At 36.8% G+C, this 144,179-nt stretch overlaps 3 protein-coding genes across 8 annotated transcripts in view; 1 reads left to right on the top strand and 2 right to left on the bottom strand.

Annotated features, from left to right (window-relative positions):
• Positions 1-13,706, bottom strand: part of LOC105034775 (DNA (cytosine-5)-methyltransferase CMT2) — a 35,718-nt gene extending 22,012 nt beyond the window's left edge. The window contains exons 1-10 of one of the 4 annotated variants that reach the window (XM_073258106.1): positions 12,721-13,706; positions 11,175-11,209; positions 10,970-11,072; positions 10,137-10,244; positions 9,861-9,980; positions 9,607-9,700; positions 3,636-3,850; positions 3,451-3,516; positions 3,118-3,363; positions 1-58 (exon numbers count right to left, since the gene is read on the bottom strand). The exon at positions 1-58 is cut by the window's left edge and continues 1 nt beyond it. In XM_073258106.1, the coding sequence (XP_073114207.1) occupies positions 1-58; positions 3,118-3,363; positions 3,451-3,516; positions 3,636-3,850; positions 9,607-9,700; positions 9,861-9,980; positions 10,137-10,244; positions 10,970-11,072; positions 11,175-11,209; positions 12,721-13,443 (1,768 nt within the window). In that variant the 5' untranslated portion in view covers positions 13,444-13,706. The remainder of the gene's footprint in view (positions 59-3,117; positions 3,364-3,450; positions 3,517-3,635; positions 3,851-9,606; positions 9,701-9,860; positions 9,981-10,136; positions 10,245-10,969; positions 11,073-11,174; positions 11,210-12,720) is intronic. The other 3 variants (XM_010910051.4, XM_073258105.1, XM_019847091.3) reach the window with 3 other exon arrangements.
• Positions 13,707-88,006: 74,300 nt separating this feature from the next.
• Positions 88,007-94,601, top strand: LOC105034774 (ABC transporter G family member 15). 2 transcript variants are annotated; one of them, XM_019847092.3, is made up of 9 exons: positions 88,023-88,126; positions 88,226-88,489; positions 88,572-88,651; positions 91,263-91,727; positions 91,843-91,968; positions 92,105-92,236; positions 92,475-93,032; positions 93,115-93,222; positions 93,993-94,601. In XM_019847092.3, exons 2-9 carry the CDS (start codon positions 88,270-88,272, stop codon positions 94,347-94,349), a joined length of 2,046 nt encoding a protein of 681 aa, XP_019702651.1. In that variant the 5' UTR covers positions 88,023-88,126; positions 88,226-88,269; the 3' UTR covers positions 94,350-94,601. The 2 variants fall into 2 exon arrangements, with proteins under 2 accessions (XP_073114204.1, XP_019702651.1); XM_073258103.1 differs by having other exon boundaries at positions 88,007-88,489.
• Positions 94,602-96,061: 1,460 nt separating this feature from the next.
• Positions 96,062-117,993, bottom strand: LOC105034773 (mitochondrial Rho GTPase 1). Of its 2 annotated transcripts, XM_010910047.4 has the most exons (15): positions 117,624-117,993; positions 117,414-117,546; positions 117,166-117,312; positions 116,790-116,966; positions 116,401-116,652; positions 115,493-115,561; positions 112,882-112,937; positions 112,314-112,395; positions 109,763-109,974; positions 109,551-109,620; positions 104,209-104,321; positions 100,327-100,477; positions 99,662-99,848; positions 98,681-98,777; positions 96,062-96,637 (listed from the first exon to the last, which is right to left on the bottom strand). In XM_010910047.4, exons 1-15 carry the CDS (start codon positions 117,830-117,832, stop codon positions 96,583-96,585), a joined length of 2,010 nt encoding a protein of 669 aa, XP_010908349.1. In that variant the 5' UTR covers positions 117,833-117,993; the 3' UTR covers positions 96,062-96,582. The 2 variants fall into 2 exon arrangements, with proteins under 2 accessions (XP_010908349.1, XP_010908350.1); XM_010910048.4 differs by lacking the exon at positions 98,681-98,777 and having other exon boundaries at positions 117,624-117,992.
• Positions 117,994-144,179: the final 26,186 nt, after the last annotated feature.

The raw sequence follows: 144,179 nt of genomic DNA, 5'->3' as shown, positions 1-144,179 counted from the left end.
TTAATCCTTCAATTGGCTCCCAAGTATCATCACTAGGTCTATAACCCTTCCAACGAACCTAGACACATCAAATGACAGTAGAGGTTAACAATAAATTTTAAAACCTTCCTTTTACACTCATACACAAGATAACCAAAAAACAAAATTTCATGAAATAAAAAAGTGTAATTATGTAAATTATGTGATCATCCTTTTTGATTTATACATGCTTTTGTTGTGACCTGAAAATCATGTATGAGATCAGGTGTTCTCTACCAAACAATGCCTCAAGTAAATCATATGTAGTAAAAAGCTTAGCATTACAATGAAATCTACATATTTGTCCATGAGTATAGACAAGATCTTGAACAAAAAAAAAAAAAAAACCATGAGACTAGGATGCCAATTAGGAGCCTTTAAACTTAAAATAAGCTCCAAAATAAATGCAAGATTCTAAATATATTGAATGAATACATTTTAAGGCAAAAGTTCTTGCACTCAACTTATGGTATGGTAGATAGGAGAGTGCATGGCAAAATATACGGATACTTAACAAGTTCCCAAAAAATGATGAATTGCACGAAGTTGTACATGGATAGAGATATAATTGGTTGAGTGACTTGGTCCCTATTAGGTGGTGGAAATTTTTTGATGAGTACTTATGGAGTTCTGCTCCTTTACTATTTCAAAATGATCTAAAAAAAACCTAGTAGAAAATATCAGGGCATATCATAGACATGCCTTAGTTAATGTCTATTAACAAACAGCCTACCAACTTCTCTCCCATTAGGGTTTTATACTGGAGTCCTTGCACTAACACCTAAGAGTCTAAGACTACTACAAGAGAATAGAAAATAAGCTTGCCTACCTAATTTGAAAAAACCTGCCATCAGAAGTGAAAACATGCTATCGCTAATTCCTATGTTGAGCGTTGTTTTTTATATACCGACTTTTTGATGCTTCTACGTTCCTTAACATATCTATTTCTCACTATTCTTCCTAAATTTACCACATATCCATCTTAACTTGTTCTCAACATACCTATTTCTCAATATTCTTCCTTAACTTGCTCTCCGAGACCATCTTTATTGTCAAACATCTTGTGCCATACAACATTGTAAACTTTATTATAGTTCTATAAAGATTTTCTTTTGATTTGCCAAGGTATGCATCATCTTATAATACCTTGAAAGCACCTTGCACTTTGTCAAACAAGTTCTAAATCTATTAGCTTATTATTATTTTTTATAGTAGATTTTAGAAAGAAAAACTAATCACTTTGTGGTAGCTTTTGTCCACCGATCTCAATTGGAGCCACACTTTCATTTTCATTTTCACCAAAATAACATTCCATATACTTTGTGTTTATTCTGTTAGTTTCTTGAAGGCATTATCATTTAAAGTCTCCATCCAGAAATCCAATTTAGCATAATCTAGCTCTATCCTCATCAATCAACACAAGCTTTGAAGTACCATGCTATAGGTGCACATTGGTCATGCACCACCATGGTATGCAACACAGTATGCTCTTGTGTGTACTCATGGTCTGCTAATACATGGTGGTATTGCACATAGTACATATTGGTATGCAATATAGTACAGGGTGGCTTGTATTGTAGTATGATTGATTTTTCAAACCTTACCTGTTAAACACTATATCATCTGCAAATAACATAATCTTTCTAATGTTGAAGCAAATTAATAAGTATGATTGGTTTTTCAAATACACCATGGCACAACTTTCTAAATATCAAAGTAAATTAACTAGTGCAAACATATATGGGCTTAATGTTGATTCTTGGTAGGAGCCTGATAATATATTGTTGGCCCATCACCTATCAACTTCAGCTTTTGGAGTCTAATGGTTAGATAACATGATATCAAGGTTTTATAGATTCTACAAACTGAAAATCTAACATCTAGATTCTCTCTCACATTTTTCCCTTCGTCTTTCTCTTCTTTTTTCTCTAAACAACGAGCATATTTATGAAATCCACTCTTAACAATCTTAACTAGTGGGATCATGGCCATTTCAAATGTGACCTTCTCTTGAATTAAATAGATAAAGTTATGTATTTTTTTTTTGATATCTCATATCAATGTCAAGATATGAGAGCAACTGCAAATACTCATTCATAGGTTTGTGTTGCATTAACTAATTACCAAATTTGTACCCTTGCACTCAACTAAATTTGATAATCATTGAAAAAAGCCTATCGTATGTCCTTATGTCAGCTTCATAAGTCCATCATTGACCTAAATTTTTCCAAGGTCACATGCTTCATCAATGTAAGTTTTTCACGTAATTTGTTTCTTAAAAACCCCCACATTCTCTTTTAGGCTTTCACCACTATTTATGTGACGTACCATCTCATAAAGTTCCCCATTACCTTATCCCCCATTAGTGCACATTATATCCTAGTTCTGCACACAGATCAGTTTAATGTTGTCAATTTAGAACAGTCGAGGATTAAAAAGAATAAGGCAATTGGACTGAGGAGATTATTTGCAGCTATTGTTATTTATTTAGATCCATGTGCCTTTTTTTTGTGTAATGTAGGATGCAAAACTCACAAAAATGTCACGATGCAAAAAAGCCGTCGCTATAATGATAAGCCCTGTCCTAACATCAAATTTGTAAATTTTCTTTTGTCATTCATTCCGACTAAAAGCAACATCTGGAATGCATGCCAGCTTCCAATAGCCTTCCTAGAACTTGCAAATAGATTTCCTGAGATCTTCCATTTCGCTTTTGGGAACTTAAGGAAAAATAATAAACAAACACTTGCCTTAATATGAAATGACCATCAACAAGAATAAAATTTTAAGTCATGTCAGACAATAATGAAAACACCAATAGTTTTATAGTTCTGTTTGTCAACAATAGGTCCATATAATGGAGAAAATCAAAATAACCTTATCTTGAAGACTTTTATCAGCATGTTCTAATTAAAAATAAAAAGGGAGATGTGATATGGCAAATACATAAGCATCCCAGCTTTATATATTCAATGAAAAAAATAACTGAGGGAACCAATCAAGATACTTTGACCATCTCAAGAGTCCAGACTCCAGAGTAGAATAAAAGGCATTAAATGACTGGAATACAGATAATACAAAATGGAAGAGATTGCACACCTTAAATTTTAATCCACGCTTTCCAACATTAGTGGGATCACCATAACAGATATCAACTATTCTCAACACCTCATATTCTGCAGCTGGGATTGCAGAATAAGTTTGAGCCTCTTTTCTAGAATCTTTTACATTTGATTTCCAGGAAGTACTGTCTTTCTTTTTACCAATATTAACCACATAACGTTTGCAAAGCTTCTCCCATTCCTTTAGCAAGTCAAAAAAATCATTTACAGTCTCGTTCCTGACCTATTTAGTGAGCACATCAGTACATGCTATTGAAAGAAATTACAAAGCAAGCTAACAACCATATTATACTATAAACATGCAGCATACTTGAGTTTCTGGATGGTTTAGTTTTAAACCTTCACATGATGCTTCACTAACATCAACAGCCCATCTCTACAAAGAAAGCAGTAACAAGTCAGTCAAAAGAAGAACAACAACAAAGCTTGAGGAAAAATCGAATGAAAAATAAAGATGGTACATGTAAGCATTGAGTTTGGTTGAAAGATACTTGCCGTCACAAGGTTCACGCCAGCAACATGAGCTCCCATGCAAAGCCCAGTTGACATTCCACCACAACCAGAATATAAATCCAATAAAGCTAGCTCCGTCTTTTCAGATGCACAACTACTATTCTTGGGCATCATAATAGGCTCTGTCTTAGCATCATTAGTATGGTTAGTTCTTGAGCAATTAGATAGGGACAAATCACTCTTTTCCCCCAAATAATCTGAAAATTATATGGAGTACATAAAGCCTTGGGACAATATTGGCCAAATTGGTTCGACCAAAAATACATCAAGATGCTCAAGGAAGTTAAGATGATCAAGAAGAAACGAAACAGTAGCCTAAATATATTGGGGAGGCATATGCATGAATGGTAACATTAGTAACATAGCTAATACAATCTATTCCGTATAGGCCTCATGGATTTAATTTCCAACAATGGCTTGGTACCAACCAAGTTCTTTGGAACAAGAAGTGTCAAGCCAACAATTATGATTGTTTCTAATGACTAGATCATAGTCAAAATCATCACAAGTGTATATTGCCATAGCTTCGATTACCAGCATTGGACCATGATTTATCTCATGCTTTGAGCATACTTCCATGATTGTCTCAATGTGGCATAAACCCTCCACTAGATGGATTGTTACTTAAAAAAAAAAAAGAATTGTCTCCAATCTTGCCCTATAGATTTGTCGTTGGATGTGAAAGTGTGCAACTTTTTATAACATACATGCAGTGATGGTTATATAATTGCAAATCTACCCTAGGATGGTGTCGATCAGGTCAGATCATGTTAAATTAGGACAGATTTATGTGAAATAAAAAACCCTCAACCCAAACCCTAACCATTAATGTAAAAGGACCTATAAAAAAAATCTAAACACCGTTCTTGAAACCCATACTATTTTTCCCTTGGAATGGTATAGTATCTATAGGATACTAGCACTAGCATTAACTACTGAAATCGATAACATCCAAAAAATGACAAACCATCAATACCTACTAGCAAGGTTTTAAATCTCATAGGACAAAGATGTCCCAGTTTCTCCATGGAATGGGACGCCACACTGTCCCATTCCATTCCGATTATGCATCTCAGTGGATATCCTCCATCTTTCTTCCCTTCTTTCTTTCTTTTTTTCTTTCTACCTTCTTTTCTTTCTTTTCTCTACTTTTCTCTTTCCTTTCCTTTTTCTTTTTTCTTCTCCTTTCCTTTCTTTTTTTCATTTTTCTTCTTCTTTCCCTTCACTTTTCCTTTTTCTTCATCTTTTCTTCATTTTCTTCTTTCCTCTTTCTTCTTCTCTCACTGCAAACATGGGTTTTGGAGTCCCGAGTCCGTTCCAGTCCCGTTTCTCATGGGAACAAGATGGGACGGCCGGGATGCCCCCCATCCCATCGGGATGTAAAATCTTGCCTATTGGTATGGTTGGTAGGATACCTTTGGTACGCACCAATGTGGCCGATATGTACTGGTATGGATGGTTTCTGTGCCATGGCACTCATACCACTGTTGGTTTTGTGCCAGAAAGATAAAATACTAATGGTACCATCCCATTTTGATGGTTGTTGTATCCATGCCTAAAATAGATCAATTTAATCTATATAGACCAAAAGTAGAGCTGATCATGGGCAGGGCCTAGGCTCAAAAAATATCAATTTTAAATAAGCTCGGCATTAAGCCCGACTAATAATGAATATACTTTAGGCCCGAGGCCTGGCCCATGATCAGCTCTTACCAAAACATTACCTATTATTCTGATTAAATAAGAGAATGAAAGAAGGAAATAATGTTGTGAATGGACTTTTCATAGATGGATTCACTTAATTCATTTGGAAGCCAGAAGGATTAGACTTTTCCAGATGGGGTTAAGGTTTAGGTTTAGTTGTAGTGAGAATGTGGAAGTGGATGTGAAGGGGTTAAGGGTCACCAAGAGCAAAGGCATAAGAATGTAAGGGAAAGAAAGGAAGGGGAAAGGGGGAAGGAGTGGAAACACAAGTTGAAGAGGAAGAGGGAAATGGAAGAGAAGAGAGCTTGTTGTACTACAAGAAGATGGTGAGATCACAATCACCATAATGCACTACCTATCAGTGCCTAGAAGATTGCCAAAATGAAGTCAAAGAGCTTTGCCCTCCCGCATTTTTCCTCTTCTAGAGATGTAAGGAAAGATTTTATAAAAGCTAGAATCCCTTATTTTACAATAATGGCAGAACCATCACCAAATCAATTCTTCTTAGAATTACACAGAGAGATACCAAATGGTTTGATTGTAGATCTTCTGGAAATGGGATTATCATACAAAATGGACATGGTTGTATAGGGCTTTTGGGGTTATTGGTACAAGATTGTAGGGGGTCAAGGGAGAGTTGGTGGCTTGTAGCTGATTCTCCTTCTCAAATCCAATGTTTAAACTTTAAACCAATTGACCCTCTTAAAGAGGAGGTTGCCATTAGCATATTGGAAGACCTACCCATGATGACTAAATGGGTCAAAGGATCTACCTCAAACCCAAGCCCTACTGTAATCAAGTTGTTTTCAAGTAACCAAAACAAACCAATTAAGGATCCCCCTCTACATGGACTTCATTATTTCATGCAAGTCAACAACGTAACAATTCTAGCAACTATTAAAAGCAAACAATATTTTATGTTTTTTATGTTGTTGGACAACATGAGAAGTTGCTTAATGCCTACCACTACCTTGGATATACATCTAAGTCTTGTTCGTAATCAGGTCCTTGAATATGATACAAACCTAGACATTGAGTACATCCTTGTTGCTCAAAAGGTTAGCAGTATTAGGCTCCTTCCGGTCGCCAACCAACATGATATAGTATGGATCGATATGTTGCCATTCCGGGATGTACCTTTTTTTTTTTTGCTGATTATGTATTGAAATCGGCAAAAGAAGAATTAGGGTTCCCCTATTTTGAAATGAAATAGGGGCAATCCCCTGTTAACAAGTTGAGAGGGCTTTTGACCCCTCCCTCCCTCTCTCCCTCTCTTCCTCTCTCTCCTTCTCCGTCTCCCTCCAAATGCCTTACCATGCTTATGTTTCAACCCGATGCCTCAAACTATGCTGGTAACTAACAGATCTAGATTGGTATGCCTCGAACTATCTTGTTTGGTATGAATCAGCAGACCTTGGCTCATATTGTGTTTGGTACTATCTAGGATAACCCTCCTGATAGTATGTGGGTTAAAAGACAGACCATCCTTGCTCAGAATAATGAGACACATCACTATATTGCACTCCATAATGTGTCAATATAAAGGTGGATATTGTATAGAATTGTACCCCTCAATATATGATGACTGGGGGGATATATCTGAATATTATGTAGAAGAAGGGCCATAACATATACTCTGACTATTTAACGTACCAATAAATCTTGCTCTAGTTGATGATGATAACGACCTGACTTTGCTTAGACTCCAATTTGCCCCTTTGAGCTTCTTGCTCCATCCATGCCATAAACTCCCAATATTCTTAATGTCAACGTTCCTTAGTTATCTTTAGCTCCCGAAAATGACCTAGAATATCTACTACGTTCTATATGCCGCATCTTTCAACAACATGGCCCCCTTCCTCCTATAAGCTAGCAGCTCCTTATCTTGATATCTAGAGTTGGATTTGGCTCCAAGGTCCTGATCCTTTATAGCATGAATAAGCTTTGCCTTCTCAATAAATTGCCACCTCCACCCTAACCACCATGATCATCAATTTCTTTCATCTATTTGGATATCATTTTCATCATCACTATTATCACAAAATGACCTAGGCAAATCAAGATTTGAGGACTCGAGTGTCTCACTTTCATCATCCTGGACTTGAACATCGTCAAGCATCTCTACCAGACCAACTATCACCTTCCCCTTCAATTTGGACATCTTGCGGCTCTACTTGACCGCACCTATCTGACTCCCTCATGAAGCCTGGCTAGCCTTCACCAATTGACTTGCCCTACATCCGCTACTGATCTTAACACTCTAGCTGATTCTAAAGGCCCATTTGTCATGTCTTGAACTAAGCATCATGCAGTTAAATGTTGACCAAAATCCTCAAACTACCTACTTCCTGATCCACCATTGCTCCCTCTAGTCCCTTGTATGCTGCTCTAAATAGGAGATAAGTGAGAGGTTGCCCACTAGTCCATATATCGTGCTCCCACCTCTTGCATGATCGGGAAAGATCTCATAGCTCATCCAACGCCATCTTCAGCTCTAAAATATTTAAAAGTAGAAGCTCACTGTATCTTCTACTTAATTTTCCTTAGCCACACATTAGCATTCAATATATACCCTAAACAAGTTGCTTGACTTCTGACAATGGTAACAATAGATATAATATATATTACAAATTTAAAATAGTGTTATAATTAACTATAAAGCAATATGACCAAATCATATGGCTTGTAGTCATGGAATACTGTACCGCCCCATACCATCTCATACTGCCTGTACCATACTGATCTCGTATCGGTATGCTGTACCAAAACGTACCGATATTATCGTATAGTACCGAACCGCGTACCGACATTAAATAGAATTTCACCGGTACAAGGCCCGATATCGGTACGGTGAAACTTGCTTGTAGTCTTATAAAATTTCTACCATATAAACTAATTACTCACTCTAGGATTCACTAAACCGACCTAAACCGAGTAGTTCAGGCATGCCAAACCATACTGGCAGCTTATTGGTATGGCGTCGGCATGAATCCAAAACACTGAAGGAAAGAGAAAGAAAAGAGAGAGAGGGGGAGCGAGAATGAGAGGGAAAGTTTGGGGAGGCCACCTCTGGTGGTCAGAGGGCCGTCATGGCCATTGGAGGGCCACAGATGACCGTGGTGCATGAGAGAAGGTGAACTAAAGCGAAGAAGAGAGAGAGAGACAGAAGGAGAGGGAGAGCTGGCCATGGCTCGTGGTGGCCATTGGAGGGTTGAGGAGGCCCTCGAACAACACTTCCCCTCCATGTGGTTGTTACCCCTATTTCTATCATGAAATTATGATACCCTTTTTTTGTGAAATCGTGATACTTTTTTTTCGCCGCTCCATAGTGAAGCTAACAACAGATCTCTCGGCTCCACTATTAGATGCAAAGAAAAATTAAAATCACAAATTTGGGCATGGCCTTCTAGTGGAGGGTGGAGGGCAGGAAGGAGGATTTGGGCCTCATGGCCCTCTGACAGCCACTGATGGCCAGCATTGGCCTCCACCAATGTCCCCGCCCTCTCCTTCTCCTTCCCTCACCCTCCCTTCCTTCGCCCCTCTCTCTCTCCCTTTTTCTCTTTCGATTCAGCCTATTTGGATTCTCCGCTCCTCCAATCATCCAAGGGCCTTCGCGGCCCTTCGACGGCCACCATCAGCATCTCCATCGACTCTCTCTCTCCTTCAACCCCTCTACCTCCCTCCCTTTTCCCCCTCTCTCTCTTTCTCTCTCTCTCTCCCTCCGATTCTGCTTCCATGCTTTCTTTGTCGTGTTGGTTCACATCTGATACAAAGTGGTACGGGGGCATATTGAACCGTACCATTGACCGACTGACATGGGGTCCAATTTTAGCATGACAAACCTGCTCTACTATAAATCTTCATTTCATAATAATTAAAAATAAGTTCATAAATAACATATTTATTTGTAACACAAAAGGTACCATGACATATGGTTCAGTGAACTACAGGCATAGATATATGGATAGAGCTTATTGTCAATATCATAAATAAGAAACAAGGTATTCACTTGTGATGAAATAATATGATGCCTAACTTCTAAGAGAAGCACACAGAAAGCTTGTTTTGACACAGGATCTACTCCTTAGTAGTAGTTGATGGCAAAGAAAAGTTGGCAAAGAGAAGCATAAAAAATTAATGCTCACTTGTTTTATTTATAGTAGGATGGGTGGTTAACCACACACATCTAAATCATTTCAACAGCTATTATAAATTTCAGGCATTAATTTGATCAAGCAAAATGACTTACCATTTTCCATAGTATAGAATGTAGAATAATCCACGGAGTATTTCATATCATAATAAAAGTAGCATGACGGAATAGGTCTAGACTTGAAGTCTACCTGCATTAATTGTACAGACCAAATAAGTCCAACTTTATCAACTAAAATTTATGAATCATGAAACACAAAACAATAGTAAAAAAATAGAATTAAAGTAAGCAAGATAGCAAAAAGATTTATCTGAGTTGACAACATAAGAAAAAGTAGAATTGATGCATACACAGGGTGGAACTTGCGAAACTCCGACTTTGGACACAATGCAGTCTAGCGGATTGTCATTCTTTAAATCAGAATAGAACAGCCTCTTCTTGTCATGGGATGCCCCTTGCGCTTTCATAATCTAAGATGAGCAAAAGTAAAAATCATGGTGGATCACTAAAAATATCAATTTCTGAACTTCTTGTTGAGGGTATGTTTGTGTTATGTACAAGCACCACAATCAAGTAGAAGATACTTGAATTTGAAAATTAAACATCAAAAGTAATAAGAAACTCACAGTGTCTTCAGCTCTGAAAAACCACTGTACTGTGAAGTAGTATTCCCCTCTTATTGTTTCAAAGAACTCCAAGATCCTGCCAACATAATTTGGCTTTCGCTTTTCACCCTGTATGACATTAACAGCATGCAGCTTTATTATTCCTTAAAAAACATATCAGTTTTATTATATCAGAAGCACTGTATTTAGATGTAATGACACATGATGATCAAAACTATTTTCACCATAATTCAAGTGATCACACCATAAAACAAAATTCCTATGCTTCATTATTTCCAGTTTTTTTTTTTTTTTTAAAGATGTGGCTTAAAGATATGAATGATGAATGATTGATAAAAAACCTCAGATTCTTTGGATAAAAAAGACAACGTCCTGTTTGGAAACAGTTTAAACTTCTTATAGACCCAGCAACTGGTCAAATTAAATATATTCCTTGGTCCATATATTGGCTTCTATGATAGCACTCTCGTCATAATATAGAACACCCTAACTTACCGTAGTCAGTATCTTATTGCACTGGTGCAATAACCAACAAACAATTGCATGTACAATGTTGGCCAGACAGCACTGGTTTAGTAAAATCAAGGAAGATCAAACTTTTATCGTGCCATAATGTTCTAGGTTGCCAAATATACTAATTGAGTCCATTTTTTCTGATTTTCAATCTATAAAACATGATGGAGAACACCTTTAAGATAAAGGAAGCAATTCACATCAGGAAGGTGCACTGCTGTATTTGTAAAAAAAATATATCATATTGTACCATTAGTAAAATAATAAATGATAAATGAGGCAATCAATTAATTCTTGTGATGTCTTACAAAATGGCTCACCTTCACATATGTGCAATCCCCGATATCAAGAATACACCCACATATACTAGCTTGCAAGTAATGGCATTTAACATCTAGGATGATTTCATCTTCATCCTCAGTGCTAAACCATAAGATAAAAAACCATACATTAAAAGAATAAAAGATACACAGAAGCTGTCAAAAAAGAAAAAAGAAAAAAAAAAGTTTATTCATGGTTGCTTACTTTCCATTTCTGCTCTGACACTTGCTTCTTTTACCCTTCAAGATCAAGACATGATGTCATGAGTCAAACAAAAGATTATCCAAGTAATGATAGTAAAACTTGAAATCATTTTCTTAAGAGAAGTTCTAGCAATTAGTTTACATTAAGAAGTGTAAAAATTAAGAAAAATTAGTTTTGTATTTCTGAAAGCTTTAAAAGCATAACTTTAGGGGAAAGAAAGAAGCAAAATTGTGACTTCCTGTTTTATAGAAGTGGATGGTCATCATGCAACATGATGAAGTCACAGGGATTCATCATGGTGCTCATACAACTCTCGATGGGGAAACTCCTCGAGACACGACAACACCAGAGGGAGCCAGAAGCATTCCATTATGTATCAATAGGAAGCTCCATGCCAGTACCTTACCGGCATGTTATGGCAGGGTAATGTAATATCATCATACCAATACATCGTAAAGGTGCTAACACCATACTGTGTATTTGTTTTGTTTCGTATCGAGCCCCTACTGGTACAATATGGTATGTGCACTTAGAACGGACTGGTATGGTCCAGAATGTAAAGCCTTGGCTAGAAGTTTCATGACCCTTGGTGTAGAGAGAAGGAATTCAAGCCCCAAGAAAACCGACAAGTTTCCCAAATATAACAAACACAGGCCTAGAATTTGAAGAAAAAGTTAACTCATAACTCGAAGGTTAGGTTTTATGTCAGTGTAAAGAGGTGAGTCTAGACCTGGATGACCCACATTATATATTTGCAATTAATCCAGTCCAAAAGAAAGTGGCAGAAATGAGTCGACAAAAATCTAGATTGAACCTTTTGGAGAGAAAGAGAGGAACAAAGACTGAAGCCCAAACCATTAGACTACCAAAAAGTGCCACTAGAATCCATTTATCGCAAACATTATAAGATCATCACTGCTTTATTCAACAGAGCAGAGAATAGTCCTATTAAGGTTGCTAGCATCACATAAGATGATGGTAGCTGACCAGTACAACACCTTTATAAGGTTAATCAAGGGAAAGCAGTAGGCTGTCACAGCAAGGTAAAACCTTGTTGGTGTGAATGACCCATCAAATTCTGCTTCTATGGACATAAAGGAGAAGGAATGCCAACTTCCATTAGGATTATGACAACACATGAATTTGCCCATGTTGCTTCCACACAATGCCTTTCAGCTCTGAACCAAACGCACCTTGGAAATGGAATTATCCATGGTTGGGGCAGTCAGGAGCCCCAAACTGAAATATCTGGGGATTTCTGAAAATTAAATTTTGCTCCTGTGATGGAAATTATTTGGATCAAAAAAATATTCTGCCTAATAAAAGAGTAAGCTTTTACACTCACCATAAGTAAGTTAGTTTGAGTGATCAAAGACAGATAAAAAAGTAATACAAACCGCATTCTAGGTCAAGAAATTGCGAAAAAGGTACCAAGATCTAATCTTAGACAAGTTCTAGAGACAATACAGTCTGCTCTCGAAAAATCATAAAAAAGACGTCAAGACATGATCTTTGACAAGCTCTCGTTGCAATGTAGCATACTTACTTTCTCTACATAGTGGTGAGGCCACCTCCGCCTTGCCTCCTCCTCCGGCACAGGGGCCCCGACAAAGAAGCAGATCTCGTTAACATTCTTCGAGGCAGAAGACGCTCTTGTCATTTTAGGAGGCACCAAGACATTGTCTGACCAGACTTTCAGCTTTTTAGTTGGTGGCGAACCATTTTGCTCTGGGGATTTCCCATTCTCAAGCCTTTTAGACTTCAGAGCATCTTTTGTTTTGGACGATTTCCCATCTTCACCCACCGATAGAGGGGAGTGCCTCGAAACGCCAATCCCGACCATCACTCCATTAGCAGCAGGAGCCTTGCAAGCACCATTGCCTGCTACACCATTCGATCTTGTACCCTCAGTTTCGGAGGTCCTCGGAGACCGCCTCATACCGCCATTATCGACCACCCACCGAGCTAAAAATGGGCCCTTTGGACTCCCATTGCTCGCAGTGGAACCGGAGGAGCGACCCGGGGAACTAAACAACCTCGGCGACCGCCTCAAACCATCGCTGGCGGCTTCCACCGGATCCAAGGAACCCACATTGCTCCGGAAAGAATCCACGCCGGATTTCGAGGACCCAAGGATCCTCGGCGAGGGATTGGCGGCCCGAACGGTGGAGGCTGCGTTGCGATCAGAGCCTCTGCGGCCGGAATGTAAGCAGGGTCTGAGGGGTTTGAAGGCCCGCGGAGACCTCCGCAAGGGGGTCTCGTCAACCATTGGAGATCGGAACTCCAAAACCCTAGGCAGAATGGGGACGGAAAATGAGGAAGGGGGGATTAGGGTTTCTTTCGACGGGTTCCCAAGGAGGGGATTTTGGGACCATGGCGGGAGTATTTTTTACTGCGAGGTAATAGAAAAGGCAAGCATTAAGACGAGAAAATAAATAGTAAAAATAGAAGGCAATTAAACGGAAGTCCCCGTAGACGTGAAAATGATCTGGGGAAGCTTCGGACGGACGGTAGTGATTCCTTCAATGCGGGAGCTCTCTCTATAAATTTGGAAGCGTCTGGGATGGATATTGTTGTCGCTTCGGATCGAGGCTTTTCTTTTTAAATTTTAAACACCTGATCTGACGTGGAAAGTCAACATATAGGAAGAATCCATCAGGTGGGTCCCACTAAGATGATCTGCACAGCGCGCGTCGAACGAGGTTGCCTCTGAGTGACACGAGAGCAGCAGAAAATGTTAAATTGTTTGATAATATAATTCCTACGGTCAAAGAATTATATACTACATTGGCAAGATACACCATGTGCAACAAAAATTTTGAAAATTTATCACGTTACTCTTGAGTAACATTTGGTAGCTGACAATTTATTCAAATTATTAATAATTTAATATAAATTTATTAAATTATTATATTTAATATATTTTTTAGATGATAATTTAAATTATCTTGACAATCCAAATTATCTCTCATGAAATAATCCGAATTGCCTTAAAAAGAGGTGGCTATCCAGATTACCACTTATTTTGCAATGTTGTAAAAAAATTTTAGGCAAAATTATCTTTCAAAAAAAAAATCATACAAAATCCATCTCTCCACCCCCTTCTTCGACGGCTCTCACCCTCCCCTTATTATATATAATAATATGACATAATATATTATAATATAATATACTATTTATTATATTATTATTATATTTTAATAGTAATTATATTATGTTATAATAATATCGTATATGATAATATATTATAATATATATTATATGATTCCTATTATATATAACAATAAATTATATTGTATTATATTATATTATATTATATTACATCATTATTATATTATTACAATATTATATTACTATATATTATTTGATTATTATTATAATATATTGTAATAATATATATTATATTATATTAATATCTTATATTAAAATAATATAATATATAATATAATATTATTATATATAATAATATAGTATATTTTATTATATTATAATAATTTATTATTATATAATCATATATTATTATATATTATATTAATATATTATAATATATATTATATAAATATTATTCTATATAACAATATATTAATTATATTGTTCCATTATTATATTATAATATATTGTAATATATTAATATATGAATATTATAATATATCATAATAATATCTTTTATTAATATAACATAATATATAATATAATTTTATTATATATAATAATATAGTATAATATATTATATTAATATATTATATTAAAATAATATATTATATTATATTATAATAATTTATTATAATATTATAATATAATATTATAATATTTTATATTAAAATATATTATCTTATATTAATTATATAAATATCATTAATATTATGTTACTATATATTATTATATTATTATTATATATTATAATAATATATATTATATTATATTAATATCTTATATTAATTTAATATAGCATATGATATAATAATATTATATATAATAATATAGTATATTATATTATATTAATGTATTATTATATTATCATATAATATTATATATTGATATATATTGTAATGTATATTATATAAATATTATTCTATATAACAATATATTAACTATATTGTTATACTATTATATTATAATATATTGTAATATGTTAATATATTAATATTATAATACATTATAAGAATATCTTTTATTAATATAACATAATATATAATATCATATTATTATATATTTTATTATTATATTATTAAAATAAAATAAAATATTATATTATATTATAATAGTTTATTATAATATCATAATGTAATATTATAATATACTATATTAAAATATATTATATTATAATAATTATATAAATATTATTATATATAATAATATATTATATTATATTATTATTATTATTATAAGATTAAAGGGGTGTTTTAAGAATTTGATTTCATATTACCGATAATCTGATTGTGATACCAAATATATCAATCAAGATTTTCAATAATTTTACTGCAATATTATCTATATGTATCAAACACAGTAATCAATATTACTGATAATTTAATTATGACAATCTATTTTGAAGGCAATGTAGATTACCTTTCAAAATTGTCTAACGATGCACCAAACGCAATCTTGAAGAAAACTATTTGATTTACTATCCTCAGATGTCTGCACTTATCCTCTATAATAAGATTGTTAGAAAATGGAAGTAACTCCATGACCTTACAAAGTAATATATATTTATAGAAAAACTAACGATGCTGCAAATCGGATGGCAACATATATAGTTGATCATATTAGATATATTTTGTAGATGATTATGATAGATATTTCTTTTAAAATATCCGATGTTTTATTTTTTTACTTTTTATGGATGTATTTATCCAAAATTAATTTAATAAATTTAATTTTTATAAAAAATAATGATGGAAAAAAATCTGAATTTCGATGTGATCTTATATTCCCTTGAGAAAAGCATATGGTCTGCTCACGTGCACGGTCAGTGGTCTTCGTTAGTTTTCAATGCAAGTTGGATTACTAGGAGAAGATATAGTATTTGAGCTCTAAGTGACATTTTGATGGGCCTATGACAGTCGTTTGATCAAATCACTATGCTTTCATTTGACACCTTTTCAAGCCTACCTGTTGGTGCAAAAATCTGCTTGCATCGGAGAAGCTGGAGTCGGGGAAGCCGCGGTCGCCGCCGGGACCTGCAAAGGAAGTCTAAACCGGAGGTGGGGTTGCTCCGGCAAGATCCTCCGACGCTCAAGTCAGTTCTCTGTCTCAACAAGAATGGAGTGCTCGAACGGAGAATTTAGCAGAATTTTGAGATAAAAAATGAGCTTAGAGAATAACGTATCTGAGTCCCCCTTTTATAGACGGAGGGGGCAACGGATTGATGGTGACACCTGTAACCGTCTGGTAGTGGGCCGCCCTTGGTCAGGGGAATTTATTGCGAGAGGTAGTGGAGCGAAATCGTGGCCATCACCGCAGCTCGCCACGTGGAATCAGTTGCAGGGAGTGGAGCAGCGCCCGTTGTCGTGACTTGCCAGCGGATGGGAGAATCGCCCGGTATCCATCGCAGGAGGTGGAGCAGGTTCGTGGCCGTTATCGTGGCCTGCCAGGGGGTAGTGAAGCTGTGCGGGATCCGCCACAGGAAGTGGGGCAGGGCGGCGATGGTTACTGCGGCTTGTCAGGGAATGATGGAGCCGCGCGGAATCCGTCACAGGAAGTGGAGCAGGGTCGTGGCCGTTTCGGTGGCCTGCCAGGGGGCGCGGATCTGTTGATTGAAGCTCGGCGACGGTCGGAGCCCGACCTCTGTAGAGGTCCGGGAGAGGTCCCCCTGGCGGCTGGGGTCGTGGGCGGAGTCTGACCTCCGTGGGAGCCCGGGCGGAGCCGTGCTGCAGGGGATGTCGGAGGCGGAGCCCGGCTCCCGTAGGGGTCCGGGCGGAGCTATGCTGCAGGGGATGTCGGAGGCGGAGCCCGGCTCCCGTAGGAGTCCGGACGGAGCTGTGCTGCAGCTGATGTCGGAGGCGGAGCCCGGCTCCCGTAGGAGTCCGGGCGGAGCCGTTCTGCAGTTGATGTCGGAGGCGGAGCCCGGCTCCCGTAGGAGTCCGGGCGGAGCTGCTCTGTAGTCGATGTCGGGGGCGGAGCCCGGCTCCCGTAGGAGTCCGGGCGGAGCCCGGCTCCCGTAGGAGTCCGGGCGGAGTCCTCTGCAATCAAAGTTAGAGGTGAAGTCCGGCTCCCGTAGGAGTCCGGACGGAGCTTACCAGCAGTTGATACTGAGAGCGGAGACTGGCTCCCGTAGGAGTCCGGGCGGAGCTGTGCTGCAGTCGATGTCGGAGGCGAAGCCCGGCTCCCGTAGGAGTCCGGGCGGAGCCGTTCTGCAGTTGATGTCGGAGGCGGAGCCCGGCTCCCGTAGGAGTCCGGGCGGAGCTGCTCTGTAGTCGATGTCGGGGGCGGAGCCCGGCTCCCGTAGGAGTCCGGGCGGAGTCCTCTGCAATCAAAGTTAGAGGTGAAGTCCGACTCCCGTAGGAGTCCGGACGGAGCTTACCAGCAGTTGATACTGAGAGCGGAGCCTGGCTCCCGTAGGAGTTCGGGCGGAGCTACGCTGCAGTCGATGTCGGAGGCGGAGCCCGGCTCCCGTAGGAGTCCGGGCGGAGCCGCTCTGCAGTAGATGTCGGAGACGGAGCCCGACTCCCGTAGGAGTCCGGGCGGAGCTGCTCTGTAGTCGATGTCGGGGGCGGAGCCCGGCTCCCGTAGGAGTCCGGGCGGAGTCCTCTGCAATCAAAGTTAGAGGTGAAGTCCGGCTTCCGTAGGAGTCCGAACGGAGCTTACCAGCAGTTGATACTGAGAGCGGAGCCTAGCTCCCGTAGGAGTCCGGGCGGAGCTGTGCCGCAGTCGATGTCGGAGGCGGAGCCCGGCTCCCGTAGGAGTTCGGGCGGAGCCGCTCTGCAGTTGATGTCGGAGGCGGAGCCCGGCTCCCGTAGGAGTCCGGGCGGAGCCGTTCTGCAGTTGATGTTGGAGGCGAAGCCCGGCTCCCATAGGAGTCCGGGCGGAGCTGCTCTGTAGTCGATGTCGGGGGCGGAGCCCGGCTCCCGTAGGAGTCCGGGCGGAGTCCTCTGCAATCAAAGTTAGAGGTGAAGTCCGGCTCCCGTAGGAGTCCGGACGGAGCTTACCAGCAGTTGATACTGAGAGCGGAGCCTGGCTCCCGTAGGAGTCCGGGCGGAGCTGTGCTGCAGTCGATGTCGGAGGCGGGGCCCGACTCCCGTAGGAGTCCGGGTGGAGCCGCTCTGCAGTTGATGTCGGAGGCGGAGCCCGGCTCCCGTAGGAGTCCGGGCGGAGCTGCTCTGTAGTCGATGTCGGGGGCGGAGCCCGGCTCCCGTAGGAGTCCGGGCGGAGTCCTCTGCAATCAAAGTTAGAGGTGAAGTCCGACTCCCGTAGGAGTCCGGACGGAGCTTACCAGCAGTTGATACTGAGAGCGGAGCCTGGCTCCCGTAGGAGTCCGGGCGGAGCTGTGCTGCAGTTGATGTCGGAGGCGGAGCCCGGCTCCCGTAGGAGTCCGGGCGGAGCTGCTCCGTTGCCGATTCCGTCGAGGATTTCGGCTGTGGGTATTTTATACCCAACACCAGTCCCCCTACTTCCGAGTTTGAATTTCAAGCGAAGGAAGTACACAGAGAGAGAGATGGGTACAGCCGGAACCGTCCCTTCGAATCCTGCACACTGCCGTCTCCAGATATTTTGGCATTAAATGAGCGCGTGCCGGAGTCTTTTCGAATTGGAGCGGTACGAGGGGACGCTTCAAAAATTCCGCAGGTACACTGGTCTAGGTACGGCGCAATTATGATCCTGCCAACCGTCAGCCGTTTTTAGCCGTCTGCCAGGGGGAGTGGGACACGTGTCGGATGCGGACTGGCCAGGGGGATTCGCGATCATTATGGCGCCGGATCCCAGGGTCTATTTAAACCCGTCCTCCCCCCTTCAGGCGTCCTACTCCATTCCTGAGTTTTTGCTGGTGTCTGTCTTCTCTTCGAGAGCCTGCTCTAGTGAACGTCTTCTCGAGCCGTAGGCGCCTCCCGTTTCTTGTTCCCCAGGTCCCTCAGAGCAATATAGGTTAATGCCAACCTTCTTCTCACCGCCTAGGGGCTTCTCCTCTCTTCATTACTTTTGTGCCTCCCTCCGAGTTAGCCTTCGGCGTCTCGTTCCCCTTTCGGTCTGTCTTTTTAGGGTCCTTTAGGCTCTCCCTCCGAAACTGCTCAAAATATCCTCTGACTCTTCTGCTCCCGGCAGTTCCGAGAGTTCTTCTGCTTCAAACCCCCAGGTCCCTGTCTCTGCGGACGAACCCGCGTCCGGGGCTGGGCCTCGCCCGATTTTCGCACCGAGCGCAATTCCATGCTCGTCGACTTCGGATGAACTCCTTCTGATAAGGATTCGGTATGGGGTTCCTCCGGAGTACGACCTGGAGCTACCTGGCCCCTCTGACCGGGCCAGCGCTCCTCCTCCCGGTCGCTTCTGTTTGTATCAGGAAGCGTTCCGTGCCGGACTCCGGCTTCCGCTTCCTGTCTTTGTTGCTGCCTTCTTCCGCTTCTTGGACATTTCTCTCGCCTCCGTGGCCCCGAATTCCTTTAGGTTTTTGATAGGGTTTCTCTCTCTCTGCCACATAGCCGAGGTCCAGCCGTCCCTCTCCTTGTTCAGGCATTTTTATACCTTCAAGCGCCATCCTTCGACGAAGGACTGGTGGTACTTCTCCCCCCAGTTTGGCAAGAAGGGGTTGCTGAAGGGCGCCCCTTCTTCGATTCACAATTGGAAGGGAAAATTTCTCTTTGTCTACTGCCCGACCCTGGAACTGGGCCTGCCCCCTTGGGGGTCTCTGAGGGATTCCATCCGTCGGGCTCCCAGCCTGGGGGAGGATGACCTTCAGGCCGCCCAGAAGCTCCTAACTTATCCCGCTCCTTCCCTTCCTAATTTGCTGAGGGAGCAGCTTCTTTTCAACATCGGCCTGAGCCCTCAGGATCCAGCGAGTATTTATCCTTTCTTTTCTTGCCTTCCTCTTCTTCTTCTCTTTACTTTTTCCTTCCCGCTCTTTTCTTTCTCTTTCTTTCTCTCTTCTTTTTTTTTTCTTTTTTTTTTTTTATTTTTTTTTTAGCAATGGACGCCGAAGCAACGCGGATGCTCGTCAAGGGAATGAGAGCTCAGAAGAGGAAGGGCGCGACGGCCTCCGGATCGACGAAGAGGGCCAGGGCGGAGGAGACGAGCTTGGCTGCGCCCGTCCAGGCGGCCCCGGCCATCGACATTCCTTCAGATGCCGAGCCAGCGGCCCCCCGGGCTTCCTCGAGGAGCCCGCCGACTGGGGCTCCCGCTCCGGGGGTTCGCCCCACGGAGGCGCCCGTCGTGGGGAGGAGGAGGAAATCGGTGGCTCGCAGGGCGAGCAGCCACCGAGCTGCTGCAGACGAGTCCGTCTGCTCCGAGGGGGGATCGGAGAACCCCTTCAACGACAAGGACCTGATCAGGCGGCTGCTCGATGGCTGCATCCTGTCCGATGTCGTGGAGAGGATCGACCGCGCCGATCCTGAGCAGCGGGCTTGGGACTCTTTGGGGTCCTTCCTCGAGGTAAGCGGATGTTTATCTGCACGATCACTCGGCCTTTGTTGTAATTCTCTATCCGCCCTTGCAGATTGGGCACCAGCTCTTCGCCTATGTCGAGGCGACGAGCCGCATGAGAAGGGACCTCCTTCAGGCGGAGGAACGCCGCCAGACCGAGGTTGCTCGCCTCCAAGCGAAGATGGCCGAAGTAGCCGCCCTCCAGGAGGCCCTGGAGAGAGAGAGGCAAGCCCGGGAAGAGGAGAGACAAGCCCGGGAAGAGGAGAGACGAATCTTGGAGGAGTCGGCGAGGAAGGCGGAGGCCGAGGTCGCCCATTTGGTCGAGCAAACTCCGATTCTGGTCTCGAAGGCCAGGGCCCTTGCGGTGGAGGAGTTCAAGGCTTCCGCAGAGATGAGGGAACTGAACGTCCAGTTCAGCCAGGAGGCATTCACTAAGGGGTTCGAGCTCTGCCAAGAGAAGGTGGCCAGCAGATACCCCGACCTCGATCTCGGCTTTCTTGAGGAGTCTGAAGACGAGGCCGGCCCCTCGTCCGCCGCCACCGCAGTCGCACCCCCCGCACCGAGTTCTCCACCCCCTGCCCCTGAGGTCTGAGACCTCCGATCCTGTGCCCTTATTTTATCGCCATATTTCCTTTCTGTTTGTCTTCAAAATTATTCAATCAATAAAGCTGAATTTTTTGTTGTGGATGGCCTCTCCTTCCCCCTCTTCCTCCTTTCTGCCTTTCTTCTTGTAATGAGTCGATCTTTGACGCTTGCACCTTCCGATGGCAGTGCCCTGCTGAAGCACTCCCCTTGCCCCTGGGGATCCCGCTGAAATCAACTATCCAGCGGCTGAAAAAGGAGGTCCTCCACCTGACGAAGAAGTTGAAGAAGTCGGAAGGCGAGCTCCGCAAGTCGAGAGAATGCCATTCCGAAGCCGCCGCTGAGGCCGCCCACTTTAGGAGTCTCCAAGTGAAGGCAATCATGGATTACAGCCGGAGGAAGGCGAACTTCACAAAGGAGCTCGAGGAATGTAAGAAGAGTGCCAGCGACCGAACTTGGGCTCAAGAGGCCAGGATCAGCGCCCTTAAGGCGGAGCTATCAGCTGCGAAGAGGAAGATCGGCCAGCTGGAAGGAAACTCATCCCGGCTCCTGGCACGGGTTGATGATGAACAGAAGTGGTCGCAGAAGGTCTCCGACCTCCAGAAGCAGCTTCAAGACGCCGAGATGAGCCACGATGTGCAGCGGGCCAGCTGGCGCCGGCAAGTGAAAGAGTACAAAGGGAGATTCCGGAAGGCGGCGGACGAGGTCGTTCGTCTCCAAAGGTAGCTGGTTACTAGGGTGCAGCTTACTTCCGCCCAAGATACCGAAGAGCTCCAAGCCCTGAGAGGCACTGTCGAAGGGATTTCTGTCTCCCTTGGGGAGAAGACAGCCGAGCTGCAACAAGTGAAAATCTAACTGGCGCTTGAGCGGAAGGCCGTCGCGGACGTGGAGGCGGAGTCTGAAGTTTTGCGGAAGTGGCGTCGAGAAGCGAAGGCTGAGAGCCGGCAACTTCGTCAGGCGCTCCAGGATACGCTGCGGAAGAGGGAAGAACTAGAAGAAGCGATGGGGAACCTGAGGCAGTCCTGGTTGAGGGATGGAGGTGATAACCCTAGGTCGGAGGGAGCAGGGCCTCCTTAGAGCTCTTTTGTCTTTATGTCTTATCATGTAGTTACTTTCTTTTTGTCATTTTGTCCTTCTTTCCCTGGCCATTCTGGCCTTGTAGTACGTATATCAAAAATGGAGAAAAGAGCGCTTTGTGTTACCTTGTCCACGCGTAGCACTGATATTGTCGTCTGTTGAACCTTTCTTGTCGTTTGGCTTGTCTGACGTAGATGTCGTCGTGGGGGGGGCTCTTTCCTTTCATCCGACCTTGTTACGCGGTCGAGTTTCGCCACCATTATTAACCCTTGCTGCAGAAGTGGCGGATGGAGCCCGGCTTCCGTAGGAGTCCGGGCGAAGTCTTCCTTGGCGTAGGAACCCGGCTCCCGTAGGAGTCCGGGCGAAGTCTTCCTTGACGACGGAACCCGGCTCCCGTAGGAGTCCGGGTGAAGTCTTCCTTGGCGGCGAAACCCGGCTCCCGTAGGAGGCCGGGTGAAGTCTTCCTTGGCGGTGGAACCCGGCTCCCGTAGGAGTCCGGGTGAAGTCTTCCTTGGCGGCGGAACCCGGCTCCCGTAGGAGTCCGGGTGAAGTCTTCCTTAGCATAGAAACCTGGCTCCCGTAGGAGTCCGGACCTTCCATTTTGCTCGAGCCGGCGTGAGGTTCTCCTCTCGTTACCAGCCTGGCTTGTGGGGGCGCGTTAGGGCGCTGTAAGGTCTCTCCCCCCTCCGGTCTAAAAGAACCGGGCCTTCAACTTTGCTTATGTCAGGACGAGGTTCTCCTCCTGTTTCTGACATGGCTGTGGGGGCACATTAGGGCGTTGCAAGGCCTCTCCCCCCATCCGGTCTAAAAGAATCGGGCCTTTGACTTTGCTCAAGTTAGGGCGAGGTTCTCCTCCTGTCCCTAACAGGGCTGTGGGGGCACATTAGGGCGTTGCAAGGCCTCTCCCCCCATCCGGTCTAAAAGAACCGGGCCTTTGACTTTGCTCAAGTTAGGGCGAAGTTTTCCTCCTGTCCCTAACAAGGCTGTGGGGGCACATTAGGGCGTTGTAAGGCCTCTCCCCCCATCCGGTCTAAAAGAACCGGGCCTTTGACTTTGCTCATGCCAGGATGAGGTTCTCCTCCTGTTCCTGGCATGGCTGCATTTTTAGAGGGATCATATCCAGTCATAATACATCCACGCTAGGTGGGAGGGGCACGTTAGGCAGAAAGAAAAGTAGATTCAAGGCGAAATAGTAAGTGATACATTTACAGTTTTTTCGCTCCTCCTTGAGGCCCTCCGGTGATGGAGTCGATGGTCCCGATAGGAGGTCGGTCCCCGGGTTGCTCCTTCCTTTTCTGTGGTTCAGGCGGTGGGAGGGCTCTTGGCCGGTCTCCTCTACCCTCAGGCCTGCGGTGGATGAATCTGTCGAGTCGACCTCGCCGAATGAGTTCCTCGATCTCGTCCTGGAGCTGGATGCATTCCTTCGTGTCGTGGCCGTGGTCGCGGTGGTAGAGGCAGAACTTGTTGGGGTTGCGCTTTCCGGGGTGTGTGCGCATCCTCTCCGGCCTAGGGAGCTGCTCCCTGACCTCCATCAGTACCTGGGCCTTCGAGGCGTTGAGGGGGGCGTAGTTGCGGAATTTTCCTGGTGGGAAACCCCACCGAAACCTGCGGTCCGGGCTTCTCTGCCCGCGTGCCTGGGGTGGAGTAAGGGCGCGCTTATGTCCAGGAGGGGATCGGGAGCGAGGCCGGGCTTCCTTTGGCCTCTTCTCAACTGCGGGCTTACTCGAATCTCCCGCCTGACGCTCCCTTGCTGTCTCTTCGTCCTTCATTTTGAAGGCTTCTTCCGCTCGGGCGTATCCTTCAGCCCGAGCCAGTAAATCAGCAAAATCCCTGGGGTACTTCTTCTCCAGGGAGTACAAAAGATCATTCTTCTGAAGGCCACCTTTCAGGACGGCCATGGCAACTGACTGGTCCAAGTTTCGGACCTCCAACGCCGCGATGTTGAAGCGATTGACGTAGGCCCGTATGGACTCCCCTTCCCTCTGCTTGATGTTGATGAGGGACTCCGAACCCTTCCGGGGACGCCGGCTGCTGACAAAATGGGCCACAAATTGGTGGCTCATTTGATCGAAGGAAAATATGGTACCCAGCTTCAGAGCCGAGTACCAGTTCCTCGCTGCTCCCTTCAAAGTAGACGGAAAAGCCCGGCATAAGATGGCGTCGGGAGCGTCGTGAAGCAGCATCATCGTTCGGAAGGCCTCCAGATGATCAACCGGGTCCGACGTTCCGTCGTAGCTTTCGAACTGGGGAAGCTTGAAGTTCGGCGGGATCAGTTCCTGCATAATCATTTGGGAGAAGGGAGGGTCAGTGCAAATATCCTCACCATAAGCAGGAGGCACGTGGCGGAGTTCTTCGATCCGCCGGTTCATCTCCTGGAGCCTCCGGTCCAGAAAATCCTCTCGACTTCGAGTCTCGAGGGTCCTTTGGCAGAACGGGGGCAGGGATCTTTCAGGGGTGGAGTCGTGATCCGATTGAGGGCTCTCTACCCTCGGATTCGCCTTTCCGGGAAGGACGGGGCGGCTGGCCCAGGTGGCCCGCCCCGCCGCCAGGTTCTGGCATTCCGGAGACGCCCCCTCCGGATGCACCGACGCCTGCGGTTGCTGCTGCTGCATTGCTTGTACGGCTTCGACGAGGCCTTTGACCTGCTGCGCCAGCAAGTCAAACTGCTCCGCGCCGACCGCCGCCACCGGAGGGGAAGGAGGCTGAGAAACGGGAGGGGAGGCCGGAGCCTGAGATCTGGCCGCGGAGGTCGTGGACCGCCGGGTGGATGCCTTGCGCAGAGGCATCGAGTGTTGATCTCGCGGGGGAAGATTAGGAGTGGGTGACGGAGAAACGGTCGGAGGCGGCTCCGTTGAACACTCCTTTAAGAACAAGGGTGCTGCGAAGACACAGGCCCCTTCCTCTAGTGCCAATCCTGTTGGTGCAAAAATCTGCTTGCGTCGGAAAAGCTGGAGTCGGGGAAGCCGCGGTCGCCGCCGGGACCTGCAAGGGAAGTCTAAACCGGAGGTGGGGTTGCTCCGGCAAGACCCTCCGACGCTCAAGTCAGTTCTCTGCCTCAACAAGAATGGAGTGCTCGAACGGAGAATTTAGCAGAGTTTTGAGATAAGAAATGAGCTTAGAGAATAACGTATCTGAGTCCCCCTTTTATAGGCGGAGGGGGCAACGGATTGATGGTGACACCTGTAACCGTCTGGTAGTGGGCCGTCCGTGGTCAGGAGAATTTATTGCGAGAGGTAGTGGAGCGGAATCGTGGCCATCACCGCAGCTCGCCACGTGGAATCAGTTGCAGGAAGTGGAGCAGCGCCCGTTGTCGTGACTTACCAGCGGATGGGAGAATCGCCCGGTATCCGTCGCAGGAGGTGGAGCAGGTTCGTGGCCGTTATCGTGGCCTGCCAGGGGGTAGTGGAGCTGTGCGGGATCCGCCACAGGAAGTGGGGCAGGGCGGCGACGATTACTGCGGCTTGTCAGGGAATGATGGAGCCGCACGGAATCCGTCACAGGAAGTGGAGCAGGGTCGTGGCCGTTTTGGTGGCCTGCCAGGGGGCGCGGATCTGTTGATTGAAGCTCGGCGACGGTCGGAGCTCGGCCTCTGTAGAGGTCTGGGAGGGGTCCCCCTGGCGGCTGGGGTCGTGGGCGGAGTCTGACCTCCGTGGGAGCCCGAGCGGAGCCGTGCTGCAGGGGATGTCGGAGGCGGAGCCCGGCTCCCGTAGGGGTCCGGGCGGAGCTGTGCTGCAGGGGATGTCGGAGGCGGAGCCCGGCTCCCGTAGGAGTCCGGGCAGAGCTGTGCTGCAGCTGATGTCGGAGGCGGAGCCCGACTCCCGTAGGAGTCCGGGTGGAGCCGTTCTGCAGTTGATGTCGGAGGCGGAGCCCGGCTCCCGTAGGAGTCCGGGTGGAGCTGCTCTGTAGTCGATGTCGGGGGCGGAGCCCGGCTCCCGTAGGAGTCCGGGCGGAGTCCTCTGCAATCAAAGTTAGAGGTGAAGTCCGGCTCCCGTAGGAGTCCGGACGGAGCTTACCAGCAGTTGATACTGAGAGCGGAGCCTGGCTCCCGTAGGAGTCCGGACGGAGCTGTGCTGCAGTCGATGTCGGAGGCGGAGCCCGGCTCCCGTAGGAGTCCGGGCGGAGCCGTTCTGCAGTTGATGTCGGAGGTGGAGCCCGGCTCCCGTAGGAGTCCGGGCGGAGCTGCTCTGTAGTCGATGTCGGGGGCAGAGTCCGGCTCCCGTAGGAGTCCGGGCGGAGTCCTCTGCAATCAAAGTTAGAGGTGAAGTCCGGCTCCCGTAGGAGTCCGGACGGAGCTTACCAGCAGTTGATACTGAGAGCAGAGCCTGGCTCCCGTAGGAGTCCGGGCGGAGCTGCGCTGCAGTCGATGTCGGAGGCGGAGCCCGTCTCCCGTAGGAGTCCGGGCGGAGCCGCTCTGCAGTAGATGTCGGAGACGGAGCCCGGCTCCCGTAGGAGTCCGGGTGGAGCTGCTCTGTTGTCGATGTCGGGGGCGGAGCCCGGCTCCCATAGGAGTCCGGGCGGAGTCCTCTGCAATCAAAGTTAGAGGTGAAGTCCGGCTCCCGTAGGAGTCCTGACGGAGCTTACCAGCAGTTGATACTGAGAGCGGAGCCTGGCTCCCGTAGGAGTCCGGGCGGAGCTGTGCCGCAGTCGATGTCGGAGGCGGAGCCCGGCTCCCGTAGGAGTCCGGGCGGAGCCGCTCTGCAGTTGATGTCGGAAGCGGAGCCCGGCTCCCGTAGGAGTCCGGGCGGAGCTGCTCTGTAGTCGATGTCGGGGGCGGAGCCCGGCTCCTGTAGGAGTCCGGGCGGAGTCCTCTGCAATCAAAGTTAGAGGTGAAGTCCGGCTCCCGTAGGAGTCCGGACGGAGCTTACCAGCAGTTGATACTGAGAGCGGAGCCTAGCTCCCGTAGGAGTCCGGGCGGAGCTGTGCTGCAGTCGATGTCGGAGGCGGAGCCCGGCTCCCGTAGGAGTTCGGGCGGAGCCGCTCTGCAGTTGATGTCGGAGGCGGAGCCCGGCTCCCGTAGGAGTCCGGGCGGAGCTGCTCTGTAGTCGATGTCGGGGGCGGAGCCCGGCTCCCGTAGGAGTCCGGGCGGAGTCCTCTGCAATCAAAGTTAGAGGTGAAGTCCGGCTCCCGTAGGAGTCCGGACGGAGCTTACCAGCAGTTGATACTGAGAGCGGAGCCTGGCTCCCGTAGGAGTCCGGGCGGAGCTGTGCTGCAGTCGATGTCGGAGGTGGAGCCCGGCTCCCGTAGGAGTTCGGGCGGAGCTGCTCCGTTGCCGATTCCGCCGAGGGTTTCGGCTGTGGGTATTTTATACCCAACACCACCAATTTAGAAAAAAAAAGAAATAAATGATAAAGAGAGAATTTCAAAAAGGTTTTCCACAGCATACAAAAAAATCCTAGATTCCCCGGTAGATTACTGGTGTTTTTCTAGCTTCCTAGAATCCTAAGGTCTAAGCCATGAAAAATATTTTATAGCTAGTTATGTTAGTGAAAGGAATGTGAATAACAAATGTCACAAAGATAGAGGAACTAGGTCACTTTGACCATGACCTTTAGGTAAGTTAGCATTACTAACTAACAGGGAGCCAAGTAACTAGGTCTGGTGGAAGAGAAGCATTGAGTAAAGTGACCCCATCTCACTATATATATTCATTTTAGCAACCATTATCCTTTATAAATTGTTAGGCACCTCGAATACCATGAAAAGTATCTGGCTAGGGACCAAGATTCAATTGGAGGAGGGGCACATCTGGCAAGAGTTCATCTATGGGGAACTACTAGAACTCTATTATAACTCAGTTGTTGGGGTGAATGTTGGAGACATGATCATGCATCGGGGTCGCATGAGTCTCCATTGACCTGCAAGTCATGTTTGATACTAGAAGATCTACAACAATGGATCCATTGACAACCCCCCCCCCCCCCCCCCCCCCCACAAAAAACCAAAAAAAAAAAAAAAAATCAGAATAATTAAATGATCAAGGGTGGGGCAGATTCAAGATTCTCCCCAGCGGCTATGGAATATGATGTGTATGTCGGACCCAATGATGGCAAAAGCAAATAGGGATGAGCATTTGGTCAATTCGGTTAGTCCATAATAATTAATTGAATTAATTGAATAATTTTAATAACAGAACCAAACCGACCAAAATTCAAAAATTTCTGAATTAATCGAACCGAACTATAGTTCATTCAGTTCGGTCAAAATCGATTATTTCTGAAATTTTGATGCTTCTGCAATTCAATCCTTATTTTTTAGAATGTGATCCCTATTTTTCCAATTCAATCCTTATTTTTGGCAATTCAATCTCCGTGTTTACATTCTAACAGTACATAGTTCTAAATTCCAAATTCCAAAACAGAATGGCTAATTTCTTCCAAAATAGATACAATCATAACAGAATAGCTAATACATAGTTCTAATAGAATCTAGATCCTATAATAGCATAGTTTTTTAAGTTCTAACTTCGAGAATAGCTAGAACATTATATAAATAACTTATAGCAAATTCTAAAAGTTTAGTAAGTCATCACACATACATATACATATAGGAAATCCTAAAAGTTTAAATATTACAATTATTAGATTTGGAAACACACATTACAAGTCATCAAGAACTAAAAACATGAAAAGAAATAATTGGTAACTTGGCATGACTAGTTGCTTCAAACATTTTCGGTTCCACAATGCAACAATCTGTAAGCCTATAAAAAATAAACCATAAAACCATAATAATATGACTATAGTGCAATTACCAACCACAACAAGATTACAATACAGATTCAAAAAAATTTAAAAGATAAGTCTTACTTACCAAAGTGAAATGTGAAGAACAAAATACAATTAGATAGCACTTAATGAGTCCATTGGAACCTTTGAAAAAGCTGAAAAAAATATTGCATAAAAGATATACAAATATTAAACAAACTAAAATTTAGACTTTGTGAATATAAATTTAAATCATTACCTCTTTCAATTTTGTCAACATCTTCTATAGTTTCCTCAGGACTAATAGGCGCTATGGATGATTTAAGCTAATCCTTGGTATACAAAAGAGCTTCCACCATTTTAGAAGTTAAAGAACTCCTAAATACATCCAAAACTCGCCCTCCCATACTAAATGTCGATTTAAAAGCAATGGTAGAGATAGAAACAGTTAAAACATCAGAAGCCATCTGAAAAATAATAGAAAATCGGATGCTATTGATCTTCCACCAAGCCAATATGTCAAAGTGCTCAAAATTTAGTTCAACATCTTCATTTAAGTATCCATCCAATTTTGACTTACTATTTCCGCATCCAACATCATTCATGTGTTTTCTAAACCGATTCTGCATCATGATTTTTTGTCTCTTTTTTGATTCACATATGTTAATTTCTCTCAAAAGTGCAACACAATCATTTTCATTTGCTTGTTCATTCTAAGGCCCAAACATCTTTTTATATTCATCAAACAACTCAAATAAAGCATCTTTCACTTGTTTACCTAAATTTGTTCCAACTTGACCCATGTACATATCATTCAAAGCAAATTCTACGTACCGCAACTTATATTGAGGGTCAAGAACAACAACAATAAAAATCAGCTTGTTTATCTTTTGACGATCTCTTCAATATTTATCATATTTAGCATTTATTCTTCCAACCATCAAGCTAAAGTCAAAATCATCATTAGTGTTATTTTTTATTCTTGCAAAAGATAATACACTGTATGCAGTTCATGAAAAAAAGTGTTATATATAACATACAATAAATCAAAAACTCATAAGGTCAAATCATAGAATTATTCAAGCAAAGTAACCAATCTCCTCATGGTAGCCCAATCTTTCTCATTAGGAACACCCACTACAAGAAAACAGTATTTTTGCGACTGGTTTTGCGATCGATATTTTTTTATCACATTTGCGGCTGATCTTTCGATCAATTTTTGAAGAAATATTAATATAGTGATCGATCAAAAATCATTGCAAAATCGATGTTTTGCGATTGATGTATTGAATATAAAAATAAATTTATAAAATATTATTTTTTATAGATTTGCAACCAAAAAAATTGTCACAAATATTTTTAATTATTTAGTTTTATTTTTAAATAATTTTATGACCAATTTATCAATTGCAAAATGGTTGTAATAAGTTACAACTGAAAATTCGATCGTAAATATTTTTAATTATTTATGTTTTATATATATTTGTGACTAATTTATCGATTGCAAAATGATAATAATAATTTGCAATTGAAAAATCAATCACAAATTTTTTAAATATTTATTTTTATTTTATAAATATATTTACGATCGATTTATCAGTTACAAAATGGTCAAAATAATTTACAAGTGGAGCTGTTAAGATGGGCCGGCCCACCCCAACCCATCTTGATTTGCCACAATCCGCAACACAAATGGGGCAGATCATTTAACCCACTTTTAAACGGATTGCTAAAATATGAACCCAACTCACTCTATTTATATAGGGGGATAGGCCAATCCAACGGGTCCAATCTAAATTGACAGCTCTACATCAAATAGAGCTGTCAAGATAGGTCGGCCAGCCCCAACTCGCCATAACCTGCAACCCAATGGATGGATCATTTAATTCACTTTTAAATGGGTTGCTAAAATATGAACCCAAGCCGCTCTATTTACATGGCAGGATGGGCCAATTCGACAGGTCCAATTCAAATTGACAGCTTTATTTGCAATTAAAAAATTGATTGAAAAAAATTTAATTATTTATTTATTTTATAAATTATTTATAATTTATTTATCAATACAAAATGATTTTAATAAGTTGCAATCGAAAAATCGATCACACCTATTTTTAGTTATTTTTTTATTATGTAAATATGTTTGCAATCAATTTTTTGATTGCAAAATGACTTTATTAATTTGTAACCAAAACATCGATCGTAATATTTTTCTATTATTTTTTAATTTATAAATATATTTATGATTAATTTTTTGATTGTAAATTTTTTTTATTATATAAATATATTTATGATTGATTTTTTGATTGCAAAATGACTTTATTAATTTGCAACCAAAAAATCAATCGCAACATTTTTTATTTTTAAAATTATAAATATATTTACAATCGATTTTTTGCTTGCAAACTTTTTTAATAATTTGCAAAAAAAAATTGGTTGCTGATATTTTTAATTATTTTTTATTATATAAATATATTTACGATCAATTTTTTTGTTGCAAAATGACTTTATTGATTTACAACCAAAAATCGATCATAAATTTTTCAATTATTTTTCTAATCTGTAAATATATTTGCAATCGATTTTTTGGTTTCAAATTTTTTTTATAATTTACAACCAAATATTCAGTTATAAATTTGAATTCTGAAAAAAAGGCACCTTTATTCTAAATGAAATTAAATAAGAATAATTTTTTGGATTATAACCAAAATTCTAGGGTTAGAAGCTAATTTTATGCTTTGTAATTATTAATATGGTTATCATTTGTTTGTTTTTTCATGCATTTGTGGGTTTAGAAATGTAGGTTAATTTTTTTATTTGTTTATGTTAAATCCAAGAATAATAACATTAATTTGTTAAAATCTAAATTAAAATCCTAAATCTTAAATCCTAAACCCTAAACTCTAAACCCTAAATCCTAAAATTCTAAACCCTAAAACCCTAAATCCTAAATTAGCTAATAATTTTTTTCCTTTTGTTTTTCACAAATTGTTATCCAATAAAGAGGTCTTCTTATGTTATATTATGTTATATTAAATCCAAAATTATAATATTATATTAATTAAAATCTAAGCTATGTTCATTTCAATTGAGTTAGGATTATTGTATGTTCATTGCATGACGTAGATTGATTTTAACATTCGATAGATTATAGACGATTTAACATTGTTGTAATTATATGATTGCATTTTATTATGTTACAAAATATAGATATTCATCATCATCATAGTTCGATGTATAATAGACTTTTATTAGATCGAAAGGGATATATTGATATTTTTTTTAAGAAAAGTGGAAGAATTTATTTCTTTTACATGCCAATAACCATAATTTTTGAGCTATAGAAAAATTAGATGTCCTTATTCTAAGTATAAAAACCAAAAGTACTTAAGTCCAGATGAAGTGAAGGTTGATCTTTATGAAAAAGGATTTATACCTAATTATTGGTATTGGACATCACATGGAGAGAGTGGTCCTTGTATGGGTGGGGTGTTTGATATGCATTCAAGTACTTCCAATAATTCATAATTAGATAATGATAAATAGTTGAATAGATATCAAGCTATGATTTTCAATATTGTTGGCCCAGAGTTTGGGTTTCATTATGAACAAAATATGAAGAAGCCTCTGAATATAGATGCTCCTCCATATGGGTTAAAGCTAAGGGGGTGTCAATGGATTTTTCTTGCTATATACTTATGATTGCCTACTTAGTTTTCCTGATGATGATCTAAACTTAATAGATATTGAAGAAAATGACTTCACAGATTGCGATAGCCTCTTTTTCTTATTCCCATATAATGCTTTAAAGCTAATGGGTGCCAATGGATTTTGCTTGTTATATTCTTATGGTTGCTTTTTTATTTTTTCTGATGATGATCCAAACTTAATAAATGTTGAAGGGAATGGTTCTATAGCTTGCTATGGTCTCTTTTTCTTATTTTCATATGATGTGTTAAAATTGATGGGTGCCAATAGATTTTTCTTGCAATATACTTATGGTTGCCTACTTATTTTTTCAGATGATGATCTAAACTTAATGGATATTAAAGGGAATAGCGTCACAGATTGCTATGGTCTCTTTTTCTTATTCCCATATGATGTGTTAAAGCTGATGGGTGCCAATAGATTTTGTTTGCTATATTCTTCAGCTATCTTATTATTTTCTCTGATGATGATTTAAACTTAATAGATATTGAAGGGAATGGCTCCATAGATTGTTATGGCCTCTTTTTTTTATTTTCATATGATGTGTTAAAGCTGATGGATGTTGATGGATTTTGCTTGCAACATTCTTATGCTTGCTTTTTTATTTTCCTTGATGATGATCCAAACTTAATGGATATTGAAGAAAATGGCTCCACAGATTGCTATGGCCTCTTTTTCTTATTCCCATATGATGTGTTAAAGCTGATGGGTGCCAATGGATTTTGCTTTTAGCTGATAGTAGAGGAGTTCTTTATAATCGAAAGTAAAAATGACTCTCTTTTATTATCTCACTGACTCTATATATTATGTTGGCATCACTTACTTTTGCTATAGATAATACTTTGGAAAATCTGTCGGGTGAGTTGCTTAACAAAAATAAAGGCAGCTCATGATTATGATACATTTGGTATGAGATATGCTAAACAAGTGATACATTGGCATGAGATATGCTATGATCTCTTTTTTTTAATTTTCATATGATGTGTTAAAGCTGATAGGGGTTGATGGATTTTGCTTGCTATATTCTTATGGTTGCTTTCTTATTTTTTTTGATGATAATCTAAACTTAATGGATATTGAAGGGAATGGCTCAGTAGATTACTATGATTTTCTTTTCTTTTATTACTTTTTATTTTAAATCTATATTATTTATCTTTAGTATTTTCAGACTGTGTGATTGTAATTCTTGTGTTTTATATTTATCACGAGAGGATTTGAATATATTTTGGCCTTTTTTCTATTGCACTTTGTTGTTTAGGATATATTGCTTGATTGTGTATGATGAATGCTTGATTGATATTACTTGATTCTGTTATATATCAATGAAGCTGCAGCTCTTGTAATAAGAAAAAATAATATAATTTTTTATTTATTTTTTTAGATTTAATTTTAACGATCAATTTTACGATCAATTTTTTTAAGTAAAATAATTTACGATCGATTTTGTGATTTATTCCAGATCAATTTTAATTTAATAATTTTAATAAATTAAATGACTAATTTTATGATCAATATTAAAAATAAAAATATTATAAAAGAATTTATGATCAATCTTTTAAATCAAAAATATTTTATAAATATTAGCAATTGATTTTGAGATCAATTTTCATATCAATTTTTATTTAATAATTTTTAATAAATTTAGCAATCAATTTTGTGATCAATATTAAAAATAAAAATATTATAAAAAAATTATGATCAATTTTTTAAATAAAAAAATATTTTAAAGAAATTAGCGATCAATTCTAATTTAATAATTTTTAATAAATTTAGTGATCAATTTTACAATCGATACTAAAAAAAATATTATAAAGAAAGTTACGATCGATGTTGCGATCGATTTTTAAAAAAATATTTAAAAAAATTAGTGATCGATTTTAATTTAATAATTTTTAATAAATTTGACAATCGATTTTGTAATCGATTCTAAAAATTAAAATATTATAAAAAATAAATTATGATCAATTATTTAAATAAAAAATATTTTAAAAACTTAACAATCAATTTATTTAATTTTTTGATCGATAAATTGGTTGCAAAATATTAAATAATTTTTTTATTTTTGATCGCTAAATTGGTCGTAATATTGTGATCAAAAAATCGATTGCAAAATATTTGCAACCAGAGTTTTTACAATCGATAGGAATCGATCTCAAAATTGATCGTAAAAAAAATTAGCAACCAATTTTTTCTATTTAGCAATCGATTTTTCGATCGCTAAAACCTTGTTTTCTGGTAGCGACCGTTAGATCTATCTTCATTGCTAAGATCATGCCTAAAAATAAGATTGAGTTCATCAAACCTACCAAAAGCTCTTTCAAATTTTTGGGCCACCTCTTACATCAAATTAGTAGAATTCCATATAGTAGGCACATCTAGGCAAAGTAAACTTTTACCTTATATCTTTTCCATCTCAACACACTCCTTAAATTTTGTCAATTTGGTTGGTGAATGCCTCACATATCTCACTGCTTCTCAAATCTTTTTCACATATTTATTTACTTCTTTCAACCCATCCGGCACAACTAGGTTCCTAATGTGTGCAATACATCTCATATGAATGTACTTGCACTTAAGAATACTAGTCCTCCATTTAGATATCTTTTCTTTTAAATGTGCAATAACAACATCATTCGAACTTGCATTATCTACTGTGATAGTGAACAGTTTCTCAATCTTCCAATCAAGTAGGTATTTCTCAACTCTCTTACTAATTTTCTTCCCTTTATGACTAGAAATCAGACAAAAATTAATGACTTATTTTTATCAATTTTTAATTTTCATCTATGTAATGGGTTGTGATATACATATAGTTAATTTGTTGTAAAGAAGTCTAAGTATCAGTAGTGAGAGACACCTTAAGAGTTGATTTTTTAAAATAAGCTATAAGCTTATTCTTCTCTTCCATGTATAGGTCATCACAATTATATGATACTGTGAATCGTGAAGGCATGTGGAATTGAGGATAAGCAATAGACATAAGATGCTTAAACCCAAAATTCTCTATAAACTTAAAACATAGCTTATCAATTATAATCATAAAAGCTACAACCTTTCTCACCGACTCTCGGTCAAACTTTCAAGTGGTTAACACAACTTCTCCTTCTAAGAATCCTGAATCACGTTGCAAATTTAATAAAATTTTTCGTGTCTCTTTACTATAAGGATTTTGCTTACAATGCTTTATATGGTGTCTAGTGATGCTGTGTCATTTCTCTTATTATCATAAAAGAATTCTTTACTATAATATTTGCACTTACTTTTTCACTTCCAGCACCATCCTTAAATTTGATGAAGTGATCCCAAATTTTAGACCACAACTGAATTGATTTTCTTTTTTCTCCTTGCATTTGAAGCAGTGGTCATCTCCGTGTCAGTTTAAGGTGCATCTGGTCTTGTGAATAAATATTTTGCACCCTATCACCTATGGTTGAACTACAGCTGTCCGTGTTTACTTCCTCAGACATCCTAATAAACACAAAGAGTAAACAATAAAATCAGAATATACTTTCATCCCGACAGGCAGTAGCATCGAAGATTCTTAATGCAAGCAAATCACATATCACAATTCACAACATCTCAAACTTCTTATTCATTGATCAAAGAAAATAGCACCAAAATCAAGATCTTAGATGTAAACAACCATTATTACAAAAAACCAACAATCACTACACCAAGTACATGATGAAGCTAGAAAAATAAAAATGAGCAGCCCTCACACAATTGAGGAAAATAATATGCAATATTCATTCAAAGATTGCAGCTTTTTTATTCATAAACACAATCCGAGAAAGCACACTTTGATTAATCACAAAATCATAGTAAATACTAAATAGCATGCAAATAAAAAAAAAGCCCTAATTACTGTCAATCACATAAACCTAATTAACTCATTAGAATTAATTAATTCTAACCCCAACCAAACCCTAGTTTCCTTTATCTCATACAACTCAAATACCATAAGCATTGATTCTGAAAACAAAAAGAAAATGAAAAGAAGAGAGAAGAGAGAAAGAGATTGGCATACTTGGTATGGGTGGAGGCCGGAGGGTGCGGCAGCTAAGTCTGGATGTTTGCTGTTTGGTGGAGATGCGGAGAATTTGGAGACTTGGAGAGGACTCATGAGAGGAGAGTTAAAATTAGGTTTTAAGAAATCTTATCCTTAAAATGATAGTACAGTGAGAAGTGGAAAAGCATTACGTGTATATATATATAGGTTCATGAATTTTGGTTAATCAACTGAACTGAATTTTTGAATTTCAAAAATATTTAATCAATATCAAAATAGCAAAATTTTACTTTCATAATTGAACCGAATTATCAAATTTTTGAACCAAATTATAAAAATCAGTCGGTTTGGTTCGAAAATTCGGTCATGACCGAAGTTTGCTCACCCCTAAAAGTAGCTGGATATTTGCAAGCTGAATTTACTTCAACTGCAACAGCAAAAGAAAAAAGGAAAATGTCTTCAGCTAAGGGGTAGGGGGGCAATAGGTCCTCAGGTTCATAAGCTCCTCCTCAGACAGATGTTGGTGCTGGAAGAAGGGCTGGGAGATTCAAAAAAGGCATAGGAACCAAATGTTTCACCGGTTGGCTCGAAAGGAAGGGACAAAGTGCAGGTACACTACAAAGAAGCTTGGAGCCCAATGCAACATAACTTAGATGATGAGCAATAGAAGGGAAAGCATCAACATTTAGAGGAAGTAGAAAAAAATCAAAAAGAAACAATCCAATGATTCCTTGGAAGTAACTTCCACAACTCACAAAGTGAACTTCATAACCTTGAACAAAAACTTGAGTTAGGTTTTGGGGAAATGTCAGAATTATCAGCTTAGCAGTCACCGAGTGAAGCTGAACAAAGGTCTACACAGGAGGTTTTGGCAGGCCCCAGTAGTTGGGATACTACTATCGGATCTCATGGTTGCTTGGGGTGGTGTATGCAAATATGTCAGGACTTGACCATAGCGATCTTTGGGAGTTGGCTACGTGAGCGCTATCCTTGGACCAACTTACTCTTTTTATTGGAGATTTTAATTGTATTCTTCAAACTAGGATTAAGAAAGATGGCAAATCTTTTAAGGTTGATCGAGATGTTAGGGATCTCCAAACATTTCTTCAAGGCATGGGCTACTCGATTTGGGCTTTCAAGGGCCAAGCACACCTAGTGCAATAACAGATAGGGTTCAGCTTGAGTTTGAAAGTGTATTGACAGGGCCTTTGCCTCTAATATATAGATGGATTTATTCCTAGAATCTACTTTGACTATCTAACAAGATTTGCTTCCAATCATATACCATTTTACTTTCTATGGCTTCTGATAGATCCAAAGGCACAGTTCCTTTCATATTTGAAAAATTGTGGCCTGAATGCATGGGCATTGAGAGGGTGATTCAAAAGGCCTGGCATTGTCAACACCAGCATTCCCCGGGGGTCAAGGTCTCATTATTATTTTGTAACAACCACAAAGCTATCCTTAACTAGAGGCATAATAATATGGATAATACACTACAAGAAATTCTATTTTTCACGACATTAATTTAGCTACATTTTTGAAAAAATATTGAAAAATTAGATTTTGCCATGTATTCATAATAAAATGCTGGGTATAATTTTTTTTTGGAATATTAATTTAGTGATATTTTTAAAAAAATATTGAACAATTAAATCTTATGCCGGATTTGTGATAAAATGCTGGGTATAATTTTTTCCGTGACATTATTTTAGCCACATTTTAGAAAAATGCTAGAAAATTAGATCTTACATTGCATTTATGATAAAATACTTGGTATAAATCTTTTCATGGTATTGATTTAGCCATAATTTTCATAAATATTGAGAAATTATATCTTCCAATATTTATGATGAAATACCAAATATAAGTTTATAGATATTGTTGATTAATATGATAATAAATAAGAACTACTATATTTAATTAATATAAAATTAAAGTGGCAGTTATAAGTGCATATCAATGTTAGCTAATCTTAAAAATATATATGCCAATTTTTTTTTTTTTATGTCTCCGCTCCTGCCTTTAAATTAGTATTTCACTTAATCAGATAAAAAATTAATGAAATTAGTTAGGTAGGTTTTTTAAGATATCCAATCCATTTCGATCTCTAATAGAACTTATATGGCATATCGGGTTTGGAATAGATTTGGAATTTAAAATTAATATTCATTTAGGTTTGGCATGAGTTTGAGATTCGTCCATTGAATATCGGCTATTTGAAGTGAATTATATGTATTTTATAAATAAAATATAATATATATTTTATAAACTTTTATAAAATATATGTATAATAGGGGGATATGAGGTTTTGAACACATTTTGAAGGCTTAACATCTATCTTAACCATTAAGGAAAAACTTGCAACTACTTTGAAATTGATTGATAATATACTGATTTAAGCTTTTATACAAAACCCTAGCCATCGTCCAAACTTCCCTATTTAGCTGCTCCAAGCCTCCCACAAGGAAAAATCATGGAAAATCATAGAAAAAAAAATCAACGAACTTAGCCATCGTTTAAGCTTCCATATTCAGCCACTCCAAGCCTCCCACCCAATTGAGACTCCCGAGGATGGCAAAAATAGAGGAAAAATTGGGGGAAATCATAGGTGTTGCATCCAACTCCCTGTTGTCTCTTTGTCGTCTGTTGCCTGTCATCGATGATGAGTACCTGCAAAAACAGCGTCCTCACAGATCGAAGTTGTATCCGATGGAGACCCTCCGATGCTTAAGTCAGATAGAAAATTGGTGAACAGTAGATTTGAAAGTTGAAAGTAGCAGAGCTCTGACTCAAAATTGTTTTACTCGTCATGTTCACTTACCTCCTTTTTATAGATAATTCTGATATAACCGTCGAGCACGTGGTCCCGCTTCTTATGACGCTGAATTATCAGACCATAAATATGGAGTTAGTGAGTTGTTAATTTTCCTGAATAGCCATGACACGTAGTCAATAACCGTTCAGAATAGTTATGGTATGTTGAGCAGATTAACCGATCATATGTCGGAAGGATCTATGAGTGACCATCGGCTAATAGTTTAGTTATGCCGATGGTTCAAGTCATCCGCTGTTAATCGGTAATAGTCGAATATTAGTCGGTCAGCCGATCGTAAGTCGGTCCGATTTGCTCAATTGGTCAATGAAGAGTCAGAACCGCATGTTCAACCGGTGTACCGTTGGAGTTGTGGTGACCAAAGTCGGGAGGTCGATTGGTTTACCCCAATAGTTGCCCCCCACTTTCAAGTCCAAGATGAACCAACGCGTATATTGCCACGTGGTTTATCACGTTAGATGAAGGAAGTTATTTCTTGTCACATCAAACTCTGATTTTGCAGCCATTTTTTTCGGGGCATGAACGATCATCTGTTTTATCATTTTGGCAGGTACGAAGTTGTCTTTAAATTGTCATATTGATATGGCACCTCGCACGGGCCTAGGTCAAAGCGGATAATACCTCATGTATGCGGAGGCGAAGGCATAAGCCAACTATCTGAGCCATTCGACCCCTTGATCCATGACCACAACATTGACACCGTCTGTGGGAATGCCTCCTATCCACACATACTCCCTCTTGATTAGGGGGCTGTGTTGTGGTGTAGAGAGGACTTCTTTAGTCCCACATCGGTTATGAGTCAAGAGAAAATATGGCTTATATGGATTAGAACCTTCTCTCCCAATGTGAGACACCATTTAAAGGATAAAATCGTGAGGTTCTAAATGATCCAGGTCCATTGAAGCCTAAAAGCCCACTGAAGCTTAAAGATGGTTATGAGTCAAAGCAGACAATACTTCATGTATGTGGAGGCGAAGGTATAAGCCAACCATCTGAGCCATTCGATCTCTTGACCCATGACCACAACAATAGGCAAAATCAATGAAAACAAAGGAAAGACGGGAAAAAATTGAAAGGTAAGAGCTTTTCCCATATAGATTGATCATTCTCTTTGGTTTCCACTTCTTTTTCTTTTCATTTCATTCTCGTTTTTGGAGGTCTGTGGGGAAGGAGACTACATGAGGGAGATCAGAGGGCTTTCTTAGATTCTGATTGGGGTTTTTTTCTTGGGATTTTGTGCTAGTTGTGGTGGTGTGAGTCGTTCCCTTCAGGTTTTGAGGGATTAATCTGGATAGAAACATGATATTTTGTGGGGTTTGGGGATTTTTGATCTAAAGGATTCTTCTTTGGCTACTAACTTTCTAATTTCTGAGAGTTCTGTTCTCATGATAATTTGAATATGATACCAAATCCATGGTGGGACACGCTGAACTGTAATGTGAGTGCATGAACAAGGCCTTTCTCATGTTATTCAACTCCACGGGCCAAATGTCTGTCATGGTAGCTTGCACCAGCTACCGCAGGATGAGAGGGACGGAGACTCACAGCAATGGTGTAACATATCTTTTTCCCTACTTCCTGAACTTTAGCTTTATGACATAGGAGTAGGTGTTTTGAAAGGTTGGGTTGGAGTGATGCTTGGGATCATAGAAACCAATTTTTTTTTATTAAGATGGTTGGTGTACTTTCAACTTGTAATTAGTTAAAAGATAATTTTTTCACTTCGTTTGATGTATGCATCAATCATTACATTTGGAAATCAAAGAAAATGAAGAAACTGTTCTCTAAATTCTATGCTTTTAATGGTTAATTAGCAGTAGCTATGGACATCAAAATCTATTTGTATTTGATGTACATGCATGATACATTCCACTGTTCAATAGGCTCAATATGACTTTTTGAATATGAGCCTTCGATAGCTCAAAATTTACTAAATACTGTTTGTACTCTTTTAGAATTATAAATTGACTATTAACTGGCATTAGAGTCATTCTAGATCAATGGCACCAACTTATTGAAATTTGGAATAGTAAGGCATCAAAGATAAATTATAGATATAATATTCTACTCTATATTTTATATTATACATGTATGTGAATCACTATTTTGGGAATATTTATTTGTTGATTATGGATGAATAGTATGTAGGTTTTTAAGGTCTTGCATTTAGAATTTATGAATTTTAAAGAATACATTATAAAGCATTGAAAATAATATTATCGTGTCATGTCATTGGTTCGTATAAAGCTGGAACCTTCCTTTCTATCTTTGACTCATTCCCTTGCGGCAACATTGGTTCATACATCCCATTTCATTTTACTTTCGTTGTGAGGCATAAATTAACATAAGAACCCCTTATCCTCTATAGTGTTTCTAGTTTCTAGCCATGAATAGAATGCCCTAGAGATAATAGTTTGTCAAACAACCAGCAATCTCCAAATTTAGCTAGAATTTTCTTTTTCTTTGTAAATGGTCAGCTTAGAAATCTACTAATTGTAGTCTGTAGACCATAGAACCATCGAGCACTCCAACACATGATATCTAATCGCATAGCTGTCCATTCAATCTCAAACAAATTCTAGTTAAAATAAAAAGTATCTTTTGCAAAGCCTTCGTTCATTTTGGATGAAGAACATAGCAGAAACTAAAGGCATACTATGAAAATCTAAAAATCTGCAAAGTCTATATTTGAAATTTTGAAAACTTATAATAGCATTTGAAAATCTGAAATTCCGAAAATCTGTTTCTGAAAATCTGCAAAGCCTATATCTGAAATTCTGAAAACCTGTAACTACATCTGAAAATATGAAATTCTGAAAACCTATATCTGAAAATCTGAAATCTGCAAAGCCTATTTATGAAATTCTGAAAACTTGTAACTGCATCTGCAAATCTGAAATTCTGAAAACCTGTATCTAAAAATCGATATCCACAGAACCTGAAAATAGTAAAATGTAACTGCATTCCCTTTGCAGCTTTGAGCATGGAAATAAGCTTTCTCAGCCTGATCCATTACCCTCCTTCTATAAATATTCTCCCATTAATAAAATAGGGGTGGTATAACCTCCCACTTCATCAAAAAAGAAAATATCTTTTGCTCATACTAGGGGTTTCATCTTTATGAAAGAAATTTCCTAAAATACTTAAATATTAATTTTTATATGTAAAAAAATATTGGTTTTGCTTTGTCACCTCTTCAGCATGAAAAATAGCAACATTTTATGATCCACCAATTGCTCACTGTATAAAGACTAAGAAGGCATGTACTTTTCTTCAAGTTTGCTAATATGTGCAGTGAATAAAGAATTTTTTATCAAAAGTAGATTAAAGAAAAATTATAACTGAAAATTATGCTTTCATATAAAGCCTCTTTGCAAATGAATCCTATCATGCAAATTATCCTTTTATAATTATTATTTTATATCTATAATTATTCTTCTACCCTTTTTCCTCTCTCACTTCTCCTCCTTCTTGCTTGCCCATGTCCCTCTCCAAGGTGGCTCCTACCACCTTTGCCCCTTCCCCACCGGTGATCTCTTCTCCTTCTTTTCTTTCTCCTCATCCATTTTTTTTCCTCATCCTTCTCCTTCTCCAAGCTCATCCATGGTCCCTTCTTCCCCTCCTCTTTCTCTTCACCCACTTCTCTTCCTCTTCCTCTAAGCTTGCTTATGATCCCTCCTCCTCTATAGTGGCTCTCTCCACCTCTATCCTTTCTTACCGATAGCCTCTCTTTCTCCTTCCTCTCCTCCCTTCTTATCCACTTTTCCTCATCTTCCTCCTCTAAGCCCCCCCATGAGCGCTCTCTCTCTTTCCCTCTACCCTTCCTCTTAACTCCTCCTTCTCTTCCTCCTCGAATCCTACCTATGAGACCTTTGATGCGGTCCTCCTCCATGTCGATCTCTGTAATCCCACCCTCCTCCTTCATGGCAACTCCCTCCACCTCCATCCCTTCATTGTCAGTGATCCATCCAATATGAGTAAAAGATATTTTTTTTATTGAAATAGAAAGCTAATACTGTTTGTTGGTAAGAGAATGGTAGGACCACATTGGAACATCTCGAAAATTTGAAGGACTAATTGGACACTTTTTAAAATCGAGGGGGTATAAGTGAAACTGGATTAAAGTTGAGGGAGGGTTCTTATAATTTATCTCAATTAAAAATAACCTCTCTTAGTTTCTCCATGTAGATGGGGTTTTCAAGAGAATGTAGATATGAAGGGAATAAAAGTTGCACCAATCAAATTACCAATAGAGTTGATTTGGATCCCAATGAAACAGGCCTTTGAAAAGGAAAGAAAGAGCTTCTTTAATTCCAATGGCATCAATGAAAGATTGATTCTTCAAAATAGTATAAGAGATCCAATTACACTTTTTGTGGTACATAGCAATTTTGCGAAAAAAAAAGTCTTGCTGTCACCTTCTTCGATCCATCTATTTTTTGATCCTTTTTTTCAATAAATCTCCTCCTAAATCTTGAATAGATCTTTTTTAAGGGACAATCTAGCTTCTATTTCACCAGAGGAAAGAGAGCCCAATTCCTCTTTTTTATCAAGAATTTAAATTTCAAAAAGAATATCTGATTTAATCTTTCAATCTAATTCCTTGATCGTAGAGCTTCAAGACTTGAGAGCGGCTATGGTAACCCTCATTTTCAACACCATGTTTATGATCATGTCATCAGAATAAGAGATAGAATTCCAAGCTGTGGTGACCATATCAATAGTGGATTCTTCTAAGAGCCAACTTCTATGAAATCTAAAGAGCCCTTTTTTGATAGGAAGAGATAAGTGTAAGAGAGGTGGACATGAGAGTGATTTGAGCAAGGATTGGGTAAGACCTCTTGACAAGCATTAGGAAAGAGATCATCCCAATCATGAGAGGACAAAAAATGATCAAGTTTAGCCATAATTGGGCTTTCTCTATGATCGCTTTAGATAAAATCCAGATGTTTGAATGGAATATCATTGAGTTGGAGAGATCTATTGAATGATTGAAAGGCCAAAGCAATAGAGCAGAGTTGAGGGTTTTCGATCCTCTCATGGACTTTATAAGTCACATTGGAATCCCCTCCAATAACCCAAGGTCCATCGAAGGTGTTTCTTAAGTTAATAATCTCCTCCTAGAATTTAGCCTTTTGAGAGGGATGCATTGGTCCATAGACAACTATATGTTAGATGTATGCCGTAGAAGTCAGATTGGCCGACACTTGTACACTTCTAGAGGGATAATTTTTAGTAATTGAATTATTTTTTGAAATAAATAATATTTAGATTATTTTTCATTCATATTTGTGTTCATTGTGTCTATGAATTGTCCATTGGATTAATAATAACACATATTCTCAAGAGTTGAGAATTTAAGACATGTGCTATTATAGTTAACTCATAGATTGCTCTTGATTGTAAGATTATTACGAAAATAGTGATTGATCTAGAAGATTGGTGCTTGATTGCTTCTTTCGGATAGATGAGTCTTAAATCTGTGGGGTAGAGATACCGAGGTGAAAGTGCAAGTGCTTATTAGAGAACAAGAATATCGAGCATGATCAATCATAAGTAGTCACTAAAATATCTACTATCTCGTCAATGACATACTCGATGCTGCAGTAGTGTGTTTAGTTCTTTGACATGAGGTACATCAGTTATTCACCTTGAGAGTGCTACAGTTTGACTATACTATAACTCGTCCTTCTAGCCATATGGTGTCTTGAGATATATGTTCGCTGCATTATGTTCATTGTAGGAATTGAGTTGTACCAAAATAAGATCTATCAATCTTGGTAGAAGAGTAATCCTATGTAGATCATGAGACTGAGTCCTTAAATTCATGGCCATGGTAGTGTGAATGATGAAAAGATATTTTCATAAGATTTCAAATGAACTCGAGTCGATTGAATCTGACATATGATGGACGAACGGATTTGATGAGTTATCCTTAACCTATGTCCTATCGGGACTCATGATAGAAGAATCGAATCATATGATAACTGCACCTAGAGGTTCAATATTTTTATTTAATTGGATTGTCACTACATATTGTTAGGTATCACTGATGGATTGTGGGACTCGTCGAGCATCATCTTGATAATTGATGATCCTCGAAAAGCAGCGTTGAAATTGTTTCAATCCATCGAAAAGAGTTTCGATGATATTATGAGAGAGATCATGATATATCTTACTACCAGATAGAATAGAACTTATGAGATCATACACAATAGAGATTTTTGTCTGATTAGATAACTGATTAACGATTATGAATCGTTGAAGGGTATAATCATCAATATGATTGATGATTAACATAATACAAAGATTGTCATAAAATAATTTACTAAGAGTTAATAAATTATAGAAAAATTAATTAGTAATTGGATTGCTAATTGGCTCAGTTTGATTGAATAAAAAAGTTTGAATCAACTCTAATTGAATTATATTCAATTGGGTTTGACCCAATTATGTTATGAGATGATCTAATCACTAAGGATAATTGATTCCTAATTTGATCAAAACTCGAATTCAATTAATTTCTAGTTGGACAAGAACTTAATCAAGAAGATTTGATGCCTAATTAGATTATATTAATTCTTCTCTTTGGGTCTAATCAGATTAGATTCAGTTAAGACAAAATTGGACCAAATTAGTTTGAATTTGAATTCAAACTTCCTCCCTGCACCACCTCCTTATCTCCATGCCTTTTTTCATCATAGATCTGAGTTCTATGAGAGAATTCTCCATGCTCATAAGCCTCTCCTTGTCACCCTTTAGGATAGGGATGGGTTGGTTTATGTTTGAATTCAAATATGATATGAACTCAAATGTTATTATTATCCATTCTACGTCTTGATCGCCCTCCATGAGAATTCTCTCTCTTTGTGCGACAATAGAGAGAAAGTCACCATATTTTTCTTCAAAGAAATAAGAGGTGGTGAGTTCCTCATGGTTGGGTAGCGTCTGGATGTGATAGGATTAGTTGGTTGTGTTTTTGAATTCAAATGAGATTTGAATTCAAATTGAAACAATCTATCTTTATCCCTTCATCGCCCACATGAGAATTACTCTCTCTTGTGCAACAATTGAGAGCTTTTCACCATATTCTTCAGAAGAAATGTTGGTGGTGAGTTCCTCCAGGGCTGATAGGCATGTGGATGAGGATTGGATCGGTTAGATTTGAATTCAAAAGAGTTTTGAATTCAAACAACCTAATCCTTATCCCATATTACTTCTTTTTGCCCATTATTAGAAGAGTTCTGATTTTTGTGCGATGGGGGAGTAGTCTATGGTATTCCTAGTGTAAAATCTGATTCCATATCGAGAGGAAAAACTAGAGAGGGTGTGAGGTTTCCTTTGGCGTGGGCCTTAGTTGTCTAGGCATGGGGTTTTGTGAAGAGAGAAAAAATAAAGAGAGAAAGAGTTCTCTCTTCCATTCTCCTCCACCTTTTATTCCTCCAATTACATCCTTCTTTCCTCCAGAAGAGTCCATAAGATTTGAAGAAGGTGCGTGATCGGCAATCAGGAGTTGATTTCTGCAAGGAAGCTAGCACTCTGATGAAATTGTCAACCTCTGATCAGTCAGGGCTTCGTGTGGATATCCGTAGAGATCGAACGAGTGTGTAGCTCAACAGCGGACTTCAACACGATTATCAGCGACGGTGGATATCGACCCGTGCAAAGGTGATGATGATATCGTCATCCTCCTTGTTGTATTTGATACATGCATATTATGTCTTTTACATCCGATTTAGATTTATGAAGTTTCACTGTATCGAATTTGAAAAGTTTTTAATTCCACTACTCTTATCTTTCGATCGATCTGGTGTGCAACTCGATCCTTCAAGTGGTATCAAAGCCAGGTTGCAGCCTTCATAGATCTAAATCAGATCAAATTTGATTCAGATATGATCTGAAATAGTGATCAAATCTAAAAAATATTTAGATTAAATTTAATTTCAGCATGCTTAGTTAGATCTAAAAGTATTTTAGATTAAAATTTCAGCATGTGTTTGACTAGATCTTTTGATATATGTGATATATGTGTAGATCTAGTTGATTATCTGAGTAGCCAAGTGCTTGAAATAGATTTATCACCATGCCATCCAGTCATACATGAAAGTAGGGATTAAAGTCCCTCTCTTGCCCAATCGATGGGTTCCCTTATAATGTGTAGGAGTACCAAATAGTTACATCCCATAAAGAAGAATAGCGAAACAAAAAATTTAATTTTCTGCAAAATTTTAGATCCAAAAATCTTAAGTTTTGATGCATAATTTAGTTGTTTAGATATTAAAATTATTTTAATTTTTAAATTAGAACTTTTATTATGCATGGATCATTAAAATTGCAAAACCTGCTGCCAGCATGCCTGTCGAGTCGACTCGAGTTCTATTCAAGTCGACTCAAGTCCCTGATGAGTCGATAATTTTTTCATCAGAGTCGACTTGAGATCTTGTTGAGTCGGTTCGGTTTGCAGATGAGCCGACTCAGTTCTACAGACTAGGCAACAAGATTTTTGTTCGTCACAGTGAGCTGACTCATCTCAGAGTCGAGTCGACTCACTGTGATGAGTCGACTCTTGTCCAGGACGAGTCGACTCAAGAGTGAGCAAAAAATTTTGTATGCAATAGAATGTTGATCTAAATTATTTAGACATCTGATTTGGCCCATGAACTTAATTAAAAATTAAAATATGAAATTAAATAGATCTAAAAATTAAGAATTGAAGATCTAAGTCAATTTCATAATACATGGGTTCAGAGTGTGGGTAGCTAAATTAGGTCTAGTTTAAGCGATTGATCAAATCGAATCAAATATTGGTTAGAAAGGGATCAAATGTGCTCATGACCAATCCAAGTAGTTGTAGCTTGGTCAGATCGATTAACAACCATATATTATCGATCAACTTAAGACCTAATTTGGTTTAGTGGTTCAAGCCTGGGTCAATAAGCTAACCTGATCAATTTTAATCAACCAATTTGGTGTCTAAGGTAAGTTCATAGATAGATGTCTAAGAAAAGCAACGAAAGAACCCCTATATATCTTAACTTACCTGATCATTGTAGGAGATTATATTTTATATTAGGTTACTCGTTGACTCAAGCTAGCCCATGCCACTAGGTTAGTCATAATTGTTATGACTAATTAAGAAAGAGATCTAAATTAAAATCTCCTCAATAATATTAAGTCGAGAAGTCTTCTACCGTTGTAAAGTGCCATGCTCTCTCTAATATTGACTGTTCTCGGCTGGATACAGTGGTTCAATTACATCAGGAGAGAAGCAACCACTCTATATGTGGGGTGGAGATGGGATTGGGCCCAAGATCTGTCAGGTGAGGTCTCAGGACTTAGAGATCAAAGTCTGTTGCAATTTGCTTAAGAAGCATTAGACAAGAGTTGTCTATCTATTGGTTGATATATTCACTAAGATTTATCAGATGAGATGGTATGTCAGTCGGTGAGACCGCAGTACCCACTAAAAATCTTAACTCGTGAAGGAGTTTTCGTTTCCTAATCTGAAGAGTGTTAAGATCTACAGAAATAGTGAGAGCTCCAATGAATTAGTGAAAGCTAAGTTTGTTTTTAAAATAAATTCTCTAAAATAAACTAAAATCAATTATAAAAATCTAACTTAAAACTTTTTCTTTCTATAGAAAATTGTCTATCTCTAATTGTCTAGCCTGCATCTTAGAAATCAACCAATGCTAGGTTCCAACTATAAGGATTGGCTAAGGAACTTGAAAGATGTTTTGAGTTTCGAAAAGCTAGGTAGTATTTTATACCAGAAAATGCTGATAGGGATCTCCAAGAATTCGAGGGACACACCTTTAAAAGGTATGTCGGACTTGTCCGAGATGGAGACTAACCTTACGATTTCTTCTATTACCAGTTGGATAATAGATTCTGGTTCTAGTGTATACCTGTACACTTTAATATAGGATCTCAAGGAATGTAGAAGATTGAGGCTAGGAGAGATGACTCTACATATAGATAATGGAGTAAGAGTTGCTGTTATGGCCGTAGGGATTTATCCTCTGCGATTACCGTCTGATTTTTATCTAGAACTTAGAAACTGTTACTGTGTGCCTAATACGAATAGAAATTTGATTTTTGTTTCGTGCTTAGCACAAGATAATTATGAAATTAGTTTCAATAAGGATCATTGTACCATTTATTTTAGAAATAAAATGATTGCACATGATCACTTAATCAATAGTCTCTATCATTTGCATGTTGATGCAGATGAGTCAGTTAATTTATTCGAACAAACTGTGAGTGTCATTGGATCTAAGAGATCCAGAGATAAGGTTAATCTTAAGCACATATGGCACCTTAGACTAGATCATATCAGAGAAGAAAGGATTAATAGACTGATGAAATATAATCTTTTAGACTCATTCTCAGATGAGTCGATTCCAGTCTATGAGTCTTTCCTTCAAGGTAAAATGACCAAGCTATTTTTTATTGGACACAGAGAAAGGACCACTGAGGTACTGGCTCTAGTGCATACTGATATGTGTGACCCATTTGATGTGCCGGTCAGAAGAGGTTATCTCTATTTCATCATCTTTATCGATTATTTTTCACGATATGGGTATATATTTCTTATGAGATACAAATTTGAAGCCTTCAAAAGATTCAAAAAATTCAGATGTGAGATAGAGAAGCAAACTGAAAAATCACTCAAGATACTTCGATCAAATCGAGGAGGAGAATATTTAAGTAAAAAATTTTTTGATTATCTCAAAGAAAATGACATAGTCTCTTAATGGACTTCATCTGAAACGTCTCAGCTCAACAGAGTTTTAGAACAGAGAAATTAGATCCTATTCGATATGGTTCGATCGATGATGAGCTTCACTAACCTTTATTTCTGTGGGGATATACCTCAATGACTATCAATTATTTAATTAATAGAATTTTCTTTAAATCTATTCCTACTACACCATATAAGATATGGTATGAGAAAAAGCTGAATTTTGATTATCTCAGAATTTGGAGATGTCCGACCTATGTCAAATGGCAACAGGCAGACAAGTTAGAGGTAAAGTCTATGAGAGCTTATTTTATAGGGTACCTAAAAGAGTCTTTGGGAAACTATTTTTACCTCTTGGAGGATCATAATGTGATTGTGAGCCGGTATGCCAAATTCTTGGAAAGAGATTTTAAGCAGGATGGAGGCAGTAGGAGGAAAATTCAGTTTGATGAGAGCGTCTCTGAAGAGTAATGAGCCATAGAGCTTGTAGAACCCATTCCATCTCGTAGATCCACTAAGATCTCACATCCTCCTAAAAGGTATATTAGTATGCTAGAAGAGGATGTAGAGGAAATGTTCCTCATGAGTGATATAGACCATATTGACGATCCTAAAATTTATGATCAGATGATGTCAGATATTGACTTCGAGAAATGGTTGGAAATAATGAGGTCAGAGATTGACTTAATTCATACCAATCAGATCTGGACCTTAGTAGTCCACCAGCGAAAATAGTTTCTATTGGGTGTAAATGGATCTTTAAGAGAAAGATCAGTTCGGATGAAAAGATGGAGACCTTTAAAGCAAGGCTTGTGGCTAAAGATTATAGTCAGCGTGAAAGCATTGACTATCAGGAGATCTTTTTTTCAATAGCCATGCTAAAGTCCATTCAGACACTACTTGCTGTTACAGCAGCTTATGATTATGAGATTTGACAGATGGATGTAAAACTATCTTCCTAAATAGATATCTTGAGGAAGATATCTATATGAAGTAGCCTCTAGATTTTACGTCCAGTGATGAAGATCATGAGGTCTGCAAGCTGCAAAGATTCATTTATGGACTAAAACAAGCATCTCGGAGTTGGAATACTTGATTCAATGATACGATCAAATCATTTAATTTCATCAAGAATGAGGAGGAACCGTGTGTGTTCAAGAAAATCAGTGGGAGGGCTGTCACATTCTTTGTATTGTACGTGAATGATATCCTCCTAATTGAAAATGACATTCCCATGATGATTTCTGTGAAACTTTAATTATTCAAAGAGTTCTCCATGAAAGACCTTAGAGAAGTATCCTATATTCTGAGAATAAAGATTTATAGAGATAGATCTAAAAGGATGTTTGATCTTTCACAGTAATTGTACATAGAGAAAGTGCTAAACCGATTCAGCATGGAGAATTTCAAGAGGAGTCTGTTACCCTTTAAGCACAAAATTCATCTCTCTAAGAAGATATGCTTGAAAAATTTCAAGAGGGGTCTGTTATCCTTTAAGCACGAAATTCATCTCTCCAAGAAGATGTGTCCGAGCACATTTGAGGAGATTCAGTATATGAGTAAGATCTCTTATACTTCTGCTATAGGAAGCCTCATATACGCTATGCTATGAACATGATCTGATATTGCTCTTGCTGTAAATGCTATAAGCAGATATCAGTCAAATTCATATGAGGAGTACTGGATTGCTGTGAAGAATATCCTTAAGTACTTAAGAAGGACTAGAGATCTCTTTTTAATCTTTGGAAGAGAAGATTTGTAGGTGAAAGGATATATAGACTTAAGACTTTATGTCTGATATTGATGATAGAAAGTCTACATCAGATTTTTTGTTTCTATGTAATGGTGGTGTGATTAGCTGGAAGAATTTCAAGCAACTAATTATTGCAGATTCTATCATGGAGGTAGAGTACATCGCTGCATCGGAGGCTGCTAAAGAAAGATTCTGGTTCAAGAAGTTCATTACGAAGTTGGATGAGATGCCATCAGATGTCGTTCCACTCTTCTACGATAACAATGGTGTCATAGCACTTGCTAGGGAACCAGGGTCTTAGCAAAAGTCCAAACACATTGAGCGATGATTTTATCTGATTCGTGATACCTCGAGAAGAAGTTCATCGAGATGTAGAGAGTCGACTCTACAGAGAATGTGGCTGATCTACTGACCAAGTCTCTAAGCCAACAGAAGACTGAAGCTCATCTTGAGAAGATGGGGCTTCGGTTTGTGACCAATTGGCTCTAGATCAAGTGGGAGTTTGTTAGATGTATGCCCTAAAAGCTAGATTGGCTGACACTTGTACACTTTTGGAGGGATAATTTTTTTTAATTAAATTATTTTTGAAATAAATAATATTTGAATTATTTTTCATTCACATTTGTCTTCATTGTATCTGTGAATCGTTCATTGGATTAATGGGTATAATAACACATATTCTTAAGAGTTAAAAATTTAAGACATGTGTTATTATAGTTAACTCATAAATTATTCTTGATCGTAGGATCTTCATGGAGATGGTGATTGATTTGGAAGATTGGTACATGATTGCTTCCTTCGGATAGATGAGTCTTGAATCTACAGTGTGGAGATACCGAAGTGAAAGTGCAAGTACTTATCACGAGTAGTCACTAGAATATCTACCACCTCGTTAGTTACATATTCGATGCTACAGTAGTGTATTTAGTTTTTTGACCTAAGGTGTATCGGCTGTTCACCTTGAGGGTGTTGTACTTGACTATATCATAATTCGATCTCATAGCCATATGGAGTTTGAGGTATATATTGATTGCAGTATGTTCGTTATAGAAATTGGATTACACCAAGATGAGATCTATTAGCCTTGATAGAAGAGGAGTAGTCCTATATAGATCATGAGATCGAATCCTTAAATTTATGGCCATGATAGTGTGAATGATGGAAAGATATTTTCATAAAGTTTCACATGGACTCGAGTCGATTGAATCTGACATATAATGGACGAACTGGTTTGATGAGTTATCCTTGACTTGCGTCCTGTCAGAACTCATGATAGAAGAATCGAATCATATGGTAACTGCATCTGGAGGTTCAATATTTTTATTATGCTGGATTGCCAATACATATTACTAGATGTTATTGATGGATTATGGAACTCGTCGAGCATTGTCTTGATGATCGATGACTCTCAAAGGACGGAATTAAAATTATTCCAATCCATCGAAAAAAGTTTCGATGATATTATGATAGAGATCATGATATATCTCATTATCAGACAGAATAGAATCTATGGGATCACACACAATAGAGATTTTTGTCTGATTAGATGGCTAATTAACAATTATGAATTGTTGAAGGGTATAATCATCAATATGATTGATGTTTAACCTAATGTAAAGATTGTAATAAAATAATTTACTAAGAGTTAGTGAATTATAGAAGGATTAATTAGCAATTAGATTACTAATTAGCTCAACTTGATTGAGCAATAAGGTTCGAATCAAGTCTAATTGAATTATATTCAATTGGATTTGATCCGATTAGATTATGAGATTATCTAATCGCTAAGGATAATTGATTCCTGATTTAATCAGGACTCGAATTCAATTAATTTTTAATTGGATTAAGACTTAATCAAGAAAATTTGATGCCTAATTAGATTGAGTTAATTCTTCTCTTTGGGTTTAATCAGATTAGATTCAGTTAAGACAAAATTGGATCAAATTAGTTTGAATTTGAATTCAAACTTTCTCCCTGCGCCACCTCCTTATCTCCATGCCTTTTCTCATTGTAGATCTCAGTTCTACAAGAGAATTCTCCATGCCCATAAGCCTCTTCTTATCGCCTTTTAGGATAGGGATGGGTTGGTTTGTGTTTGAATTCAAATGTGTTTTGAATTCAAATGTTATTCTTATCCATCCTACATCTTGATCGCCCTCCATGAGAATTCTCTCTCTTTGTGCGACAATAGAGAGAAAGTCACCATATTTTTCTTCAAAGAAATAAGAGGTGGCGAATTCCTCATGGTTGGGTGGCGTCTAGATGTGATAGGATTAGTTGGTTGTGTTTTTGAATTCAAATGAAAATTGAATTCAAATTGAAACAACCTATCCTTATCCCTTCATCGTCCACATGAGAATTACTCTCTCTTGTGCAACAATTGAGAGTTTTTCACCGTATTTCTTCAGAAGAAATGTTGGTGGCGAGTTCCTTAAGGGCTGATAGGTGTGTGGATGAGGATTGGATGGTTAGATTTGAATTCAAAAGAGTTTTGAATTCAAACAACCTAATCCTTATCCCATATTATTTCTTGTCACCCATTATTAGAAGAGTTTTGATTTTTGTGCAATGGGGGAGAGATCTACAGTATTCCTAGTGTGAAATCTGATTCCACATCGAGAGGAAAAACTAGAGAGGGCGTGAGGTTTTCTTTGACGTGGGCCTTAGTTGTCTAGGTGTGGGGTTTGTGAAGAGAGAAAAAATAAAGAGAGAAAGAGTTCTCCCTTCCATCCTCCTCCATCTTTTATTCTTCCAATTGCATCCTTCTTCCCTCTGGAAGAGTCCGTGAGATTCAAAGAAGGTACGTGATCGGCCATCAGGAGTTGATTTTTGTAAGGGAGCTAGCACCTCGATGAAATCGTCAACCTCCGATCAGTCAAGGTTTCATGTGGATATCCATAGAAATCGGACGAGTATGTAGCTCAACTGTGGATCTCAACACGATCATCAGCTATGGTGGATATCGATCCGTGCAAAGATGATGATGAGATCATCATTCTCCCTGTTGTTTTTGATACATGCATATTATGTCTTTTACATCCGATTAGATTTATGAAGTTCTACTGGATCGGATTTGAAAAAGTTTTTAATTTCGCTGCTCTTATCTTTTGATTGATGGTCCTTCAAACTATAAAACTCTAAAGTGAATTAAGGAGCCGGTCTTGCCAAAAAGCCGAGATAGAGTAGGAAAGGATTTCTTATCTTTGAATAGTCAATCTTGCTGAATTCCAACTCAAGAGTATCCCTCTTAAGGAGCCTCTAGCATCTAGGAAAATCCAGTGGTTTCTTTTTTCTTTTTATTTTTTTGCACCTTACTTGAACAAAAAATTATTGTTGTCATCACACAACTAGTGAATGTATGAGAAAAAGAAAGCTATTTCAAAAATAACCTTGAGATACCAATGCTCCATAAGTCACGCATATAAAATCTGATTTTAAAAAGTTATAAGCATAATTAATGCTCGCAATGAAAAGGTGGTAAAAAAAGAAAATGTTAAATGAATAATGCATGAGTATAAAAGTTGCTTGCTGCTATGAGGAAAAGAATGGAAAAAATCATCAATATATTTTCTATATCAAAACTATCGGGGTTGATATTTCTTAGATTCCAAAGAATATGGTTAATGTGGAAAAAAATTTGAAATTAAGACTCCCTTCCTATGGTCAACATCTTCAATGGCCAATGTCTCTCATTCTTGCGACGTTCAACATCCAAGGCCTACAGTAACACCTTCTAAGAATAATTTTAGTCACTAGAGTATGTCTTAATCTAGCTTCTTAACTTTGTATAAATGTATGCAATTATATTCTTAACATATGTATTCTTCACACAAGTTTGGTGGAAGCTCTCTTCGCTACCCTTCTTTTTCTCGTGATGGCTAGACTCCAAAATCCTCTTTGCATTGCATTCCTTCTCCTCCAATCTGATCTAGTCCAATGCTACTCTTCCACCCTTGCTGCCACCAATGCCACCACCACCTCCACGATCAATAGATGCTCATGATGGCCAAAAAAAAAATTGATACCATTGTTGGCTAAAATCCTAATCCCACTGTTGGCCAGAATACTGACATAGACACTAGCCGCAATACCAATAACAATGTTGGCCAGAATACTAATTCTAATACCAATTCTAGATAGAAAAAAATTGCCCGTAGCAGTACAAATACTTACTAGAATATCAGTACCTATATCGGTGCCAGTATTAGGTAGAATACTAATATAAATGCTAAGTGCTAACTAGAATAAGAATACCAATGATGCACACAACACCAGTGCCATTGATGGATAGAAAGACTACAACAATAATGGCCAAACAACCATTACCGATGGTGGCTAGAAAATCAATGCCTTTTTAGATAACCAAATGATAAAGTTATGGTTGCTAAGATGGATCGACTCATGGGCCGTCTCAGCGACTCCATCTTCCCATAAGCATCAAGCTGTTTCAACCCAATCTATACCATCAATGTATGTAAGGATGCATCCATTAGTGGCTTCACCTCCATTCAAGTTGCCACTAATTTAGTTCTTTATTTTTTTGAGGTTAAGGGAGGCTCAATTAAGCCACCAATATTTATTTATTTAGAAGATAGAGAGGCTATAAGCAAAGATTGGTTAATAACAGAGTAGTTACAACATAGCTACAATTGGATAATAATAGATTTATGGTCAGTTTCCAATCTTAGCAGTTTCAGAATTGCCACAATAGGAACCAGAAGAAGCAAACTTAAGGAGGAAGAACATACCTATTAAAAGAGTGCCTGTGGAGTACAAGTTGTGATCTAGGATGGAATAGATGGATGAAAATAGGGAAATTCTTCCAATCCTAGCCACCATAATGCTATTAGTTTTCAGGCAGCTAAGTTGAGTCCTTTTGATTTTAGCCCATACAGCAACAAACTCGGCCATTTCGTCCAATTTACAAATTATCAACCAGTCATTAAAAGCATGTACAACATCAACAACAATCGAGGTGAGGGATTTATCTTTGTTGAAAAATAGTCTGTTGTTCCTCTCCTTCCAACAAGATCAAGCAATCACCACCTACAACATAAGAATTATGTGCCCGACACTCATTGTAAAGTTGTGTTTGATCCATTGTGTACAAAGATAATCAAAATAGGATTGAGAATGAAGAATTCCCAAAGCTGAGCAAATCATTATCCAAATGAAGCAAGCAAAAGATGGGATAGGTGGAGAAGATGTGATCAACCATTTCTGGTGATTGACCACAAATTCACACAAGGCCCAAAATTTTTCCCAAGATTGTTCCCTAGAGCTTTTCTTGTATTGAGCTTTTTCTGCTATGCTAGCTAAAGAAAATGCTTGAGTTTTTATGGTATGCCGAGACCCCATAGCATAGGCACAAAGCTGTAGTCGACACCCACAGGCATAAGAATCTATAGAGAGAGGATGTGGAGAATGCACCTTTATTTTTTAATTTCCAAATGACCTAACCTTCCATATGGTTTAGAGAAACCTATGATAAGAGGCCTGAAAGCTTAGCAAATTGATATCTGATTTCATTAAGGGGGTTGGATGGCAGTTTGAAAGATCCATTGAGGTTCTATGATTGAAGAACTGTATGACCATACAACATTTCTTATGGCTGAGTGAATATAGTGCTAGAAATATTATTTGAGGGGAGCATCATAGAGCCACGAATTCTTCCGAAAGAGAGTTGATTGCCCATTACCGATCTAAAAAAGATCTAATTCTAGAATGTCAGAAGTGATTTCACTATATCATGCCAAAAGCTGAACATCTTCTAGTTGGGCTCCAACTGGTAGAGAGTCGAATCTTGTGATAGGCAAGATTTATTTGCCTCTTTTAAAGCCCTGACTCAGCCAATAGCATCCTACATCCCTATTTGGAAAGAAAAATAAAATTTTAAAAATTGATATCTTTTACCCCAAGTCCTCCTTCCTCCTCAAAGCACACTGACTTTTAATTTACCCTATAGGACAGTCCACTAGTATATGCAGATCTAGACCAAAGGAAGGATTGTTAATAACTATCAATCCTTTTGACAACCCAAGATGGCAGCATAAAGAGAGACATGTAATAGATGGGTAAAATTCAATCCTACTCATCAACATCCTATGAGTCGTGATCCAGATTGACGAAGAGGTCAACAAGTAAGCCCCTAATGACTAGCTTCGTTTGAAAGCATTGGAGAGCTGATAGTAACCACTAAGAATGGCTCAATTCCTTTGCATTAATTTAAGTGCATCAAAACAAAATTTTGAGAGGTGTATCTGATTTCTTAGTGAAAGATAGTGGCAGAGAGAAGTTGAACATCACTCCATTGAGAGCCTTCATAACATTACAAGGAGTGGGAGCTGATAAGATCATCATCAAGTAGGAGGGTGCAGGTTATGTAGGGTCCGCAACTCTTCAAGTCAATGTTGCTAGTTTCATCACTCAAAACATTCACTTTCAGGGCATGGAAATTTGTCAATTCATATAGGTAGAGTGGAGTTTTAATAATGTAGTGATGTCCATTGATTATGTCACTATTCACAGCAAAGTTTGCTATATCAATCGGTATGGTATCATATTGGATGTACTATACTATACTAGTACCAAATCGGTATGCAAATTTGTATCATATTGACATTCGGTATGCCTCATCATTTTATTCCGTACCGCATATTGACACTATAATAGAATTATACCAATATGAGATCTGATGTCAAGATGACATGTAATATCCTAGGTCCAAATCAGATCCCAAATCCAAAGGAGTTAGCATGGATCTTAAGGTATGCAACGAAAAAAAGAAAGAATAGGTGGAAATGGGAAGGGGCAAGTCCGAACAGGAGTCTTCTTCTCGAACTTTTTGGATGAAATCCGATCTTGAGTCAGATACTGACACCCTCCCAGCTCTATTTAGAACTCCTATCTCTCTTTGATTCTCCTTACCGATGATCCCAAGCCCCATCAAGCCCCCAAAATTCTCATGTTTCTTCCCAATCGCCAACCGCCACTAGCATTGTGGCCATGGGCAATCAGCCAATCATCGTCGTAGGTCGTCAAAAATCAAGAATCCAACATTTTTTTGACTTACCTCCTCTCCTTGTTCCATAGTTGCTAAGTCCTGGATTTTGGCTGATCTCTCACTGGATTTCTTCTTGAAAAGCCAACTTTTGGGTTCCCCTATTATAGCATCTATATTGCTTTGTTTTCCAATACCGTTGGCCACTGTCGATCACCAGACCAAGGTCGGTTGGTCACCACCATGGCCGTTCTTCTAGCCACGAGTGTCTCTAGCTAGGAGGTGATCTCCCATACTCTAGGAACAAGGGGATAAAGGATTCCCTATTTCATTAAAGAAGAAAAAAAGGAAGAAGAGGATGTAAGTTCTCTATTCCATGGAAGAAAAAAAAGAAAGAAAAAGCAGAAAGAAAGAAAAATAAAAAAGAAGAAAAAGAAAAGAAAAGAGAGGGTTTCTCTTTCTTTCTTCTCTCCTTTCTTTGAGTTTGAATCCCTAATTTCTCTCTTTAAAAAGTTCAACTTTCTCTCCTTAGATTCTCTCTCTATAAATTTTTTGTCTAAAGTTATTCTCTCTTTATGGAGTTTTTTTTTTTAAGATTAGTCCAGTGAAGGACTTTCTTTTGATGATTTTGATTAAGCTTAGTGAAGGATCTTGATCTGCGATCATCGAACAATGTATCGATATCCATCTTGGTCAAATTTGGATATCATTATATTTAGCCATCTATGATTTTTATTGAATAATCTATATACTAATTCAACCATAATTTGGTTAAATTATCTTGATTAGACTGATTGAATTGTCGGATAGTGTCTCTGATTAACCCTATTCTATCATGTTAATTTCTATCTCCTCTGATATTCTCTCTCTACATGATTTATGAAATCAATGAATCTGATCTATTTTCTTGAATCTAAATTGATTCCAGATTTTGATCCAATCTATTGGTCAGACAACATATCCACAGCATCCGAGCCTTTATCAAATATCGCAAGATCTGATCCTTGTTAATCTCTATCAAATTATTATATTTTAAGTTTTCGATTAGATGAAACTACTTGATTAAGTTAATTCCTAACTATCAATCGATGTACCGACTTCTACTTTGATTTTTATCGAGCACTAATAGATTTGATCATCCTTGATCTTTGTTGGATCATTTATTTCCTATTCTACTCACAATCAGATAAACTTATCTTGATTCGATCAGATGGGACATTGCATGCTATCATTTTTGTCAATCTTATGAGAGTTTCAGAACTTAAAATTTTCATTAGTTGTAGTTTAAGACTGATAAAAGAATATATTTTAAATAATAAATTATAAAGGATGCTTTTGGATTGATTGAATCTGTCTATTCAGTATTCCGTAGAGATAAATAATCAACTGTTTTTTCAAGATATTGCATAATTTATTTCAAAAGTAAATAATTATTCTTTGAATTATGCATGATTTATAAAATTATATTTTGAATAGCAAGTGATTTGAAAATTGAGATTTCTGAAATAACATGATTTATTGATTTATTATAGAATCTGCATATGTTCAATGAAATTATGAATTCTATATATTATATTATAAAATAACTTTGATATGCATTAAATTTATGCTCTCAGCCTAACTATGTTTCAGTGGACTCTGCTAATGAAGGTTAAATATTGGTACTCAATGGATCTTATTAATAGAGGTTAAATATTGGTACTCAATGGATCCTACCAAATGGGGTTAAATATTGATACTTAGTGGACCCTGCCAATGAAAGTTAAACTTTGGTATTCAGTGGAAACCCACCAATGGGGGTTAAATGTTGGTCATAATAAAAAGTTGTTGAGTTATATATATTTTTATTTAAATCGAATTTATGATTACATATGTATATGAATATTTAAAAATATTTTATTTATTTAAGCAAGCATGAAATATATTCTTCACGATATTCTTTTCGAGCATTACATCTTATGATAATATCTAAAATATTTGGTTGTCATATTTATTACTTATCGGACTTCTGAGCTCATCATCCTTTTCCTTTATTTTTAGATTCAGATTCTTAATTGCGAATATGAGTATTGCTTGGAAGTGAGTTAGAAGTGAAAGTCGATAATATAAATTTATTATTATATTTTTATAGGATTATTATTTATGGTGTAATTGATGTAAGATCTTTTGAATACTGTTGGAATTTAATGAGAGATCAAAGTTAATTTTAGTTGGTTAAATTTTAGACTTAATTTATTATAAATTTTATTGTGATGCATTGATATCATTTTTAGAATGTCTTGCATGCTTGTGGGAAGAGTTCTTCAAAATATATGATGGTTGTCATGACCTTCAGCTTACGATCTCGAGTCGGAGCCATGGCACAACAAATCTTTATTCACAAAGTAGTAAAATGTCCGACAACATCTACTAATCCAGTTATAGGATGGCCAGGATAATGGGATGACAACTAGTTGATGTTTGTTATTTGGATACATGATATGTATGCCAACCAAAGTATGGGGGCTTCAAAACCATTATAATTTATAATGGCCATTACTAAAGCCATGCTCCACAAGAACACATTGAACTACACATGCTTTGATAGAAGATTCCTCATTTGTGAGAGCGTGTTATGGCTAAATTCGGTTGAACTGTGTAATGTGTGTGTTGTTTGTGGCCATGGTTGCAGAACACATGCAAAGATGAAATATGTGGGTGTGAAGTGGTAGTAAGAGTGTCCGGAGATAGTGCAGTCTTCTTGGGTTGTAAGTTCTTGGGTGCACACAACATGCTCTATGATCACATTAGCAAGCATTACTACAAGGACTGCTACATTGAAGCTGGGATGGACAGGCCAAACACTTTTACACTTTGCACGAACTCTTCTTTATTTTTCAATTAAAAATCTAGGCTAATAAAATATGTATCATCAGTTTATTTTGTAGAAAATCTTCTTTACCTTATATTCTTCACAAGGGAATAGAAAGAAGGAAACAAAGATTTCTTTTAGTCCTCCGGCATTCATTTTTCTTTTAAAATATTTCCTTTTTAATTTCCTATAACTAAATAAATGCCTAGCACTATCATGATCATTTTGGCAGAAATTACCAGAAAAGTTAACTTACATAACATGCTTAGCCCCATAAAGAATGCAGGGATGTTATTCGTTAACTGCAGGTCAACTGGGGCCGCAGTTTTTTTTATCTCGAGAAGTCTTGGAATAATGTAATGCCTTCTCTATGGTGATCTTTTTCCATGCTTATCTGGACCACATTAAAAGCTTAGGCACATCGCTTGGTGCCAATCCCATTTTGTAAGCTTCCAGTCATCCCTCCCCTTCTTCTTTCATGCCTTCCACATGTTGATGTGATAGTGGTAACATTGAGCTAACAAGATTTGGTGGAGGAGGATGAAAGTTTTCTATTAGTCGAAGCACAACAACTAAGGATGAGGCCACTTGTCGTCCCTCCACATCTGCAAAGTAGATTTGACATGAAAACAATGAAGATGGACAAGTTGATCAACAGAACAATGTTTTCTATTTCTGGCAGCTAACTACATACGTTGGATTAAACCAACTACATTGGCTACAATGGTTGTAACAATTCAAACGTTCATCTAAAAAAATTAGCTGAAAGATATTATTGAGGTTTTTTGGCCGTAAATGTAAACCCGTATGGGTCTGCACAATGTTTTTCCACTATGCCTAGCAAAATGCTATTTTACAATCACTAAGAGTCTAGCAGAGTGCTATTTTACACATTCACATTACTGTTTCTTCAAATTTGATGTCTTATCTTTTTTTCAAAGAAAAATATGTTTGCAGGAAATATATTATGTTTTATAATAGGACTAAGACTGTCAACTATATTTGTTGTATCATAAGATAAGCCCTGAGCACAATGAATCCTCTTAAGTTTTGTTCACATGTCTTCTCTTGCATTTTCTGAAAAGAATTAAGGTCTCAATTGAGCCAATTTGTTCTCCATAATTTGTTCTAAGCTTTCCTCTGCTAATGCAGGAATATATTTTTTGGAATTTACCACTGTTATAGACCTGGAGTAGACTCTGCAGTAAAATCATCTTGGACCGAATTACTAACCGCTCAACATGCATCGCTTTTTTGTTCCTTGAACATTATTGATGGACAAGAGTGGATCAAGTTTTGAGGTCCAGACTTTTTATGCGTTCAGAATTCATTTTTGGAAGAGAGAATAAAATTTTGTCGTGCGATGAGGACTTAGGGTTTGTTGGCCTCTTGATCACTAGATCTGATTATGGGCCAGACTTAGGCTCAGAAAATATCAAATCTTATATAGACCCAATCTGAAGTCTGATTAAAAAATAAATAGAGTTTAAGCCAGAGGCCCGGCCTATAATCAGTTCTATTGGGCATCGCCGGTCAGCGCACCTTTGCTATTTCAATTTTGTTTTTAGGTTTGCATTTCTCATTTTAACGTATGAATAGATCGGTTGATGCACCCATCTATGACAATGGGAACTGCCCCTTTCCGGAGATGGGTTCCTGAAGTTTATGGAGCTGAAAGGTCTCTTCTAGGGAGGGTGTGCCTGTTTCCCGAGATTGTAAAAGCTCTTGCCGAATTTGATTCCTTAAACAAATCAAGAAAAGTAGATGTACATGTGCAACCATCTTTTGAATTTTGAGAGTTTCTGGTGCTTGTCTGAATTAATTTGCATAGAAAAATAACAGGTGTTTGGATTGGCCATCCTTTGAATTAGTGAAGTGAATGAAGGGCAAATTTAACAAATACATAAACAAACTCTTATTTCCCTACGTGATGATTCTTGGCTCTTATTTGGCTGAGAGGATTTCTTCTTGCATGTAAAATGGACACAAGCCCTTTATCTCCACCCTGAATCACATGCAGGTATCAAAGACATCATTTTGCACCTTGTGCATAATCTAGCTCCGAAATTGATGCCTCCAAATATTTGTTTTATGGCCGAAATTAAATTCGCGGAAGAATCTAGCACCAGCTTTCTCATGGCTTAAGCTTGCTTTAACACTTTGAGGTTGCGTTTGGAGCATTATCAGACAGTGATAATTTGAATTATTTAGTAATCTGCATTACCTACAATCTAGATGGATTGCTAGTAATGTTGATTACTATATTTGGTACATGCAGGTAATGTTACAGTAAAATTATTAAGAATCTTGATTGATATGTTTAGTATGACAATCAGATTACTGATAATGTAACATCAAAATTTTAAAATATTTTTAAATCAAATTATTAATTTTAATATTTTAAACTATTTATTTAATTTTTTTAATAATAAAAATTTTTTAATATTTTTTATTATTTTTATTATTTTTATTTTTTTCTTTCCTTCTTCTTCGCCCGCACGCCACACCCCGACACCCCCCTCCCTCCTCTCTCCCCACCCCTGCGGCACCCCGTCCGTCGCGCCTCTGGCACCGTCCTCCGATCGTCCGCACCTCCACCCACCCTCCTGCACCACCCCTTGGGCCCTTGGTGAACCCGCACCCCGCACCCCCCATGGCCGCCTCCATCGCTGCCTTCACCCACTCCATTGGTCCCCCTCACCCCACCCCCGCAATCCCTCGTCCGTCGCACCTCCGGCACCACACTCGACCCTCCGGCCATCTGCATTGCCCTGTCACCACATCCTCACCGTCACCTCATTCAGCTCGCACCCCACCACCGCCTCATCCAGCTTTGCTGTCTGTCGGTACGAGCACCCCCCGGTCCAGGGAGGAAGCGGCGGAGGAGGTTGAGGAGGAAGCCATCGAGGAGGAGGATGACGGAGTTAAGGTAAAGTCTACATGTTTCCTCCCTCATTCTTCCTCTCCTCGATCAACCCTCCAATGGCTAGGATCCGACAAAGGATCATCGGAAATAGACCACCAAAATCGAGCCCCTTTGTTTTTCTCTCTATTGCTCGTCTGGCCAGCACCCTAATCGGCCTTGCCATCCGTCGGGTGGCCGCCCGCCCTTGACCCAGATTCTCATGGGTGGTGGCCTCATCGGCCATAGCCACCATCGGGCCATCTGCTCTTTCCATGGAGCAGGCATCAGGAGAGTGGTTTCATTCAAATATTTCATTTCAAATTATCAAATATTTGGTAATCTGGATAACCACTCTATTGCGGCCAACTCTTTATCGTCTGTCGTCGGGAATGAACACCTGCAAAATAGCATCCACGCAGACCGAATTTGTGTCCGACGGGAATTTTCTGATGCCTAAGTCAGAGAGAAAAGTTGGTGAACAGGAGTTGAATGTAAGCAGTAGCAAAGTTTGGCCCAGAGTTGGCTTACCAGCCTTGTTTCCTTATCCCTTTTTATAGATGAGATTGTTGTAACCGTCAGACGTGATCCTGCATTTTATTGCGCTAAACTATTGGGCCATAAATATAGAATTAGTGGGGCGTTACTTCCCCTTAATAGCCGTGATATAGTCGATAACCGTTCGTGACGGTTATAGTATGTTGAGCAGATTAGTGGATCATATGTCGGTAGAACCGATCATATGTCGGTAGAATCTATGAGCGATCGTCGGCTAATAGTTCTGTTATGCCAATGGTCTAAGTTGTCTGCTGTCGATCGGTAATAGTCGAATTATTAATCGTCAGCCGGCAGTAGGTAGGTACGGTTCGTTTAATTGATCGATGAAGAGTCGGAACTACATATTCAGCCGATGTAGAGTCGGGGTTGTATGTCTGATCGGTCAGCTGTTGTTGAGTCGAAGTAGGTAGTCGGTTGACTTGAATTGGAGGTCGATTGATTTATTCCAACATATTTTTTTCTCAGATCATTCAGATTATTTTTTAAAAAATAATCTGGATTGTCAAGACAATCTAGATTACGATCTACAGAATGTACTAAATGTAATAAGTGAAGTCTCTCTAAATTGTCAACAATCTGGATAGATTGTCAGCTATCTGATGCCACCTAATAAAAATCCAAGGAAACATAACACGAGATGCTACGACAGATAAGACTTTGACCAGTTCAGCCGCTACAAACCTTTGTTATTTGGCATTTCAGCTTCTCAGATGCAACACATCCGCAATCAAAAACTGACACGATAAGCATTAAATCTGTTCGATTGAATAATGAAAATAATAAAAGGGTATTTTTAAGATGCGGTCCCTCCTTTGATGCGCGTGTAACGATGAGAGGCTGTAGACAAGCTCTTTAATTTTCGGTCCCTCCCCTATCCATCACCATACCAGGCGCGTATGCTTATAGGAGGATTGAGAATTAAAAGAAAAGATAGCCGGTGGACTGCATGTTAGAATATTCGTTAAAGCCGGGTCCACATAGGGACTAGTTATTAAATTCCCCAAATAAACATGGTGGGGGATTGACATTGTGAGGCTACTTTCTTGGTAACATCTGCAGGACCGGTAAGTTGTCTCTCCTTGCGGCATTCAATGACATCCTTCATAATGTTGTTTTATTCTTCATCCTGAACTGGAAAGTGACAAGTATCACTCGTAATATACCTAATGCAACCTGCATTAAATCCATAATCAATAATGTTGCTAATGCCTGCCATGGCATTTACTCACTTTTAGATGGGCATGTATGAGCCCGGGACAACCTACAGCTTAGGTGTTGTCCTCCAGGCCCTTGCGGCGAGCCACAAATTTTAAAAGTTTTTTTTTTTAATATATATAGTCAAATAATACCACCCTACTGTTTAAGATTAAATTTATCAACCATTACGACATTCTTACAAATGTTTGCATGTGTAGTGGCATTTGTCTCCATATAATTGATTGTATGAAGGTATTCATAGTGACTCTGTTATCTCCAAAGTTTCATGCATTTTTCAATCATAAAATATTATTAGACTATTATCCACTGATCATCACAAATAAGAATAATATATTCCACATGGTTATATTTCCAACCACCTCGATGGTGGTGGGTTGAGTAACCAGTCCAACTGTGCCCGTAAATAAAAGGGGCTTCTATTGGATATTGCTTCTTTAATTGAGTCGGAAGAGATTGATGCATCCATCAAGCCTAGTTAAGCATATAGATGATAATTGCTGCAACAGAAAAAAGATTTCTAGCGACAATTTTCGAAGACGAGAACCATTTTCGGACTATTAGTGGCTTCAAGATAGAGTAACCATTTTTCTAAAGAAAGAAAGGAAAAGATAGATAGACTATTAGTGGCTTCAAGATAGAGGCCTAATCTCCATTAGAAATGACAAAGAAGAGATCAGACGAGGATTCCAGGTTGCTAGAATTGGAATTTGGGTTTTATATGGGACTGTTTTAATTGGCAAGCGAGGTTTGTGCCTTTATTTGGCATTTGGGTTGATAGGTAGGGATACCACCCAGCTATAGGGGAAATAACTTCCTTAGACAAGATCCTGGAACCATAAACCATCCTATCCCACCCGACTCCAACCTTGGCCGACCAAATTAATCCTACTAAATCTACCTCTTCGATTACATCTAATTACACCCAATCAAATCCGATCACATCCGATCATGTTCCATCATATTTGATCAAACCCTTGCCCGACCAATCCAGCCCCTTTTTTAGGCTTATCTCATCTTACATATCCTAATTTATATTGAGTTGACGGACAAACATGGCGCATGAACTTAATTAGCTCCTAAATCCGATAATTTAGTTTGGATATCATCAGCTCCCTTGATACCTTCACCTCATGGGGGTGCACTTTCAGAAGAATCTACTCTTATAGGGGTGTACTATGATAAAACCACTAGCATAAAAAGTCATGAGATTTGTTGATACATAGTAAGTCATGATTTTTTTTTTTTTTTTTTTTTTGAGAGAGAGAGACAAGGAGGAAGTAAGATACTTCCCCCTCGATAATATTATTATATGATTAATAAGAGTACAGAAGAAGAAGTGATTGAAAGGGCATTAAACCAAAGGTTAAAACATCCTAGTAAGACATAACGACATGCATGAAATAGTTACGTCAAGGTGCACCCAAAGCACTTAACAAGACAAAATGGATCTGTACATTGCGCGAGTTGCTATGCTCAAGGGTCTGCGATCAATGATGTTTTCCACCATCCAAGAGAAAGTATTGACACGGGGCATGTTTCAGCTCGCAGTCTAATATTCACCAAGTTGTGTACTCGCCTTAAAGCGATTGAAATGTTTCCATTGTCAGCTCCGTGTAGCCAACCGTCCATGGTGAAAGCAATTTAATTGGCCAACTCCCAGCCACCAAAGTATGACATTCAAACATCCGTGCGTTGCGGTCCCTCCAGAGACACCAACTTCCGATAGCGAAAAAGCTTTGCATCGCCAGGAAGAGGGGAGTAATCGCCAGAAAAAAATTACCTTAGAGGGGAGGTTACACCTCCAAGTTTAAGGAAGAAGTAACAGTTGTTGATAGAGAATAGGCGAGATTTATTCCATTTCCAGAGCACAAGATCTGCATTACCATTAACTGGGCAAGAATATACAATTAAGGTGAAGTCATGGAATTCTCTGGATGCCATGGAGCTTAGAGGCTGCCGGAATGCCTCCAAAATCATCTGGCTGGACGATGATGGGCTTCTTAAAAGCTTGAGGAAGCCGGCAACAGAGATTATAGGATCTTCGGCCAAGATATATGAGTGAGAAAAAGCAATTGATAGTGGTACGTTCCGGTCCCAGGCATCATGCCAAAACGAGACAAGATCGCCATTTACCAGCTTTAGGTGGAAAAATTGCTTGAACAAGTCAAAAAGATTGATGATGCCTCTCCAGAATGGCGAAGCTGAGCATTTCATCTATCTGGAGTGGAATGACGGCGGTTTATTGGAGTAGTAAATGGCTCTTGTGAATGAGGTTGGTTGATGCACAATAAGTCATGATGTTGATGTAACTTGGTTTGTTTTCACTCTTGTGAATGAGCTACGGACATGAGACATCTACAGATCATTCTTACATGTGGCCTGTGGTCACGTGATGTGTGTATGATGACTCAGTGACAACTCGCAGATGAGCTTGGAGGTGAGGACCTTCTTTATTGAGAGGTGTCTCCCTCATGGCGAGGTGGGTTGTCTCCGCTTGCAAATGGGCATGGTACTCCCTGCTTTAGTCTTTTGAGAACAATAAAAGAAGAAAAAAAATAGATTCCGATGCAAGACAGGAAAAAAAGAAAAAAATTAATTAGAGTTAGATGTAACACATGAAACTTAATACTAGATTATTGTCACGCCTCCGACCCGAGATTATTGAATCGAGAGTCGCGGCAACCACCGCATACTCATGAAGAACTCTCTCCATAAGCATGCAAGACATCTCATCACGATATCAATACATCACAGCGGAATAAATTCAAATAATTATTATTCAACTGTAATTCAAGTAATTAAATCAAATGTCTTACATCCAAAAATTTTTTTTGCTAACAATAAAACAATAGATCTAAATTCAATGAAGTTGACAATGCTAATCTCGCTTCTAAAAGCTCTGTCCCAATATTTCTTCCCACGCTTGAAATTAATTATCTGAATCTGAAAAATAGAAAGAAAGGTAATGAGCTAGACAGCCCAGTAAGTAACAAATATCTCTACCAGATATTTCAGATATTATATAATTTTCAAGAATAATACTGCAAATAAACATAAAAATATATTTCATGCTGATTTAATACAAATTCAATATTTTTAAATATTCACATATAATATAATCATAAATTCGATTCGATTCAAAACACATCGTAACTCAACAGCCTCGACTATGACCAACGTTTAACCCCCATTGGCGGAGTCCATAGAATACCAGCGCACAACCCCCACTGGCAGGGTCCACAAACACCAGCGCACAACCCCCACTGGCAGGGTCCACAAATACCAACGTATAATCTCCATTGGCGGGGCCCACTGAAACATAGTTAGGCCGAGAGCATAAATCCGATCTATATCAAAACACTTTGTACTGCAATATATATCATAATCTTTCATTAAACAGGTGCATAAATCGATATACCATAACATTTCAAAAGCACTTTTCTTACAAAACATAATTTCATAAATCATGCATAATTTCAGAGAATAATTATTTATTTTCAGAATAAATATGGAATATCTCGAGAAGATGATTCATTACTTACCTTTTACGGAGCACTGAACGAATAGATCGACTAACTTCTAGTAGATTCTTCCGCGCCTATTATCCAAAATTATATTTTTACATTAATTTAATTCAAAATTAAATCTAACAAATCTCAAAATCAAAATCTCACTTAAAATCAGACTCTTCCCTAAACTCGATCAAAATTATCAGATGAAGCCTTCCACTACGCTAATCCTAGAGGAATAACTTTAGAGAGAGAGAAATCCATCAAGAGAGAGAAACAATCTAGAGAGAGAAAATTTTAGAGAGAGAAAGTAGAGAGAGAAAGTCCAATTCCAGAGAGAGAAAGTCAGGGTTCAGACTGAAAGAAGAGAGAGAAACTCTCTTTCTCATCAATTTCATTTATTTATTTATTTATTTAATTATTTACTTACTTATATATATATATATATAAATATATATATATATATATATTTATTTTTTTTACTATTATTATTATTCTTTTCTTTTCTTTTCTTTTTTTTATTTTCTTTCTTTTTATTTTCTTCTTTTTCTTCTTTTTCTTCCCTTTTCTTTTTCTCTTTTTTTTTTTCTTCTTTCTCTTTTCTTTTTCTTCTTTTTCTTTTTTCTTCTTTTTCTTCTTTTCTTCTTTTTCTTGGTTCTTCCCGTGCCGGAACAGGGGACGGTGTCTCCTCCTTGGTCGGGCCGTTCAGGCCACGACCGCCACGGCGGAGGCCGGCGGCCGACGGGGGCCACTCCCCTGGTCACGGAGGAGTGTGGCCGGCGGTCAATTTCGATCGTCGACGCCGGAAAAGTTCACGGAAAAGAGACAAAAAACAGAGTCTTTTTCCCCGATCGGAAATTGGCGACGCTCGTCGCCGGCAGCCACGCAAAGGGCATGGGAGGAAGAGGAAGGAAGGGAGGAAAAGGAGGGAAGCTTACCTTGACCTCCGGTGGCCTCGTCGGAGAGCAGTCACGGCGAGAACAAGGCAAGGGATCGCGGCTCTTCTTCGGGAAAATCGGAGAGGAAAAGAGGGGAAAAGAGTCGATGGATCGATTCTAAAGAGAGGGGGGTCTTCTTATAGGAAATCCTAAGACTCTGAGGGGTCTTAGGAGTCCGATTTTGCCTGGGTTTCGCCGGAAAAGAAGACTCCTACCGGAAGTCTTCTTCCCGATTTTTGATCCCCTGTTTTTTTTTTTCGTTTTGGGCTTGGGTCTAGGTTTTGGGCTATCACATTCTTCACCCCTAAAAAGAAATTTCGTCCTCAAAATTTTTCATACCTGTCACCATTGTATTGGAAGCCTGTGGATTCTGTTGAGTAAGCGCATAAACTCTTCTCTGGATTTTAGAAATCTGTCCGCCACCCTTATGTTGTCCTTCATGAGTTCTTTTGCCAGCTTGATTTTTGGTATTTAGCGGGCAGCTAGCGATTTTATGATCCATCTGACCACATTTAAAACAAGCACCTGTATTCCAATAGCAATCCTTGTCTGCATGATTTTTGCCACATCTGGAGCACGGCTCACCATCAATCTGTTGAGTCTTATTGTCTACTGTTCCCTTAGCTGATCTTTTGATGTTTTTATTATTCTGCCCTTGTGTATCATTTGATTTTGCTCTCTTTCTTTGCCTTCTTTTTCTTTCCATGCGTTCTTCATTGACTTCTCTTTCAATTATCAGTGCTTTGTTTACCACATCTGCATAAGTTGTCAATTCATATGGAACCACTTGTTTTCGAATTTCAGTTCTCAGTCCCATCTCAAACTTGTGAACACGTTCTTGCTCACCATCCACTAATCTCGGAGCAAATTTGGCTAACTCTGTAAATTTTGCTTCATATTCAGTCACACTCATATCCTTTTGCTTCAAATAAATAAACTCTTGCTCTTTCTGGATCCTTATACTCCGAGAAAAATACTGATCATAGAATGCAATCCGAAACCTTTCCCAGGTAAGTATTTCGCCGTCTTGTTCATGCTTGCGCTGTAGTCGCTGACACCAGTTGTATGCTTCTCCTTGTAGTAAATAAGCTGCATATCGAATCTTTTCTTCATCAAGACACTCTTGGACAGTGAAAGCCTTCTCCATCTCCATTATCCAGTTATCAGCTTCCAAAGGTTCAGTAGTCCCCTTGAAAGCTGGAGGGGCAAGCTTTTTAAATTCTGAAATGTTGTTCCGTTGTACTGGTTGCTCTCCATATTGTGGTGGTGGATGCTGATGTTGTTGTGTATCTCGTTGTATCTGCTGTTGTTCAAACATTTGCTGCTGTATTTGTTGTTGCGCTTGTACCATCTTGATTAGGGTCTGCATTAACTGAGCCATATCTGGTTCTTGACGTGCTCTCGAAGCACTCCCATTAGGATCTACGACTCCCTCCTCCTGAGGGGTGCCACTGGTCAGATGGGGAGTGCTACCATCCCGTGGTTGTGAGGTCTCTCTTGCAATTCCTTGAGTAGTTCTTGTCATTCTACGGAGAGGCATGGTAACCTTGTAGTAGTAAAACCTTATTAGATTCATTTATCTATTTGTTAGGATGGTTATTATGATGCTCATATTCTAACATCCCAATATTCCTAATGTTTACCCACCTACACTCATACTATGTCAAATTCTATGTGTCATAATTTATCCACTTATGCTCTGATACCATATTAATTGTCACGCCCCCAACCCGAGATTATTGAATCGAGGGTCGCGGCAACCGCCGCATACTCATGAAGAACTCTCTCCATCAGCATGCAAGGCATCTCATCACGATATCAATGCATCACAGCGGAATAAATTCAAATAATTATTATTCAACTGTAATTCAAGTAATTAAATCAAATGTCTTACATCCAAAAATTTTTTTTGCTAACAATAAAACAATAGATCTAAATTCAATGAAGTTGACAATGCTAATCTCGCTTCTAAAAGCTCTGTCCCAATATTTCTTCCCATGCTTGAAATTAATTATCTGAATCTGAAAAATAGAAAGAAAGGTAATGAGCTAGACAGCCCAGTAAGTAACAAATATCTCTACCAGATATTTCAGATATTATATAATTTTCAAGAATAATGCTGTAAATAAATATAAAAATATATTTCATGCTGATTTAATACAAATTCAATATTTTCAAATATTCACATATAATATAATCATAAATCCGATTCGATTCAAAACACATCGTAACTCAACAGCCTCGACTATGACCAACGTTTAACCCCCATTGGTGGGGTCCACAGAATACCAGCGCACAACCCCCACTGGCAGGGTCCACAAATACCAGCGCACAACCCCCACTGGCAGGGTCCACAAACACCAGCGCACAACCCCCACTGGCAGGGTCCACAAATACCAACGTATAATCCCCATTAGCGGGGCCCACTGAAACATAGTTAGGCCGAGAGCATAAATCCGATCTATATCAAAACACTTTGTACTGCAATATATATCATAATCTTTCATTAAACAGGTGCATAAATCGATATACCATAACATTTCAAAAGCACTTTTCTTACAAAACATAATTTCATAAATCATGCATAATTTCAGAGAATAATTATTTATTTTCAGAATAAATATGGAATATCTCGAGAAGATGATTCATTACTTACCTTTCACGGAGCACTGAACGAATAGATCGACTAACTTCTAGTAGATTCTTCCGCGCCTATTATCCAAAATTATATTTTTATATTAATTTAATTCAAAATTAAATCTAACAAATTCCAAAATCAAAATCTCACTTAAAATCAGACTCTTCCCTAAACTCGATCAAAATCATCAGATGAAGCCTTCCACTACGCTAATCCTAGAGGAATAACTTTAGAGAGAGAGAAATCCATCAAGAGAGAGAAACAACCTAGAGAGAGAAAATTCTAGAGAGAGAAAGTCAGGGTTCAGACTGAAAGAAGAGAGAGAAACTCTCTCTCTCATCAATTTTATTTTTATTTATTTATTTATTTATTTAATTATTTACTTACTTATTTATATATATATATATAAATATATATTTATTTATTTATTTATTTTTACTATTATTATTATTTTTTTCTTTTCTTTTCTTTTTCTTCTTTTCTTTCTTTTTTTTTTTCTTCTTTTTCTTCTTTTTCTTCCCTTTTCTTTTTCTCTTTTTTTTTTCTTCTTTCTCTTTTCTTTTTCTTCTTTTTCTTTTTTCTTCTTTTTCTTCTTTTCTTCTTTTTCTTGGTTCTTCTCGTGCCGGAACAGGGGACGGTGTCTCCTCCTTGGTCGGGCCGTTCAGGCCACGGCCGCCACGGCGGAGGCCGACGGCCGACGGGGGCCACTCCTCCGATCACGGAGGAGTGTGGCCGGCGGTCAATTTCGATCGCCGGCGCCGGAAAAATTCACGGAAAAGAGACCAAAAACAGAGTTTTTTTCTCCGACCGAAAATCGGCGACGCTCGTCGCCGGCAGCCGCGCACAGGGCATGGGAGGAAGAGGAAGGAAGGGAGGAAAAGGAGGAAAGCTTACCTTGACCTCCGGTGGCCTCGTCGGAGAGCAGTCACGGCGAGAACAAGGCAAGGGATCGCGGCTCTTCTTCGGAAAAATCGGAGAGGAAAAGAGGGGAAAAGAGTCGATAGATCGATTCTAAAGAGAGGGGGGTCTTCTTATAGAAAATCCTAGGACTCCGAGGGGTCTTAGGAGTCCGATTTTGCCTGGGTTTCGCTGGAAAAGAAGACTCCTACTCCTACTGGGAGTCTTCTTCTCGATTTTTGATCCCCTATTTTTTTTTTCGTTTTGGGCTTGGGTCTAGGTTTTGGGCTATCATAATTATATTATATTGTCACACTGAAAAAAAAAAAAAGAAGAAGATAGCATTGTATTGTTGACCAAACTAATTGGTGGTTCTTGAGCTTCTATGAGGTGATTTGGTACTCTGAAACAAGTGGATTAAGTGGTGGTCCATCAACCAGGCTTACTCTCTCATCTCCTTTTACTCAACTGCCTTCATGAATGTTTAGTTGCAAATCAAATCAATGATGTCCCATTTTTCCATGTGACAAATAGAAAAGTATTTAGCATATATTATTTGTGACAAATGGAGTCTCGGTATGTTTGTCCCATTATGCTTCACGTCAAATTTATTAGATAGATCAGATCCGGTGGAGCAGTCCAATGTAGTCACTCGCCACATCATCTTCTTGTATTTAAATAATTCAAGATCACATGAGGGATGCCTATTATCCATCCACCTACTCTGGGACGTGGATTGGTCCACTGGACTTACTCCATGTAATAATTTTTCATATTTTACCGATAGTTAAATTTCCAAGACCTACCTCATTTTTCATGTGATATTGCTCAGGGGTGCAACCCCTCTTTTTGAGATGAGCATCTGCCTCCTCTAAAGTGCCAAAGTCTATTCACTGGTTGGTGGGATCTTGATTTGAAACTTTTTTTTAAGCAGCTACTGTGGTGATGTGGGATTGGTTTAATATGCCCACTGACTAGAAAAATTGTGAAGTGCTTTTTTTCATTTTTCCTTTTTTTTTTTTTAAATATATGTCAGGAGCCTGAAAGATAAAATCTTAAAAACCTACATTCATAACATCAGCTGTCAAGATATACTGTAGAGAAGAAGGGAAGAAGTCTCCTGACTGAAATAAAAGCTATGCATCCTACGCATGCTTCGCAAGCCAGTCTGCTACCTGATTGGCTTGACGATGTAGATGAAAACCTTGAATACTTGGCAGCATGACCAAATGACTTTGAGCAAAAAATGAGTGCTTTTACTCAGAAAGAAAGAGCTTCTTTGAGATCGAGCAATTTCATATCCGGAAATGCTTTCAAATTTTAACGCACAAAGATGGCAATTTCCTTGATGGGTGGCCAATTAGTGGATATTGAGGAATCATCTTCGCTTGGTTAAGATAAAAATTAGAAAATGACAAGAATTTTAAATAAGTCAAGACACGACATATCTGGAAATCTTACTTCATATGGTTCTTGCATCACCATTATTTTTTTTTTTTTCCCAAAGTTTTCATATCAAGGGTTCATTCTGAAGCCTGGTTTCATATGACTTTAAAATTTCATAAATTTGTATATTTTTCAAAGAGAAGAAAGATCGCAACTGACTGATACGTCGCAAGCAAGATATTAAAATATTGACCAAAAATGTGAGATCAAAAGACCTTTTAATAAAATCCGGCTCCAAAATGAAAACCTCCTTATAAAAACTGAATAAATATATCAATCACACACACACACACACACACACACACACACACACACATATATATATATATATAAAAGTTTGTATCATCCAAAATAATGTTGAGCCTTTTTTTTTTTTTTTGAAGTAAATGGAAGGTTGATAGGCCAACAAGATTTCATTCAGGTTGCGTTAGGTGGTAAGCTATTCAGATTGCCAGCAATTTAAAGTGGACTTACTGGATTGCTGCGTTTGGTATGTTTTTTAGATAACGATCCAGATCGCCTTGGCAATCTACATTACCTCTCATGAGGCAATCTAAATAGCTTTAAGGTGGCTATTCAGATTACCACTTCTTGATAATATTATAGTAAAAATTTTAGATAAAATTATCTTTCAAAAAAATCACATAAAATCTCTCGCCCAACCCTCCCTCCTCCTCCGCTGCCACCCATGGCTCCTTCATGTACGCCCCCTGCCCACGGCTCTTCTATCTCTCTCCGCTTGCCCGTGGCTCTTCCGTTACCCTGTCTGCCTGCGGCTCCTCCACCTTCGTGCCTTGCGGCTCCTCTATGCTCGTTCCCACCATCCCCATGGCTTCTCCGCACACACACGGCCTTGGCCTCCCCACCACCCCCCAGTGCTGCGGTCTCCACACCCTTAGGCCTGTCACTTCTCTACGCCATCATCACAATCACACCACTTTCGTTGCTTCTCATTAGGAAAAAAGAAGAGTATCAAGATAAAATTACTGGAGGTATTTAAAAATTTGATTTTATGTTATCGTAATGTGATTGTCATACCAAATATGTCAATAAAAATTTTCAGTAATTTTACTGCAACATTATCTACGTGTATTAAATATAGTAATCAACATTACTGGCAATTTGATAGTGGCAATCTATCTTAAAAATAATCTATATTATCTTCCAAGATTATCTGGTGATGCACCAAATTAATGCAACCTGAAAGTATTAATTCAAAGTATAAGAAAAGAAGTTCTGTCATGGCCTGGCCTGGCCCATGCAACAATCAGCCAAAGCCCAAAACAAAACAAAAAAAAAAAAAGGAAGGAAAACAGAGGAGAAGAACTCCCGAAGGGAGTCTTCTTCCTCCGTTCACCGGCTCCTAATCGGAGTCGGAAACAAGTTCCCTCCGGCCCTATTTAAGGAGGAGATCCCTCCTCTCTCCTTTCTATCGAAAATCCTAAGCTCAAACGGCGGCAATCGCCGAAAAAATCCCGCGGAAGACCGTCCCTGTGCCGTCCAATTTCTCACCGGAAAAGCTTTGCCGGCGACAGAGGTAAGCCTCCTCCTCTTCCTCTCTTCTCCCCCTTCCTTCTCGTGCCGATGTGCACGCTCACCGACGACCGAAGTCGTCGGATTTTGTTGCGGAAGAACCTTCCTTTTTGTCATTTTTCCGTCGCCGGTGGTCACCGCCGATCACCAGTTTTGGCCTCCTCTTGCCGTCGGGTCGCCTTTCCTCCCGCCGACGGCCGCCCCATGCCGGCTGCATCGCCGGCCGGCCACCCAATGAGGGGACCTCAAGGTCCCCTGTTTCAGCCCAAAAGAAACCCACGAGAAAGAAGAAAAGAAGAAGAAGAAGAAGGAAAAGAAAAAAAGAAAAAGAAAAGAAGAAGAAGGAAAAGAAAAGAAAAAGAAAAGAAAAAGAAGGAAAAGAAAAAAGAAAAAGAAAAGAAAAAGAAAAAAAAAGGGGAAAAAGAAGCAGAAAAATAATATAATAATAATATAATAATAATAAATAAGATTTTCTCTCCTCTCTCTTTCGTGAAGAAAAAGAAAAAAAAAGAAGAAAGAAAAGAAGAAAGAAAAATAAAATTAATTAATAAATAATGATATAAATAATAAAATATGAGAAAGAGAGTTTGTCTCTCTTCCCTCTCTCTCTTCAACTTGAACTAGTATTTTCTCTCTCTAGAATTGGACTTTCTCTCTCTACTTTCTCTCTCTAGAATCTTCTCTCTAGATTATTTCTCTCTCTTAAGATTTCTAAAATTTTGAGAAAAATGATGATGAATTTAAATGATCATCGTGATGGATTTTTGATCTGTGATCGTCGGACGGTACACCGACATCCACTTTGATCAGGTCAAGTATTTTTAGATTTTATTTCTCATAATTTTATTGAATTATCCACATGATAATTTCAGCATGATTTGATCCAATCGATCAGAATTTGTTGAATCATATTGTCTGAAAAATCCAAGATGAATTTTCTCTCTCTAAAATTTTCTCTCTTTAGAATTTTCTCTCTCTAAAGTCATTTCTCTCTCTCGATCGATTTCTCTCTCTTGATCAATTTATCAATGAGGAAATTCTTTCAATAGTCCTGATCTGATTCTAATGAAGAATCCTGATCCATGATTATCAGACAGCGTACTGGCACCCACCTTAATCAGACCATGAATCTTTAGATTTGATTATCCATGATTTCGATCTAGCTATGACTTGATTTGATCATATTGATTTCACCAATTGAGATATTGGACCAATCGTAATATTGGATTGTGTCACCTGATCAATTTGAATTGTACCTCATGAATTCTCTCTCCTCTGATTTTCTTTCTCCACTTGATTTTATGAAATCGATGAAGAAACTTTTGTCCTATCACTTCGAATCCGATTTGATCTAATAGTCAAACTTTGGATCATTTAGGTCCTAATTAGATTTTGATTAGATAAAATTAGATGATCGGATCCAATCTAAACCGTTGAAATATAGTATTCATATTCTTTCTAATTATTAAAATTGATTCTGTATAGGATTGTGGATGTTTGATCATGGGATATCGCGATATGATCTACGAACAGAATTTTTGAAAAAAATTTATAGAATTATGTGGATTTATTGGAATACGTTTGACGTAAGTAATGTTTCACTTTTTCTAGATTTATCGATAAATTATAATATATTTTTCTGACATGATTTGTGAAATGATGTATGAATTGGATGAATGGTATTTTGTTATGAAAATATCTTATTTGAAATGTTATGATGAAGCATGATTGAACATATTGATTTCATGATGTATTACATTGATTGATTTCGATACTACATGATTATATGTTTTATTATCGAAATTAGAATATGAAATATGATTTATGAAGAATTATGATATAAGAAATATTATGAATTGACAACCTGACTATGTAAAGGACCCCGTCAATGGGGGCATATACGTTGGCAATTGATTGTCCTGAGAGTTTATGTCACCAGCGAGACCAGCGACATGTCGTCAGAGAGACCAGCGACAAACTGCCAGCGAGACCAGCGGTTTCAAAGGACATGGCTGCCAGATGATTCGCAGCCTACCGCAGCAGATACGCGGTATTATGATCCTGCCACAGAGAAAATGTGGTCATAGCTCATGGTTGACAAAAAGAATTGAAGAACAAAAGAAATTGAAATCTCAAAAGAAACTTGAATTTTCGAAAAAGAAATGAATTTGGCATGAATTATGTTGCATAATTGAAATTGATTTCGAATTGATGAACTCTATATGCTTATTTTTTTATAAATGATTATTTATTTAAATGCCTGATGAAATCTGTTGAGAAGTGATCATTGCTTACTGGGCTGTCTAGCTCATTACCTCCTATTTTACTGTTTTTACAGATGTTGAAGAATTAAGATGATACAAGATATGAATGGAAGAGTGATTAGAAGCAGAATCTTCATATTTTTATTTTAGGTTGAAAGGCTTATTGAATTTGATGCAAAGCCTTTGAATCGTTGTTGAATTTATTGAGATATTAAAAAAAAAATTTAGGTCGTTATATTTTAGATTTAAATTATTGACTAATTATTCCGCTGTTGTTTTAGGATAGTATGATAAGATGCCTTGCATGCTTATGGGAAGAGTTTTCTATGAGTATGCGGCGGTTGCCATGACCCTCGATTCAAAATCTCGGGTCGGAGGCATGATAATTAAAGTGGTATCAGAGCATAAGTAGATGGATTATGAAACATAGAATCAGATATAGAATGGGTGTAAGTGGATAGACACCAGGGACATTATGGTGTAGATTTTTGATGATTGTAGTGGGAGAAATCTTTATAATTTTTGATTTAACATTAAGATTGTGTATAAAATGATCGTAAGAAATTATGACATATGGAGTCTGAAATATGATGGATAATCTATAGATCATGATATGATTAGTTGATCTTGATTGAAAGTAATCATAAAAGGATTGACATAAAATTTTATTGTGCATTGTGGTTATTAATTTGATCATTGGTTATTCAAAGTGAATCGTAAGTTCAAATTCGTTGTGAGAATAATACTATGATATTATTTCTAGTTGAGAAGTTGACTATTATTGGCAAGATAAAGATTTGACGATAAAATATTGTTCCAGGATGGACTAAGAAAAATCTTTTATGATGCTTGATTGGAATATTTATCGAAATTGAATTTGGTATGTGGATTATATATAAAGTGGCATATTAGGATGAATGCATATTTGAGGATATTGCAAAGAAACCTATTTCTTATTGATGAAATTGATTATGAGGTTGTAGAATATTCATTGTATTGAAAGCTTCAATCATCATCCTTAGATCTAAATAATAGATCTTATTATATCTTTTGGAGACTACATGATGTGTGTGAAATTTTAATTTAAAGATTTCATATCTAAGTTGATCAAGAGATTTTCTGATATTATTGTTAAGGTTGTTAATGAAAAATTGATATCTTTAGATTAAGATAAAAGATTTGATTTATATTTATTTCAGATTAAGGGATCCATGTGAATTTATAATTTAGAAATTGATATGAGTTCCTTTGCTTTTGTTAACGAGGTCCCTAATTGAATCTACTATTAAATGAAGATTTAATTTTTTTTTGAAGCTTGTATGATTGTTATGAAAGGATATTTGATAGATATTGAAGATCCTGATGATAAAAATTTTAGAAAAATAATAATAATAATAATAATAATGATTTGAAATTCATATATATTCAGATTATATCCAAATTTGATGGAGCGTCGAAGGATTTTCTCGTTGATTTGACTTATAAAGATTTTTGGTTTGAAAATTATCGAATTGAATTGATATGAGAATTAAGATTTGATTCATATTGATTATAGTAAATCTATATGATAGTTTAAATATGATATTGGACTTAAGGGTTAATCAAGATTATTGTACACCAGTAAAAGTATGAATGAGAATCGAAAGTTAATCTTTGACTTCAATTGAAATTTAAAATATTAGATCTTTTCTATTGATAAGGTAAAGAAATAATTTGATCAAACTTTTTTTGGTGAACCTAAGAAATTTTGATTGTTAGATCAGAGTGCGCAGCGGAAGCATGGTAATCTGCATTACTTTGAGTAAGTCAGGAATGTTGGTTCTTTGAGTCAAAGAATTTGATAGATGATATGGTTTGATACAAGAAATTTATTGATATTAGAAAGAATAATATTTTAAAATTTTGAATTATTTTAGATATCCTAATGTGATTTTTAAAAGTAGTGCTTCCACTTACTATGCTACAAAAAATAATTAGCATCCTAATTCTAGGATGAGTGGACCTTTGATTTTAGATTTAGAATATTTAGAGATAAATTTTCTCTCTCCTAAAATTAAATTTTATAATTCTCTATTTATTAGAAAGAATTTGAGATTGTTTATCGAATGATGATTTCGATCTTAGATTATTATGCTCAAATATTTATCTTCAGGATATAATAAAATTTGAAGTTAGAATTCTTTTGATCATTATTATTTCTCTGACTAAATGGAAAAGATTGAGATTATCTATTGATATTGACGATTGTTCTATAAAAGATGGATTGGAGTTATTTATAATTTAATTTGATAATGAATTGATTAATTAAGAGTTGTTAATGTTTAGATAAAGAAAATTGATATACTTACTTAGAATAGAGACATTGATTTTGATTATAAGAAAAATATAGTTTTGATTTAGATCAATTTTTGAGTTATTGATTTTATTATGGAATGACTTAATGATAAAATTTGCTTCAAGAATTAGAATATTTAAGAGTTTGAGGGTTTGGGTAAGAAAATTTCGATGACTAGAAATAGTGATATTGATTCAATCTTTATGAAATGACTTAATGATGAAGTTGCATCGAGAAATAAAATATCAAAAGTTCGAGAATGAGATTGAAATGATAAATCTTTAACCTTTGAAAGTATGAATAAGAGAAAATATTTTTGAATTTTGATTGATTAGGATGTCATCATATGATTCATAGAAGTATGTTTTTCTATCTTGATGGGTTGAAATTAAGAGTGATTAATATTTTTGAAATAAATAAATAAATAAATGAATGATGATGAATGAAGTTCTTATGCAAAAATAGAGATATTAATTTTCTTCTACCTACAAGAGATAGATTTGATTTTAATTTGAGTCATGAGATATTGAACATTAATTTTTACAGAAAATGAGATCATAATTTCGAAATCTTGAAATATTGAAAATCTTTGAGATATTGATCTTGATAAATAAGAAAATGGATGGTTCCATTTTAGATCAATATTTGATGTATTTACTTTTTCCTTATGGAATGATTTAAGAATGAATTTATATTAAGAATTAGAATATTGAAATATTTGTGGATGAGATTCAAGTAAGAAACTTGAAGACTCAGGCAAGAAAAATTTCGAGGACAAAATTTCTTTTAGAGGGAAAGAATGTCATGGCCTGGTCTGGCCCATGCAACAATCAGCCAAAGCCCAAAACAAAACAAAAAAAAAAAGAAGGAAGGAAAACAGAGGAGAAGAACTCCCGAAGGGAGTCTTCTTCCTCCGTTCACCAGCTCCTAATCGGAGTCGGAAACAAGTTCCCTCCGGCCCTATTTAAGGAGGAGATCTCTCCTCTCTCCTTTCCACCGAAAATCCTAAGCTCAAACGGCGGCAATCGTCGGAAAAATCCCGCGGAAGATCGTCCCTGTGCCGTCTAATTTCTCGCCGGAAAAGCTTCGCCGGCGACGGAGGTAAGCCTCCTCCTCTTCCTCTCTTCTCCCCCTTCCTTTCCATGCCGATGTGCACGCTCACCGACGATCGAAGTCGTCGGATTTTATTGCGGAAGAACCTTCCTTTTTACCATTTTTCCGTCGTCGGTGGTCACCGCCGACCATCGATTTTGGCCTTCTCTTGCTGTCGGGTCGCCTCTCCTCCTGCCGATGGCCACCCCACGCCGGCTGCGCCGTCGGCCGGCCACCCAATGAGGGGACCTCAAGGTCCCCTGTTTCAGCCCAAAAGAAACCCACGAGAAAGAAGAAAAGAAGAAGAAGAAGAAGGAAAAGAAAAAAAGAAAAAGAAAAGAAGAAGGAAAAGAAAAGAAAAAGAAAAGAAAAAGAAGGAAAAGAAAAAAGAAAAAGAAAAGAAAAAGAAAAAAGAAAAAAAAAAGGGAAAAAAGAAGCAGAAAAATAATATAATAATAATATAATAATAATAAATAAGATTTTCTCTCCTCTCTCTTTCGTGAAGAAAAAGAAAAAAAAAAAAAGAAGAAAGAAAAGAAGAAAGAAAAATAAAATTAATTAATAAATAATGATATAAATAATAAAATATAAGAAAGAGAGTTTCTCTCTCTTCCCTCTCTCTCTTCAACCTGAACTAGTATTTTCTCTCTCTAGAATTGGACTTTCTCTCTCTACTTTCTCTCTCTAGAATCTTCTCTAGATTATTTCTCTCTCTTAAGATTTCTAAAATTTTGAGAAGAATGATGATGAATTTAAATGATCCTCGTGATGGATTTTTGATCTGTGATCGTCGGACGGTACACCGACATCCACTTTGATCAGGTCAGATATTTTTAGATTTTATTTCTCATAATTTTATTGAATTGTCCACATGATAATTTTAGCATGATTTGATCCGATCGATCAGAATTTGTTGAATCATATTGTCTGAAGAATTCAAGATGAATTTTCTCTCTCTAAAATTTTCTCTCTCTAGAATTTTCTCTCTCTAAAGTTATTTCTCTCTCTCGATCGATTTCTCTCTCTTGATCGATTTTCAATGAGAAAATTTTTTCAATAGTCCTGATCTGATTCTAATGAAGAATCCTGATCCATGATTGTCAGACAACATACTGGCACCCACCTTAATCAGACCATGAATCTTTAGATTTGATTATCCATGATTTCGATCTAGCCATGACTTGATTTGATCATGTTGATTTCACCAATTGAGATATTGGACCAATCGTAATATTGGATTGTGTCACCTGATCAATTCGAATTGTACCTCATGAATTCTCTCTCCTCTGATTTTCTCTCTCCACTTGATTTTATGAAATCGATGAAGAAACTTTGATCCTATCACTTCGAATCCGATTTGATCTGATAGTCAAACTTTGGATCATTTAGGTCCTAATTAGATTTTGATTTGATAAAATTAGATGATCGGACTCAATCTAAACCGTTGAAATATGGTATTCGTATTCTTTCTAATTATTGAAATTGATTCTGTATAGGATTATGGATGTTTGATCATGGGATATCACGATATGATCTACGAATAAAATTTTTGAAAGAAAATTTATAGAATTATATGGATTTATTGGAATACGTTTGAGGTAAGTAATGTTTCACTTTTTTCAGATTTATCGATAAATTATAATATATTTTTCTGACATGATTTGTGAAACGATGCATGAATTGGATGAATGGTATTTTGTTATGAAAATATCTTATTTGAAATGTTATGATGAAGCATGATTGAACATATTGATTTCATGATGCATTACATTGATTGATTTCGATACTACATGATTATATGTTTTATTATCGAAATTAGAATATGAAATATGATTTATGAAGAATTATGATATAAGAAACATTATGAATTGACAACTTGACTATGTAAAGGACCCCGCCAATGGGGGCATATACGTTGACAATTGATTGTCCTGAGGGTTTATATCGCCAGCGAGACCAGTGACATGTCGCCAGAGAGACCAGCGACAAACCGCCAGCGAGACCAGCAGTTCCAAAGGACATGACTGCCAGATGATTCGCAACCTACCGCAAACAGATACGCGGTATTATGACCCTGCCACAGGAAAAATGTGGTCATAGCTCATGGTTGACGAAAAGAATTGAAGAACAAAAGAAATTGAAATCTCGAAAGAAACTTGAATTTTCGAAAAAGAAATGAATTTGGCATGAATTATGTTGCATAATTGAAATTGATTTCGAATTGATGAACTCTATATGCTTATTTTTCTATAAATGATTATTTACTTAAATACCTGATGAAATCTGTTGAGAAGTGATCATTGCTTACTGGGCTGTCTAGCTCATTACCTCCTATTTTACTGTTTTTACAGATGTTGAAGAATTAAGATGATACAAGATATGAATGGAAGAATGATCAGAAGCAGAATCTTCATATTTTTATTTTAGGTTGAAAGGCTTATTGAATTTGATGCAAAGCCTTTGAATCGTTGTTGAATTTATTGAGATATTAAAGAAAAAATTTAGGTCGTTATATTTTAGATTTAAATTGTTGACTAATTATTTCGTTATTGTTTTAGGATAGTATGATAAGATGCCTTGCATGCTTATGGGAAGAATTTTCTATAAGTATGCGGCGGTTGCCATGACCCTCGATTCAAAATCTCGGATCGGGGGCGTGACAAGTTCAAGTAACGAGCAAAGTAAATTAAAAGAAGAAGGAAAAGATAAAATATAGAAAAGAATAGAGAATTGAGGATTGTTGAAGAAGCCTCAGACATTGGGATCAAGTTCAAATCATATATTTAATCCTATATTAGTTATGTGTTAAATAAATCTCAGATAGTTACACCCAAATAATACTTTTTTATTAGTTTGTTTGGATGAAATTATTACGAAACGACAATACCATCAAAAGTAAAAAGGATATCAAAGAAGATGGAAATTGTCAGCTCCCAACCAACCTCATTAAGATTCCTTTGTTGATAAGTCTAAAACAGATCATTTATTCATCTAGGAAAAAGAGAGCATTAGAGTCAAACCTAACTGTAGACTACCTAAGCAACCCATATTAATTCCAAAGCAAGGATCATATCCTATATAATCTCAAAAATGCCTTGCACAAACTATCCATAGGAGTTCTTTGCTCTCAAATTTCTTCCATATGTAAGTTTCATGCAAGACCTACTTGTAACCATCATTTAGGAATGATGCTACCCATAACAACTTGGCATTAAACTAAACATGCACTGACGCTGATCTTCACATACTCTTTTCATTTAAGTATTAGAATTGTAGACAAAATTCTCGCAAATTCATTCACACAAATTCCATCACAAACACCACAATGAGCTTTTGGTTAGCTCTAATGAGTCCGTGCTGCTATGTTCTATTGTTTACATGAAACATAGATTGGGTCTAGTCTTATACTATTTATCAGAATCTAAGATTTTATCCAAAATAATTGATTCAAATATATTATTTAAATTTTTTGATCTTATATAAAAATTCAAAATATATCCATTGCATAGTCAATATGTGATTAAATATATATCTATATGAATTCTTGCACCATCGACCATTCTTTTGACATTTGATACAAATTGCTATTTTAGTGACTTAAAAATTCTAAAAATGCAAAATTATTTCTCTTTTGACAAGATTGGCACGAGTTGCAAGATCATTGAAATAATAGGATGGTTGAATAATGAATTGCCAAATAAGAATTACCATACGATGAACTTTATGTGACTCAACAAACTTCTTGCATGATTGACTCGCACTCATAGCATTTTTCAGAAGGAGGATGGAATAGTTGATCTTATTATTATTTTTTTTTCTATAACCATTTTATGTTTTGTCTTTACACAATTAACCTTGTAACCTTACTCTCTACACGTAGTTTCTTACACACAGTTATACTTGTTTGCAAGCACATCATACCTGCTTTACCAAAAAAAAAAAAAAAAAAAGTGCATCATGCCAGCTTCTACACAGTTCTTTTGTTTCGTAACTAGAAAGTATGTTAGCTAATTTATGTAGCTATGACTAAATATATAGCATGCTCATGTGGGGAGAGTACAATAACTCTCTCTTGTAGGGCATATACGGTTCGAGATACGTTAGTTTGGAAGTAAACTTCAAATTGAACCAATTGAAACTAGTTTTTTAAAATTGAAACCGAAACTCAGCCATCTACAAAAATAATTTGAAATTGATTCAAAAATTTTGGTCCAGTGAACTAGACTAAATAGACTAAGTTAAGTCTAAATATTTGAAATTGATTCAAAAGTTTGTATTTATTGGTCATACACCTGTATTTTTCTGAAATTTACTTTCCTTATCGACGGAGTTCTTAATAAGATCCACCCCCCAATCCTACCCCTCCCACCTTTGTGCACGTAACACACACACAGAATTCATGCCAGCGAACCGCCATAAAGGTTAACCCGGCCCTTTTCTTTTTTTGTTCTCCCCCCCTCGACCGCTGCCTGTACCTTTTGCCACGACATCGACGTCCTTTTCCTGCTAACATCTTAAAAGGATGCTTCCAGGCTCCATAACCACAACTGGAACCGGAAGACGTACCATAACAATGCTATGTCAAACGTCCAACCACCCCAGACTCCCCTCTTAAATGCCCCATTCAAGCATCCATTCCCACCAAACCTCTCTCTCTCTCTCTCTCTTCGTTACATCCCCTCCAACTAGCTGGTCTTCAACTCTCCCGTTATGGCTCATGACTTCACTCTCCTCTTGTGAGCAATAGAACGTAAACATAGAACGCGCCAACAACTTACTCCTCTCGCTGTCAGTGCTTTTACTGCACATCACTCCTCCCTCCCTCTCAACTGCGTGAAATTTTTAGTAGGACCAAGTCCGGCGAGAACTTAATAAAACCGTCGACAGTGCTGGATGTAGGATTCTGCAGCAGTCTACGAGTGTGGTGAGATATGGAAGCCCGGGCATCGGCGTCGAAGACTTGGGCGCAGGAGTCGTCGGCAGCCTACTTGGTGTGGGAGGACCTCACGGCGGCGCTACCAAGTCATGGCGGCAGACGGCCGGTCAAGAAGCTTCTCCAGGGGCTGAGCGGTTACGCGGTGCCCGGCCGGATCATGGCGATCATGGGGCCGTCGGGTTCCGGCAAATCGACACTCCTCGACTCCTTGGCAGGTAGTAACTGGGTGTTGTGCGCTTTAAAGTAATAATTTGTTGCTTGTGGATTTAGAGGCAGTGGTTGGTTGATTGGAAACAGGGAGGCTTGGAAGTAATGTTGTTTTGACCGGGAAAGTTCTACTTAATGGCAAGAAGAGAAGGCTAGACTATGGAGTTGTGGTATGTTGCTTCCAGATCCTTCTTTTTTTTTTTTTTTTTTGTATATTCCCTGAAGGAGGAGAAATTATTGATTAAAACGGTTCTACCATGTATCCCTTGGACCATCCAATAACAGATCAGTACATCACCTATCGATTATCTAAGCTTGATTGAAAATTTTGAATGAAAAAATATTTCACACTTAACTATGATTGACCAGCTAATAACTTCTACTGCTTTGAGTTCATTTTATTGGATGATGTGTTGGTCTGTTATTGGATGGTCCAAGATATATATGGTAGAACTGTTCTAACCAATAATTTTTCCTGAAGGAGACAGTACGAAGGCATGTATGCTTTGGCTTCATATTTTGGGACATGTATGTTTTGGGCCTAAAAGCTGGGGAGATTAGAGAATTTTAGACATCAGCTAAGATCTCATATTGATATCATGCTGGTATAATATAGGTACGTACACCCAATTATGGGGGTCAGTATCATCCAGGTTAATAAGGTAGCATGCAGTGGTATGGCAAACCATGGTTAACTGGTTAATTAATTAAGAAAGTTTGCTTATAAATAGAAGGTCACAAGGATTAATTGATGGATTAGATTGTAAAAGAAAGAAGTATAGAACTAGTTGACACAATAGATTGTAATATATCTGGTGTTGTACTTTTATGCTGCATCATGGGATGTGGAGCTTAGATTGATCCTGGTTTCAAGTATACCCGCAATGCCCTGGATTTATAAATTTTAGATGTAAAAACACTGATTTGATCCTTACATAGAAATCTTTTGGTGAAAAGGAAAGGTGAAAATAAATTTTATATAGCTTTTGGTTGTTAAAGAGAATTAGGTGTTATGTTTGTCTAACATGTTTTCCAAAAAATTAAAAAAAAAAAAAAATCCCTTCAGACTTGATGTTTTTATTTTTAATATATAAAATCAGAATCCATCAAACTTGGTTTTTGTGATCCTGAGAAAAGACTGATATGGGAAAAAGCTTAGCAATAACAATGTCTTATAGAACAAATTAATGAACTGGATCATATGGCATAAAGTGATGAAATTTCATTCAATTACATGTGATTCAAAGTGTGTCATCAATTTTAGATTTGATTCTGTTGAAATATTGATCTAGATCCTTCTTGTCAATCAAGATTTTGAACTAGTTTTATCGTAATTTCTATCTCAATTTCGGTATTGTGCTTGGTTTAATGACCACATCCTTCTGTTGAATGTATCTCCTATTGTAGGAAGGCTTGCCATTCCCTTCTGCTTAATAAGCTGTAATTCTTTTGATCGTTAAAGCTTTCGTTACTTGATTCTAATATATTGTCATAGTTTCAAATGATTGCAAGATAATTGAAAATTAGTAAAAATATCAAATGAAGGATCAAAGAATTATATCTAGAAAGATATGAAAGAACATAAAAATATAGCAAAACAAAAATAAAATGAATTGAAGACTGCAACCTATAATTTAACAAAGAAAACAGGAAATTATAAGATAAAGGTGCAGAATCCCATTGGATGCGGAAAACTAAATTTTTTTTAGTGTTTGATATCATGTGTATAGAGAGATTCATCTAGTAGCCTCCTCAGGCTCCTCTAGCACTTATAAAGAAGAATTACTATTTACTGGTTATTTCTATGAAAATTGGTTTTTGAGTGGCTATTTCCTGCAATAGTCAATTTTCTCCAAGAGAAACTACTTACTGATGTCCTTTTTCTGTGTTATATCATTTGTACATCTACGGGAAAACCATGTGCCACATTCAAGTAGTCTAGACAAATGATCCAAAAATAAATTTGGACAGTTAGCTATCAGGTTCATAGTCTTGCACCTGGATCCCATACTGGTATCATGCTGGTACAATATAGGTACACCCAATTATGGGGGTTGGTATCATCCAGGTTAATGGGGCAGCATGCAGTGGTACGGCAAACCATTGTTAACTGGTTAATTAATTAAGAAAGTTCACTTATAAATAGAAGGTCAGCAGGGATTAATTGATGGACTAGATTGTAAAAGTAAAAGATAGAAGTATAGAACTAGTTGACACAATATATTGTAATATATTTGGTGTTGTACTTTCATGCTCCATCATGGGATGTGGAGCTTAGATTAATCCTGGTTTCAAGTATACCTGCAATACCCTGAATTCATACATTTTAGATGTAAAAATATTGGTTTGATACTTCCATAAAAATCTTTTAGTGAAAAGGAAAGGTGAAAATAAATTTTACATAGCTTTCGGCTGTCACAAAAAAAAAAAAAAGAAAAAAAAGAAAAAAAAATCACCTTTCAGACTTGATGTTTTTGTTTTTAATATATAAAATCAGAATCCATCAAACGTGGTTTTTGTAATCTGGAGAAAAGACTGACATGGGGAAAAGCTTAGAAATAACAATGTCTTATGGTACAAACTAATGAACTGGATCATATGACATAAAGTGATGCAATTTTTATTCAATTACAAGTGGTTCAAAGTGTATCATCAATTTTAGATTTGATTTTGCTGAAATATTGATTTAGATCCTTCATTGTCATCCAAGATTTTGAACTAGTTTTTGTCATAATTTTACTTAATAAGTCGTAATTCTGAGAATGCTTTGGTCTTGTGTAGGCCTATGTGACACAAGAAAATGTGCTACTGGGGACCCTTACTGTCCGAGAAACAATCACCTATTCAGCGCATCTGAGGCTCCCTACAACGATGAGCAAGGAGGAGGTGGCAGCTGTGGTGGAAAGTGCTATTGAGGAGATGGGTCTGCAAGAATGCGCGGACCGGGCAATTGGAAATTGGCACCTGAGAGGGATCAGTGGTGGAGAGAAGAAAAGGCTCAGCATTGCACTAGAGATACTGACACAGCCCCGCCTACTCTTCCTCGACGAGCCCACCAGTGGTCTCGACAGTGCTTCAGCTTTCTTTGTAATCCAAACATTGAGGCAGATGGCCCGCGATGGCAACAAAACCATCATCTCCTCTATCCACCAGCCTAGCAGCGAAGTCTTTGCACTATTTGATGATCTATACCTTTTGTCCAGTGGAGAAACAGTTTATTTTGGAGATGCCAAGTTGGCCACAAAGGTAATACAAGAGCGGTGTTAAGAAAGAAATGGCTGCAGGCATTGAACAGTTGTTGCACAATGCTAAATTGAAGGCTTCAATCTCACTGATTATCTTAATTTGGCATTTGATACAGTTCTTTGCAGAAGTTGGGTTCCCCTGTCCTAGCAGAAGAAATCCATCAGATCACTTCCTTCGATGTATAAACTCTGATTTTGACCGTGTGAATGCTACTTTAAAAGGGTCGATCAAAATTCAAGCAGTATGAATGTTTCCTAGTGCTTATGATTTTTTCCAGCATCCTTTTTTTTTCTATAATTACCTTTCACTTTTTTTTTTTTTTTTATGATGAAAGAGATATGATAGCAATCTGAACTTTGCTTTTTTTGCTTGTTAAGGAGACACAATCATCTTCAGATCCTCTGTCGAAGTTAGGAACCTCAGAGATCAAAGCTATTCTTATCGAGAAATATAAGAGCTCGGAATTTGCAATGATAGCTAGAAATCGGATTCAAGAGATATCTAAGATGGTAGGCATCTTGCTCAAGCTGAATTAAAGTTTTGTTACAATAAGCAGTGCATTATAAATTTCCATGACAGTTTGATCTTGAACGTCCAATCGATTGGGAATTGGCACACACCTCTGAGGATAACTTTGAGACTGTTGATCAACCGGCCAGGGAGTGCATTTTAGTTTCCTACTTGCTTCTAGTCTTGATCCTTTTTATTTAGTTCTTATGATGTGATTTGATACACATCAAAATGCAGGAAGGGCTTACCGTGAAGTCAGATAAAGGAAGCCAAGCTAGTTGGTGGAAGCAGCTCACAACTCTAACGAGGAGATCTTTTGTGAACATGAGCAGAGACATTGGCTACTACTGGCTACGGATCGTAATCTACATAGTGGTAGCCGTGTGTGTGGGAAGCATCTTCATGGATGTAGGGACGAGTTACACGGCAATATTTGCCAGAGCCTCTTGTGGGGGCTTTGTCTCGGGCTTCATGACCTTCATGTCCATTGGAGGATTCCCATCTTTTATTGAAGAGATGAAGGTGTTCATTCGCGAAAGGCAAAACGGGCATTATGGAGTTGCCGTATACATACTCTCCAACTTCCTCTCAGCGTTCCCTTTCTTGATTGCTGTATCCTTCTCCGCTGGAAGTATAACCTATTACATGGTGAAATTCCGCAAGGGCTTCTCCCATTATATCTACTTTACCGTAAGTCTTTATGCCAGCATTGCAGTGATAGAGAGCCTCATGATGATTATTGCGTCACTTGTCCCCAACTATCTAATGGGCATTATACTTGGAGCAGGTGTCATGGTATGTCATTAGTTCTCAAATTTTGAGTGATGCATCATACTGAACCATTCTTCGACTGATCATTTTATTTGCTTTTTCGTAGGGAATTATGATGATGACAGCCGGGTTCTTCCGGTTGCTGCCAGATCTTCCTAAGCTATTCTGGCGCTATCCGGTTTCCGTAATTAGCTATGGCTCATGGGCCCTTCAGGTGATTTCCTTGTCATCTATTTCTTTTGATCATTCAAGTGTTGCAAACAATCTCTTTTGATAATAGTGCCATTTCTTGAGATACAAAAGCAAAAAAGATGCTTTTTGCGTAACTTATTTGTTTGTCAATGAGAATATATTGATTAGCACTAGCTGTTGCTCATCTCTTAACAACATTTTGGCATGCATACCCCATCCGCATTCATGATTTCAAGTTACTCCATAATCTAAAGCAGCATTGACTCATCTTATAATACTACTGCTCTCAACTAATTTATCCATGATCCTGAATGTCAGTCATATTGACCATTGGTTCTTCATAAAAGAACGAAATCAATCAATAATGCGCCCCTAATATTCATTAAGATAGACTAATATCAATTTACAAAAATATTCAAAATCAGCAGTGTCGAGTCATATTCAGCAAAATGGTCCCCAAAGCATTAAAAGAAAATAAAGTAAGCAGCACATCATCGGCGAGATTATTAGGTTAATTAATTGTCCGAGCATAAAACTATGAGAATATAATATGAGTCAAAATTATATTTTGCAAATGGATGGTAAAACCTCATATAATTCCATAGTGAGTGCTTGTAGTTAGTGTTCATTTTTCTGATAAGATAGTCTTCATTTCAAAATAGTTTCTCATTACTCAAGATTAACATTGTCTTGCAATAGAGTATAGATTACTGCTACTTTGCAATAGAGTATAGATCACTATTGTCTTTCAATAGAGTATTTCTATTGACTGTGACTTCCTGTATTCTGTAGGGAAATTACAAGAATGACTTGATTGGGCTGGAGTTTGATCCTCTGATACCTGGAAATCAAAAATTAAGTGGGGAGTACATCCTAAAAAATATGCTTGGCGTCAGCTTGGATCACTCAAAGTGGGTGGATCTGATAGCCGTATTTGTCATACTCGTTTGCTACAGGCTTCTCTTCTTTCTCATTTTGAAGCTCAAAGAGCATGCCTCCCCTCTTTTCCGGATTATTTATGCAAGAACAGCCATGAGACATCTCTTGAAGAGACCCACCTTCAAGAAGAGGAAGCTGTCATTCTCATCACGGCATCCAAATCTCCACCCAATGGCGTTGCAAGAAGGCCTAAGTTCTCCACTTCCATAATGCCAATAAGTGCTAACTTCTAGAAAGCCTATGAAGTTATCATACACATGGAAATTAAAAGTATTATCTATTATAGCAATACAAGATGTTTCAAATTTCAAAGAAATTGACTTACATAATCATGTTGCATCTTGTAAAGTATTTCTGCAATTTCACAGAAATATTATAGACCATGTCAATCCTCATGCTAGAATACTGTTGCAGATTTATTGACTAAGCTTGCAAATTAAACAAGATATCAATTTATTTCAATGTAACATGCTTATGTAATTGCTGCTATCTGTTACTTTAGTTGGTTGGCACCCCTCTCCAAAGGGCTTGCCCTTAGAGGAGATCCAAAGGTTTAAATCCCGGAAACCATGCTCATGCAATCTCCTTGGAAGTTGCAGCATGATAGCAGGATATCCTGATTCCAATTCAAGGCCACTGGTGGTGGGGATTTGGATATTTCAGAAAAGTGAAGTGTACATAGAGTGGATATTGCCTTTTTTTTTTCCTTTAATATTATTGAACTAAAGTACTAAGAGAGCTGATGAATTATTCTTTCATCTAAACCTCCACCAAAAAATGTCTCAAAATTGCTGCCTTCCATACGGTCACGCAGTGCTTACGGTGACGTCATCACACGGTGTTTTTCTCGATTCTTAACGTCTACTTCAGGCCAAGTTCATGCGACGATGTTACCTTAAAGCAAGTTTATGTAAAGATGTTACCTTGAGAATAGCCGGTTCAAGACCACGCACGTGCGCGCGCGCGCACAGATGGACGCGTATGTGTGCATGCACGCACGAGACTTTTCATATATTCAACCTCATTTTTGGTGCGACGCATGCACGAGATGTCATATTCAACCTAATTTTTGTTGCCAAAGAACAGCAGGATGTTATCTTAAGGTGTAACAAATATAAATCCTATTCCCGCTTTGATCTGAGGAGAATGTGAACAACATACATGTTCTACCGACAATGCCCCGTCAAGATGTATTTTCCAGTTCGGTTTTCCATTTTTCATGAAGAAAGTCACTTCCTAGAAGTTTCGATATTAATGATGAAGCATCGGACGGGCTGACTAAGCTATATAACTAAGTTGGACCTTCAGTTGTCTTTTGAGGCAGTTGGACCTTGGACCTTTTTTCAATTGTCTTTGTGAGGTAGTTTGATCAGTCTTTTGAGAATATATTATATGAAACTTTGTTGTCACTCTCCTGGTCAGAAGTGCTCTCATCATTATATTTCACAAAGGAAAACTTAGGGTCATAAATATATATTCTCTTTGTGTTTTTTTAACCAAAATGGTCGAGTCATATCCACATCTGGCGTGGATACATCCAACAAAATTGGAAAATAAAATAAAGGAATTCTTGATGGTTCCAGGTCCTTCAAAACGCTCTTTCAAGCGGACAGCGGTTAGCCAACTCTCCGAACACATGCGCAGCCCGTAAGGATTTACGATCGCTGACCACATGTCTGAGAGAAAAGCTTAGGCATCAGCCGGCTTCGGCTGCCCCACAGTCCAACCAATCGCGGTCAATGAGTCCTCTTCCAGCTAGATATCGCTCGCTCGCTCGAAAGGCAAAAGTAGCATACCTGATGCCCTCCCAATCCCATGGCCCTCTCAACTGCTCTCTCTCCTAATTTTTAAGTCATCATCTCCTCAAGTTTTCCTTCACCATCAAGCGGTGAAAATATGCTAGTGACAAGGAGCAGTCTGCATTTTAATACGGTAAAATTTGCAAAGATGAGACACCTTTGCAGAGGTATCATAAGCCATCTCATAAGGAAATGTTTTAATACGGGGATGACCATATGCATGCCACAAGGTAACCATAATATGGCTCCATCTGTATGACTATCAACTTCTCATCCCTAGCACGAGAGATGGTATACGGAAGCCAGAGACTCGGAATTGAGCCATCTGACAACAGAACAGTTATGAGACGCAACAAAAACGAAAGGGCTGCCCAGAGTGTTTAGGTTACCCTTATCCACCACCAAAAACTGAAGCAACAACATTTAAACATCTCAAGAGCAGAACTAGGGAAACCGAAACCAGAGAGCATTACAACTAGAAATTTGCTCTGGCCTTCATGGAAGCTGATGATAGAACTGTCCATCTTAAAATAACCAAGGGCCACGGAGGACAGTTCCAAAAAAACAGCAAAGCTACAACCGCTTCTGCTGTTTTGCCGAGCTACTCGAGGTACCAATTGAGATCCTCAGGTTATGTATTCTTTCTAGCTGCATAAACCCTGTAAGCAGCCAGTCCCACAACCGCCACAGCAGCTCCAACTGAAATAATGAACCACAAACAAAATTTGAATAAGCCAGCATCGGGAAAAGAAAAGAAATACAGCTAAAGAAGCGGGTCTTCACAGAAGAAAAATGGCACGAAACATGAACTGCTTTACTGGACACATGATCAGCTGATAAATCAATTAATAATGACAGTAGATAAATTACCTTTTTTTCAGGGAAACTACCAAGCATGGTATTGAGTAAAATTGAAAAGGATGTTTATTAAATTTACACATAAATATGATTATCACTAGGATGGAAATTTATAACTTGATTTGTCAACCCAAACTGCAAACAACCTCCTATAAGTAGGTTTAGATTCAGCATAAATGAGTTTCGATCATAAACAGATCAACCAGCCTAAACCGTTCATTAAATAGGGTGGATTCATGTTTAGACCTTTGACCTATTTAACCTGTTTAACCAGTTTAAAACCTACATAACCCATTTCAGATTTATTTAGCCCGTTTAAACTCATTAAAAACCCACTTAACCTATTTAAGCTGATTCAACCTTTTTAATAAATGGGTTATATGGGGTGGATCAAGTTACCTGTTTAATGAAAAGGTGAGGTTCGAATATGGACTATTTAATAGTTCTCACAAGTCATAGAATTATGCTGATTTTGGCCTAAATCCAATCCTGCTAATCCAGTGATAAACTAGTGCTCAAACAGAGAAGAATACAGTTTGATCCTTCGAAAGAGAATAACAAAATTTGAAGTACTGCTGATTAGTACGAAAAACAAAAGGGCAACATTTGTTGCACCACCACCCACCCCCCAAGCAAAAGTACTCAAAAGTAGGCTTCCTTTCACTGCGATGGGCTTCATAGCATATGCATTCTTCCATGTCTTGTTTAATGAAAATAAACAAGGTAAACCATATTAACAACTTCTGATCAGATCACACAAGCAAGATTGAAAGGAGGGGGAGGGGGGGTTGGGTGTGTTCATATTAAATAAGTCGACATGCATCACTATGTATCTTTGTGTGTTCTAGCCTACTTGTTTATGCAGAGTTCAATCCAACTCAACTATGCCTTAACCCCAAACTAGTTGGAGTCAGCTATATGAGTCTTCTTCCATCTGTCCATACTAAATTCTGCTAGTTTATGCGGAGTAATGTGAGCTAAAAACTACGAGAGATACTAATAAAAAAGCTAATGCATGGCATTCTACAAATACATAACTGTATCATCCTGGTAATACCATATCCCAGGAAATAAAGCAACCATATACATCACATATTATCAGAAAAGGCTTTGTAAGTTTTATATTTACCATTCCTTATTATCTAAATTTCCTAATCTCAAACCAGTTTAGCTGTGCTAAAAAATCTAATAATGACAAGTCACCAGAGCACCACAGAAAAGTTACGTTTAACCACACAATGGCTAGGTCTCAAATGCTTATATTTAAATCTTCTATTCAATGTCAAGTGATGACAAATCAGAGTTCCAGACATGATAAAAAAGAAAACATGTTTTTAAATTACAAACTAAATCATAAGTTGATATTGGTTACAGCTTCAATGTGATAAGATCTAATGCAATAATTTTATAGTACAGGTTAGTATAGAGTGAAGAAAATGAAAATTTCCAGCAAAACTAATATTAATACATAGCTGTATAGCAAAAATAATAATAATAAAATAAATCAGATGCATGTATGCATGTGCATTTAGACAAGCCCCCCATGGCGTAGTCATCACTTTCAAGCGAGTCAGCATCTTGGAGATAAGAGACAGACTCTTCTAATAAAGAAATATGCTTTATTCAACAATAAAAAATAATACCTACTGCTTGTTGGTACCGCTAGTCTTAAAGTATAACTCATTATCCAATGTGATCTCAAAACTGGACTCCCTTAAGAAAGTGCTAAAATAGGGTTCCTGCCCTTGCACAAACTCACAGATTTGATGACTCAGTACTTGTAAAATATAATTTTACATGACGATACAAGGCATAACAAATCATAAACATGTTTGATAGTGAATTATATTAAAAATATAGAAAACAAACCAAAATTTTACGTACCAGCACCACAGGAGTACTGAGTTCATGTACCAAGTGTTGGTACAGACTTTTACTGAGGGGTTTGCTGGTGCCAGTATCTTATTCGTACAAGCCAGTACTGCACCAATATTTAAATCTTTGGAACAAGCTCTTGAGAACCATAAATTGTCTATGCTTTTATTAATTCAAAATGGTGATTCAGCTACAAAAGGTGAACTAAGGCGACTACTATATTAGAAGAAACTGTTTACAATTACATGCAACTCGTGGTCAAAATGGACAGGAAGGATAACCCTTATCTGGGTACTGAAACACATATAAAGAGTAAGCTTATAAAAATGCAAATAGTAGACGCTTAGATATCATAAAGACCTCCTTACATGTTCAGACATCAACTTGGGAATGAAATCTATGTGATAATGGACTGTGTACAAACTAAGGAGTCACTATCGAGGATGACCATACGGAATCGTTAGACATTTATAACACCATAAGAAATCAACCAACAATGAATATAAGAAGATAGAAGACAACAAATAAACTTAATAAGTCGAAGTGTCGAACAGCTAAAGTTATTATTAAAAATTAATTCCATAAGAATAAGTAATCATTTGATAAATATAAAATTTCCTTTCGTACATACTAGAAGGACAAGATATGGGATTGGAACTTGGGGCAGCAAATGTAGCATTACTTTGTTAGAAACATGACCTAAAGTGGGGTCCGACAGCAAATTCCTAAGTTTCATGGTAGCAATAATAATATTATTTTGTTCATGGTCCAAAAATTTGTCTCACAAATGGTTATGTCAAATGGCTTCTATGGCAATCTTAGAAGAAAGATAGGAATCTGAAGATTGTAACTAATATCAATAGAGATATCATCACAGTTTTTTCTGATGTAATACAAATCGGAATTTTAGCACCTGGTGTTGCATGACCAAATATTACCATGCAAAATTAATATTTGCTGTGCTAGGTGGTGCCATGAAAACAACAATACCTGAAACTAACATGAGGGAACGATTTACAATCCGGCGATAGTGCTTGCGGTTTCTTCCAGCTTCAGTTTCAGGAATGCTCAGATGGGGATGTTGTGCAGCAGTAATTATCCTACGGAAGACATTATTGAAATCTCTTAACTTTATGCTGACAGGTATAGGTGTCTCTATTCCCATGTCCTGGCTTACCTGAAGCAGCATGAATGCAAAAACGTGTATATAGCAGATCAGTAAATACAGAGACCCTATAGGACAATGGTTATTTACTTAGTGCACAATCAATTAAAGAAAGAGGCATAGATCAATGAGAAAAACCAACATAAGAGCTTCTAGTGCACGGCCAAAACATCAAAAAAAAAATGTTGGAATGGCAATGCAGCATATTAAACATTAAATGACAATCAATAATATCAAAGATTCAAAATGATAACCACGTGCATGGGTGTGTGGATATAGAAACAAACCCTTAAGATGTACAATGTAATGCAAACATTCTACAATTAAGATTTTAATATTGGTTTAAGCATAACATGCTATTGACCTCGAGAATAAATATGGATAACTATGTGATTTTCCAAATATAAAAGCAGAATATGAACAAGATTTCAAGATGCAGTTATTGTCACAAAATTACAAATGTTACAGGGCAACAAGAAACATAACATACCCTTGTTGAGTCCTGAATGGCCAAGGGATATGGATCAAGATCATCCTTAGAAGAAACAATAAGGCAAGGAACCTCAAAGCCAGTATTTTCTCCATGAGTAGCAACTTGCATGAGCAAATCTTTTGCTTTCGTCCATGAGTTCTCATCCGAACTGTGGAAACAAAAAGGCATACATCATAAGCATGCAATTGCTTAACTGTAAATGCAAAAATATAGTATTATTTCAAGAACTTCTAATAAAGAAATAATTGGGAATGTTATGTTAAGAACTTAGGTCTCAAGCCACAAGTGACACCTTAGTACTAACTGAAGTACATAGAAATTAAGTCAGCCATCGGTTGAAGAATAACAACAGGAATATATGACACATAATGTCACAAGAGAACTCTCCGAAGTTTAAAAACCATACAGCAATGAAATGGGCATCACAAAATACTAATTATAGATTATATCAGAGCCTATTGTGGTGACTAAATATGCCAATTTTTTGTTTTCGCCATCCCTAAACAAGAAAGAAATCCAGCATAATATTGCTAACTCATATAGTCAAAAGGCCATGCACATGCACACATATGCAAGCATGCAGAAGAATGCACAAACATGCATACATGCGGTGGTGCACATGCACCTGTCAGCTAAAAGCTTGCAATCTAACTGAGAAGTCATCACTTTCTGTCATCTCCTGGATGAAGTGAAATCTTCTTCAGTGTGATTTGTCCTCCAGTGAAAAATGGAATATATTGCAATATATACAACTTGATTATTATAATGCAAACTCGGTGATTCCAATGACCTCCAACTCTGATAGAAGTGACTGAGCATGAACAGCTCCCACAATAAGTTGCCATTGCAAGATATTCACTCTACAGCCTACATTTGATCTAATCAAGATGCCAGCTTCTTGCTTTTCCATAATACCAAATAATACTTCTCTGAACAACAAAGACAGCTGAATTTGCATCAGGAACTATCTCAATGCAAGATGATTTTTGCCCTTTGTATAATGTGCCTTGGAATGGATCTTTCTTCAAACACCGAATATGCATCATCACATCAATAAATCATGGCATGGCAAGGCCACCTTTGAACATCTTAAGGTGAAAATTAAATGTTCAAATATAAAATATACCACACAGATCCCTTACACATTTACTAAAAAAAAAGAAAGAAAAGGGAAAGAACGAGTAATGTTTGCTAGCACCTTCCAATATTTAGTAAGGTATGTCAAAAGCCATGGACTAACTTACCGCCCTGAACCACCCAATGTAAGGCATACCATATCATACTAGGTTGGAACCAGTACAAAATGTATAGTCAGGTTGATACAGGCCCTGTACCACACCATACGAAGGTGTGTACCGATGCGTACTGAGATGCACCAAGATAACAGTGAGAAAATGGTTTGATTGCTGTTTCAATACAGGGTGCATACCATAATGCACCAGTACGGTACCCAATATCGAACCTTGGGCCAAAGAACTATGGAGATATCAGCCTCAAAAAAAAAAAAAAAAAGGACAAAGTGAAGCCTTGGCTTTTTAATTTTAAAACTGCCACTACATATCAAAATTAGGAAAATTGACCTTTTGTTTTGGTTCAGGAAATTGCATTTCTGTTTCAGCGTCATCAATGGTTTTTATTTAAACTTATGAAAATTAAGGAACTATTAAAATCGAGAAAAAAAAAATAAAGAAAATGAATTTAGTTGAGAATGTAAACAAATATCACTACAAAGAGACAATGCTATATTCTTCAGAACCATGGTTTGCCGAACAGGTCTAAACTGGACAATTCGAGGCGTGCCAAACCATCTCGTCGGCAATCAGGTGCAATTCGAGCATTCGATTTGGAACGCCGACGAAAAAAGAGCAAGGAAGAGAAAGAGAGGGGAAGGAAAGAGAAACAAAGACCGGCGGTGGCTCGTTGAGGCCTCCAGGGTTCTACGGTCCTCCATAACATGCGAAGAGAGAGAGAGATAGAGAGAGAGGGGGAGAGGAGAAGTGAGAGAAAGACGGTGGGGAGGATGTCAGAAAGCCGCCAAGTGACCGTCAGATGGCCCAAATCCACCCCACGGTCGCTGCAGCTTCAAAATTGGGGTGTTTCCTTCCCTATTTCATTGCATTTTTAAAAAAGTACGATGAAATAGGGATGTCACCCCTATTTTGAATCCGCAACGACCGCAGGATAGATTTGGACCGTTCAACGGCTATAACAGCCACCCGATGGCCTCCCCGCCACCATCCACTCACTCTTCTCTCCTTTTACCTCTATCTCTCTCTGCTCCTTTCCTCTTGCGGAGGACCGTGGAGCTTGGGGGGCCTCGATAGCCCTCCAAAGGCCTCCGCAGTCCTCCGATGGCCACTGTTGGTATGTTCGTCGGCCTCCCTTTCTCTCCCTTCCTCCCTCCCTCCCCCCTCTCTCTCTCTTCTTCTCTGGTTCATCTCTCATTTTCGTGTTGGTTTGGGCTCGACACGATGCAATATGGGGGCATACCAATGCATACCGTCGGCCGGCCAACATAGAATCCGATTCTAAGTTGGGGATCCTTGTTCAGAACCTTGGAATGTATAAATTAGCGGTATTGCACTACAACAATCATATAAAGTAATTTTAAACTTATAATGTTAAAGATAGTCATGTTTAGATTGAAATGTATTGTTTCACTATTTGATGGCCATTTGACAAATGGCGGTCTAGATGTTTACAAGATCTCAGTTTTAGAATAGCCAAGCAATGCCTAAAAATTTACTTGACAATCTCTCTGGGCATTACATTGCAATACTTCCAAATTTTTTTCATTACTTGCAAAAATCTGTTAGTCTAGATAAATACTTCATTCAAAAAATGGAGAAAATACTGAGTATCGATACATAAAATTGACCCCCATTATCAAGCAATACTAACACTATGCCAACATGGTATGGGATCGAATTCTGAGATTGTGAACCTTGGGCACAAGTAAATCATAAACAGAATGGCTTTGGCCATATAATTAGTTCTGATTGAAATTTTAAAACCAACATCATGTTTGCCACAAACTCAATACATGCTACATAAGACTGATGGCCTCAACTTATTATCAATAAGTTGTTGCCTAGAAACTCTACAACAAGATTGTCCTAAAAAAACATAACGGTGTATAATTATGGTATCAAACATGAGAGACAATGAAACATGTTACTGGGTTGATAAAGGGTATTTAGATTTTAGAAGAGTAAGGGTGACAGGAGAGAAAAGCAAGGTTAAGGAAGAAAAGGGAAATTCCACCATCCAAACAGGCTGAAATATGACAACTCTTATCTGGTTAAAGGGACCAACCGACAAGTTTTGCCTTATCATAGTGGCCCTTGATTGGTAACCCATTAAACCATGTAAATAGATCCAAAACCAATCCACTAGAGAGTAGAGACCAATTCAAAAAATTTAAAAAAAAGAAAGAAAGAAAGAAAGAAAGTGAGAAAAATCACTACTCCGCATCCCATCAACATGTGAAATATCATAAATCCAGTACATACTTCCAATGCACAAAATCACTTGGGCAGAAGCAGTCATTAGGGATAAACCTATATATCCATTAACATCAAGACAAAAAGACCACCTATGGCACACATTATTTGACTCACAATGTTAAAAGAAAACAAACGAGATAAGTGAAAAATCCATATCAGCCCAATTCAACCAAAGGTGGTCGACTCTTGCAAGCTTAAAATTGGGATAAATCTAACAACTGTTTGTTGGATACTGGTATTGCAGACACTTAGCATATGGTTACCAACTTACCATGTTGGAGTTTAGGGCAATATGTAGGATAGTTTAGTATATAGAAATGAGTCAATCAAGCATGCCACATGGGAACGTATGGTAAGAGGGGCAGGTTAATACCTATCATGAACAAATACTGCTATGTCACAACCTGCTAAAGACTCCTTATTAGACAGCACCGTTTTGACTTCATCATCTGGTACCTCTCGCATCACTAGTGTCTTTTTTATCCCCTTCAGAAATGACACCAAATGATGTAATTAGATAGACAATGAAACAAAAACTCAACCACTGCAGCAAAATGGCATGCAAGGTCTCTTTAATGCATCCATTATATTATAACATACTCTATATGCTATCGTTTATGCTGTGAAAAAGAATCAGTCATGGATTTAAACCATCTTATACCAGAAAAGTATCATAATGTAACATATCAAATGGCAACTCCAAGGGCAGGATCAACAAAAGCAAAGCATATGTCCTACTAAAGTTTTTATGCACCTAAAAAGAAAACCGACTTCATGAGAACCAGATGCATGAATAAGACAATAGAAATGATGAAAAACAGAAAGAAGTTAAGTTAGTAATATCAAGATCAGCAATTGGAGATGTATGACAAACAAAAATGATCTATCACATGGTGAGATGATTTCACTTTATTAATAAAAGGAAAATACTATTTAAGAAAACAAACCAGGAAACAGAAATGAACCAGCAACTATTAAGATTATATTAATCTTAGAGGGAAAACATGGGAAGATAATTAAAAAGTTGGAATAACAGATGGAGACCAATTATAAGCAGGAATATACTTCATCGGCATAACACCGTCTAATTTACATTAAATTCAACCTGCAGATAGTCAAAAACTCTGATGGTTTAAACACTTAATCTATATAAGAAAGTCAAATGAAGTTCTAAACTAACAATACATCCTAAGTCATCTTTAGCATATATATTGGCATTATATACTAGCATGCACCAACATTATGTATGTTTACTCAAAACTTGTAACAAATATAATGTAATCAAAGTAATAGAATATAATAATCTTGAAACACATCAACACGGTAAGCATTTAGCATTTGCAAAGTATGCGGGCATAAAGATACTCCATCCATCAAGGTAACCTTGTGACTCCACATATATTATGACAATACATGAAAACATTTTGGTGATCTCTTATTTAAATCCATAAAATTAACAATAGTTCTGCTTTTCACAAAAAGTTGCATGCAGCTAAAGAAACTGCTAAAATATGATAACCAATGCAAATAGTTGATCAAAACTCTATGCCTATTAAATGGAGAGGAGAGAGGAAGTTTGACCACTCTCCAAAATTCAGGGAAAATCAAAAGAGATTCGTAGGAAAAAACAGGTGAAAAAGGAAATCCGCGCAACTTGAACCGTTATTAAGTTATTTTTTTCCATAAAAACACTTGGACTTTTACTAGATATTTAGATTCCCATCTAAAAAAACTTGGACACTAATTCCCAACATGCTAGTTCCCTCTTCTTCCACCTATTCTCAAGAGGTGTCGAATTTTTCAGACTCCATGAAAGGAAATCCAATATTACAAAGAACTAAAAGGAAAACAGGATCTTTTTTCGCATCTCCCACCCTAATTGTATTGATCCAGTTGTATCCAAAACACCCAAATTAAACACCAAACTCAACTCTTATTATTCTCCCGACCATGCTGCTTCTACCTTTTACCCCTCTGACGTCTTGGTGCTTTTTGGGGTCATTATTGCAGTTTCTATAGAACAATTATTGTGATTCCAATTTAACAATGCCGTCATCACACATCATTGATAACCTTAATACTTAGAAGGAAGTCCGCTGCCTCTTTTAGAGGTCATTGGGGTCTCCGGGTTCTTCACTGCCACCTTTGAGTAGTCATTTCTCATTGAACAGCATGTTTCTTCTCCTCTTCTCTATTTTTTTATTTCTTTTAGTGTTTTTGCGATAACATATGTTCTCTATGTTTTACTTTTCTTTTTACTTCTCTTTATTTTGTAGAGAAGAAAATTTGCTGTCTCCTTTTTCACCCTTCTCCTAGCCAAGGTACGCCCCAGGGTTTCCATCTCTCTCTTTTCTTTATCTCCTTTTCTTCGCTTTTTAATTTTATTTGCAACAAAGATTTAGGTCCCGGTGGAATGTCCCATTGGACATCAGGACAGGGTACCACTCTATATGTCGGGACTGGACCATCCCGCCATCATCCCAGTGTCTCAATCGGGACATCTTGGACATCCCTTGTCCAAGCGTTAGGATAGGGGAGAACGGTAGTGTATCCCATTCCATGAAAAAATCAGGACTACTTTGTTCTACAGGATTTAAAACCTTGATTTGTAATATATTTTGTAATATATTAATGTTATTATCAATATTGGTGGAGATTTTTTGCTTGATTTTCTTTTTTATTTAATATTACTATTAACTATAGAAATTATTTAATATTTAATATCAATATCAGTTTAAAATTATTTATGAATAGATTAAATATCATATTAATATAATAACATTTATATTAAATATTTAATAACCATGCTCTTGATTTTGCACAAAAGAAGATTTGCGGTCTTCTTCCTATCCTCCCAACCAAACTACGCCCGAAGGTTTCCATCTCTCTCTTTTTTTGTTTTCTTTTCCTTGCTTTTTCCTTCTATTTGCAATATATTTTCTAATCTACATAGCATATTATATTTGAATTTGGTTTTCTTAGAGTCATCACTATAAAATATATTAACATTGAAGTTGTTGACACAAAAGTTATCGATATTAACATTAATTTAAAATTATTGTGAATAGATTAAATATTCATATTAATATAAGTTATTATATTTACATTTATATTAAACATTTAATAACCATGCTCTTTATTTTGTACAAAAGGATGTTTGTGGTCTCCTCCTTCGCCCTCCTAGCCGAGGTCCGCATGACGGTTTCTATCTCTATCTTTTTTGTCTCATTTTCTTTGCTTTTTCCTTCTATTTGCAATATATTCTGAGATCTCTATATCATGTTATATTTGAATTTGATGTTTTCAAAGTTGTTAATATTGAAGTTGTTAATATTTATATTTAATATGTAATATTACTATCAAATTTGTATTATTTAGGAACATGTTAAATATTCAAATAATGTAAGTTCTCATATTGACTTTTATATAAGTAGGTTGTATGTGGCATATTTCAAATGGATCCTGTTGAAGAAAGTCATAATTTTCTACAGCTTATTGCCAATATGATCAATCTAACAAAAGGTTATAACTATACTGTTTTCCTATTTATTTATTTAAAACCTATGTATATTACTAATCTTTTCTTCTCTATTTTTTCATAGGTTGAAACAATTAGATGAATGCTCCAACCAAAACAAAAACAACTGCTCAAGTTCAAAATAGAAGGAACCCAAATCTTCTGCACCAAATCAAAAAGGAATGGATGTCTGGATATAAGCACACATTTTTTTTTCTATCCTACTACAAAAATTCATATGTTATATTCAACAATTTCTTTTTTCCATATTGTTGATCTTTTTGCTAGTGAGATGTTAACAGTAACATTGTCAATAATTATTAAATATAATTCATTCATAATATATTTTTTATTTTATTTTAAATTTCTTATTTATACTTCTATTATTATCAAATTATATTTCGATTTTCATTATCCGCTCATGCATTGCATGGACAACATTCTTGTTTATATTAAAAAAAAAAAAAACCATTTGCTTATCTAATATTTGAATATTAACATTTGCAATAACTACAAAGCAAAATGAAATTAGTAACTAGTTATAAAGTAAATATTTCCAGCTAATAAGCTTGATAACATCAAGAATGAACAGTGTCAAAACTGAATTTTCACGTTTCAAAGGAGTGCTTCATTAAATTCTCAGAAAGAAATCTGCATCTAAAAGAGTTTCAAAAAGATCTTGTTGATCAGAAAAAATCCTTGAGGTCTTAATTTATAGTGCTTAATCCATGCTTATGAGCTAATTATCATATAAACAAGTAAATTGAATTCAAAAAATAACCAAAAGCTGGGCTACAAATGAAAAGAATTCAAGAAAAAATATAGTTTGTTTGCAAAGTACTGATTAGCCCCACATTCAATGCTATGAGTTATATTTCATATATACAGTGCGTCCTCCAATTTAACAAAGAAATTTAGATCCACGATGCGCACGGGTTACACAGGGTCTATATTGTGCCAAAACCAAATGACAGCACATATTGCTACTACCTTATGTGCATAGCAACATTTTGGACAAAAGCTGCAACTTATTACAAACAATACCAAAAGAACACTGGACAATCCATACAAAATTCAAATTATAAAAGCATCTTTTTGTACTTGATGCATTAATTTAAATCTGTTCATACTTCATACTATAAAAAGACAATGTTAAGCCTTCTCAGTGAGAAACTTCTGTGCTAACCATCATTGAACTGGCTTAAAAGCCCAAGAGGTCTAAGTAATTTTCTTTCTTAAGCACATAATAGAATGCAGACAAAGTAGATATAAACATGATACTAACAAAGTGTACAGTTCAGATTCAGGGAAGAAAGAAATAAATGAAAATGTCATTTTCAGTATACATCCTTACACCAAAAACATACGCCTAATGAGGTTAGATGAGTATCTTGGAATATTTAAAATACAACTGTAGCCCATACAGGTCCATACCCGCTGCATACTAATATAATCCATACTGACTATTTCGGTTACTTTTTATTCTTGCTGATACTGTCTTGGTCTGTCCCAAACATAACAGTACCACAACATTCTAAGAAAAGCTGATATAGAGCACGATACCACCATTTAGGCCCTTGATTTCCATAATTACCATTCTGTTTTGGTAATGACAATAAGATCCAAGCAGACTTCGTATCCAGATATCTCACACTGTTTTATTTATATTATCACCAAAAAATAAAGCATATTTGTAGAAAAATACATGCTTTCTTTAACTAGAGTTTCTCTATGTTTCCTCAGAATTTTAAAAATTCCCCTTATTTTTATTGTTTAAATAATATTTTTAGCTTTATTTTTGTAGTTTCAGAGCAAGGCATATAATCAGTTGGGCTTGTGCTTAAAGATATCAAGACCAAAATCACTTCTGAAAGAGAATATTTATATTTATGCAGTGCATCATTTGTCATTATTATTTGCCTATGACATGAATATGTTTGAGTAGAAGTGACCTCAGAGAACAATTTAGTGTGTGACATTTAAATTAGGCACAAAAACATGAACATTTATGATTGCCAATAAAAATTTTAGAGCACAAAAAATTAAAAAAAAAATCTGTTCTTCTAAATTTAGACTGGTCAAAAAACTCAGATATGGAGCATGAGTTACATAACATGTTCAGATACTACGTTGAAAGTCAAATATAAAGCATGAGTTATGTAAGCAAGTCGGATGCTTCTACACCAAAGCATACTTACTCCTGGCAGTTCGACAATATTTGCTGCAAACCGCTCACTGGTTGTTGGTGTATACTTCTCAGAGAATGTCCTGGAATAAAAGGTAGAAGTGATAAGGAATTATAAAATAGACAAATGCCTGAATAGATAAAAGAGAAGTTATTAAACATGATGCAATCTTAGATGATTGCAAATCAAGAAAGGTTAAACTAGAGGGAATCTGGAACTCTTACCTTCCAATTAATGCATTTAACAATGCAGATTTTCCAGCATTTTTAGGACCAAAGACAAAGCACTGCAGAACATTTCTCTGGGATTGTTGACGTTTACGATCTGTCCTCCTTTTTCTGGTTACATGAAATGCTGAAGCAGCATCACCAGTGTATCCAATGTACATCAGATTAGCCAGACTACCTGCTGGATCTAGAAGTGTCATAAGGGCCCACTGCATTTACAAGGATTTACTCAATGAGAGTGACCATATATTTTCAAAGTTCCAGACTATGTTTTAGTGGGCAAAGTTTACCAGACAGTAAAATAGTAAGCATATAAACAAAATGACAGCTAATATAGCATACAGACCCAAAAGTCTAATGCAGTAAAAGCATTAGCAGTACCCAGTACATATAAATTTCAATTAGGTATATCATGTTTAATAGTGATGTGAAAAAAAGAAAAAGAAAATTACAGCAGCCGCTTTATTCTGACTCTGTATTAAATTTATTTATTTTTTGTTCCAAGCATTTAATTTTTTTTAATTCACTTATATGGAAATATGTATGATTGTGATTAACCATATAAGTTTGAATATTGCATAGCTTTTAAGAAGCTAAGCGATCATGACAAGATTGAAACTAAAACTTGTTAAACAAATAAATAAATAAATATACAGCTAATTATGCATAGTTAACTTGAAAATCCTTGGATAAGTGAGTTGGAAGCCAATTGAAGCATGGAAAGAAGTTTAGATGACAGTTCAAACCAAGGGTTTAAATGTCGATAGCAGGCCTCATCACTGTTTGTTCCTAGGGCAGTATGGAACCAAGATGGGGAAGTAGGATCCCGGTCTATCCCAACCATTCTGGTGCTAACTGTCGGAATAAGACGATCGAGATGAACAGAAGGCTTCAATTTAAGAGAAAATCGGTGTCCTGCACCCATCCCAGAAACCATTTTCTTCCTGGTCGTGCCAGTACCACCGGAACAAAAATCCTAGGCACAAACAAATAGCAGAAGAATTTCGGTCATCACAAGACCAGTCCAAAGTTATAGTAGGCATTGGACATTTAATTCAAAATGGCTTATAATGCCAAATTAATTGTGCATATAGGTAATTTCTCTGTCCATTTTTAGGCATTCAAATTCCCAAAGGTCTTTTATAATGATAAAAACATAGATTTTGAAAGCTTACAAGATTTAGAAGAACTGTAACAATTGGATCCAAAAAAAAAAAGAGAAGTAACTTGTTGACATGGATTTGGCTATTCTACTACTCAATTTCAGCAACATTTGGATTATTTTGTAATAAATTGTCACCAAAAACAAAGATTTATATTCTAGATTATAAAATAGAAGATTTATATTCTAGATTATTGTAAAAATAGATTTTCTAACTATTTCATTGCTTTAAATATATAATTAATCATTTTTTCATGAAGAAACACTGAAATAATATGCCAAATGTTCCAAAGAACAAATATTTTTGATGCCTACATGCATGTTTATTTTCTTGACTTACTTTATTCTTTCTTCATTCCCTTATCTGATTTTTTCTAGACTTTGACAAATTTGGGCAAGAATCAAATCTGGAGTTCAAGCTGAAGAACTCAGCTAATAACCATACAAGAAACCGAAGCTAAGTTTTCAAGCCTTGGATGGAAGATCTAGATCTCAATAAAAATGAAGCTATAGAGAAAAAAGACAATTTAGGAGAAAGAAAGTCAATTTGGGAATATACAATAGCAAAGGATCTTCCAAGCCTCCAGTGTGTAAAACATGAATATGATGTCTTGAACATGATACCGTATGTAGAACAAGAATATGATGTCTTGAACACAATACCAGTATATTTCCAGCATGCAAAACACAAACATCTTCCAAGTTAATGTGGACCTAGAACTAAATGTCAGATTATGTGTTTAAACATCAAGTATTTGATTAACATATTTGTTCTATAAAAGATATGTTAAACAAATATGATATTACAGGATCATTCAAAAAAAAAAAAAAAAAATCAATGAAAAGATATCTGACAATATGACTTGTATGATCAAACTCAGCAGTTCTTATCCTGAAAAGCCAGATCATTCCTTACGAATGCAAACCATTCCTTCTGCTAGCCAAAAGGTCAATAAGAGCATCTAAAAAAATTTGGCAAACAGAATGACTCATCTGGGAGTTGTAATGAATCAAAACATCTCATTTTTTACTAAAAGTGAAGTTGGAGAGTCAACATTTTATTTAGAACAGTGCACACTAATTGACATATAAAGCAGTTAACTACTGAACTTGCGGAGTAGAAGAGCATGAACGAAAGGCGCAAACTAAAACACCAGTTATACAAGAAATACTGTGCTTTTTCATAGTTTTTACAGGTCATTCCAGGTTAATTTTTAGTTCTCTGGATTTTAAGTTGCATCAAAATGTTTGAGTTTTCAAGCTATAACAAACCAGTCAAAACTACATCAGTATTATAGGAACAAAAGGAGAATGAAATTAAAGCTGCTGTTCAATTTAAGGCTACAAAAGCATTGTAAATGTTATTATAGCATCAATGTTAAGCACCTCTGAAAGAAATCCTTCAAGTGACAATCCTCCTAGCACATTCTTTGCAGCAGCATCTTTGTAAGGAAGTTCAGACCAAGGGCTGTAGCACATAAGAAAATAGTAAGAAAACTAAAATCACAAGAATATACAGAGCTGGATAACTAAAATCAAGAATACTAAGAGTTGGATAAAAGTTATACAAGTGAACAGGCACTTCAAGCAGTAAACCAGATTAATCGATATTTTTTTCCTGATTTTTAAAGCCAAAATGTTTCCACTGACTTCTAATATAATAAACTTCACACCAATTACTTCCGCAGACATCAATTATATGAATAATTTGTGCTTCTATATGAAAAGTTCCTTCACGTCCATGAATATTAGGTGCAACAGCATCAAATGCACCAAGCAATGTTGCTTTTCCTGATCAAAGAATCATTGAGTGGCAGGTTCAATTATTAATTATTAATTAATGAATGCTTGCAGATTGCAACTTGAATACAGTAGAAACCAAAAGTATGCAGTCCCTACAAAGCAAAGAACAATATAAGAAATTAGCTCCTACTTTGAGAGAAAACATATTTACCTCTCTGGTGCAGTTGAAAACAGATCATCAAGTTCAGCAGGTCGCAGAGCCCCATCCTGTTAGCAAAATTACGAACAGCCAAAACAGGACGCTATTAGGCAGAACATAAAAAACCAATGCATTTCAGCAGCTTTATAAAGATCAGATTGCAAGAGCAGAATAAACCCCCTAACACCTTCTCTAAACACATAAAAAGGCCATCCCAATGCATGAGGCTCCTGCCACTATTGGATCTGGGAGGGTCAAATAGTCAAATGTATGCAGTCTTATCCACCAAACATAGAGAGGCATGCATATGAGCGAGTATTGAAACAACAAAAAAAGGAGCTGCTACAATACAACCTCTTAACAAGAAATACAATTACTAAGCATAAAAAAGATTAAAAGTGCTAGAAGTCAAAACCACAAAAAGTTCTGAAATCATTTATTTATTAAAAAAAACACTGACATTTCCGAGCTTTAATTTGACACACTTATTCGAAGTGATCTCTTCTTACTATTAATTTAAAAATAAGGCAAAAAGTTATGTACATATTATGTACTGGAAACTAATAAATAAATTAGAATTTTGGGCTTCATAGTACTGCCTGCTGGCTGGAAAGATATTTATACATCAAAAAGATACAGCAGCCAAAAGTTCACAAAATTGTCAATGAGAAAAGTAGCAGATGTTCAAGCTTCTTTCTTCCATTTGTAAATTTAGGATGCAGTATGATCACCAAATATGAATAACTTCCAAAACATCAGAGCATCAGCCAGTTCAGCACTTCTTACAAAGCATGACAAGACTTATCCCTCTGCTTTTGTAAATTATGTGGGAAATAATTCATTAGAATTGAAGAATGCCATTAGCTGGCAACAAAATAAGCAACAGAGAAGTGCACTAGAAACCTAGATGCAAAGCTGATGAGCAAAGAGGTTATGTAGAAGACCTTTTATAGAAGACATGATAGATATACAAAGGGCAAGATGTTGGGTTCATACATATAATAACTTGGAACGTTAGAGGAATGGGAAATGTTTAGAGGAAGATGGTCATAGGAAATATGTCGAGTCCAGAGTTCACCTTGGGGGTTTGTGTTAAAGAAAACATGGAGTTATATACTGTAATTGTTATCAAGTTAATTGCTAAAAATTAAGGAACTTGGAAACTTCAGGAATTCAAAATTATGGCACAAGAAGAAAATGGAATATACAGTAGTCTATAAACCTCCAAAAGGAAGAGAAGGAGATAACTGCAGGAATCAATAATTATATGATCTAGTAGAATATGTAAATTATCCCATTTCATTGCCACGGAGCGAGAAAGTCAAAAACAATATTAGCTAGTGTTTTGACTTATAGTCAATGATAAAATATCGATATTCCTCTCAAAGATGGAGACCCAACCTCGATAAATCTCTGGAAATTCATCCTAGCTCAGTTACAGCAATTCTTGATCACAATCAACAAAACTGATCTGTTTGTCATTTTCTCAGCATCTTGATAAGAAAAACTTGCATTGTTATCATGCCCTTGTCATCCAACTGATAAAAAGACATGAGCTTAAACCATGCAGTTTTAAGATTAAGAACATGTGGTTAATATTTGTAATACTTATCGAATCATAGAATAGTGGATTGCAACTATCAAATTTGTGGAATCTGCTCCAGACTGAAAAAGAAAGCCTGTCCATTGAAAACTATGCCAAATGAGTGCACTGAACATAATTTGGGCCAGTCAAGCTAGAGCTATGAAAGTGACTTTCTGGGATACAAAGCCAAAGATCATGATAAGGAAACTTCCGTAACATAAGAAACCAAGAATTTAAGTCCTGGTGGGACACGGGGTGTCCCCGCTAATTCTTGTGAGAAAACAGGAATGGGACTCCAAACCTCATTTGTGCGGGAAAGAAGAAGGATGGAGAAAAGCAAAAGTGAAAGGAAAGGAGGAAAAGGAAGCAAGAAGGAAAAGGAAAGAACGAAGGGAAGGGAGAAGAAAAGAATGAAAGGAGGGAATGAAGAAAGGAAACAAAAAGAAAAATAGGGAAAGAAAGAAAGAGAGAAGCATTGGAAGGGATAAGAAAAAGAAAGAAGAAAAAGGAAAGCAAGGAAGGTAAGGAAAAATGGAGGAAAGAAAGAAGAAAGTAAAGAAAGAAGAACAAGAAAGAAAGAAAGAAAGAAAGAAAGAAAGAAAGAAAATCAAAGGAAAGAAGAACAGGAGAGAGATGGAGGTTATGTACAGGACTCTCGACCGAGATAGTCACCGAGACAAAGCAGGACCATGAGGCATCCCGTTCCATGGAGAAGTGGGGACACCCATGTCCTATGGAACTTAGAATCTTGTAGGAAACAAAGCATATTACTACATAGTTAAGCTGTAAAATATTATAGATTTGTCTTATTAAACATATAATGACACCATCCATAAAACAAAAAATAAGAACCAAAAGAATAGGCATCTGATAAACACAATTTTAAATTATGAGAGCATCATTAAACATTTGGCATAGTTTAAGATAAGCAGTAAATAAATCATGTAACTTTTGGTGAAAAAGATAAATATTATGAGATGATGAGCAAGAAAGAACTCTTGACATGATGCAGGAAACAGAACATAAAGAAAATCATACATTGTCAATATCAAACATGGAGAAGATTCCCTTCAAAAACTCCATTGCTTCATTTGTCAGCTCCATGCTCTACAAAAAAAAAAAAGGCAAAAAAAAATTATGAAAAATGAGCATCTGTTCCAAGAAACTTTGTGCACTTTTATCAATAATAAAGAACAACATTTTTTTCTCCCTTCTTTTCTGGAGTTCCAACACTTAGGGCCAAAGATTCACCCCACATGGGCCTAAATATGGTAAACTCTTTTCTTTCAGAATAAGTGTTTTGTTTTCTATTTTAAAGCCAATACATTGAAACAAATGTGTGTCTTTTTAAGCAACCATCGGCAACCAATCACTGCAGTTATATTAGAGCAGCACAGAATTTAAAACAAACAAAGTTAACCTGGAAAATTTAACAATCTCAAAGTGATTATGCATAACAAAATTTGGAAAACAGGTTATATAACTCTAACTTGTCAAGTTGAAATGACGTGAATCCAATTGTATAATATCTTATTTTTCTCTGGTATCATTAATCATCATTGTCATCAAATAACTTGAAGATAAGCTCTTATGTCATTATAATATGTGCTAGCGTGGTCATTTTTACAAAGTAACTGATGCCTTGCCTCAATGGCCTATCTCACCACCTCAGCCTTTGAAATATGCTTACATATGTTTTTTCAACTTGAGTAACTGTGCATGAAAATTTACTCAAGAATAATTAATTATCATTTATCATCAAATAACTTGAAAAGAAGTTCTTATGTCATCTTAGTAATTGCTAGTCTTATTTTTTGCAAAGTAATTGTGCCTTGGCACAATGACCTATATCACTACCTTAGAGCTTAAAACAGTAAACAATCTTCAATGTGTGTTTTCAACTTAAATAAAAGTTTAACAGCACATACAAAATCAGACAAGATTACCTGATCCGGGGCTTGTTTAAATGTTAATGGAAGGAGATCGTTCCTAAGTTTAATATCATTGTCATATCCAAATTTTCTTAACACTGTCCACGTTGTTTCAAGACGGCCTTTTTCTATAAAAAGTGCATGGAGAAAAAGGAAGCCGGTCAAGGTAAGGCCATGCTCATTAACCCCCTCAGGCATCTTCTCTTGCACAACCCTCTTGACACCCACAATTTCACTAGGCTGCAGAGGAGCATTAAAACATCTAACCTGAACAAATATCACAAGGCATATATTTCAGAAACTGACCATGAGAAATAATCAATAACAAATAGTTAACTGGTAAGATGTCAAAAAGTATAATCTCGACAAAGAACAATAAAATGCAAAAGATTATGTAAACCAACCTGAAAGTCATTCAACTCTGCATCACTGAGAGCTCCATCTCTGTCATGGTCACAGAGAATGAATATACGTTTCAAAGCCCTCACACATCGAGGCTTTAGGGACTGTGTTTCTTGATCAAAAAGTGGGGCAGTAGGATGAAGCACTGCCTTCTGGGCATAATAGAAAACCTCAGGAACCTGCAGAAAGACAACACCTGCATTCTAATATCCTCGATTGACAGGCAAGAGTTACAGAACAAATAGAAATGGGAGCAGGCAGAACACCATAAACTCCCACCCCCCACCTCCCCCCCCCCGCCGCCCCCCCCCCCCCCCCCACAACAACACCCCCCAAATTAAAAAAAAAAAAAAAGACAATAAAGAAAGGGCGGCATACCTGAATCTGCCTGAGGGCAGAACACTCGATGCAAGTCTCGATCTCTCGAAACTGCTGCATAATCGGCGACATCACCTGCTCCAGGCTCACCTGCTGCTCGTCGCGCAGATCCAGCTTGCAACCGACCACGATCACCGGTACCCTTACCTGCCCATCCAGATCAAGAAGAAGAATTTATAATCTATCAAGTTTCTTCTAAAAAGAAAACCAAAAATGAGGCAACTTTGTGGACGAGGGAGGCCAAGAACCTCGAGGCGGCGGAGTTCCGGGAGCCAGTAGGTGCTGAGGCGGTCGAGGGTGGAGGGGCGGTCACAGGCGTAAGTAAGAACGATGGCGTCAGCCATCTGGCACTCGCTGATCAGCTTGCTCTTGTTCTCCAGGCTACAGTAAGATTTTCGAGATCAAGAAGCCAAAAGGCACGATAAGAAAGGGAAGAGGATTGAGAAAGGGAATAGGACCTGGAGGAGGTGTCGATGATGGTAGTAGGAACGCAATCGGGGTAGTAGTCGGCGGGAAGGCGGGTCGGGGGCATGACGTCGGGAACGTTCTCCGGGAAGATCTCGGTGGCGACGGAGACGATGAGGCTGGACTTGCCGGTGCCGGAGTCACCGATGACGACGACGCGGACGCTGGTCCGGCTGCCGACGCTCGCGGGGTTGGCCGCCATGGCAGAGATGAGGAGACAGGAGCTATCGCGGACGCTGGGAGGAGAGGAGGAGGGGTTTCCGGGATGGGCTTTTGCTCCAAAAGAGAGGGGCCCCGCCACCAAGAGGGCGAGTGAGCGCCGGTGGGTGCCCTACACCGTGTGCATGGGAAAGAAGGGAGGGGGTGAGACCAGGTTCGCACGAGCAAATTATTATCATCTTAATGCCGGGGAATTCTGATTAGAATTATTCGTCAAGCATAATTTTCGATTAGCTCTTCTTAGTTATTTTTGAAAGTCACTAATAAATTCCACACACAAAAAATATACGCAAAAAAAAAAAAAAAAAAATCTATGTACAAAAGTCATTGAAGCAAAAACTTCAACAATTCGTTTTTATTTTTTAGTTCCAGGCACAAAAAAGAGAAAAAAATACATAACATATTCTTCACAAATAAATAAATTAGATTTTTAGTTGAATTCTTCTAAGAAAATCTATAGCATCTTCTATTGCTGTGCTATATCTATAAATTCCTTTTGCTTCCACTCTATTTTCTTCCTTTTGCCATTTCTTCTCCATACATAATGAGAAAACCATAAGGGCAGTTTTACTCCATTAACCTAAATGCCTCAACTTCTTTTTTTCTTTTTTTTTTTTCTCTCTAGAATTTGTGGTGTTACTTCTTGGTCGCATGTTTCGAAATGCTAGTTTTCTAATTTTAAGAGTTTACACTTTTTTTAAGAAACTAATATCTTAGTGAACTGCTCTACAGAGACAAGACAAATAGAAAAATGATATCTATGAGTATTGATTAGCCATAAAACTTCAAATATTTTTTTTTATTTCTCAATTATTACTCCAAAAGAGAGATTTTTTCCATCTCTTCTTACAAAACTCCGAGGTTCTATCTCTTATATAAGGGATAGGTAGAGTCAACTTGAAAGTTCAAAATAGTAGAAGAAAATTCTGAAGCAATATGCCGAAGCTTGTTTAATATAATGCATAGTTGTTAGAAAATAATTGTTCTCAAAATTAGTAAATCATTTGTTCTCCTTTCTTGTCTCCTATTTTAGTCTTCGTCAGTGTTCTTTTTTATGCTCACCACTCGTGACTTTATTATACATATTTAGCTACAACTATTATGTAATATATCGATAAAATAAGCATGCTCATCATTTTTTCCAACACATTTTAATAGAATGTTCACTTTGGCATTTTATTTAACAACATAACACTATTCGATTTTAAAACATTATTTTCCTTTTCTTTCATAAATTAGAATTTGTTATGTCATTCTAGACTAAATACTACCATGAGAATTTGAAAATAAAATATATGAAAGATCAGGAGTAATGTCTGTCACAGCAATCCCTAATAAAGTTTCAATATACTAGGATATATATGTCGTCATATAGTCCACAATACTATTTGCTTCTCCACATAAATATATCACCTTAAATGAACATAAAGATGCTCTCATTGTCTAGCAAGCATGAATCAATGGATGTATAATAATCCAACTCAACGTAACTTGAACTTGGTCCACTTGACCCAGCCTAGTGCCGAATCATGGACCAAAAAGAGGGGCACGATTTTTAAAGTAGGCTCAAAAAAATAGAAGAAGAAGAAGACTCTTCCTCCCATTTCCATCAAAGGAAGCCAATGCTAAGGACTCAGCTCCTCTTTTCGCTCTATTTAAAGACCATCGCCCTTCTTTTGAACCCCACCATCATCGGCTATTGAACCATCACCAGTGAAGCCATCCTCTTTTCTTCTTCATGGAAGCCTATCACTATGCCCACTGGATTTCAACCTAAGCACTACTAGAGATAAGGTAAGGTCTCCTCCATCTCTTAAATAATCATCCTCTCTCTCTTCCTTAGCCATTAGAGCATGGATTCTAACCGGCAAATCACCATATTTAGTTAATAAAGGGGTGCCCTATTCTCCAGTTTTGTTGATATCTCTCAATTTTTCTTCTTTTTTTTTGATGTTGTTCATCATCATCGATCGTTCGGTAGGGAAGTACTGGCTGCACTATTGAGGCCCCAACCACCACGAACCCCAGCCACATTGGTGATGGCCTCCATTTCAAGAAAAGAATGGGGAACATGAGTCTCCTATTCCACCAAAAAAAAGAAAAAGGAGGATAAAGAAATGAAAAAAAAAGGAAAAAGAAAAGAAAAGAAAGAGAAGAAAGATTCTCCTTCTTTCTCTTCTCTCTTTTCTCTCTCTAGTTTCTCTCTACTCTTTCTCTATGATTTTTTCTCTATATTGTTTCTCCCTCTTAGGATTTTTTGGATCCTTGAGAAGATTGTCTTAATGAGTTTGATCGACTTTGATAAAGGGATCCTAACTCATGATCGCTGGATAATGTACAAGTACTGATCATGGCTAGACTAAGTACTATTAGATTTGATCATTTATGATTTTTACTGAATCATCTATATACTAGTTCAATCATATATTGATCAAACCATCTTGATCAGACCAATTGGGATGTCGGGCAGTGTCACCTAATTAGTCCTATTCCATCTTGTTAATTTTTCTCTCCTCTGATATTTTTTCTCTACTTGATTTACAAATCCAGTGAAAGACCTCTAGACTTGTTGCTTTGAATCCATATTGACTCAATAGACAAACTTTGAACCATCCCATTTGTCAAGCAGTGTGTTCGTACTATCCAAACCCTTGTTGAGTCTCACAAGATTTGGTTTTGTTGATCTCTATCAATTTCTTGTATCTTAGCAGAATCTAATTATCGAACAGCATATTGATCTCTATTTTGGTTCTTGTTGGATACTATTAATTTGATAACTTTCAATCTTTATTGAACCACTTATCTCTTAGCCAGATCTTGATTGGATGAAGTTATGATGATCAAACCGACCCAGACTGTTAGGTGTGACTATCCATCAATCTTATTTTTTCATAATTGTTCATATCTTTCCTAATTATTGGATTTGATTTTGTATAGATGTGTGATCATCTCAACAAGAAGAGTCCATCAATGGATTCTACAATATAATTTGTTTATTTAGATTTGTCCAAGTACTTATGAGGTAGGCAATGTTTCACCTTTTCTAAATATATCAGTAAATTATAAAATATTTTTTAAAATAATTTATGAATTTGATATATGAATTTGATGAATGAAATTTTGATATTGAATGTATTTTATTTTGAAATATTATGATGATGCATGATTGGAAATATTGATTTTGTTATGAATTACACTCGATTGACTTCAATTTCATATGATTATATAGATTTTTATTGAATTGAAATATCAAATATGATTTGTGAAAAGAATCTTGATTTGAGATGACTTAAACTTTCAGTCTGACTATATTAAGGACCCTAGTATTTAATTTGATCTGCTTTGACTTGATTGTCCTAAATGATTCATATTGCAAAAGATACGTGACATACCATAAATAGATATATCATCCCATAGGATATTACTGCAAGATGATACACAGCATACCGCAAGTAGATACATGGTTCTGAAATATTTTATTGCAAGATGATATGCAGCATGTTACAAGCAGATACATGATTTTGAAAATTTTTGATGATGATACGTGGCACATCACAAATAGATATGCAATCCTAAATGATTTTACTGTAACATGATATGCGGTACACCATAAGATGATATATAGTATTATGACCCTACCATACAAAAAAGTGGTCATAGCTCATGGTTGATGGGATGAATTTGATATTTTGAATGAAATGAATTCGTAAAAGAAATTTGAATTTTGAAAGAGATTGAATTTGGCATGTATAATATTTGATAATGTTGTATATTGGAATTTAACTTCGAATTGATGAATTCTATATGCTTAGTTTCTATAAATAATTATTTATTTTATTATATAATTTGATATAGTTAAAGTATTCATTATTTATTGGCTGTCTAGCTTATTTTTCATATTTTTATAGATCTTGAGAACTAAGATGATACGTGAGTATATATGGGAGAGTAATTAAAAGTAAAACTTTGATACCTTTATTTTATATTAAAAATTTTATTAAATTTGATGTAAGATTTTTTAAAAATCATTGAATTTTATAAGACATCAATGTTGAGTTAATTTATTTACTAATTATTTCACTATTTCATGCTTGTAGGAATAGTTTTCTATGCATATGCGGTAGTTACTGCGACCTCTTGGCTCATGATCTCATGTTAGGGGCATGATAGAATGGTAGTTAATATCTATATTTGATAAACTTGATAACCACACCAAACCACTGTCAAAGAATCCCCTTTAAAAATGATGTGAGAAGCATTTAACTATTTTATAGCAGATCTCTGAATTTCCGGTACAACAGGCAACTCTATCATTGATATTGTAGTCTTAAATAGTCTAACACCACTTGCTAACACAGTCCATTGTTTTCACCTTGTGCCATTATTGTATAGTTTAAAATACTAAATAACAAAACTACTATGCAATCAACAAATATTGACATGCTATTCTATGATTAGACTCTACCTAACACTCACCTTTTGTGCATTGCACTGATCTTCAATTGCCATAAAAAGATTGGTGATCTAGAATATAAAAAGATAATATATCTAGAAAAAAGCTAGGTTATCAAGAGGGAGTACAATTGGAATAAGATTAGAGGTAGCATCTCAATTAATTATTGTAATATCCAAATCTTTAAAATTGGCCCAATATTTAAAAAAAAAAAAAAAAGCTAGTCTATGTGTTGTATGTGCTGGAAATACAGTGGGGAGTAGGAAATACATGGAAGGAACTTTCGATGGAGTTCTCTTCCTTCTTTTGACCAAGAACTCCTCATTTGACAAGGCTTTCAAGTTGAAATTGGTCTCAAATTTTCTCTAAAGTGGTCTTTTTAAAGGCCTCAATCCCTTAGTTTTTTGTCACCGAAGTTCACCTTCATTTGGCTGCCCCTTTTCTTTGTTTTCTTCTTGATATATCAATGGTTTAATCTTACTTTGGCCGCCAAACATCAGATTAATTCTCATCAGAGAGTTGGTAAATCCCTTTAATTATCTTTCCCTCGATCTTTTATAGTTCCTAAGCTTGAATTTTTGCCAAAATTTCTACCAAAAATTCTTAAAATTTTGATTATTGATTTTCTCTATTTTCTTTCATATTTTGTTCTTGATTTCCAGCTTCATTTGCCACTACCAGTCACTAGACCAAGATTAGTTGTCGCTACTGTGGTTTGCTTTTCTGATGCAGGATGTTGTTGTTGGAATTCTGAATGTCCTAAAAACTATATGTTCTTGAACATCTCAGTTTAATGGGTATACATTTATTATTTTATTTATTATGAGTATTTTTTTAATAATATCATTGCATGTATAAGATCCATTGGATCAAGTAAATGACTCAAGTATGGGGTGGTTACATATGGTAGGTCTGAGTCATAGATGCTTGATTCAAAAGTAAATATTTATAACTAGTTAATAAAGCTAGACACTTCATTATGTGAAAGGTTATAGCATGAGAGTCTCCTAGGGATTAGGATGGCCTACCTAGGTCATTGGAATGAGATCCCGAGCTCATATTGCTAGTGCATATGGCATGCATTGAACGGAGCCAACATAAAGAGGATTCCTATAATAGTACTATCATCTAAAAAGAATTAGGATCTTTATAGCTACCTAGTGGACAAGTATTCTCAATCTTGAGCATGTGTGGATGGATCGACGATGCTAACTTTCTTTGTTTTAATTCACTATGGGTGAGATCTCATGAGCAGATCAATAACTTTATGTTTTGGACATTGAGACTTAATTAGTTGGAATATGCATATGTAATATAGAGTTTGTGCCATTCCATAGAAGATAGAGTAATCACCCCTTTAGATTATCCGACTTAATCACCAGAATCTGAGCTTAGTGATATGGCTTCGGGCCATATCAGGTGATGGATACTTACATATCGGAAAGGATGTAAGTTTGTTGCCATGGATGATTAGTTAAAAAGATTAGTGGTTCAAAGAAAAAATATAATCAAGAGGGTAGACAGTATAAGAGAAAGACCTAGTCCTAATTATGGGTGTTACATAAAGGGATACTTTCATCATTTCACAGGCAGGTCAAGGACAGAGTCGTGTATTATATGACACAATTTTATTATATTTAGTGTTAGTACTAGAGTGCAGCTTTGGCTGTATAGCAGAATTAGCCAAAGTTAAAATGGTCAAAATATAGTCATGAGATGGCAAGAACATTTTGGTCATTTTGGAGCTAGGGTTGATATATCCTTAGGTCTTTCTTTTAGCCTCAAACTAGCTGGTACTTAATACCTATTCTTTTCTAATGTTTTGGTTAATAAATACCTAGTTGTATTTTGGGTTTAGATGGTGATACAAAAATTATGCATTAAAGGGTTTATGCCTTGTATAAATTATTATTTTTTTTAAGCCCTAATATAAATACAAGGCTAGAATTTTTCTCTTATAAATAAGAGAAGTCAACAAACAAAAAAAAAAGTGGAGAGAACCTAATGTGAAGGCTGCCCACACGATCGTGAGAAAGGAGAGAGGAAGAGGAATAAGAGAGAAGATTTGAGAGGAAGAACAAGCATCCGTGGATGCCAATCTGTTGCCTAAAAAAGTAACAACCCAAGAGGGGGAGAGGGGTTGAATTAAGTTCTTTAAAAATTTTAGCTAAATTAAATTTTAAGCAAATATGTGCTTCTAATGAGATTAATTTCAGTGATTGTGTTGTGTATGATATATGCAACAGCAGAATTAAAAAATAAATGAAGCTATGTAAGAATTAAACTAGTGCAAGGTAAATAAGTAAAACAAGTAAAATGAATAAAATAAGATACAACACAAATACAATAAATTTATAGTGGTTCAATGCAATCTCGCACCTCCGTCCACTCTCCAAGCTCTCTCTAAAAATTTCACTATAATCTTTTAGATTATAATGTATTTGTTTTATCCGAGCTCACAAACAAATTCAGTTAGTTTTTCGAGATCACTAACTAAAATCTTACATTGATTATTTTTTAAATTCACAATCAATCCAGTTGATTTTATAGACTCACCAACTAAACTTATAATATCTAATTTTAGACTTAAATGAACCTTTACCCCAAGTTTTTTTTTCTCAAAAAAACTTATAAAGAAAATAAAATACAAAAAGATAGAATTTTAATGCAAATAAATATTGAAAAATAAATTTTTTAAGCTGGAAGAAGTTGCTAATTGTTTTCTTAATTGAGGCTTGAACTTCTCTTGTTTGAAGCTTGAGAGGATGTAGAAGAAGTTGGAGAAGATTTCTGTTGAAAGCACATTCAAAATTCTGTACTTAATTTCTCTCTTTTCTTCCTCTTAAGGATATTCAGTGGTCCTCATATAAACTGATGTGTTCCTCTTTTTAATCATCTTATTTTGGCTTTTCATTAAGTTTGGAAGCTTTTAAATTTTTTTTAGAAGTCAAACTATTCATTTTTAGGTGTTAGGAAGCAAAAACTTATCATTAGAAATAATTTTGTGCACTTCTAAAATTCTGCAAAACTAGCCGTTAGACTTCGAGTCGACTTGGATAGGATTTGAGTTGACTCGAGCTGTCTGCAAGTCCACTCGAATCTTTCTCAAAAATCTAACTTTCTATTTTTTTTGAGAACTTCAGCTTGGATATACGAGTAGACTCGAAGGTCCACTCGAATTTCTGTGAGTCCACTCGAATTTCTGTGAGTCTACTTGGATTTTCTATTTTTTTTTTTTGAGTCAACTCGGATGACACTCGAGTCGACTCAAGTGCATACCGATTGAAACTCTAGCATGCCAACACTATTTTTCTTTATTATTTTAGCTCGAGACGACTTGGATAAAATTTGAGTCGACTTGGATGACAGTCAATTAAATTTTTTTGTATATTTTACTGCTTGAGGGGTTTTTAATCTTCAATCTTTAAAAACTTTTTCTGCCTTGATTTCTAAGATTTTTTACAATATTTGGACTTCCAAAAACTTCTTGTTTGAATCTCATTTGACCATTAATCATCATTCTTTTAAGAGAATTTCTTCTACAAATAATTTCTTCATTTTAAGCACTTAAAAAATCCTACATTAACTCATGAACACATGATTAGTATCATAATCACTCAATGTTTTATAATTATCAAAATTAATTATAAGATCAATAATCTCTTCCTTTTTAATGATGACAAAACTTTGAGTATATGCATAATAAAATATAATATGCTTCAACTAATTTATCAATATGAATATGAATTATGAAGTGAATAAGTAAGCACTTACAAGAACATACTTCATGAATATTTCAATAAGATTTATCAAAGTATTTTTATTGTAAGTTTTGACATCAAAATTAAATATCAATATTCAAGATGGTGTTGGAAATTGTGTCCTAAAATCAATCATGTGACGATTGAGTTCATCCTTGTATATGAATTATTGATTATTGAATAATAGTTATTCTGATATTTTTCATCACAAAATGACATCTTCCTTGAACTCTTGTACTGTGATGAAGTCCCTAGAACTATGCTAGTGTACGATAAAGAGAGGATTTATCATATAGTTCTTAAACAAGTTCGCGACCAAATGATACGTCATTATGAGATGATGACGTTTATCGAGTGAAGGTCGTTGTGTGTCATATGGATTCGTTGTCCTTTTAACCAAAGAGTATGGTGACATTGGTATGGCATACAGATGAGATGTAAGGGTACATCGTCACTGAACAAGTGACTCACCTGCTGAACATTTTGCTGTCAAAAGCTGCTCGCAAAACATATAGATATAAATATCCTTCAGATCTGAGATCACCATAGTGATTTACAAGCAACTCACTATGCTTTGGTACCGAACTACCTGAATTTTTAATGCAGTGACGGAAGGCTACTGGGTATAGTCAAGTACTTGCGAAGTCTGTGTGTGGATCAAGATGAGATTAACCCCTCTGGATTATTGGAGTTGATGTATCACTGTATTTCAATTTAGTAAAGCTTTGGTCAGAGTAATCCATGAGATAGATTTGAAAGGTTAAAATACAATGTGGATGAAGCAATCTCGATTGACAGTTAATCTGAGACCATCCTAGAGCATCCAAAGTCAAAAAGATGAATTATGCGGTAACTATGAGTATAGGTTCTGAAATATTTTTTTACGATAATTCGACCTATTTGGACGTCAGAAACTATTGCTAGATGGTATCTCGATCAGTGCAGAAATTAGTTTATGTGCTATCGGCTTAGTGTTTGAACCTATGGAGTCACGCACACAAGTCAGACAAAGTAGGAAAGAATTGACCTATGTTTATATATCCAATCTGGAAGTACTTGATTTGATTGAATATATAAGCTAACTGGATTGAGAGTTGAGTTATGGATCAAACAGAATTGAAGAGTTGACTATGTCTAGCTAGCACTATACATGAGGTTCAGGTTTAATCCTGGGGATAAACAATTTTTATCTATGATTTATGGAACATATGAAAGATTGAATTTAAGTACTAATTAATTTCAGATTAGATCTGAATTAATAAGACTTAAATAGATCCAAAATCTAAGTTAGATTTGGTACAAAAATTCTAAAGAATTTAGGATTGATAATCTTTCAAAATTATTTCGAACCGACTTCGAATCGGACTCAAATCGGATCTGTTTTGGATGAGATATGAGTATTCCTACTTGCACTGGGAATACCCACTCATGAAGCATGATCAAAAATTGGTTTGGTGCTTATTTGAGGCATCTCAAGTGGGTATGGTAGTGGGTGCAAAGTGGATGTCATAAGTGATGGCAATTATATCTCATGTAGGAGTCCTTCTTTCATGAGTATTGGATCAATTCAAATTAGATTTGAATAAAGAGTCCTCCTCTCATTGGGTCATGAGAATCATCTATAAATAGAGAGGGTCTCTACCTATGAATGAGAGAAGAGAATAGAATAGCAAACAAATCAAATTGAGAGAAGAGAAAAAGAGAGAGAGACAGACGTGTGAAGAGAGAGGTCCTTCATCTTGTGCATCTCTCCCTTTGTTGCCGCCTCCTCTCTTTAGACGTGGATCCTTCTTGGGCATCCCACCTGCTGGTGTGAGATGTCACATCATCACATCTCATCTCTTGCTTGATTGAGTTGCGAAGCCAATTAGATTGGAGTTCATCTTGCTTTCCTACAGCATCTGACGTGCATGTGAAGTAGAAGATCTGCATATCTAGATCTCTGCGAAGGTTTATATCAGATAATTTGATATTTGATCCCTGGTTCTACTATGATTTAGGTAAGGATTTGATCCTTAAACAAGTAAAATATTAGAAAAAATTTTTAGATGCAACTTGGGTATTTTAGAGGAAAACTATTTTCTTTCCTTCGAACACATGATTAGTACCATAATCACTCAACTTTTTATAAGCATCAAAATTAATTATAAGATCAATAATCTCTCCCTTTTTAATGATGACAAAACTTTGAGTATGCATAATAAAGTATAATATGCTTCAACTAATTTATCAATATGAATATGAATTATGAAGTGAATAAGTAAGCACTTACAAGAACATACTTCATGAATGTTTCAATAAGATTTATCAAAGTATTTTTATTGTAAGTTTTGACATCAAAATTAAATATCAATATTCAAGATGGCGCATATCCAAATATACTCATTTTATATAAACATTTCAAGCAAGCAAATTTGTAAGTTTTGACACCAAAATTAAATACCAATATTCAAAATAGCATATGTCCAAACATACTCATTTTATATAAATATTTCAAGCAAGCAAATGAGCATTTTACATCTTAGCATATCTTTCTCCCATATACTCAATTTAAATATGAAGCATGTGAGCATGTAATTAATTCAAACATAAACTCAACAAGCATATACTCAACATAACATCTCTCTCCCTTTTTGATAGTATCAAAAGTCTAAGAAAAAAATTTAAGATGAATCATAAAATCAATTCAAATTTAAATATACACACATTCAAATTTGACTTAAGTTCTTCTCCTTTCAAATTTAACTTTTCTCTATTTAAAACAATATAGATTTCAAAATTTTTCTCCTCTTTTTTAAATGAGTTAAAAATATATATCAAATTTAATTCAAGCTTGGCTAGTTTTTGTATCAATTAAGTTTTGAGCAATATTAGTTTGATAGCACTTCTCTTCATTCTCAAAAGTAATAATGCAAAAATATTTTTATAAATGCAATTGGACATATGCTTTGAGCTTTAAAATTTTAAAAGAAATAGAGCTATTCAATTTTTAAGGATTTTGAGCATTAAAATTAGTTATAAGATATTTTTTTTTAAAAAAAAATTTTTTCTTTTCTTTAAGCAGTATTGATTCATTTAAGTTTATTAGTTTTTTGAATTTATCTCAAATGATATCATATCAAGAGTATATCAATGTAAAATAAATTTGAGATAAACTATTTAATTGTTTTGCTAAAAATAACTCAATAAAGTATAAGGCAAGAATGACACTATTGATACCAAGTTTAAAAAAAAAATTAAGATAAATATTTTTTATACCAATTACAAAAATGATCAAATTTATATTAATTATTTAAAAAATAAAATCTGATACCAATAATAACTCTCTCAAAGTAAAATTTGATATCACTTGAACTAAATTTCAGATCAATTTTAATTTTCAAAAAATTTTGATACCACTTAATGATTAGAGAAGAGTAAGTTTTTAAATTAAAAAAAAATGATCCATCATGATAAAGCATAAAAATATGATTTAAATTTAGCTTGATATCAATTGATTGTTAGAAATAAAGATAAGATTAAGCCATCATAGCACAAATATGAATGAACAAGTTAAATGATCAAAAGCACATGATAGCACAAATCAAAGTACAAATATTTATCAATAAATTCTCTTTTAAAAATAAAAATAATTTTTTAAAATAAATCAAAAATGATTTCTTTTATTAAGTTTAAAAATCAAATTTATTTTTTGATAACAATCAAATCCAAGCAAATTAATAGAGATGATAATCAAATTATATGAAATGGATAAAACTACATAGATGCTTAAGTATATCAACATGAACAAAATACACAAGTTCATCAAATTTTTTTTAAATATTTAAAAATGATTTTTTTCCAAAATATATTAAATTGATTGCAATAAATAAGGTTTAAATATTTATCAATAATTTTTATTCTAAGATTAATAATGATTTATCCTATTAAGTTTTCAAGATGATTTCTCAAATAATATTTTCTCCTCCTATTTTTCATAATTAGTGCTCAAAAACTTGATTTACTTAATTCTCTCCTAGTGTAATAGTTAATGCCATAAGATTCATTTATATTGGTTCTTCCCCTTGTTCTTCCAAATCATGCACTTTTATTCAATTTGATCAAGTATTCATTTAAATTTAACATTAGCTTATATATATTTCTCCCCTTTAGTTTTATAAACAAGGCAAATATTCAATTAAGCAAACAAGAATAATCATTAGACAAGTGGACATAACAAATACATTAAGTTTAATAAAAGTTATATTTTCATTGATTTACTAAAGCATGATTACAAAAGTGATCTAAATTTTCATTATTTTAAACCTGAAAAACCAACAAGATATATGAGAGCTACAACCTAAGGATTGCAAAAATGGATTACTAGGATTATTAAAGTTCTAGGATTGAGAGTAGGTTGGTATAGCTTTAAGAAAAAAGTCTAGATTGACTAGATGGAGAGGGTGGTCTAGTATCTCTAAATAGCTGGCCTTAGTCATGCATATACTCTCTTGCTGAAGTAATAGCCTGAATCAATCATATTGACTTCTTTCTAATCAATGATTGTATTTCTATTAGATTTTATTTTACCTGCTGTGCTTATGAAGTATACCTTTAAATCTTTACACAAATAGAAAGAATGATTCTGATGGAAATCATATCGATAAATGCATTCTCATCCAGTATACCAAATAATTGATCTAAGCTTTCTGGATGATAGGTCTATGGAGGTGGAGCTATTTTTGTCTAAACTATAATATCCTCAATCCTGACATCTATTATAGCATGAGTTCTAGTATGCAAAGTGAAGTTTTTTGGACAATGTGATGCACGACTAATATGAAGAAGATCCTGCTAGTCATAGTAGTCACATTTCTATACTTAGTTGATTGGTACTGATATCCTCAGCACCCTCGATATCATTTCAAACAAACATAAATTTCAAATATATCACTACTTAAGACAATCCAAGGTGCTCTTAGTGTGCGTCCAATATTATCAACATCCATCTCAATTTGCATGCCTTTTACTTTGAAAACTAGATTTTCAAGTCTTATTTTTATGCAATCATAAAATTCTTTCACTGATCTAGGATAGGTGAGCAAATCCAAGGAGCAGATAAATTTTTAGTCCATCAGTAGATATCCTTAGTGTCCAAGTTAATCTTATATCATCCAACACAATACCGACATTTCAAACTTCTGAGTTCAAATTTTCAACTCCAAGCTTTATGTTTCCAAAGAATTCTTAAACTGAGTTCGGATAGGTCAAAAGAACATAAAATTTCTTAGCCTGGTCTCTTAATTTTCTATCCAATTAAAATTCTTTCTTGCTCTAGAATCTTGAAGATTATTTTGATGCTTGGCTCTTCTTTCTTGTACGGAAGAATGATTTAAAAAAGTCCTAAATTTTTAAATTTTTGTATAAAATTTTCTCTTCCTTTGTGCCAATTACTTTCGAGGTTCCATTGGATAGCAAGGACCACAAGGATAGGGTGGAAATGAAAAGAAAGGTCTAATTTTGATGGAAGAGGGGTGTGAAAGAAATTACAGCTCGAGAAAATTAGAAATAGAATGATAGAGCCTTAGCACATTTTCATTTGAGAAACCCATCCCAGATATAAGGGTCGACTCTTGTTAAGCTCCAATTGACTCCTAATGAGGGGTCAACTCCAGTAAAACTGGAGGTTGACTCCTCAGAAAACTATTTTTCTTCTTGAAATCATGAGTCGACTCCTTAATATAGAAAATGATTTAAGAAATTTTGATTTAAAAAAAATATAGTCAAATTGAATTGAAATCAATAGTAAATCAATTCAATGATAAAGAATGATATTTGAATCAATCTGGAGGATCAAGAACTAATCAAATTAGACAAGATCAAATTAAGTAAGATCAAATCAAAGGAGATCTAGATAATGGCTCCAAGAGTTAAGTTCAACCAGGAGATTTTCAAAGCCTTAAAGATCAAGCTAAGATGCATTGCAAATCAACAATATCAAGCACTTGATATTTTATAAATAGATGACTTATCTTGAAGTTCTTAGTTCATGCAATTCTTAGAGGATTTCAATAATTGCATGTCTAATGAGAATGTTAAAGTTGGATTTGTGATATTAGTATACAAGTAATTTGTTATCCAATTAAATTTTTTTTATTTAGATTTAAGTGTCTTAAGACAACATGATTTGAGGGGACTAAGATAACTTGCTGAATTTAAAATTAAGATTTATGCTCATAAGGCTTAACGCAATACATAGAATAAAAAGAGCATGATGATTAACACATTCAAGCAATAGAGCAAAATTATTGCAAATTAATTAATGATCGAATCATTCAAATCATGGAGTATGATCATTATAAATCATCAAAATCAAATATTTAAACTAAATAATTTCAATATATGTATTGATGGCATAATGTGTGAAGAGTTTAACATTTTCCAAACATCATTATCTATCTTTTTTCATTCCAAAGCATCCATCCTTGAAGATTTTTTTTTTCATTCCATTAGATGCTTGGCATACCTACAAAATTATTTTATAATTTTTGGTGCCCAAGTCATCTTGGATCTATTGAGGTTAGAGCATAGGTTCCTTTTGGAATCCAAATTTATTTTACCAAAGTATGGCCAATTTTTTTAAAATTATATTCTAAAATTTTATGATCTACTTTGTTACATCTATAGCAAATGATCAAATGATTTTCATAAGAAGCTCTTGAAAATATATTTTTGATTATTTTCTATTTTCTTAAAGAATTCAAACTAATTTCGATTTTATGAAAAATAGATTTTTGACTTTTCAACATTAATTGAAGCTTTTTATAACTAAATATGAACTTTTCAGTAATTGGCTTCAATATTTCAATCTTTTTTCTAAATTTGACATTTTCATTTATTAGAGATTTTTCAGATTTCAAAAGAATTTCTTTCTCTTCATCTAATCTTTTTTTTTCTTTCAACAGGTCATTTTTTTCCATCAAAATTTTATTCTTTTCTTTAGATAAAGATATATTTAAACTTTTAAGCTCCTTATTTTTCAGTCTTAACTTTTTATATTCATCTATTAGATTATTGAAGGCTTCATATAATTCATCAAATACAAAGTTAGAAGAATTTTTAAAATTTATCTCATTATTATTAGACATGAGGCAAAGATTGGAGATACCTTCTTCCTATTTCTCATTTTTCTTTTCTATGCCTTGCCCCCCCTTAATCAATACTTTCTTTTTCCTTTATTTCTTCTTCTTCTTTTTCTTTCCATCCTCATGAGCCATGAGGCATAGGTTAGAGTGAGCTTTCTTTTTTTCTTGAAAACTTGATTCTTCTTTTTGATTTGCTCCCTCATAAGTTCTTTTTAATTTCTACTATACTTATGTAGCTGAAATATATGAAGAAATTATATTAAATACATTTATGTCTAATGAACAATAAAGTAGATTTATTACCTTAGCATTTAGTTGGATCTTTTCTTTATCATATTCAATTAATGCATTGGGTGTGTGTAGGTCATTGACTATAATTTTTCATAAATTATAATCATGTACTTGTATGAAAATTTTTATCCTAACTTTTCAAGAGATATAATTTGATCCATTAAATAGTAGGGGTCTATCTATAGAATATTCTTCATTAAACAAGAATTTCATTTTGGTTGTCATAATCTTTAACTCTAGACTACTAGGTCAATAACAAATAACAGAGCACCTACTTTGATACCACTTATTACCCAAAAAAATAGCAACCCAAAGGAGGGGTGAATTGAATTTTTAAAAAAATTTAGCTAAATAAAACTTTAAATAAATATGTGCTTCTAATGAGATTAATTTTAGTGATTGTGTTGTGTATGATATATGCAATAGCGGAATTAAAAAATAAGTGAAGCTATGTAAGAATTAAACTAGTGCAAAACTTGTAAGTAAAACAAGTAAAATGAATAAAATAAGGTGCAATACAAACACAACAAATTTATAGTGATTAAGTGCAATCTCACACTTATGTCCACTCTCCAAGCTCTCCTTGAAAATTTTACTATAATCCTCTAGATTACAGTACATTTGTTCATCCAAACTCACAAACAAACCTAGTTGGTTTTCTGAGATCACCAACCAAAATCTTACACCGATTATTTTTTGGATTCATAATCAACCTAATTGATGTTATGAGCTCACCAACCAATCTATAATATCTAATTTCAGACTTGGATGGGTCTTTACCTTAATTTTCTTTCTTTTAAAAAAATTTGTAAAGAAAATAAAAATACAAGAAGATAAAATTTTTGTACAAATAAAAATAAAAAAATAAACTCTTTAAGCTCGGAGAAGTTACTGATTGTTTGCTTAGTTGAGGCTTGAACTTTTCTTATTGAAAGCTTAAGAGGATGTAAAAGAAGTTGGAGAAGATTTCTGTTAAAAGCGTATTCAAAATTTTGCACTTAATTTCTTTCTTTTCTTTCTCTCAATGATATTCAATGGTCCTCACATAAACTGATATGTTCCTCTTTTTAATCCTCTTATATTGTCTCTTTATTAAGTTTGGAAGCTTTTAAATCCTTTTTAGAAGTCAAATTAGCCATTTCTAGCTGTTAAGAAATAAAACATAGTCGTTAGAAATAATTCTATATACTTCTGCAATTCTGCAGAATTAGCTGTTAGATTTCGAGTTGACTCGGATAAGATTCGAATCGACTCGAGTTGTCTGTGAGTCCACTCGAATTTTTTTCTTAAGAATCTAGCTTTCTATCTTTTTTTGAAAATATCAGCTCGGATATTCGAGTCAACTCGAAGGTCTATTCAAATTTCTATGAGTCCAGTCGAATTTTTATGAGTCTACTCAGATTTTCTGTCTTTTCCTTTAAGTCGACTCGGATGACAGTCGAGTCGACTCAAGTGCATACCGACTAAAATTCTAGCATGCCAAAATTATTTTTCTTCACTGTTTCAGCTTTAGCCGACTCAAATAAAATTTGAGGCGGCTTGGATGATAACCAACTGAAATTTTTGCATATTTTTCTGCTTGAGGGGCTTTTTATCTTCAAGTTTTGAGAACTTCTTCTACCTTGATTTTGAAGATCTTTCACAGTATTTAGACTTTCAAAAACTTCTTATTTAAATCTCATTTGACCATTAATCATTATTCTTGTGAGAGGATTTCTATTACAAATAATATTTTTTATTTTAAGCACCTAGAAAATCCTACATTCACTCGTGAGCACATAATTAGTACCATGATCACTCAATATTTTGCAATCATCAAAATCAATCATAGGGTAAACACAATCATGATTATAATCAAAGAAGATTTCTCAAATTTGGATTGTCGAACCAACTCTTCCAGCAGCAAATCCAGAAAAAACTCAAACAGAGATTCAACCACCACACAGAAAACAGAGTACATTTTCTGTATATTCCCTTTTTCCACCTGATTTCAGTTTGTTTTTGGTTGTTTTGTGTTGTTTGGTTTCATCCTGTATGTTTTCCCCTGCGTATCTGATCATTGTAGATTGGGAATCTTGATTCCTAGCAATGGTATCAGAGCGGGTTGAACCAATCGCAAAAATGCCTAAGTTGACGTTCTTCACAGAAAACAAATTATTTTTTTCATTTTTTGTTTTCGGGTGGCCTATTGGATGAATTTGCCTGCTGTTGTGTTTGAATCAGCATAGACATTTTCGTCTTGATCCTATGTTGTAGCAGAAAACTTCTTGTGCTCCTTAATGGTGGCCGAATGTGTGATTGAATCGGGTGTTTACTTCTCTGTGCGAAAAATAGATGTTATAGCAAGCACAAATATAGGATACACACAGATTCGTATAATCACACAAAATAGAGAAGAGAAGAAAAAACAAACACAGGATTTACATGGTTCGGCTGAAAAGCCTACGTCCACGGGCAAGACACGAGAGAAAAATTTTACTATGATGAAAAGAGAGATACAATCACTCAAGAACTCTCCAAACCCTAGCCGCAATTTGATTTTTCAAACCTCTCTCACAAAACTGTCGAGATTGACAGAAAATATAATATTTATATTGATCCTTACCGTGGGGGGCATTGCCCCCCACACCCCTGAATGAGGTCAGTGGTGGGCTTCGGGCATGGGCCTATCGGCCCATGCCCTCCGCTACCACCACAGACCTCCCAAAATATTTCATTCAGGTCGCAACGTGGGCTTTTCAGATTGGGTCATAGTTCGAGCCCATAAAAGATATCCAAAATTCAAGCCACATTAACAGCAGAAAATAGTTTTCTTTTGGGTTTGGATGCCAGGCATTTTTTTTTTTGGGTTTGAAGGCAATAGAGATGTCTGGCTGTTGAGCTCTTATGGGAGCTCGGAACCCACACGGGAGCTGCGTGGGTTGGGCAAAGGCTGCAATTTTTTTTGAAGTACCGGAACGTGCAAGGCTGTTTTCATGAGATGCAAAACGGCCATTGTCCAGAAAAAATTTTTTTTATTCCTTTCATATGCAATGCTATGTGTTTGGCATGCATCCTTTTTAGTTATGCTTGAAAACATATGTTGCATATTAGGAGCCACCCATTTCTGAAAATATTTGATGTATTTTAGTATGACCCGAATAATTATCTAATTATTTTTGAAAGAATTTTATTCTCAGATTCAAAATCAAAAAATTAAATAATGAGGTCAAGATACTTAGAGAAATCCTAGATTCAAATATTCGGTTATTAATAATTATAAAAACCCTAACTATAAAATTTCAAGTGGGAGAAGGGTTAAATAAAATCCTAAGGCTTCCATTCCTGGTTTATGTTAGAAATATTGAAAATGGCCAACCGAGTAACTCCAAATTTAAGTTCTAACTGATGAACTCAAGTTAAGGTTCATATAAGTAGGAGTGGAAGCGGCCAGCCGATGTTGGAGTTATCCATTACAGATAGCTTTTCAGGTATTAAAGGGAACCTACCACTCGATGATGGAGTTTTTCTCTGATATTCAAAGCGAACCTTATAAGGATAGTAATATACTTGACTCAGATTAATACCTTAGTTCATGTTAGAATGGGTGAGAGCGGCCATCCGACGATGGAGTTCTACACTAATTTCCATAAAGAACTTTATATTAATTTGAGAAGCCAAGTTTTAGCATTCCAATATTATTAGATATTTATTATCTAGATAATAATATTCTAACTAAGGTGGGACCTTACTCAATTAGACTGCAACATGGCCACTCGACGGTGGAATGATTGTATGAGGGTTGAGACGCTAATGTATTATTATTAGTAGTTAATGAGTAATCTGTTCAAGATTCATAAAATGTGTGTATGATATTGATTTATGAATGCATATTTTTTTTAATACATATGATTTTATTATTTCTTATGCTCATGAATTTATGTATGCTTATTATAACTAGAGATGTCAGGAAGGGGTTCCTTTAGTCCACTGGCAACTATCTTAAAAGGAACAAGCTGATTGGGCCAAATTATGTAGACTGAAAAAGGAATTTCGACATGGTTCTTATAGCTGATGAGTACAAGTATGTCCTGTATGAGCCCTCCCTTGAAGTCGGATCAAATTCCTCTGAGGAAGAGAAAGAGGTGGAGAAACCATAGAAAAAGGCTGATCAAATGGCCATATGTTACATGCTTTCTTTTATGTCTAACGTGCTCCAAAGTAAGCACAAGAAAATGGATAGTGCATATGGTATTATGCGGTCTCTTACAAAAATATTTACTGATAAGAGTAGGCCTGCAAAGCAAGCTGCTCTTAGGGCTATAATGAACACAAGGATAGCTGAGAGTGCGTCAGTCTGAGAGCACATGCTCAAGATGATTGCACATTTCAATGAAGCAAAAATACTAGGGGCTAATATTGATACAGAGAGTCAGATTGATATGGTTCTTGAAACTCTATCAGAGTCCTTTAGTCAATTCAAGTTGAACTATAATATGAGGAAGATGAATATGACTCTTCCCGAGTTGATGAAGGAACTCCAAGCGGTAGAGGCTATCATGAAGTCTAAGTCTAGTATTCATCTAGTCAAGTTTACCTCTTTTGAGCATAAGCCTGAAGGCAAAAAGTTTATAAAAAAGGAAAACAGCAACATGGTAAGGGACAAAAGCCTCCTAATCCTAGGAAAAGGAGTGTAGATGACTGGCCCAAGGGGAAGTGCTTTCATTGTGGACAAAAGGGACATTGGCAGTGAAACTATCCCAATTACCTTACTAGGAGCAAGTTAGGTACATCTCAGACCCTTTATATTGAGTCTTGTTTAGTGGTTGATTCTACAAATACTTGGATTGTAGATTTTGGTACTACTAACCATGTCTGTAACTCTTTACAGGGGTCAGGAAGACAAGAAGGCTTAGTAAGGGTGAGCATGGACTACAAGTAGGCATGAGAACCAAAGTATGGGCTGAAGCAGTGGGAGATATTAATTTATCTTTTCGTAATGGGATTTTATTATTAAATGATGTTTTATATGTGTCAGACATTAGGTGAAACTTAATTTCAGTTTCTTGTTTAATTGAATCTGGATATTGTTGCCCAGCTATGCAACCCAAGAGGGGGGGGTGAATTGAGTTTCTAAAAATTTTAAGCTCAACTAATTGCTTATGAAAAGTATTTGTTAAAAGCTTGATGAATGAGAAGAAAGACTTTAAATCAAGATTAATTACCTAAAGCAAGAATGCAAGGATATAATAAAGAAATAAAGAAAAACAATAAAGCACACCACAAACACAAGGATTTATAGTGGTTCGGTGCCAACCTTGCACCTACATCCACTCCCCAAGCTCCTACTTGGGAATTTCAATCCACTATACTTGTATTCAACCAGAATACAAATATCGAAAACTCCGACACTAGCTATCCCAAGCTAGTCCACTTATTTTTCGGGTACAAGCCAACCCAAAACACTCCAATTTCAGGTTCGGATCAACCTTCCCTTGTTTTGGAAACCCTCCAAAAACAAGAACAATTACTCACAAAGAGTAAGACAATTTAGAGCACAAATAAGTACAAGAATAGCTCCTTAAATGAGCAAATATAACATTAAATACACTTTACTCAAATGAAGAGGCCCCTTTTTGGATTTCCTCAAGGTGGATGAAGAGTTGAATGAACGCTTGAGGAGAAGGTGAACTTTGATTGAAGACTTCTTGAAGGCTTTGAAAGAGCTCTTGATCAAGGTTGAAAAGTTGGCTTGAAAAACCCTCTCTTGAATGCTCTTGAATGCCCTTTTGAATGCTCTTGCTTTTCTCTTTCAAAATCTCTCGTATGTATTGTAGATCTCTTGTATCTCTCAAGTATATTGTTGATCTCTCCTTTGTTTTTCACTTTTTGAACCCTTTTATAGCTTTAATAAACAAGGGAAAACATTTTAGGCAGAAAAAGAGCCGTTAGAGCATTTTAAGGGAGCATTAAAGGCAATTAAAACGGACAAAAAACTAGCCGTTGCGGACAATTTTCGTCTCAGGGGTCGACTCATGAGTCGACTCATGCTTCAGGGGTCGATTCATGAGTCGACCTCTGTTGCAAAAATCAGAGATGTTGGTTTCTGGATTTTTTTTGGCCCAAACATGCAGAAGTCGACTCATGAGTCGACTCATGCCTTGTGGGTCGACTCATGAGTCGACTCACAGGTCGTGCCAAGCCAGAAAACCAGCGTGCCAAAGGAAATTTTAGCGTGCCAATCAGCTCATTGTGCCATGAGTTGACTCATGAGTCGACTCATGCACTTCAAACATTCATAACTTCAAAAATATAAGTCCAAAAATAATGAAATTTTTACCAATAGATTACAAATCATTAGTTCTACCAAATGATACTATCAAATCAGAGTTTTAGTAAAATTACGATTTTGCCCCTGAAGAGCATAAAGACTTTTTCAAATAAAAATATTTGTATCCCTTCAATCTGCTTTGTAATCATCAAAATCAATCTAGGAGCAACAATCTCCCCCTTTTTGATGATGACAAAATATTTGAACAAAAGCATTTATGTGAATCAATAATTTCAAAAGAATGCATTATAGGTGTATATGCTTGAAAAGAGTATGATTCTTTTGGCATGTGATATAAATGGTCATATGCAAGAATAGTTTGCCCATTTGCTTAAAGATTTGAAGATATGCTCATTGGATTATGTGATTTTGGTGATAGAGCAGAAAACTTGTTTTTGTTATCAGAGCAAGCTGTATTTTGAAAATTTGCTCATTCTCATTTGATTTTAGTTTTAGCATCGGAGCAAAAAATACTTATGTGCTTTAATTGCTTTTGATACAAAAAATAATTATGTGTGCCAAAGCATGTTTAAGAGTTGATTTGGAAAGTGTATTAGATCATTTTGAATTTAAGATGTATCAGAGCAAGAGAAAAAATAAATTTTGCAATGTATCGGAGCAAGAAAAATAATTTTACAATGTTATAAAAAAATTTTACAATGTATCAGAGCAAATGTATCAGAGCAAGTTAAAAAAAAATTAAGATGTATCAGAGTAAGTTAAATTTCTTAAGATGTATCAAGGTAAATAAAATTTCAAAAGATGTATCAGAGCAAGTTAGAATTTTGAAGTATATCAGAGCATATTTAAATTTTTAAAGCAAATCAGAGCATATGTAAAGAAGTAATTTAAAAATTACTTATTTGCATTGTACTTAGCATTGTACTTTAGATATTGTTCTTTAAATTCTTTCAATTTATTCATTAATTTCTCATAATTTGTAGTTTTGCTTTTGATGGATTGCTTTTTCTTTAAATGCTCATAATTTATGATTTTTCTTTAATTTTGCTTTTTTTTTTAATTTTACTTTTTTTTTTAATTTCTCTCCCTTTTTGACATCATCAAACATGGTTAACTCCTCCTTTTTCTGAAACATTTTTAATTTCTTCCCCTTTAGAGTTTATCACAGATGTTTGCTCCTCCTTAATACAGCAATTATTAACAGCAAACAACAACAAAGAGAAGACAATATTTCAACAAGGAGAATATATATAACCAAAATATGATCGACATCATTACAAAAGGTAGAAATATAAGTAAAAGATGATACCATAAAACTATAATTGTTTCATTACATAGTTCATAATAGTCAACCAGCTAATTTTCAATACATGGCCCCAAAATACAGATCCTAGAACAAGACACTAACACCTAGGATCTAGTAATGATCATGACAAGTCATGGATCGGAGTCATCAGATATGGGATGAGAAGCTGATAGATCTCGATCAGAAGTGCGTCCTCTACCCCGTCTGCCTCTGGCACGAGCAGGAGAGTGAGAAGAACTGGGAGGCTGCGTACGCTGAGAGGCTAAGGACTGAACAGAAAGGGTGAGTCTGATGGAATCAAGTATGTTCAGTGCTCTGAAAACAGACTGAAGTAGAGCAGTGAACGAGTGGATGCATGCTCACTCGATCCTCGGATCTCTCTCCTCAGTAACTCATATCCACCCTCCAGTGCTCCTCTGAGCCTGCCAGCCTCTGCAGTGAGGTCTGTGACCTCAATAATGGACTCCTGTGGCTGAGGATGGGCCAAAGCAAGGACTTGCCCCTGCAAGTCAAGAACTCTTCCAGTCAGCTCCAGACAGTGTCCTCAAGCTGCTGAATCCGGATGGACTGATCTGATATCATCTGAAACACAGTGGAGATGTGGAGAGTCATGGTCTGATCAGAAGAAGTGGCTCCCGGTGCAAAAGTAGTACTACTCCACTGACTAGATAGCAAAGAAGCCACACGCTGTGATATCTACTCGATCTGATCGTCAGCCAGTCTGAACTCTGATTGAGGTGCTCTGCTCTCTGGCTGATACACTGGTGTGGGCATCCTAGTAAACTCTGAAGGGCCAGCCTCTGTATCAGGAATGAACTGGATATTTGGTGATGCTGCCCTGAAGTCATGTACAGGAGATGATGGACCTTCTTCTTCTGCTCTGCCTTCAGTTCTGTCTTCAGCTCTATCTTCAGCTTTATCTTCAGCTCTTTCCTCAGCTCTCTCCTCAGATCCCTTGATCCAACCACCATCAGTCTTTGTAAATCCCATTCGGTGCAGGCTGTGTTGGTTGAAAGTGTCCACATGAGAGAGCTTAGTAGATGCCTCCCCCTCACAGCTAACTCCAAACCTCCTAAATACTCGAGTAAGGGCCATACCAAAAGGCAAGTGTGCCTTGGATCTGTTCAAAGTCTCTCTCATGGCCTCTATCATAAGTGCAGGGAGGTTCAGGGGGGTCTGAGTGATGACATGAAACATGATACATACATCTCTACTGGAAAGTAAATCATGCCTACCACTCCTAGGAAAGAAGAGCTTTGTTACCATCTGATGCAGGATCCTCATCTCAATGGACAAAATCTTTGCTTCCAATTTATTTAAACTTCCTGAATAAGTTCCCCCTAGTATAACTCTGATCCCCTCTTTTTTTACTGGGAGTTCCATATAAAAGTAACCCTCACTAGGCAAATGAAGTATTTCTCCCAATATACTAGGATCCAAACAAATATCAATACCCTTGACTGTTGAAGTCACTGACCCATTTCCATAATATAGATTCTGGTAGAATTCTCTAACTAGGTCAACATAGGTGACTTCCTTAAGGGAGCAGTAGAAACCCCATCCTTAGTTTTTAATCTTAGTTGCAAATGTAAAACCCTCTTTTTCAAAGAACATAAAATCTATATTCTTTCCGGTTTCAACTTTTCTATCAGATAGAGGATTCTTACTGGGGCTTAGGGAGGATTGAGGGGGACCTTGAGCAGATACTGAAGCTGGAGTGGGAGCATTGGAAGACTGAGCAGCTTGCCTTTTCTTTCGGACAATTTCTTCAGGCTCACGGACTGACTTTCTTCTTTGGAGAAGCTTCATCTTCGGAGCCATATTCACTACAGTAGCAGGCAAGGAGACTTGGAGGAACAAGTGAATGAGTGGAGGAGAGATCACAAGAGAGTGAAGAGGGATTTTGGTGGAGAAAAGAGGTGGATTTGGGAAGAACGGTGGAGTGCTAGGGCACGCTCCAACCGTGTCAAACAATGGGAGAAAGCACAGAAAATCCCTTTCCAAGGTGGCGATTTTTGGTGGAGAGGAGGAGGGAGAAGTGCCTCGAGCTAGATCCTTGGATTTGGAGCAAAAGGAAGTGGGGAGGATGGCTTTTGAAGGAAGAGGATGACCGGATGGGTCGGCTCACGAACAGCAACCCATATAAAAACAATGAGCCCGTGGGAAGTTTGAGGAAATAACAAGTTTGCCATTGAGTCGACTCATGGGGGTCGACTCATGAAGTTCAAAAATTCAGAAAAAATATGAATAAATTTCAGAAAAATTTGAAATTTTGGGAGAAAGAGTTTTCCTCAAAGATAAGTTTTTAGAATGATAAACTTGAGCTTTTGGGACCAGGATAGATGTTGAAAATTGAGCTCTAAGAATTTTTGACATCAATTCTTGGAAATTGAGAAAAATTTAGGCATATGGATCTAGAATTCCTAGATTTCTCCTAATTTCACAGAATTTATCCTCACTAAGGGCCTTTGTAAAGATATCAGCTAATTGATTTTCAGTGCAAACATATTCAAGAATTATATTTTTATTTTGAACATGTTTTCTTATAAAGTGATGTCTTATTTCAATATGTTTGGATCTTGAGTGCTGAATTGGATTTTTAGATAGATTTATGGCACTTGTGTTGTCACATCTTATTGGTGTTTCATTAAGTTTGATTCCAAAGTCTTCGAGTTGTTGCTTAATCCACAGGATTTGAGCACAACAACTTCCGGCTGCAATGTATTCGGCCTCAGCCGTAGACAGTGCCACCGAATTTTGTTTCTTGCTAAACCATGAGATTAGGTTAACTCCAAGAAATTGGCAAGTTTCACTTATGCTTTTTCTATCTAATTTACATCCAGCAAAATCAGCATCTGAATATCCTAATAATTCAATTTGTGAGTCCTTAGAGTACCATAACCCTAGAGTTTGAGTACCATTTAAGTATCTAAGGATTCTTTTAACAGCATTCAAATGAGATTCTTTAGGATTAGATTGATATCTAGCACATAAACAAACACTAAACATGATATCAGGCCTACTTGCAGTTAAATATAATAATAAGCCAATCATACCTCTATAGTATTTTAAGTCTACACTTTTACCTTCATCATCCTTGTCAAGCCTACATGAGGGACTCATT

The sequence above is a fragment of the Elaeis guineensis genome, chromosome 5 (genome assembly GCF_000442705.2).
Source record: "Elaeis guineensis isolate ETL-2024a chromosome 5, EG11, whole genome shotgun sequence".
Lineage (NCBI taxonomy): Eukaryota > Viridiplantae > Streptophyta > Magnoliopsida > Arecales > Arecaceae > Elaeis > Elaeis guineensis.
The sequence above is the reverse complement of the archived record's forward strand: the minus strand, read 5'-3'. Positions and strand labels throughout refer to the sequence as shown.

Excerpts from the sequence above, each read along its gene's own strand:
- LOC105034773 (XM_010910047.4), bottom strand. The coding sequence starts at position 117,832 with ATGGCGGCCAACCCCGCGAGCGTCGGCAGCCGGACCAGCGTCCGCGTC. Across the intron at positions 112,938-115,492 it reads CCATGTTTGATATTGACAAT|GATGGGGCTCTGCGACCTGC; the intron begins GTATGATTTTCT and ends TTTTGCTAACAG. Across the intron at positions 112,396-112,881 it reads TTTTCAACTGCACCAGAGAG|CCCTTGGTCTGAACTTCCTT; the intron begins GTAAATATGTTT and ends TATGTGCTACAG.
- LOC105034774 (XM_073258103.1), top strand. The coding sequence starts at position 88,270 with ATGGAAGCCCGGGCATCGGCGTCGAAGACTTGGGCGCAGGAGTCGTCG. Across the intron at positions 91,728-91,842 it reads ATGCCAAGTTGGCCACAAAG|TTCTTTGCAGAAGTTGGGTT; the intron begins GTAATACAAGAG and ends CATTTGATACAG. Across the intron at positions 91,969-92,104 it reads GGTCGATCAAAATTCAAGCA|GAGACACAATCATCTTCAGA; the intron begins GTATGAATGTTT and ends TTGCTTGTTAAG.